Below are 144,179 nucleotides of genomic sequence, written 5' to 3' on the forward strand. Positions count from 1 at the left end.
TATTTTCCCTTTCCCTCTTCCAAGCTGGTTTAAAGCTCTGTCAAAGAGCCCTGTTAACCCCTGTGCTACACCTTTTTCACCTCTGAGAAATCCTGGGGAATTCCTGATGAATGCCCATCAGGTGTCAGTAGACCAGGTGTTGAGTAGATCCTCCTATGGTCAACAACCCCAAAATTTTTCCACTGTCACCAGCCTTGGAGTCATGCATAAACTTGATGCCTTACTAGTCTGCAGAGTTTTGCAGGATGTCCCTTATTTGTGCCCCAGGGAGACAGAGGAGTTCTCTGTGAGATCCAGTCTGTGCATTGGATCCTCTGTTTCCCTCAGAAGGGAGTCTCCTATTACAGCCACCTTTCTTTTCCTCCTAACAAAGGAGGTTTTGATGCGAGGTACAGGTGGTGTTGATTTAGGGAGCTCCACTATCTCAGAAGGACCTTCACCCACCTTATCAGGTGTCTGGCCTTCTGTTCCAGAGCCTCACACCTGCTGCAGAAGGTACCAGTCCCACTTGTCAGATTCTGGGAAGGAGGAGGAACCTTCCTGGTACGTGCAGTGACCTGCTTCCAGCCTTTGTCTTTGAGAGACCCTGGGCTAACACCTCTTTGCCCTGCAGGGTTTTGAGTCCACGATGAAGATGCTACAGACATTTTTCTGCATGGCATTTTTTGAATCTCACTCATTTTGATAACAATAAGCACAGATAAAAATAACAATTGTACCACAGAGAAGCCTGTGTTTTAGAGTGTGCCCTCAAAAAGAGCAAACCCAGTTGAGGAGACTGAATTCCATGTAAGTGTCAGGAGGCCGCACTGAATGCATTTAACAAACTTGTGCTCTGCTCCATTCTTTATAGACTACAATCTCACAGCTAGGCACACTCACCAGAAACAATCTCTTCAAGGATCTTCTTCTCATAACAAAGAGAGATATCGTATTTATTGCTTTTCTTGGAAGAAAAGTGTTTTCCTTACATATATGCTAAGGTATTACTATACCCTTCTCTCTAAAGAGCATAGATAACTTTTATGGTACTTAAAAGCCATTCCTTTTGTAAACAGCTCCAGAATTATTAAACCCTTCAAGGGCTCTCATAGCAAGATTCCTCTTACCATGCAGGGAGTACAGGAGATGCCAGAAGCAGATGTTGTGAAAGTTGTAGAGAAGAATCAGTGTTTAGTACAGAAGGTAGAAAAAGACAGTGATGAGAATAAATGAAAATGAATTTGTCTCAAAAAACATTTGTCAAGGAGCCTAATTTCTGTGGTACGGACTGAAATTGCTGCTGACATTTTCTGTAATGAAGTTTCTTCTGATTTGTTCAAAGTCTCCATCTGCACTCTGACTCATCCACTTTATTCCTGGCCTGGGCATGTAAGACAGACCTCCACATACTCAGGACCCTGGCATTCTTCTGCAAAATGCTCCACCAAGGAAAGGCTGAGGCAGATGGGTACATTCAGACCTGGGGCTGTCCATTTGCCACTGTATAAAATAAAGCCTTCACTGAGAAAAATCAGCTTTGTATCCAGATCCTTCCTTTTGCCTTTTTTCTTTTCCTAATATGAAGTGTTTGTTAAACTTTGTTCTGAATACTTAAAAGAGTGGTTGTGTTGCATTTTATTTCTTTTCTGGCTGGATTTATAAGCAATACAGGTTGGCATAGCTGTATTGAAATCAGAGGAATTATCCCAATTTCCACCAAACAATGCAGATCTGGGGTTTAAAATGCATATTCAGAATGAAAGAGTCATGTAAAGAAAGTAGCTGGGGGTAATGAGGCAAGGATTTCAGCTAGAGTGTATTTCAGAAGTGTATTTATGAGCCTTAGAGCCACATTTCTCATAGCTAGGGAAATAATATCTGTTCTGTTGCTTGCTTAATAAAATTATTCTCTGTTTCAGGAGAATTAGCAAGTCACAGTGCATTTAGAAACTGCTGCATTGGCATTTTGTAAAGTTGAAAAGGACAAGATGTTTGACACATTTAGTGGTCCAACATGTGTGTTATGTTTGTCTTTGGGCACACATTCTGTTACCTCTCTTTCTCTGCAGACAATCATTGGCCCGTCAGCATGAATAATTTGTTTTGCTCTGGAAAATTTCAGCCCCTGCTAGGATTGACTAAGAGGAATTGTTGTTTCAGCAATAATCTCTGTTGATATGCTGTGTATTAAGCAATAAGCGGCTGTTGAAATTGATTAATTGTTGAAGTGGAGATGAGATTTTAAGGCAATTTCAAATTCTGTTCATTGCACTCATATTTTTTTATTAACTATCCTTTGTTGTGCTGTTATGTACAAGATGAATAGAACTTTTTTTTTATAAGGCTTCTCAATGTCATACATTACCTTCTAAATGTTTGGGGTGTTTGAAAATCAGCAGCTGTATTTCCAAGCCTTCACCAAGGAAGGAGAAAAGGATAACCTTGTCTTTTAAAACATATTTGTCTGTGGTTTCTTGTGTGACAGCAGACCTTTTTTTCCACTTTGATGTATATAGGACAGGGAGAAGCACTAGAGCTGGTCTGGCCCAAGGTTGATGAAGGCCAGTCTTCTGCAGCTGGCAGCAGACAGCACCAGCTGCTTGAAAAGAGCAGACAAGAAGTTTCACAGCTAGTGGCAATTTGAAAATTAACCTTTGAGACATTTTCTCCCAGCTTCCATGGGTGGAAAATTCATTTACACCTGGAGGCAAGAAGGTTTGCAGGTCTTCCTTTCTTTTTTTTCCCTTTTCTTTTTTTCCCCCTTTTTCTTTAGGGTTTGTTACTATAATTCTGTCCATTCTTGATACTTGTAGGAAATCTTGGATCTTTTTGATTGCTGTGAGGCTCTTGCCCATGATGGTATGCTGTGCCAAAGACAGGTGAATTGAAATTGGTGTGAAACATCGTGTCATTGTATCAGTACAAAATATGTCCCCTTCCAGTCTCAGCAAATCTACTGTTTTTCTAAGAGTTTGTGTTGTCTGTGCCTGATTAGTTGCAAATTTTAGGCCACAGTGGTTTGTTGTTTACTTACTGTTATCCCTGTCCCCTTTGTAGATCTTGGGTCCTTTGAGTGCAAGTTCTTCAAAGCAGGCTGGTCCTTACACAGTTTTTGTACAGCACTCAGTTTACTGTGGACATCAGCTATTTGCTAAAGAAAGATATGTATCAAAGTCTAGGGGAACTGAATATTATTAACATATTCTGACTCTTATTTGACTAAATGTGACTAGGAAACCTAAAAAAAAAAAGCCCAAGCAAAATTAACATTTCTGCAAATGGAGTGTGTTAACAATGTCACTTGCTCACAGTGGATACCAAGGTACTGGGTCTTCTGATCCACCAAAGACTTGAGGTAGCTGGAGGAGTTGTGAGGCTGAAGTATTTTGATGGCCATATGTCTGATTTCAGGCCTCTGCTTCTCTACTTTTCTGGGGTTTCTTATCTGTAATGTGAATGATCATGAAAATGATAGCATATTTAATTCTGTGAGAGTGTTGTATGCTGTCAGAGTCCTTCCACTGAGACTGCTGGAGCTGCTCCTGTTTGCACTATGCAAGGTGAGAATGCTGAAGTGCTCTGTTGGCTGGGGAACGTGAGCTACTTCCCTGCTGCTCCCTATGGCTGATCTCTCAACTGTCCAAATTTAAGGAATCTAAGAACACCTAAACTTGACATCAATTTATACTTTCACTCAGAGCCTTTCTGAAGAATTTGACTTAAAGGGAACAAGTTTCACATTAAGACAAAATGGAGTCTATTATGTTTTTGGAGGAGATGAAGTGGGTTTGCAGCAGAGACTGCATAAAAAAAATGTGTATTTTTTGGTCTTTTTTTAACTCCTTATCAGCAGGAGTGGAGTTGGAAAGATCTACTGTGAGAGATGGAAAAGTTCAAGCTCAACATAAGTGAAGGACTTTACTCTTCTGATTTGCTACTTCTCTGTGAAGAGCTGCATATTGATTGTTGCATGGTGCCTTCTTCAGAAGGTGTTTTGTGAGAAATCTAGTGGATGGAGCAAACTATGGATGACAATGGCCAACCTTCAAACCAGGTGGAAACTTAAATTCATATAGTGTGGCCATTATAAACTTAATGCTCAACTCTTTATGCATCTGAAAAAATATCTGACTGCCTCTACATTTCAGGAAGGAACCTGGATCTTAAAGCAACTTCTTTTTATGCAAAGACTCCTCACAGCAACTTTTACAGCACAGATTGTCACTGTTTAGTTTTGCTACAGTCCTAATTCTTGTGTGAATGTGGCTTGCACAATAAATACATATAATGTCTGTCTGTGATTGTGGAGGGGAAGGATCTGAGTCTCCTCATACTTGTGAATTTGTGTGTGAGATTACAGAGTCACATAAGGGCAATCATGTTGTAGCTGATCTTTAAAGCCAGATCTCAGGGTATATTAAAATTCAAGGTAAATCAATGCTAGCCTTTTCACTACAAGTAATCCAATGTGATATGAAGTAGGGGCACAGTCCTGTAGAAATGGAGTAACTGAGATTGTTTCCATTCATTGTTGGCAGCATGGCAGTGAGTTATACCAGCTGAAATCAGACTGGGTGAGACAACTCACAGAAACATGGCATTTCTGGAATCAAAAACTGGTGGAGATTTTTGTGTTTGTGCCATACTTTCCTGCTTTCTGAGTGCTACTTTGTCAAACAATAGCCATTTCAGTGCTGGTTTATCAAGTTTTTGTGGGTTTGTGCTAATCAGTATTTGTCAGAAAGCAACATATTTCTTTTCAGCCCAGGAAAATAATTCAATTGGAGAAAAAAAAAATCATTCCATTGCCATAGTTTATCTGCATGATATATACATCAGTGCATAGTAATGGTATCTCAGGAGACCTCAAATGCAGAACCTGTACTAAGAAGAAAATATGAGAGCTAATTTTTCTTGTAAGTTACTCTTACAAGAGTTTATGTCTTATTTCCATTCTCTGATGAGGGCAGTAGCCTTTCTCTCCACATGCCTGTCAGTTTTATGTGTGCTGGGCTTGGTGGAGACTCCTGTGCTACAAGCACTTTCTGTTCAAGCAGAGACTTGTGCAAACATTGGGCACCAGTCAGCCCTTCCAGCTCTTGACCAAAATGGGAATTAGAGATGGCAGCACAAGGAAGCACAGATGGGGCCAGCACTCACACAGAGAGAGGAAATATTTTGCTGGATATCATGAACATTCTCAGCTTTTTGTATGATGACAGAGTTCTGCCTCCAAATGTGCCCTTGAATGATTCAAGAAAGAGGTGCAACTTCCAATGAATCAGATGATGGGATTAGAACCATTAAATTTCACAGGAAAGATTTGCTTCACATTCCAGATTTTTCTAAGCCTGGAGGAACCAAAAAGATGCAAGTAGTGCTTTCAGGGAGGGGAAATGTAGTGGTATTGATTAGGGAAATTTCTGTATCCCAGGCCTATTTAATTTCTCTTTGGCCTCTCTGTTTTACACTGTTAGGTCTTGCACAGTGTTTTATAAGTTTCCTTGGCAGACCTCTCTCATTTATGGTTATCTGACTCTGCTTCATTTTTATGCCCATATCGTGGGTTTATTGGATTGGAAAGTTGACTACAAGCCATCTAGGGAGGCTGTCAGCAGTAGAATATCACATTACTGAAGTGAACAGAAATTCAGCTCCTGTACATTTCGATGCTATTTGCTGAACTAAACAGAAACATCCTGAGATATTTCCCAGAAGAGGACAATTTCGCATTCAGATATGGTCATGCTATCAACAGGCAACTGGCCATGGCTAAAATAATGCCCTCAGCATCGTATAAACTCACATAAAACATGAGTTAAGGATGTGTGAAGCAGCTGGAATATGGCATAGCTCAATGTAGTTTATACTCTAGGTCCAAATCTGGCTCTGCTCATGAAAGGGAGCATCAGTGCAAATATTATGGACAGATTTTGGGGATCTTGGATTAACCACAGGCTAAAGGTGTCACTAACAACAACTAACCCCAAACTGCGCTCTAAAGTCTTATCCCATTTTCAAATTCTCCATGGGACTTATACTGCAAAAAATCATTGCATCATAACTAAAAACATTTGTGTATAGTCTTGGCTTTTGACAATGCATCTGAGCTAAACAAAGAGCTATAAAGCTCAGCTGAAGCAGCCCTCCCTCTTTCAGAATCATTGCTCAATTTGAATGCTATGTATTGATGCAAAATGTCTTAATTTCATGACTGGAGGAAAAGCTGTCTCTCTTTTTAAAGAGATGGAGCCACCTGCTAACCAGAGAGCAGCACAATATATGAAATTGACATTGATTTTGCAGACAGTATTGCGTTCACATGTTAAAAACAACCAGTCACATTTTTGTCATGAGAATAAGCTGGTGCTGTACATGACATTAAATAACACTTCCTGGATGGAATAGTTAGAGAGGTGGAGAAACTAATAACAATTTAAGTTTTTTGGTGCAAAATCAGTTTACTGCATTGACAGACACATAAAGAAACAGACTGCAGGGTGGTGAAAAGGTAGGCAGGTTGACTGATATTAGAATGTATAACTAGGAATAATGGGATAAGTTAAACAGAGAGACCCTCATAACACGAACATCTTGCACTGCAAAATAGTCTCCCCTAGGATAAGAAGAAACAGTTAGCTTATTAAATGAGTCATTTAATATGATTGGAAAAAAGTTGGAAAATATGCTGCAGGGAGCAATCCTGGAGACAGACTACTAGACATTACTCTTCATTGCCTGTAGATTATCTGCAGTCACATTTTTTTCCTCATATTCAAAATGTGGAAGTGAGGTAAATGGAGGTTGTGCCTTTCAATTGCTCAGTTGCACAAGCTGAAAAAAATGAGGGTTGCTTTCTTAATGGCATTACTTAAGTGAAGAGCACTGACCTTTTCTTTAAAAAGGAGAATAGGAGAATCCTTATAAACTGACAAAACAAGGAATTGCCAGCATGTGAGTTCAAGCTCAGGTAGGAAGATCAAACACTGAATTCCAGTGCAATGACAGGAAGACCCCTCACACACCTCCAGCAGTAATGCATGCTTAATCATTTTTTCTTATACAAGCACCTGAATTTCTAATTAATTTGTGCAATATTTATTAAAATCATGCCTAAGGAGTTTGCTTTGTCATCCTTTTTATTCTCTTCCTACTCTCAAATACTCAGAGAGGCAACTGCTTTTTTTGGATGGTTTGGGTTTCTGTTAAATATTACATATCTCTGATGATGAAGAGCCATTTGTGCATGCAAACAGAATAAATTACACTTTTACCCACCTGACAGAGTCTGTTATGCTGCTAGAATGGTCTACATGGTGGAAACATACTTGAAACTTCAGGTTTATAGTGATTTAAATGCACAAGGATGTTTCTCCTCCTGAAACAAGTGAAATAGTTATTAACTTCAGTTGGCACAGCTTTATACCCTAAGTTAGGAGAAAGAAACTTAAGAAAACTCTCCTTTCCCCCATCACCTTGTGAGAGCCTTCAAATTGCTTTGCTGAAAATTTCCTATTGCTACTGACTCCTACAGATTAAACTCCACAGAAAAAAATGGAAGTGAGATATGACCTGAGCAGAAATCCCCTTATTCTTCTGGAAATTAAGGCACTTTTTCACTCAACAGCTATCTTACAATCTTTAGCCTCTAGTTGCTCAGTACACTGTCACACAGTAACAGCCAAAGTGATCCAAGAGTGCTATGGGAGCTCTGGTCCAGAGGACAAAAAGGGCCCACAGGACCCCTGAGGAGAGCAAATTCTGCTTAGTCTCCACTCACTCCTGCTTTGCACTCAGTGAGAGAGAGTGCCTGGCTGTGTGAATTCAGATTTGGCAACTCAATGGTAACAGCAATAAAGTGTTTCCTCATTGATTTTGGCTCTGGGAACAGATAAGCAGTGTGCCAGGCGCAGCAGTCAGGTGCTTTTTCTTGCCTGTCAGACCCTGAAAGACAAAGATTTAGCATGTGCATGGATGTCTATGAATGAATGCCCACATATACAAAAACACATACCATTACTAGTCTATCTGCTTGCATACCTAAGGCTTATGAAATGGAAAACAGATGTCACAGACAGATCAAAGATATTTAACTAGCAAAGCTTTAGCAATGTCCATTATCTCTGGATAAAGAAGATGATTGAGATTTAATGCTCTTCTCTTCCTAAGCCTGTGTGAATGGTGAATACTGTTCAAATTATTGAAGAGAGATCCTGCACGAGCACAGGTATTTATAAGAGAAATGGGCAGTCAAGTAGGGAATGCTCTAGGGTTGAAGAACCTGTTTTTGTGTCAGTCAATGCTCTGCTTTATGACTCTTTTATCCATTAGCTTGCAATGTCTCTGGAGTCAAAGTTAATCCCTCTGGTATATCAGAGACTCTTCCCATCTGGGAAGCTCACTCAGGGCCTCTCTCTGCTGCTGGCCTGCCAACAGCAAATGGCATAAACTGAAATTCAGACATGTTGGGAGATTAAATTCCTCTTACACTGCTAATCCTTGGGGGTTTTAGGCATGGCCAAGTGCTAATGCCTTATCTTGCCACCTATAAAAATTTGCATATGATTGAGAGGCACCAGATGTGAGGAAGCTGGGCAATGTTGGCCTTTTCCCCACTTCCTCCCCAGCTCTCAGATAAGGTCCACAAGCCTTCCCTCTGCTCCCAAAGCAAAACACTCAGGTCACTATCCCTGCTCTCAACCACCCCACTCCCAGCTCTGGTTGCCACACCCAACCCTCATTTTGCTGGGTGTGCAGATGCAGCCTGGCCAACTCTTACCCTGTATGGTCTGAAACAGGTGTGAAGCAAACAAGGAAGCCCTGACATGCAGCCTTGGACAGGAAGCAAGCTGCAATTTATAAATTTCTGCTTTATGGGTATGTATTTCTATTCAGAACCAATTTGGCAATGTCCAGATGATCTTGCTAAAAGACATATAGCCCAAAAGGAATTCAGACAACTCAGTTATGGGCATAATGCTTGTGCAATTACATAATGCTACATGCAATTTCTCTCTTCATATGGGTTTGATTTGGTTACCACTCTTAGGTCACAAAGGATCCTGAAGCATTTCAGATGTCATTTATGTCCCCCAAACTTGTTCTTATGATAGTCTCCCTTGCATGTCACAACTTTAACTAAAAATAATCTTTCCTTCCATTTAAGATGTACTTTGTTTCTCCTTTAAAGCGGTATGTGTAAAATGCTTACATGCTGTCAGTAAAAGCATTATGTAAGAAGCCACACTGCTTTCTCTCTGTTATTTTCATGTTTGGTTAAAGGTGAGCTTAATTATTTTTTATTTATAAACTTTATTTATAAGGAACATCAACTGACCAACTGATACCCCAAGATTTGTTCAGAATTTTATCTGGACATTTGTTACATCTAATCATAATTTTGTTTTTGTCTTCAAGAAATAGGGGACTAATCCTGCCTCAGTTAAAAAAAATTATAAACACATAACAGTTGCAGTCTTGAATATACCTGTTTGAATAGCATTGTAATTCTGTAAGAGATACTTGGAAACAAGGTAGGTGATCTCTGTGGATAAAGCATTATCATGCTGCCAGTGAAACTGAATATCCAGAGTTCTCAGTTGGTCCTTTCAGTTTGAATGGGCAATAATCAGGCTGTGAGACACCTTGGGGACGGATTGCAGGACTGTTTTGAACAGAAAGAACTCTCTGGATTAAAAGAGGCCAGAGATTTGGTCTGTGCACAGACTCTCTCCTGCATCTTGATTTTTAGTGGGGCCATTTTTCTACAGTTTGCTTTGATCATTCTGATTAATCATCCTCAGTGTGAGTATCTCACCATAGTGAACTAATGGCTTTTCAAGTCCTGATATCCTGGTTCATGGTCAGAGCCCCCGAGGGAGGGGAAACACCCCCTTAACAAACCCCCTGTCTTGTCCCAGCATGTGTGAGAGCAGCCTCTGCACAATCTGCAGCTGAATGGAGGCACTCCTGCCTCCCATTCTCCCCGAGCAGCTCTGGCACCTGGCACCAGCAGGAGCAGGGCTGGGAGCTCCAGCACCTGCAGGGACTGGGGTCAGGGCTGCAGCAGGGCAGAGGGCATGGGGAGCTGCTGGGAAAATCTCCTCATTTCCTCTTTCCTTGGTCCCCAAAGTTTGTGTCTGTCTGCATTTGACACTGGAGAGGAGGATGGGGGGAATACTCTCTGATTGCTTCAGCTTATACCTCATGCAGGTACTATTACCTCAGTATGTGCTGTTTTATCAAATTATCAGGTTCTTTCCTTAAACCCATTTGTAGTTTTTGATTTATTTCAATCATCAACAGCTACTAAGAAAGTGGTTTCTTGCTGTATTTCAGCTCAATATTTTAATAGTTTAGCTTTTGATTAGAGGTTCATTTTTAAACTCAATTATTATGAGTTGTTAAAAAGAAGAAAATCACTTTAGTTTTTTCCATGGAAAAGCATTTATATCAGGGGAAGGCATGAGCAGAGTGTGTCTGTTTGCTAAAAAGCTGCTTTGCATTAGACCCCAGGTCCATTACACCAACACAAAGTTAGTGCCCAGGAAGAGTTTGCAAACCTGTTTATTTTTGTATGAAGCTGTTATCTTTCATAGCCCAACAAGGAAAACAGCAGCCTTGAAAAGAATTTTTTGCTGGATAAACATGAGAGGGTTCTCTGTCGGCCTCCCACTGAGCATGTACAGAGCAGTGGCTGTGACATGGGGTTTGAGGGATGGTGCCGGGTCCCTTTCTGAGACAAACTGCTCTGACTGGTGCCTGGGTATGATGGATGAGGCTACATGGCCCAGCCTGCCCTGTGATGTCCCCTGCTATTCCAGGACTGCCACCACCTCTCAAGGCTGGCTGCTGTGCAGTGAGGCAGAGCCTTTCTGAGCTCCTCAGGCAGGTACGTAAAACAAGAATTAAATAACCCAAGCTTTCCTCATTTTAACAAAATGAGAATATCAGAGCTATGGGTATGAATTCCCTTTAACAAAAGGGGTAATGTGTAGGATTTGCCAGATAAAAGTCTTTGTCTCTCTGCTTTTCCCAAGGCTATTCCTGCAATCACACTAGGTTTTTTCTTCCAGAACCGGTGAGCAAATCTCCCCATACCTTATTTTCCAGTGAAGAGACAGGGATGAGCTGGTCCTGTGGGATGTGTGTGGGTTGTGGTTGTTTCTCAGCAACAGCAAGGATGGGTGACAATCTTGCTGCACTGCAGCTTTGAACCCTCATGCAGGACATGGCTGAAGAGCCCAAAGAGACTGAGCAGGGACTGATTTGGGGTCCTGGAGTGGCAGCAGTGCTGAGGAGGGTGAGGTGCGACCTGCAAACAGGGGCACCTCTGCCCCTCGCTGCCTGGAGGGCTTGGCTGGCCTGTGCAGTTACTCGTGGTCTCTTCTACACATGACACAGGGAGCCTGCTGTGAGATCTCCTTCCTGCCCAGGGCAAGGCAGCCCAGCAAGCCCAAAGGCTGCTGCACCACTGCCCAGCCCATCTAATCCCTGCTGATGACTGCAGATGGATCCCCAGCAGTTTCACACTGTAGGAGATGGTGTCCTCTGCTGCAGAGGGAGTCACAGGGTTCAGTATGTCTCCAGTGAAGGTGCAGTGATAAGAAAACTGGATTATTTGTCCCCTCTGGTGATGGTTTGTCCATCACCAGAGGGGACAAATCACAGTGACACAACAGGTTGTCCTGGTTGGGCCTCTACATGGAAAATTCAGGCTGCAGCCTGCTGAACAGGCATTGCCATCATCTTCGAAGATGCATCCTTCTTTAGCAATGGCTAAAATTAGGATGTAGGCCAATTTTCATGTTGTTTTTTTCCATTTTCTAATTTCATGTTCAACCATGGAATAGCTCATGGTTCCCAGAGACAGAAATTCTACCACCTTGAATATTTGAGATATTAAAACAATCATCTGGTTTAGCCCCTTTAGACCTCAGGCAAAAATGGTTTTAATTTGGTGCCCAACTAATTAGCTTGCTGAGAAATGTTAATAATTAAGCTAATAATTACTACACCTTTGCAATGGACCTTGAGGTAACTTTAATGCAGGTAATTTAAAGATAAAAAAAATAATTATTTCTGGATTTTTTTATTAGAAGAGAATTATTTTATATTTATATTTATATTTCTTTCCCTATTTCAGATTATGAGTATGAACCAAAACACGTGAAAGTTCCATAACTATTGACCAGAAGGGAAAAGGAAAAATTGCCATGCTTCAGCATGGCTGACAGAGAAGTTTGGGAAAAAGGACTTTGTTGCCTGGTGCAGGTCTTTCTTGAGTTGTACTGCTCTTTCAGTTGTTGAAAAAATAGCACACCCAACTTCCCTCTTTGTCCTCTTCTCTCCCCAAGCAGTGTTCAACCAAGAGTGGCCAGCACGTCTGGGATGTGCAGAATTGGCAAAATAAATTACAAAAGAGAATGCTGTTTCAAGTACAGGAAAACCCCAAAACTTCAATCAAAAAATGAGTGAAAACCAAACTTCTACAGAAAAAGCTATGTGAGTTTGCTCTTCATCATCCCTTTCTGCAGTCAGAGCCACACACATTTTTAATGGACTTCTTTCAAGCAGAAGGGATGGTGCAACCTTGGAACAACCAATTTTTGCAGATGGGGACATAGGGACAGAGTCATTAAATTGCTTCCCTAAACCTTAGAGTGACCCATTCTGTGTGGATGGCAGAGCTGGGCACCAGGTGAACACTGTATCTGGGAGTTCATGTCTCACCCCTCCCAGCAACTGCAAGCAAAACACAGAAGTAAAAAGCTTTTTTCTGTTTTGGAGCTGAGGGAGCTTCTCTCTGATCCCAGCACTCTGAGGTTACTGCACAGATGTGATTTATGCAGTAATTAAATCTGCAGAATATAGTTAGGCACCTAAATGCCTCTTAAAAATGGAATTTAAAAGATGAATCCTTGAGGCCCTGCATTCCAAGGCACTGCCTCCCACTGCTCCCCACTTGGTGCTTGGGCCACAGCATGGCCTTGAGCCAGAGTGGGGTGTCCTGATCCCAGCATGGCCTCCTCCAACACAGAGCTCTGTATTTTGTGCTCATTTGTGACACTTTGGAGCAGGAAGACAGAATGGAACAGTCTATCCCCTTGCTGAACAGCACCCTGGAAATGATTGCATTAGGTAGGTACAGCAGGACTGACAAAGGAAATGTTGTTTTCTGAGGCCTGCTGGTGCCAGCTCCCTGAGCACTTGCTGTATTTGATCTGGCATTTGTCTGCTGTGACTCATTCCCTGTGGCCTCAGAAAATGTGCTCTCTATCAGCATTTTAGAGGCAGTGTCAGGAAACAGAAGGTAATCCCTTCCAATGTGTTTCACCAAAATGGTGGGCTAAATTTTCATAAGATGTCAAGCCTGTTAGGAAAAGAGGCAAATGGCATACCTGTATGATCACAAAAGAGGAATTTCATTTGCAGACAAAGGCTGCAGGATGGTGACAACATGTTGTATTTATAAAGTAACACTTTTCGATATATTCCAGGGAAAAAGGGATTTCATGCTGGCCCTTTAGCACCTTGTCTTGCTCCCCACCTATTTCCTGCAAAGGTGTAAGTGGAAAATTTGCTCTTGCCTTTAAAACCAGAACTATGCGTGCTATGGTGACACTATTACCTAATTCTGTTACTCTATATTATATTACTCTATGTTATATCCATGCAAGGCCTGGCATCCTGTGACAGGAGCTGGGTGATATAGGGACAGCTGCTGGATGGTCTGTAAAAAAGGATCCACCTACACTGGGGGAGTAGAGCTCCCAAACACAATTTGCATCTGGTCTTCATGGGTCAGGTTTGGACAAGGTAGCAGAGAAAACATCTGAGAGAGAAACTGGCCTCATGAATTCTCCCTGTTATTCAAAAAAGAGGTGGTTATATTTTAATGTAAAAAAATGTGCATTATTTAAGCTGAACTAGACAAATGGCTCTACTTTATATCTGCAATAGAGTGTGAAAAAGTGGATTTATAACTACCTTTTACTCTTTGGGCCTGGATGGTGCTAAGTTTTCAGACCTGTTCAGCAAAGACTCATTGTGAACATTATTTTGTCAACGTACCTGGGCAGAAGAGAACAGATGATGGAGATATTTGGGCCAATTATACTCATTAAGCCCTTTTTTGTTTTCAGGTGTTGCTGATTTGGGTACAAATCAGGACAGGGATGGGACGACTCAGCAGGTTTAAAGAGCCCATGATGCTGCAGTGGGGCATACCCAGCATCCCCAGTATTTTCACAAGCACATTCTGTGCTTCCTATCTCCCATTCATTCCAGTTCCTTCAAGGAATTGCCTTTCCCGGTCAAGCACAGAGAACTAGGCAATGGTTAGATGAAGTGGGCTTGATAGAAGGTTTACCTGATGAGGGGTTTAGCATGGAAGGAGATTTAGCAAGTTTCCTCTCTGTTGACCTCATTCCCAACACAGGGCAGCTTCTCCTGCTGCTAGTCACTTCCCTGCAGATAATCTGACCTTTTCTTTCTCCAGTACTGGTAACATTTAGGAAAAAATGATATATTGGACAACAAACAGTTTTTATTGATGGTTTAGAAGCATCCCAAAAACCCCACAGGACTGGGGCAGTTCTGGGGAGTGTGGGCAGCCAGGGGGCTGCTGAGGTGTGGTGCCCTCTCCTTCCCAGGCCAGGTGGGCATGGCTTCCCCAGCACTGTCACTGCAGAGCTGGTGGGGGATCTCATCTCATGCATTCCTCCAGCCAGGCAGGCAGACAGGATTTCAGTTTAAGTCCCCAACACACATGTCAAGCAGAAATAATTTTAGTATTCTGCAGGTTAAATCAGAGTTCCTTTCTTCCTTCTTTGGGTGTCATGTTCTGATGAACACTGCTTTGTCTTGGCAGGCAATTGCTATTCCTAATTTGTATAATAAAATCTGTTGTCTCCTTGGACAAGAAGTTTTTCTTTGAACTACATAGATGCCAATTGTTATTGAAATGCATGACATTCATTTTGTGTGTTTGTTCTCAGGAAACAAAATGAGCAGATTTTTCATTTTGTTCCTGTGGTTTTGCTAAGCTAGCAGGCCATATTTTATCAACACCAGACCTGTAAGCATCTGCTCTTTTGAAAAATTTAAACAGAATTCCTGCTTTGCTCTGTGTAAATATGGGGGGGAAAGGAGCAGGAACTGTGAATCTACTCTTTCTAATGTCTCATTATAAACTCTCTATGATGTCTCATACAGTGAGTTGCATCAAAGCAGTCCTAAGAGGGGAGCTGTGAGATTATGCACACTTTTACAGGTGGGAAAACTGAGCTTAGTGGTAAAGCTGGAATAGAGCTGAGATGTGACTCCCAAAGCTCTCTGTTGCCATGTCATGCAGCCCCCTTCACAGTGCTTGCATTATCAGGGCTGACAACCTCTTCTTCAGTGCTGCTGAGTTTATCCCTGTAACACATCCATGAAGTACTGAAGCTTTGCTTGTGTAGGTGGGATATCAAAGCAAATATGTGTGTGTGTACTTTACAAGCAGGGGAAAGGGTTGCATACAGACACACATGCACAGAGAAGGAGGGAGAAACATATTGCAAACACTGATCTACTGGGGAAAAAGAAAACTTTATTAATTTCAAATATTTGTCTTCTTGCTCTGCTCTGTGGGGCCCAAAATGTTCCATTCTTAGTATGGCTGTTACTGACCTGAGGCCCTGGTGTTCAGTGAAATGTGTGGATCCTCTTACTGGGACTCCCAGGCTGAGCCCAGCAGCAGGCACTGCCCAGGGTTGAACATGGACTCAGAAACTTGCACCATGTGAAGTTCTACAGACCTGGGTCATTTTTATTCAGAGCTGATGGGGCTCTTTGCCATGGAGAGGGGTCTTGCCACATCCTGAATCCTGCTCAGTGAAGTGTCAGCTGCGTAATCCTGGTGGCTCCCCAAAATAGCCTCATTTTATACTTTGGCTAATGGAGAATCTCTTCTTGGGAAGGGCTGTTCCAGAGAGTGGAAATCACAAGAAATCTGCAGTGGACAGGAAGTGTGGGAAAACATTTGCTGGTGTCAAGGAGCTGACCCAAAACTTTGTACCCCTTCATTATCTCCCTGGGGAAATAGGTTGGAAAACACCACTGAAATACCTCAAGAACAGCAAGTAGAAGGGTTTCTTCCTTAAATTTCTTGCTGGAGTAAGGCAAGGGCACATAAAGCCATGGATTTATATTTCCAAAGATCCAATAATCTCAGGGTTTTAAAAAGCTGATATGGGAATGTATTTGCTGCATGCTGGGGGAGAGAGTGAGAGACCAAGCACATCTGTAGTCTGGCTTGTGAATTTGTTTCACCCCTGCAAGCATCCCCTCCCCTCATGCAGAACCGGATTTTGAAAGGTTCATATGGCTGCAGCAAATTTCAGCTTATAAATATATTAATTTTTGGGTTGTGCACTTTGTGCATCATTGCAGTGCTTCAAATGTTGTCTCAGCATGTTGTTCATTACTGAATCATGAGGAACATACAGTAAGAAGTATGTGGGCTGAGAAACATTTTGTTTTCGTAATGCTTGGCTTGAGTCTGTGCAGCATTTAACTTCCAGTCTACATTTGAAGTGTATAGGTTATAATAATGTTTGACATGGGTGTCACATCTGTTCATCTAGCTAGAATAAATCCTATTTCTCTTCTACATTTGTCTTTATCAGTCCAAAACCATGGGAAGATTTCTGTCAAAAATGAAGGCAAGGAGGTTTCTTTCTTCAGAAAAGGAAAAATAGAATATCAATGTATCTATTCTAAGGTCAAAAGTACAAGAATAAATGCAGGGTTATCATAATTTTGACAGCTGTGTTATCTTTCTCATGGCAAAAAAAGAATTTTCAGAGAATTTTCTCTATTGCTTTCACAGAATATCCTGGAAGTTAGGATAATAGAAAGATTTTAAAAATATTGAAGTCTTTCTTTCTCATGCCAATATGTCAAACTACTTTGAGGAAAAAAAAAGACAAGCAATGAGAAATTAATGCATTAGAATTTGATTTTCAATTTTTTTTTGCTAACATTTCTAAAATCTACATGTACAAGTATATAGGTTACAATCTATCTCTGTATTTATGCTTGGAAAGGAAAATAAGAGAATGCTATATGTGAAGTTGGCAGGAAAAAAGAAGCTGGGAGATGGAAATCTATTGTCAAAAATCTGGCCAGGAGTAGTTGTTCAAAATATTTTTATAACAAAATATATGCTTTCTATTTTGTGATTTACACTTTTCAAGCCATCATGGAATAAAAAGAATGCTGTCAAAATATGTAAAATAGAAATAATTTTTTTAAAACAATCCATAGTTTAGAGCCCTACCCTAAAATATCAAATAATCAATGCCTAGCTAATCTTTAGCATCTTCTTGCATTTATGTGGCTTCTGGTTATATTTCTTATATTTTTATTAGGCTCAGCTGACAGATAGGTAAGGCTCACAGACACTGCCTGAACTGCCTGTCTGCAGAGAGTTACCAGAGAGGCTCCAGCCAAGCTCATACAGGCAGAAGAGGAGAATTTGTCTTGGCTTTAATCTGGACTGAGCTCCCTGGAATGTCAAATTTGAGCTGGCTGCAAAATGGAGACAAATTTTCATTTTAAAATTGGCAAGATAAAAATTGTCACCATTTTCTTGCTCCCTTGCCCTCAAATTTCAGCAGTGGTAATGTGGGCAGAGGAATTGTCAAGCTGAGAAAATGTATTTAGAGGCTCACTACAAATGTAGTCCTGGCTGTTTGCTTTTAAAGAGTGGAAAGATGGATTTATACAGAAACTCCAAAAGACCCTAAAACTGCTTCTCCTTCTCTGGATAAGAGCAAATGCCAACAATCAGCTCCACTACTTAAGTTAATGCTGACCTTGGCCAGCTGCAATTTATAGAATTCTTCCTTTTGACTTCCTAATGCTGGGGAGATTATTGCTTTCTTGTGGAAAAAAATGAACAACTTTTTTCCCTCAATTGGAAGTTACAGCTTAATGCAAATACAGCACAAGGTTGCACAGGCTTTCAGGCAAACGACCAGGGATGATGAAGTGACACACTTAAAACAAGGGCATTTTCCTGAGACATAGGAAAAAGTACCTGGAGGTGCTGTAGCCCTGACCTGACTGCTCGCACTGACATTGCCACTGCTTTCAATAGGGTTTGTTACACTAAAGATCAGAGATTTTGTGAATAATGTTCTAGAAGCAGAGGCTGTTTCTCCAGTGCCTGCTTCCCCAAGCCTGTCCCCCTTGGTCCCTCATCACTGAGATAAAAGAGATTTCCAGTTGCCCATTAATGCCAAGCTCTGCCAAAGCCCAGGGGCCTGAAAGCAGGAGGAGCATGTGAAATACCAGTAGGGATGGTCCCAATGCACTGTGAGGCTTGGAAAAGGGAATAGAAGAGTTAAAACACCTGAACTCTGCTTTCCACTTGATTGTGAGCTCTAATATGGGCTTTGATAGGATGTTTTGGGGCTCTGGGTTCTGTTCTGGAAACTTTCATGTGAACTCAGCAAAATCAAGTCCTCTCTGGGATAATTAGAATCTTCTGGGACACAGACTATAATTCCTAATTAGTGTCAGTGGAAATGGTAGATGAAAAGTGAGGTCATAGGCTATTTCCAAGAGGGTTTTCATACCAAGGAAAATTAATTTTTCACTGCCAAATAGAATGAATGCCAGGCCCTAGTCATCAAAGGGAGATTCTTGACCAAAATGTTAAATATCCAAATACAGCAGATATAACTCTGCTGATTTGAATGAACCTTTTTGTATAGGACTATACTGGGAAATCAGTGACTCCCAAAATCAATTCAGTTCACAAATGTAGCTGGATTAGTTGCCCACCTAAACTTTTTTTCCTCATTTGATGCTTTAAATATTGATCCATAAAAAACTCAAAGTGCAGGGTCAGGACTACACTCAGTTCTGACACCTGAATGACAAATTGGGAGCTCAGTGACACCTGTCCAGCTGTTTTTTCTTCCATAGATAAGCTCAGATGGACCTGGCAGGACATTAATGAGCAAATCAGTAATCAGTGGAGAAGAATGAATAGAAACATGGCTCTTGACTTTGAATAAAACTCTGGCACTACAGAACTTCTGGATGTATCACAGTGGAATTTAATGTTGAACTGTTTTCACCTGAGCCTGGTTTGAGCATTCCAGACTCTGCATTGCTCTATTTGTTCTGATATCTGTAAAGGTAGATTTTGGGAAGGGTTTGGAAGAAGTGATAAAAAATCCAGTCCACTTCCATTTTCAAAAAATCTCTCTCCCTTGCATTTTAATGTTATCACATAAATCACAGTATATTTTTAGAAATTCTTTTTTAAACTGAATCTCTGTCTGATGCTTCTTTATGCAATTACAGAGTGAAGGACAAAGATTGGGGTTCCCTTTCTGGTTTTCTGCCAACTCCAGATCAAGGACACTTTCAATGACAGAAGGAGATGGCAACATCCAAACTGCATAAAGAACTTATTTCTTCATGCAGCTTTTAATTTATTCTTGAACTCACAGCTTCACCATGGCATAGAGGCCAGAATGGCACAGATTTGTCTCAATAAGGATAGAAAGTATATAGGGATAATAAAATACAGTGATATTAAATTGTAAAAGCTAACATTTTGGGAAACACTTAGCTTTATTTTTCCCCCCTGGACTTGAGCCAAATGCTATTCAAGATTAGAAGACACCAGAGGTTGGAGGTGTATTAAAAACCATCTGCCAAGTCTGGGAAATCTTTTGCCTTCTGAAACATGGAACACAATCTCCTAATAGAAACTGAACTGATGGACTGGAGCACATGGATTTCTGTTTTCCCATATTGATATGAAAAAGAAATAACTGCAGACGTTTGTGTGTCTGAAAAAATGTGTGCATATGGTCCTGGAAAATTTACTTTATTCATTAATTTATGAACCATAGAACTTGTCTTTGGAGCCCAAGCCCTAAAGTGGACTGAAGATGGACAACTTTCCATAAAGCAGCAAAGGAAGTTAGCTTGCTTAATGACACTGCTGGCTGTTTAGTTATGCAAAGGAATTATCTTCTCCCCTTCACTGTTTGTAAAAATGAGCTTGCAACATTCAGATTTTAAGTGGCATATCCATAAATTTAAGTTTAGTGCTGCTGTACAGAGGCTTTCCCAGATAATTCAAAAGCCTATCTCCTTGAAGTCATAGACACTGTCGTTCTGACTAGACAAATTTTATGTTCTGTGTATAATAGCGAAGATGGATGATATGAGCTGTGCTGAGAGTGCTCTCAAGCTTTGGGAAGATCTGTATGGATATCTGATTTTGGCTTATGATTCTTCCGATCTCTATACATTGGTACCAGAGGTTTAAGTGCAGCAATGTTACCTAACACCTGCTTCCTGCTCTGTTAAAACTAGTGCAGATCAGCATGATTACTTGGACTTTAATAGGGTCAGAGTGGTTTATGCTGCCTGGACATTTTGCCCTGCTAAGCTGGAATTCAAGGCAATTCCTAGAAAAACTGAGCTGAGCTTTTTTTATTTGTCTGAAGTTTCATCTTTATCTAATTCAGTTATCCATTAATTCCACAAGGATAACAGCACCTTTTAAAAGTCTGAATTGCCCCACTCAGCTTGATCAAAATTTCTCTGCCAGACACAGAAAAGTTGTTGCCCATCTCTTCAGAGTGGACAGGATTGCATCAGCGAAATGACTCTTCCAGTTCTCTTGGGACCCTTTGAGGTGAATACATTGGGGACATTATTGGATTTGGAAAGACGTGGGAAAATACACATAGTGGTTAGCATGTGGAGGAGGAAAAACTTATTCAAACATAAATATTTGTTCCAGCACCCTCTTGTTAGCGTTCACCACAGTGCAGAGGGATTTACTTCCTCAACTTCCATTAAATATATATTAATGGAAGTTTCGTAGATAAATCCCTAAGCTTCTCTAGGAACAGCTCTTCTGTATTTAATACTCCTCTTGAATTTCAATGCCCCTCAAAGCTTAAGGAACCTCAGACTTTTTTTTACTTCTCTGGTAGTTTCAGTAAGTTGTGATAACATCCTGGGAACATGACAAGTGTGACAAAGACTGTGCTCTTTATTGGACTGATCACAACACTTGCATGTGAAGGGAGAACATTTCTATTTCTCAAATTTCAGTATGTGCTGATGCAATATTTGTGTCAGCAGCTATCTGCAACCCCCGAGAAAGGAAGAAACTGTGAGAAAGGGTTCTTGGGTAATTTATTCTTAATGTTGAATTTTTCCAGTATTGGTATGACTTCTCTTAAGAAATACAAACTGATCTGTCCAAAAGGATGAAGTAAACTGGGTAATGTCATTAGCTCTGGGACTGTCAAAGGTTAGTGAGATTAATCGCTGGTTTCTCCAGATACTGTCCCCCAAATTCCTATGGAAGTCATCCCACAGTAACTGGGACCACTCAGGAGTCACACACCCATCACTGGAGCATCTCACTGCTGGCATCAAAGCCCCTTTACATGAGACCCCACGTGGCTCCACACACACCCCGCTCATGCAAAGTCAGACCAGACTTCCTCACCAGTTCCACCCTGGGTTTTCCATAGCAAAGTCTCAGATGTCTCATTACAGAGAGCAATGTATTCACAGTACAGGAATACAGAAACAGCTCCAGCTGGTGCCTCCAAGGAGCACAAGAACCTCTGGGCTTTTATCCCCCCACAGTTTAAGCTTGTTGAAGTCTCCCCTTCCTCCTGAGCCATTGGATCCTGGTGTGTCTCTCAGAGTCTGGTCACCTGGCTGGAGCCCCTGGTTCCTGCATCCTTTGCTGTGCAAAGGGCCAGCAATTCATGGCCTCTTGCCTTGGGCTCCCATCACATGGAGCTCCATCTTTAGCTCACACTGCAGCTTGTATTCCTCAGCACTAGCAGTGTTATTTCCTTCTGACTGATGACCTTTGAAGGTATAGAGTTATCTGTCAAATACGAGGTTGCTCATAATAGCTGCTAGGTTAGGAATGGATTTTACCTTACTATTGATTAAGGTCATGCTCTTCCTTTCCACAAGCTGCATTGAAGTGACAGGGTCTGTGGGCTGTCTGAGTGCTTTACTCCTTTATTACTTTAGTACTATGCCAGAGATGAAAGAAATATTTTTTGTCTTCATGTTCTTTATTCTCTTTCGTTCTCAAACTTTCAACTGAATTTTCATGTCTGTAAAGAATTTCCCCTATTCATCTCTGCTTTCTGGAACTGCTGTGTAAAATATGTGGTCTGAGCTCTGCATGAAGATAATCCAGAACCTGCAATGGTCTCTCTAACCTATTCATCTCTATACAGTATGTGTACGTTAAAGATGGGTTTTAAAGAGAAGCTGTGCTTTAGACTCATTTTAGTGTCTCTTCAATTTAAACCTACCAGTGAGAGATTTCACCTGTTAAACCAAAATTGAATGACATTACATGACACTTTCACACTTTTCAGCTTGGTTTACCAGCATTCAAAGGCCCTTTCCCTCTGAGGGCAGGAAATAACATGTCACAGGAACAATCTTGTGGAAGCAAAGCAGTCTTTGTTTGTCAAAAAGGTGTCATACAGAGCACAAAGAGTAAAGTCAGAAAAGATTTTTATGATGATGATTCTTTTATCCAAACTGTAGGTTTTTTCTCTCAGTCTCCTTAAAAGCATGTAATGCTCAAGATCAGGCAAGTGCCTTTAAATTGCTTGGTCCCTCCCTAATCACATCTGCTTGACTTGACTGAACACCCTGTAACCTGAAAATTACACCTACACTGCTAAGTTCATATTCTCCTGGGAGTAAAACCTGGCTCCCAGGCCAGGTGCTGTGAATTGGCTTTGGCTGCATTGCTGTGAGCAAATTTCAGAGCACACTGACTGCATTCACCCTACACAATCCTTGCCCCCAGACCTCTTCTACATCCCTTGTCACAACTCTGTGATTTTAAAATACAATTATATTTCAGTCTGCAATTTATTCATTTCAGTGTTCAAAAATAATGACAAATGCCCAGTGCTGAAATATTAACAAACTTTCCTTAAAGACAAACCGTACTGTAACAGGAAGCTTTTTGAGGTGTTAATTCCTTCCCGTTTTACTGTTGCTAGATTTATTTTTCCCTTACTTGGCATTTCTCCAGAATTACCTTTTCTTTTTTTTCTAGACTTTAATTTTATCTCCCTCTCTAAAGCAGAGGAAACCTAGAAATAGAACAACATAGTAATTCAGGAGTACTGGATAAGTTTGAGGTTTTGGACATCTTCGCATGACATGGGACAAAAAGTTTTCTCAGCTTGACTCTGGATGCTGCCATGTGCTCTGCCGGCCTAACACTGTGTTAGTGCAAAAAGGTATTTCCCCACCCAGGCTGTTGTGCAGAGCCATGTGAAATGACTTACCCCTTAGGAATCCAATTGCTCAAGAATTTCTGTACCATTTTGCCTTTTTCAGGCAAAACTTACAGTTGAGGATGCATTGTGTTCTCTTGAATCATTACCATTGCCAAAGATACACAAAGAGAGGGAGATCTTAGTGTGAGCTATGAGAGTCCAAGTAGAGTTTGCATGGAGAGTTCTACAATATTTATAAAGTCAGTGTGTTTGATCTAGAAATCATGAGAAAAAGCAAACACAGAATTCTGTCACACCATGATTTTTTCAAAACTAAGTCACAGCCCTCAGTGTAAAATATTCTAAAATATGTTAAAAATTCTTGTTATTAGTACTACCAAATGAGAAATGTAGTAAAATAGCAGAGTCTGCTTAAATCACCAAAGATCAAGAGCACACTGAATCTTCCTTTGTAAATAAAGAAGTAGTATGGGATTTTTATTCGATACTTGCAAAGAATTTTATTTTTTTAGCTGTGATGTAAATCAGGACTAACTCTCCTTTTATCACCAGTTGTGCCTAGCTATGTCTAAAAAAAAGTTATTATATTTTAATGCTGTAGGGGATCTTAGAAAATGAATGGTCTTGGGAAAAATACCAAATGCAAAAATCTCCTTGTACAAATCCCAAGCAATAATGAAAATTAACAAAAAGAAACCAAATTCTTCATGCCTGCTCCATCAGTTCAGAAGCTTGCAGGAAATGGACAGCCTGGAGTGTATTAAAGTGTCGCTGCTACTTTAATAGAGGAAGATAAGTGAACTTTCAGAAAGTCTTGAATTTACTGACCTTCTCTTCCAATTTCAGCTAATTCATTAGCTGCATAAAAGCCTTTCACCACTGTCTCAATAATTATTTTTTTCCACATAGTTGAGTTCTAAATTAGTATTCAGCCCTCTGAAGAAAATAGAATGTTATAAACATTCTTTCTAATGGGTGGATCTGAAAATCACTTGTCCTGATGGCTGTGATAGATCTGTGGGGAATTTTCTGTGAATCCTTTGGGGAATTTTTCTACAAGACCACTCCAAGCTTTTATCTTGCCAAGTGTTCAATGAGGCAGCATTAGTATAGCACCAGAATAGATGGACAGTGCTCTAACATAGCTACAGGTTTCCATTTGGCTTTCAAAAGTATGAAGTACGTGGAGATTTTCTTTCCCTGAAGGCAACTTAGTGATACCCTGGGGATCCCCAGCTTGTCCTTATTCATAAAATGGGATCCATAATGACTAATATTTCCACTTATGGGCTTCTAAGCTTTCTTAAATGACCACGTGTACTGAGAGACAATTTCTGTTTCACTTCTTTAACATTTGGGTGAGAGATGACACATTTCAGCTGGAGTAGGTGGGGTTCTGCATCTTTCTAATGACAAACATGTGCCTGCATTCGTAGGAAGCCAAACCATAGCTATCCTCTTGTTTGCTACAAAGCCACCATATATTATGGCTATGCTATCCGAACAATTTGTTACCAGAATGTCATTAAGGCTGTAAAGTTTCAGTGGAATTTGTTCACTTTTGATACACAAAAGCTGTGATCTGAGCTCTATTGCGTGCAGAATGTTTTTACTGCCTGAGACAGTGCCTGACAGGAAGATGGTGAAACAGATGCAAGGACAAGAGATGACTTCCTTACCTGCAGGCTGCTAGGCTGGGAAAGGGTGTTATGAAGTGGTTCATGGCTGAAAAAAGCAAGTTTTTAGGTGCAAATGAAAAGGCTGAGAGAAGATTCCTGTGTTGGCTAAACTCCATGGATCTATTCTAGCTTCAGCCTTGTCTGCTCTCTAATGTTTGTTTTTTTTATCAAATTTTAGACACCATTAGATGGCAATATCTTGGGATAGGTCTAAAACTCTGTCAAGGGTAAAAATAAGCTCATTTTTTTCAAACTTCTATTCCTACCTTTTCAAATTATGAATGTTTTCAACACTATTGTAAATCTGGTTTATTACAGAAGTGTATATTGGTAGTGGTTACAGTATATCCAAAGTAATTCACAAATCCTGCTGTAAATTTCTGTCTCCTTCAGTTTAGAGCAGAATTGCCTCAAAAACAGAGTAAAAGCCTCAGGGTTTGGCCTATGAATCATCACCTTTCTTTGTGTCTTCAGAAAACAGTTTCTTGGATATGCTTCAGGGAAAAATTTTTTGTGACTATACCTGATTTTTATGACTATACCTGATTTTTTGATCTTCCTCTGCAATATCACACACACATTTGTGTGTGCATGTGTCTATGATTGCTTGCATGATTATAATTAATACAACATTGACTATTAATTTTGTGGCTCACGTGGGAAGATGGGTACAACCAACTTCCATAAACTTCCCTAGTGACACAATTCCTAAATTGTGCTGTACTGAAAAGAGTTTGCACCTACATCACAAGACCAATATAGACATATTTGAAGCTGTCATATTTCAGCCTTCACTGAGTGTGAGTGAAGGGAGCCATGAGAAGGTTGAGTATGGCAATGGTAATAAAAAGTAAGAAAAGTCCCTGCTGCAGGAATGGTGGCACCCAGTGATAACTGCAGAATGGGAAAGGGGTTCCTGACACTGGGCATGAATTCATAGGCTAAGAAATTGTTTGACAAATTGAATGTGTGGGAGGAAGACAGGAGAAAACCAACAGAAAACTAGAAAAACAGCTGTGAGTGTATCCCTGAGGAAAAACAGCAGGAAGAGATTTTAGGGAATGTAATGCACTGAAAAAGTAGGTTCGGAAATTGTGAATGAAAGATTTGTGTGCTGTCATTTGGTTTTGCCTGTTCAGAAGACAGAGTTTTGTTGGTCTCTTGCAAAGAAACAAGGTTACATCAAAAACTATAACTTCTTTCATACCAGACTTCCCTTTAAAAAGAAATATTTCCACAAGTTCCTATTTACTTACTGACTGCTTTGGTGAATGTGCTAACAACATTTAAACCTTAAGGAAAAGTGCCAAAGTGACCAGGGGGAGACTCTTTTGATACTGCCCAGCAGCTTCCTCTGTGTATGAATGCTGGTAATTTTACTGCAATTAGCACTAGCACTGCAGTTGCTTAGCTGCCAGCTTTTGATAAATGAGGGTTGGGAGCTCATGGGGATGTTTTAAAAGAGCAGTTCCTGCAGGTAACACTTTTCCATATTTCAAGCTTTTGTGGAATGTCTTAACTCCTTGGCAATGAGCACAAAGGATTTGCAATAAGGCTTACCTTAAATCACTTCCTTTTATATAGATATCACTTTTAAGTAATCACATTCCTCTTATTTAAGTATGCAGTGATTCTCTAAAAAGAAAACTATGCTATTTAATTTACTCCAGTGGCACTTAAACAATACTGACTGGGTCCTATTCTCCCTGCATAATATTTGGATTAAGCAAGGCAAAGAAAAGATTTCTATTTTGTCTAATTATGAACCTTCCCTAACAATGTGAAGAGGATAAAAAGGTCAACTTGAATGTGAATGTCACTGAGGATGTAGAAAGTACTTTAAAAACAAGTGATAAAGACAAAACTCATGACAATCTAATCAATACAGTTAACAGAGCATTCGGAGCACTCTTCAGGAAGCAGCAGGAGCTCAATCCAGCAGGTGAGATAGAAATACGTGTCCAAGGGCCAGCTCAAGCCATATTTTTTAGCCCCTTAGGGCTTCCTCAAATAACCAAAAGCATGTTAAAGAGATCTGGACACTTGTGTTGGGCAACTGGGCTGAGTCTCAGTTAAACTGCTGCATGTTGTTTTGTGAGGAGGACTTTAATTTTGTTCTCCATCAGTAAGTATTTCTTGCAGTTTGAAATATCCTGTATTGTTCTGCCTGATCTTCATCCATCTCAAGGAGGGCAGGTGTCCCATAGGTCTCTTGCCACATCTACCAGCCCCATGCAAGTACCTCAGGCAGCCAAACTATAACCTTATAGCTTTATACCTCTGTGCCTGGCCAGCTGAATTGAAAATCACTGTCTACATCTTAATTTCATCTGCATTTCACCTGATGTTTCTCAGCTCCTGATCACTCAGTGGCAGATGAGATGCCCAGTGCCATCACTGACAATTGCCTGCAACTGGACTCCTCCTTCCTGCCCTGCACAGGCATGCTGGGGGTGAAGGAGAAGATGGCCAGGTCAATGTATGTTGGGACATCCCTGAAAGAAAGCCCAGCAATGAATGGTGTCAGATGAGGGGAGCTAATGGTCAAAATATGCTTTTATTTAATTGTGTATCTCTTCTACAAAAATAAAGTTATGAACTCTGATTTACTGGGGTGGCATTTAAACAATATTGATTGTGTTTTATTCCCAACACATGAATTAAGCAGAGAAACATATTCTTTTGAATGCATGATGGGGTTTTTTTATTTATTTTTAAAATTATTTTAATCTCAACACTTAAGTAAGCTTAGGTTGTTATCATGATGAAATGACATATGTTAAGGCATATCTTACTCCTATAATGAACATTACTGCTGAAAATGTGGGGCAAAATGATTTGGGGCCAAGGCCAGATATAGATTCCCACTCCAGCAGTGCTGGAAGCTCCCATTGTCAGGTAAAACTGTCAGGAAAAGGAAGAGAAATGCACAGCAAGACTGCAGAGCTTCTACCCATGAGCCTTCCTCTTAACTGTGTTGCAAATTTTTTCTGCATCGTTGATTTAAAACAGGCCTGACAAAATAAATCATGCTTTAAAAATTAAGGCAGTAAATAATGGATGCATTACTGGAAGAACATTATAGAGGGTCAGCATGCCATTTAATTCCTGCAGCCATTTAAAACAAAAGAAGCACAGTTCTAGAAAAAATAGGGGTAGAGAATGTGATAGAAACCATTGCAATTAGTATCACATCAGTCTGATGGGTACAAAACACATGAATAGGAGGAAAATGTGACATTTCAAACCACACCAAGAAATCTGCCTGAAACGAAGATGACTTTCTGGAGAGACATTACTGATGTGGAGACATGACTCTTTGAAGCTGATTTTTCCATTTGGCGTATTTATAGTTCAATCAAATATTCCTATTGATCTGAGAATGTGGTATTTTCCTTAGGAAAGGGATAATGAGTGTCTAGGTGTCTAGTAAATCCTCCAGAGATTTGAGCTGCCTGGATGCTGATTAAGGCTGACACTGTTGGAACACTGACTGCGTTGCTCTGCCTGGCTGCCTACTGTGCCATGCCTCAAAGATCAGGTGTAGACCAATTAGTTAATTTTAATTGTGCTTATATTAATTTCAATTAGCCTATCAGATGTCAGAGAAGCTAAGAGAGCTTTTTACTCTCACTCTAAATATCAGTAGAATCAAAGAATGTCTCAGAGAGAGTTTGTATGTGTTTCAGTGTTTTGGAAAAGATGCAGAGCGGGTCTTCCTGATCACAGTCAGAACTGAAATGAGACTTTAATAGAGTGAGACCTTAAAAGAAGTCAGTTTTCTTGACTCCTGGTCGATTTATTTTTGTTATTTTTTTAAATTCCATTGCAAATAAAATAGTTGGAATTGTGTGTGTGGTTTAACAACTTACATATCAGAATCACAGAATCACCTAGACTGGAAAAGACATTTGAGATCATTGAGTCCAATCTATGGCCTAACAGTACCTTGTCAATAAGACCACAACACTGAGTGCCACATCCAGTCTTCTCTTAAACACCTCCAGGGACAGTGACTTCACCACCTCCCTGGGCAGCCCATTCCAATCCCCATTCACCCTTTCTGTGAAGAGCTTCTTCCTAACGTCCAACCTAAACCTCCCCTGGTGCAGCTGAAGACTGTGTCCTCTTTTCCTGCCACTGTTACCTGGGAGATGAGACCAGTCCACACCTGGCTGCAGCCTCCTTTCAGGGAGCTGTGGAGAGTGACAGGGTTCACCCTGAGCCTCCTTTTCTCCAGGCTAAACACCCCCAGCTCCCTCAGCTGCCCCGCACAGGAATTGTGCTCCAGACTCTTCACCAGCCTTGTTGCTCTTCTCTGGACACACTCCAGGAGCTGAGGAGACTCCCCAATGTAGAGAGCCACCCTTCCACCTCTCCTACCTCGCCTGTCTCTTCTGAAGAGCCTGAAGCCACCCACCCACTGTGGCACTGCAGTCATGAGAGTCATCCCACCACATTTCCATGGTGACTGCTGTGCCACAGCTTTCCTGCTGTACCATGGCTCCCGGGTCCTGTTTGCCACCTGTGCTGTGTTCATTCCTGTTACTCCACCACTCTATTTCTCTTTCACTCTCCCTAATACTCCTTAGCCTTTCCATTTTTCCCTTAAGCTTGGCCACTAGACAGAGGAGCTCATTCACCTCCTCCCACCACACGCAGCCCTGTCCTGCAGGCTCAGACACCCCCTGCAGCCACTGACCTGGAGAGCTGTGTCCTTCTTGGGGTTCTTTTTGGGCTAGCACACTCCTGCTGCATGCACCAGCAATGGCTTTTGGCTGTTGGTAAAACATCACTGGCTTGATTCAAGCTGTGGGGAAAAAGCCCAAACCAACAAAAAACTCCAATCAAAACACCACACCCACCTAACACCTGGTGCACCACCAGCAGCCCAGGAGTGGCTGTGTCCTTCCTGGTGTGGAAACTCCTCTGCCATGGCCCTGTTTGCCTACTCATGTTCCTGCACTCACAGAGCTGTTTAAATCTCCTGCCAATGGTCCTGGCACCGCCCCTTCCTCACCTGATTAAAGTGAGTTTTGGCGCACTAGGGTGAGCCTGGAAATGACTTAGTGAAACTTTGGCTCCATATGAATCTTAGACAAAGACACTCATCTTTGCAAGTCTGAAGTTCAAAGTCCCAGAAGGGTATTTTTTGAAGATTCCTCTTCCCCCAGTGCTTTGAGACTGTATTCAGTATCTTGCAAGTCTGATGAAGTGAGATTTCCATGCATTTGGACTGAAGTTCTCAGCTTCTGAGTATATGACTCTTGATGGGTCAGTTTATGCCATGACATGGATTCTACCAGAAAGTCAGCAGACAAAGTCTGCTTTTCTTTGTATAGGTAGATATAAAAATACACGTACATAGGTAGGGATGAAATCCTACAGCACCCAAGTTAACTTTGGTGCTGTAAAAAGACCTCCCTGAATCAAATTCCATTTTCTTTAACATCTTATCCCACTGGTTACTGCCATATTTTATCCTGTATTTGGCATTTGCTGTTTATCATTGGAAATCCCACAGTGAATGATGTTGCTGATATCCTGTACATGGAGAAAATCACACACACCTGCTGAATACCGTACCCCTGGAGGTGAGGGATATCTAGTTTTCATTCTGTCTAACTCCATGGAATCCCATGAAGCTAAGCCAGCAAAACTGTCCCTGATGCTTAGCTCATTTACAGAGTTCAAAGCAATGGAGCTCGCTTTGGGATGCTTGGGTTATATTTTGTGATAAAATTTTGCAGTTTTCTCTACCCAGACTCTGGAACATAAATCACAGCTTGAACTAAAAAGTAGTCTGGGACATTACAAAGAAGAAAAGCAATTGGGTAGCAGTTACAAAAGGTTTTTTTTGCATACAAAGCCTCTGTTTATGCTGACAAAAATTATTTTTCTCATTGATAACTAGGTAAATAAATTTAAAAAAATATAATTTTCTGCCAGAGAAGAGATTCAGTTGCAAAAAATAGTACATTAATTCACTTAAATAGAGATATTTCATGAGTTCTTGTGAAGACTAGACCCATATGCACGGAGCCACTAGAGGATATTTTGGTGACTGGCTTGTACCTGAACTTGACTCATAGGTAAGATATTTTAATTGCACCTTCAGATTACTATTTCAACCAATAAGCAGAGTCTTTTGCTCAAGTACTGATAAATCTCACTAATTATCATTTCAGATGATAATGATAATTGTCAGAAGATTTCTCTCTTGGAATTCAAAATAACTCAGGCCAAATCCATTATAAAACCCAAGAAGCTGCAGTCCAGAAGCATTTCCAAGGTCACAGCAGCTGGAAAACACAAACTTTGAGGGTTCCACTTTGAGGAACTTGAGGAAGGCTGAAGACAGTGCCCCTAGCCCCAGGCTGCAACAGACTTTTACTCAGCATGGACCAACCACAGGAAAATAAATCTGTATCAAAATGCAAGACTGCTTTAATTTGCATGTTTTTGTCAATAACCACTAGTGACAAAGAAAACCCAAGTGGAATTGCTGATGCCACACCCCCATATGTGATAGAAATGTAAGAAGGTCATGTTCCAGCTGCATCTCCTGAAAGTCCATACTTATGGATGCTCTTCTGAGCCAGCAATGCTGCTGTGTAATTTGTTTTGTGTCTGTTACTGAAATGGGTTTATTTAAATTTTTCATTTATCCACATTTATCTGTTTTAAAGCCTGTGCTAAACCTTTTGTGCTTGCAGAATTGCTGTGCCAGTGAGGTGGCTTTGCTGAGCATGGGCAGTATTTCACTAACAGGAATTTGTGAGATTCTAGAGAGAAGTTTCAGCAGCTTGAAATAGAAAGGTTTCAGGATGATGGTGATAAAAAAGTGTGACTTAAGACATGATCTGATACACTGGGAAATAGTGAGGAACAAGTTTATGACTCCAGAAGGCATTATTGGAGAGGGATCCAGTTCCCATATATCTTCTCATCTATGTGAGCAGAATTATGTGAGTATGGAGTAAAGCCAGTCTGAGCTCCTACCAGTGTGAATTGGCTCTGGATACCTTCCCTCAGAGCAAGGTCAAACATATTTAGAATAAGGCAGCTCACAGAGAGGCAAGCTGCCATTTGGGCCAACATCCTGGGAAATGGGCCAAGGAGCACAGCTTGGTCAGGAGAGGGCTGTGGGTTACCAGCAAACCAGACCGCTGGAAGCACCATGTCATCTGCATGCCCTGGAGATCCTGGATCTGCTCAGCTCTGCAGAGCATCTGGAGGAAAAACTTTTTGAGGCTTTTTGCCTAATCTACAGAGCTAAAGCAACCTGGGAAAAAAAAAAAAAGTAGCCAGAGAAAAGTGTGAGATTTTTTGAGCCCTGCATATGATACTTTTAGGGGTTTAATTTGGATGCCAGCTGTATCTTAGGATTTTAGCAGCTACAATTTTTAAAGAAACAAATTAAAGCTACAGCAAACTGGTCTGAGAGCCTTGTTTTCCCTCAAACCTTCCTGTTCCTTTATTTATTTAGTCTTCTCTCTCTTTCCACCTATCATTTTGTCAGGTTTAATAGGGCCTGAAAATAAGACATCAGAAAACACTAGTGGCAAATCTGATCTATGTGTGATTAGCCCTTGGCTACATTACCTGCAAATTGAAATATATAAACAACATATAACTGTTACAAGAGTGTTCTGACCATAAATAGCTTCAGGTGCAGTAATGTAAAACAAAACTGGAAACCACCATATGGTCACAGACACAGATAGCACTGTTTGAAAAATCCCTGAATTTTGTATTACCTTGCAGTGGGGAAAAAAAGGCTTGAAGCCACCTTTGGAATATCAATCTGAAGAGCAAATTATACACATTTTACATAGCTTGAATAAAAAATGTTGTTCCTCTAAGCCATTTTTCACATACTAATTTTGCATTCGTTTCACTGTGTAACATTAGTAGGAGAAGAAATCTTGAAGTCTAAAAGTCTATTGATAAACAGTTCAGCTAAAAAAGTAATTATTCTCAGAAGTTTTTTCTTTAAAATATACTCTTCACTTAGAACAGCTCTTACATTGTTAGCACAAGCATAATGAAATAATGGGCCATTTAGTGGGCTAATGTATTTTTCACTTGCTTTTTATCAACTTTCTTTTTAAAAAAATCACTGCTGAGGGTGAAATAGTATAATAAGGTTAATGAGTAAAGAAATAACAGAGAACTGCTTTTATTGTACTTAGCATCTCTAAATCACAAAATGGGCAGAACAGATGCTTTGGAACGCAGCCGAGGAGTTGATCAGTAGAAGCTGATTATCTATTAATGAGGGGTTTTTAGTGCTGTACCCTGGTGTAAAAATCACTAGACTCCATTCAGGCAGTCATCAGCTGCAAATGCCATGTATATGAATCACTTGATTGATGTACAAAATTCAAAACAGATTTCCCCTGGCGCCCTATGGGTTGTCATGCACTCATGATTCCCTATCTGTTTATGTTAATGAAACAGGGTTTTTCAGTAAGTAAATATGTGTAGTATTTAATTAAACTCACTGCTGAGCTCTGTGTGAAAATGTAGCCCCATTGTTGAGAAGTATTTTCTGACTGAAGTTCTTTGTTTTCATCCCAGCTTTTCTTCCCAGTTGCCTCAGTCCCCTGTCTGAAGAGCATCTGGGTTTGTCCCATGCCAAGATGTTGTGAGCACCACTGCTCACAAGAAAAAGGTGCCTTTGAATTCAGCAATGGCAGGAACCAACCCTCAGCTCCCATCACCAGCTCCACGGCCGGCAGGATTGCAATCAGGGGTCCTCTGGAGAGTGAGGTCTGCTGGCATTCTGCAAATTGCTCTGCTGCTGATCCCCTCTGGGGCTTGGGCAGTGACTGGGGAGCTGTTTTTTTCATGCAGTTTGATGGTGTGTTTAGGAGATAAATATTTTCAAAGTATTTTGAGGCTGAATGGTTAAAACAGTTTTATGAAAATATATGTACACTATTAGAGCAGGAGTGAAGCTCCTGATTCCTGCTTCAAGGCCCTACATGTAGTCAGGACAATGCAAAAGAGCCATGGAAAGAATAAAAATCAGGCTTAAGGTAGAAGCCTGTAAAAATATATCCCTCAGCTGAAACAAAGATCTTATATCTTTTGTTAATAAGGAAGGAAAAGTAATATTTATATTATTATTATGTAATCTCAATTATTTTTGCAGCTTTTTTCTTTTTCTATTTTTCTTTTTCTATTTTTCTATTTTTCTTTTTCTTTTTTTTTTTTTTTCTCTTTTTCTTCATTGTGATGATTATTTCCTGAACAGAAATAGAGCAGTTGCTGATACACTCTGCAGCACTCACAGTGAGTCCTGGCATGATTTGTGGCTTTTTTTCTTGAAGAGCTGGTTAATAGTTTACATTTATTAGTGGCTGCTTGCCCTTTGCTGTGGCATGTGTTTGCAATTTAATGCTGCCATGTATCAATAGTATTTGCATGTTTGGTATTTTATTAGGTACCAGCAGTGCTCATGCATTTTATTTAGGCCATCCTATAACTTCCCTCATTTGCTTGTGGGACTGCACATAAGAAAGGCTCAGTGTATCATCTCCCTTCTTCACATTTCCAAGAATACAAAAGCTGCAAGGGCCTGTCCAGTTCCAATTTATCTTCTTACCTTGTAAGATGTCAGGGATCTTTCCTGGACTAATAGGGTTAGGAAAACTTTGCTGAATATGGTCTTTCCTGTTATGGAATCATTAAAGCAATTTAAATGGAATAATGGATTTTGCTTTGACTGTTTTGCCTGGTTTTTTTTCCTGAGGTTTGGTACAGAGGGGGGCTCAGAATCCTATTGAAGTTATTGTTACTGAAGTTATTGAATGAATATTGTTATATTCATGAAGAGCAGCTCTTTCTGTTGTAGCCCCACTAACAAATAAGTGTTTCAGAAATCCTACTTGCTCGCAGTTAATTAATTAATTAATTAATTAATTAATATTATGAATAAAAATATTTTCAGCATCATTCCAAATCAGTGATACACAGCTCATGACCAAAGGGAGCAGAAAAGCCACCTCCAGCCATGGCTATGCCTCCACCCTGTCAATATGTATGAGAATGGTTGCTTTGTTCCTACAGACAGCAGACCTTTCCCCTAAATGAATAACCATGTTACCAAGAGGTCCTTCTCTTGTGCTGCAGCAGCTCTGCTTTCACAGAACTGGAGGAAAACATCTCCAAAGGATTTATATGCTCTTTCTGGAAGTAGAGTAAAAGCACCAATTTGAAGATTGGCATAGTTCTGTTCACTTGCTGAGTTACTGCCTACCACCAGGTTTGTGGGAACTTTGTAATCTGCTTACAGATTGCTGGGCAGAGCTGGAGAAAATGTGTGGAATATTACTTGCAAAATAGTCTTCAAATTAAATTCCCTAAATTGCCTTTTGCTGTGTTTTTTTAATCACCTACTGGTCTTGTTTACAAACCTTCATGCAAATTGCATATCAAAACATGGTTATTTATGAAGAAAACAAATCATCCAAAACGACAAGTTCTTTCATATAAAATGGAAAATTTTTTACATATTGGATGCATTCTCTATTTCCAAGCCCTGAGCTGTCATGAGACTGGTTTACATATCTTAAGGCTGTGGTGATATTTTGTTTGAAAGATCACAGAGTCAGTTTTCTTTAGTGTTCATTTGTTTGGTTTCAGAGCTCTCTAGTATTCACAGTTCTAAGGTTTACTTCCACCTGTGTGCATTGCAGAAAGAGAGACTCTCATGGCACTCTGGCTTCTGAGAGTCAAAACTCTCAAGGTACCAAAACCAGTGTGTTCTTAATGAGGAAATAATTAATTTTGGCAATTTCTGAAACCTCACGAGGATGATAGCAAAACCTCCACTGATTTCTTTTATGCAGCCCAGATTTTACTCCATGTGAAATCAAATATTTAGTCAGGTTCTGTAATGCTGTAAAAATATAGCAAAATGAAAACAGCTGTGAGTACATCTACAATTGGTTTTGGTACTGGATGGTCACATTCTGCATCCAAGTCTGACATCTACTTCTTCAAAATTCTTGTGTAACATCTAAGGCATGAAAGAGCTGAAATCACGCTTTTTTGTTTTTCCTAACTCAGTCCTACATAGATTTACAGTTCAGATGATTTTCCACTAAGATTCTTGAATATAGGACCTGAACAGGGAGACAATGGTCTCATTTTCTGGCTTAGGCCTTCCACAAAGAATAACAGCGGAAGCACACTAAATAGTCATGCAACCATTAAGGTGTTTAAAAGCTTTGATTTAAATTCAGCCTCCAAACATAGCCTTTCTTTGTCATTCTTATGGCAACCTTTCAGCTGAGTGCCCCAGCCAGGTAAGGCATTCTCAGGTGTTTCTCTTACAGTCTTTCCTATCAAAAGTATTTCCCATCTAACTAGTAATCATCACTGCATATCACACAGGAATATGAACCACTGTGGGAAATATGATTTTTCTAGTGGAAACCCCCCCACATCTATGGTGATGTTGAGCAAGTGGAACCAGTCCTTAGCAGACCCATTACCTTGAGAAACAGATTTTTTTTCTGGGTGTTTTTTTGGTTTTTTTTGGGTTTTTTTTTTTTTTTTTTTTTTTTTCCCTGGGGTTGAACTAAAATGAATTTACTTTGTCTTATGAGGAATAAAACCTTTTGTTGCAGAAAAGAGCCAATCTGTAGCAAATAAATAAGAGTGATTTGTCAATTTCTTCAACAGGATCCTGCTTTTATGGCAGTGAAAGTTCTTCAGCACCTTTCTTTCATCATTGCCTGTAATGAGGATAGGGAAATTTGAGGTAGATATTAAAAACACTGGGTCCTCTATGGGTAAAAGCAATACCACTGGGAAAAGAGTAATTCAGAACAAACTCCTCAATTTCTTACAAGTTGCCTTAAGTCAATATGGTAACCAAAGTTAATTTTCTGTGAGTGCAAGGGTAGAATCATGAAAAAATCTACTGCATCCTGATGTCTTATATATTATTAGAGCCTGGTTTTCTAACAGGTCAAAGTATGTAGGAAAGTGAAACCAAATTACAACCCCATAGATGTGTCCTTGTCTGACAGGGCATTGCCAGTCAGGAGATGGGACGAAATTCTATTGTTATTCAATATGTATTTGTTGGAATTTTATATATACAAGCATAAAAGCATACATGCACTCTGAAAGTCTTTGTGTTTAGGTTGGGTCTTGAGGAATTATTTTGTGTCTCTTTGATTTGGAGTAGTGTGGGTCACACATAAAAAAGGAAAGGGCAACTTGTGCGCCTTGAATCTCTGTGTTCATAATGGTAAGGAAAGGTAAAAGGGTTATTTTGCAAAAATTGCAGATGTTGAAAGAGGAGGAGCAAGAGGAGACTGGTTCAGACCAGCAGAGATGTTCCTGTGCAGTGTGGTCTATGGCTTATTTTGCACATTAAATAACTGAATAATTAATCCCTGCCTCTAGCATTTAAGGTGAGGAACACAGGCATTGACAATTCTCATAGATGTCTTAGACAACCACAGGACTTGACTTTAGGTCTTTGGGGTGCCTGCCTGTCAACTGCACCAGAAAAATGATGATGAGGAGGACTCCCATGCTTTGAGGATGGAGAGGGATAAGCTGGCTCAGCTGTTTAGTACTGCAGGAAACTTGTGAGGCTCCTGATGGCTCACAGGATCATGGCCACAGGCAGGTGGAAAGACAGAGCAAGATTAAACATCAAAGACTTAATTACATTACTTTTCTTTATCAGGAATATAATTAAATTGCTTTGGATTTTTACATTTTGAAGGCAGTTGTGAAGCTTTAGAAAGAGAATCTGAGATGATGGCCTGCTGAAATATTTTATGTTAATTGAAAGAATCATTCTTCTAAATTTACAGTCCTCACTGAATCATTCTAGACTTTCCATTAAAAGTGTATCATAATAATCTTAATTTTTTAATCTTTATTTCTTTGAGTGGTTTTTCATCTGACAGGGAAGCCATAGCTTTTTTAGGAGCACCATGAGAGAAATTATCTCTTTCAGACTGTCTGCATTAGAGGGCAGTCCCGAGGCACCAAGGAAAAGAGAGATGCTTTAACTGTTACTGGTGGCTGAGGAACAACCTGCGCCTGTCTTTGCAGGGAACAGATCCTTGGGTTTATGAGTCAAAGCAGGGTCTGGGAGTGTGGATGTGTGCACAACCGAGAGCAAGGGACTGGAACGTGCACAGAATGTTTCATATTCTCCACACAACCACCAGCTGCTGAGCATCCTCTTGTGTATTGTAGAAACTATATTAAAAGAAATATTCTCCACCAAGGGCACTGGTGTACAAGCCTGTTCCCTCTGTGATCCTGCAGCTATTCCTGATCAGGAGACTAGAAGTGCTGGGAAATCTAATTAGCTTTTTTAAACTCAGAATGGATCAAAATTGGCAGAATTGGAAAAATGTTCTGATAAAACAGCTTCTTCTAACCATTCTGTTAAAACCAAAAATGTTTAGTTGGGAAAGGTCAGAACAATTTTAGAAAAGTTCTCACAGATTTCAATCTTAATTTGTTTTCCTGTATGATGTTCCAATTTGAAGAATGCAAATTCTTTCTTTCAAAATTTAAAATAATTGTAATAATTAGCTACATTGACAAGGAGTAGTTAAGGTGAAACAAATGTTTGAACTAAACTAAAAAAAAAAAACATTTTGGAAAAATTAGTTTAGTTTATCTTAAACTTTGATCTGTGTAGCAATTTGGAGAGATTAGCATGTACAAAAAGAGCTTGAAACACTGTAAGATTTTTTTTTTCCAAATGAATGTGTTTCTGAATATTTTTCATTTTCTCCTAAAACCATTCTGATTATAATGCAAATGATACACAACTTGGATGCATTTCTCACTGTCTTTTTATCTGTATTTAGTCTTTGTGACCCTTCTAGCTGATTTGCTAATTTCTTTCTTCAAATTTGATATGATCACATCAACCAGGAAATTGCCTGACAGTGTCAGGCTCAGTTTTTTATTACAGGGTTTGTTTCATGACATCCAGCTGCAATGTACATGGTGCAAGTCCAGATTGCCCCAAACATTGCTCAGCTGCTTTCAATCATAGTAAGGTAAATATTGGCTTGACAGTGAGGCTATAACAGGAGGCTGTAGAAGTTATGGATCCTTTTTCTCAATGTACTCTTACTATATCTTGTGAGGTGCCAAGAATCAAACTCCAGGGAAATGCCAAGTTAAGGCATTTGTACAGAAATACCATTGCAGGAATTTTGTGCTGTTACCTTGATTCCTTTGATTCCCCACACAGAGCTGAGCTCTGTTAGGCCCAGGTTTCAGGAACTGGCTCTCATTTTTTAGGAACTTTCCTACAGCCTACTTCTTTCTAAGGCGCAGAGACTCAGACAAGGTAAAATCCATTTCAATTATGTCGGGTGTGAGGTGTAGGTGTTTGTGTTAGAGCTAATCACTGGGTAGCTTTTAAAATCAATGCAGAGAAATGGGTTCCTCTACTGCATGATCCATCTTATCCCAAGATAAATATGTAGAATAGATAATTGCAGCTTCCAGATGCCTGTGTCTCCCCATTGACTGTAGGAAGAGGTTAGATGGCGAGGTGCTCCCAAAGTGGAAGAAATGAGTATTGCTGAAGGAGTCCTCCAGCCCTGCAGTGAAGACAGGTCATTCTTATCTGGCTCTGGCAGTTCTCCAGATGCAGATTGATGCCTCACAATTGATGGAACAGTGTGCAGGGAGGTTTTCACAAAAGTCTTGCAGCAGGACTTAACACAGCATGGTATTTCCAGTATTTCCAGTAGTTGTACTACATTTCCCTGGCCAGAGTGGAGGTCTCCACTGTGCAGGTGGACCACATTATCAGCCTGGTCTGAATACAGTACTATTAGTGCTTTGTGTTTTAAATCACTGATATTAATTCCTTATTTTGTAAAACTTATTATCAAAAAAGTTGTTGAAGAAGTTTAAAGCCCAAGTTGCACTTAAAAGGTTCCCTTAATATTATGTTTTCAAAAGGCATAAAATGTGAGGGTGAACTCATGTACACACACACACAAATTCAAAAGGAAAAGGGTTTTTTAGCATAGCTACTTCTATAGCTGAACTAGAGCACAATGCCTGAGGAAATCTATAGTTGTGGGTTATATTATCTGAAGATACTTTTCCACTGAAGGCTCATTTATTATAAGACCTAATATAAAATAATGAATATTTGCTTTAAGTCAGGTCAGAACCAGAACTTATCTCCCAGGGAATATGTGTAATTTTTGTGATAACCAGAAAATACTTTCTTCCCCTGGAGTGAACTCCACTGGATTTAGTGCTGCATTAGCAGGCTGAGCATCTGAACTGTGCTTATTGGTAATTTAGCTTCTCTTCAGCAGAGCACTAGGGTGTTTCTTTTCTTAAGCATGCACATAGTTACAGATATTGATTTCAATAGAACTACTCAGGAAATGAGGATGAAAATTATTTCTGCTTATTTCACAGATATAATACTTCTGATTTTAAAGGAATAGGCTTTTCTGAAAATTGGATTTTAAGACCACGACAATAATTTTTTGGTTCTCAAAGTATTACATAAATATTAGTACTAATAGAATTAGGAAAATGAAGCTACCCATCAGAACTAATTTTATGAGAAAAAATTATGCCATTTACATTTGGATTAAGCTTGTAAATGTATAGAGGGGCTCTTGTACACTTAGATGCTGTATACCTAAAATTACTTGCATAGATGCTGTATACCTAAAATTACTTGCATTGTACTTTTTCCTATACTGTAGCCACAGTATAGATGAAAACTTTCAGGTTTCAGTTCTTGCTCTACTTTGATAATTCACCATAAATGCTCTAACCCTCTAGGTTGGTTTTCTGCAGCTTGAACAAGAGGAATTTCACACTGCAGATTCAGCACCTCTCACTTGGAGAAAGGCTTTTTATGGAGGTCTCTTGGTGAGCCCTTTACTGAGGAAAGCCAGTGGGGGAAGACAACCTCCTGCTTCATCCTCCAGTCCTCTTACTCAGGGCTTGGTCCTGGGCCTGAGATTGTTTAATGTCTTCAGTAATGAGGGGGAGGATTGGACAGACAGATAGCAAGCAAAGGAGATAGGTGATGCCAGACTGAGGAGCAGTCTAGATCGGAAATCAGAGCTCCTCTGAATACAGGATGGGCCCAGGCACCCTTCAGGGCACCCACCCAGCCTGATTGATTCAATGACTCTTGAGTTTTGCAATGAACTGCAGAAGTGTTGCACTTTAGGAAAAACTCTGGTGACATTAATCTCAGTTTGATAGCAAAGCTCCTATGATACTGACTTTTATTATTTACTCCCTCTCTATAGCCCATAAAAACTTGTTAAACAGCTTCATGTCCTTCAAGTTGGTTCGTTTTGCTGAATGGATCCTAAAGTCTTCATAGCACCTTCAGTAGGACAGGCCCACCTCCTCATTTGCATCTCTTCTACAGCTGATGATTTGAGCACCCCAGGGTCTCATTGCCATAGAAGACAAGCTTCTATCTGTCTTATACTTCTCAAATGTCATGCTCAAAATAGGCTTTAGCTTTCTAAAGGTGAGCAGATACTGTTGGAGGTGAGCCATGGGTGTAGCAACAACCACAGGTTTGAGTTAGCCAAATAACACAATTTTATATTCAGCATCTTCACCCCAGAGAATATGGTGATCATTTATACAAGCTTGTGCCTCATATATGAGAATGACAGAATTTATTTCCCATATTTCAAGTTCATAAATTGTTTGAAGACTATTATATCACCATAATAATCCCCAGAACAAAAATTATTCCAATGAAATTGAGTCACCAAACAAAAATGCCATTATGTGGTTTCAGAAACACATGGCCTAAAGATCTTGAGCAGGGTATACAATTTAATGGGCAGATTAGGCAAAAAGAGATAATTATGAAGGTATGACAATGAATACAGAGCATTTTCATAAAAAACTGTGAAGACCATATCTCAGCAGAGAATGCCTAAAACCTGTATTCTACAGATTTAGAAAATTTACAGTTTGAGCAGATCTCTTGTTCATCTTACAGAAACTCTGCTTTAATTATAATGAAGCTGATGACCTTTGTGATGTTCTGATAGTCTCCAAAATGCAAACCTTCAAATAGAGATGCTGATAGAACAGTAAGTGAGAATGTCTCCTTTTTCTCATCATTGATTCTAAAGCCCAAGAATCTAATTCTAACATTTGATTTACAACCACAGTGGTAACTGTCCAATAGTTTTGCATGTTACTGGTAATAGGCTAGTTCTGCTGTTATATACAGGCTAAAAATGTTTGCAAAAACCTTACCCCAAATATTTTGACTATTCAAAAACAGATATAAAGAGTGATGAGTGTAGAGACATAGTTTGTTGTGTTAGAGAACCCCTCAGGTTTTGATGTGTAACAGCAATACTAAGAGGAATGTTCAGAGGAACTTTAAAATCTCTGTTGACAGGAGGAAAAGTGCCAGCAAAACCTCACCTCTAGCCTCAGAACAGACCTAAGGCTGCTCAGGAAACTAATAGATAAAGTACCCTGGAAAACATTTTTGTAGGTGCTGGAGTCCTTCAGTGCCAGTCCTTCAGTCCTTCAGACACTTTTTAAACATCCCTTCCTAAGGGCACAGGAGCAGCAATTCCCAAATATTGGAAATCAAGCAGGCAAAGCAGAAGACTGGTTTGGCTTTTGCCTTTGGAATAAGACAAAAAGGGAATGTGTATGCCCAGTGGAGACAAGGTTAGGTGATGTGGGAAGAGTACAGAGATGCTGCTTGCCACTGGAGGGACAAAAAATAATGTGGCCAAAACTCAGACGGAGATGAAGGTGCCAGAAATGTTGGGGGATTTTTTCAAATACATTACTGGCAAAAGGCAGTGCAGAAATAACATTGACCTGCTACAGGATGAGGATGGTCACCTCACAAACAGGGACATGGACAAGGCAGAGATGTTTGATGCATTCTTTGCCTCTTGTCTTCAGCATGGGTGATGGACCAGGGGGATCACACAGCCCTGAGCTTGAGGACTGTGACTGTGAGATTGATAACTCCCAGTTGGTCCTGAACTTGTGTGGGATCTCTTGCTCCAGCTGGATCCCTACATGTCTGTGAGGTCTCATGGGATTCATACAAGAATCCTCAAAGACTGGGCTGATGTCATTGCAAAGCCTCTCTAAAAGATTTTTGAGTGATCTTGGGAATCCTGAGAGGTTCAAGCTGACTGTAAACTGGTCAACATTCCCTGCTTTCAAGAAGGGTGAAAAGGTTAACCCCAGGAACTATAAGCTTCAGTGGTCTGAAGTCTCATTTCAGTGATTGGTAAAATTATGGAAAAGATTGGCAAAATTACTGAAAAGCACCTTCATGTGCTTTTCAATACCTTGGGAGGTATTGAAAAGCACCTTAAGGACAAATGCCATCAGTGGTCTCAGCCAGCAGGGCTTCATGAGGGGAAAGTCCCACTTGGTGAGACTAATTTTCTTTTATGACAAGATAACCCAACTAGCTGATCAAAGGAAACCAGCTGATCTATGCTTTTTTCATTTCTGTAGTGCTTTTGATACTGACTCTCACAGGATCCTCTGGACAAAATGTCCAGCACTTACTGGGATAAACACATCCTGAGATGTGTGAGCTGGGCTGTGGGTTGGGCAGAAAGAGTTATAGGAAATGGGGTGACATCAGATTGGGACCTGTAACCAGTGGGGTTCCACAGGGCTCCAGCCTTGGTCCAGTGGTTCCTCAACATCATAAACCACCTGGATGCAGGCCTTGAAGAAATACTGAGTTTGGTGATAATACTAAATTGGGAGGAGCTGTTGATTCCTTTGAGGGCAGAGAGGACCTGCAGAGACCTCAAAAAATTATAGATGAGCAATCATGAACTGTATGAATTTTAACTAGGGCAAGTGCCAGATTGTTCACTTGGGACAGGGTAACTCTGGTAGTGTGTACAGACCAAGGAACGAGAGGCTGAGAGCAGCTTTGTGGAAAGGGCTACCCAGAGAAGTGGCCCCAGCACCAAACCTGACAGAGTTCAAGAAGCATTTGGACAAAGCTCTCTGACAGGGTGTGTGAGTCTTGCTGTGTCTTGTTCAGGGTATTAGCTGGCCTTTATGGTCCTAATGGGTGCCTTCCAGCTCAGCATATTCTATTGCTCTATGATTTCAAAGAACATAGCTAGATCATGAAGGTGTCAATTGGTGAATTCCAGTTGAAACTGGAAGTAGCAAAAACCTGAATATATTTGAAACCTCGGTGATAAAGACTTGTGTACCAGATGCCTGCAAAATAATACAGGTGCTCCACCTGTGTGTCCCAAGCGATACTCAAAAGTAATTGATTTCTCTTTTACTTCTGCTAGTGATAATAGAAAATAGTAGAAAATTGTGCTTAGTAAGGTCAGTTTTCAAAATGCTTACTTGACTAAAATTAATTAGATATCACAGCATCCTCAGAATAACTTACAGAGTAACTGTTTATTAGCTAGTAAACTGAAAGGAGGGACTGAAATTACTTTGCCGAAGCCACACATCAAGTCAGGATTACAATTTTGTGCTGTAACAGCCTGATTATACTGCCAGCAGTTTATCACCTTGCCAGTGCAATACTGCTCCCCTAGGTCTCCTTCTTCCTAATAGTGGTTAACTTTCAGACCCTGTTAAATGCTCACTGGAAATGTGGATCAGGGGGATTGGCCAAAGCTGTTACCCTGACTTTTTTTACAGAGTTTTTAAAGCCAACATAAATTTTTTATTCTGTGGATGCCTGGAGCTACATTATGTGCCCAAATTAAGGTAGACCTGATTTCTTCAGAGTTGTTAGGAACCATAATGCCTAATTGAATCAGTGGGTGTATTTATTGTTGGTGAGCATCCCTGAAAACCAAGAAACTTTTATTTAGCTGTCTGAAGGCAGGTACTTAAGTCTAAAACTCAAGACCTGATTTTTAATTGATAAGATTCATTATCAAGTGAGAAAATACTTTTCTGTACAGTATGTTTCAGAGTGGTGCTGGAAGAATTAATTTTTTTGAAGAAGAAAAGACAGATTTCCAATATGTAGTGTCATATTCTTAAATCAATGAACTAAGAACAAATATGAAGGGTTTTTTAAGATTAATTTAGTTTGTCCCTAGACTTGGTAGGCAATACAGAATGCCTGTTCTTATGAGAACAAAGAATGTGTATGAGATATATTCTTTTAGATGCAATGAGGCCAATTGTTAACATTTTCCCAGAGAAGGTCTGTAATCTTTATCAGTTATGAGGACTGGTTTTCACTGCATTAGGCTGACCCACTCCTAGTACCGCAGTTCAGTAAAAAGAAAGAAACCACATGAATGCAATGGAAGTTTCAATTCAGACTTATAGTCTTATAGCCTTATAGAATGTGTTAATGATGAAAAAAGATAATGCTAAATAAAAAAAAAGAAAAAAGATAAAAAAGGAAAAAGATTGTCTGATTTCTGTTATGTAGTACCTGTTTAGAAAAACTGAAAGCTAGCAATCCAAAGCTTTAATGCAGAAGCACTTCCAGATTGTTATGAGCAGGCCCTCAGCTCTGATGGACTGATAAGGAAAGAGTAAGCACTCTTGAAGTCATTAAAGGAAATTATGTTAAAACTCTCACACACCTCAGCTCTGTGGGATGACAGTATTAAATGTCATCCCTCTGCCTCCTGCCATCAGATGTCCAGTTAAGGACCTGACAGATTGCCTTTCACAAAACAGCAGGTTAAGTATGTGTGTTTTACTCATGTTGAAGTTATTTTTAAGAGGCACTTATCAACAAAGGAGTTTTTTACAGGTTTATCTGTCCCAACTGCACCAGGCACTATTGCTGAAAAAACCCATGAAGTAGTAAAAAATGAGTACAGACATGGTCATGTCCATGAAAAAACCAGAACCAGCACCCATAAGCAGCTACACCACAGCTGCTGGTACAAGTGGCACCAGTGGAGAGCTGCCATGGGACTCAGACCTGATGAAAAGGTGGGTCACCAGGAGCCAACCCAAGGCTCAGACAGCTATGGTGCAAGAGAGCAAGGGAGTGGGAGGAGGAGAGACTTGTACCCACAAATCCAGTGCCAGGCTTTGCAAGAATGAAAAAGAGTTTTGCCATGTTGTTCTTTGTTGTGTATTACTCTCCCCCTGTTTACAGGATCATCTGAAGTTTCTGTGCTGTCAGGTCCTCCTTCCTCTGGGCTATGTAAGGCCAGCTGTGTTTAAGAGAGATTAAAGCAATGATCAGATGTGTCCATTGTGCCTCAGCTGCAGTGAAATTCCCACTGGCAGGGCTGGCAGCCCCCATCAGCCCGTGCCCCAGGGACTGCTCTGTGTGTGGGAGCAGCAGGGAGCCTGAAGAGCAGCCCTGCTGACTGATCTGAACCCAGGGATAGCAGCTGCCCAGCCAGTCTCACCATGTCAGAATGGGATTTCGTAAATGACAGTGTGAAGCTGGGATGAAACCTCCATTTCTCTGATTTAAGCCAGCCAAGCAGAGTACATGGGCTTGCTGCATTTACTGGAGCAGGTAACATTCCACTATCAGACCCTTGGCATAGGTGCAAGTAGGGGAGAGCTGATACCACAATCCAGCTTTTCCTGTTATCCTCTTGCAAGCAGCATTATAATATAAACACAGCTATAAGGAGAGCATAAAAAGCAGCCATGTAATTACAGTGACTTAGTGGTCCTTTGCAGTGGGCACATAATTAACTGCTGGCACACAGTAGCACATCCCCCCTGCATGCAAAGTGAGGCAGAAGATTGTGACACATTGCAGCACACTGTGGCTGCCCCAAGGGCACTCACTGCTGTTTGTTTCTCAAAGCCCCTGCCTTCCCAGGATGATGGCTGGTGAGCTTTTTAGGCCCTATATTATAGAAATTTCTTATTTCTCAGTATTACTGAAAAAAAAGAAAATCTAATTATCCAACAGTTCCTTCCTTTGCCCTGTGTTTTAAATAAACTTGCGTGTAGGAATTTTACCTGTTTCCCAAACCCTTGTTAAGACAGTCTGATTTAATTTGAAAGCAGAAAATTCAGTGATTAGATATATCAGTATTTTAAATGAAATCACATCCCTATCTGTGCATCCCTTTCAGGCTTACTTTCCATCATACCTAAATAAACATGCCTGAGTATTGCAGACAAATGAATATCCAGATAATGCTTTACATCCAAGATCTCATTCCAAAGGGTCTGCTTATTCAATGAGGCATTTCAATTAGATATTTGACTTGTCATGGCCTATGAAAATGTGTCAGGATAAATTCTGATCTAGCCTAAATCAGCACAGTTCCATGATACCTGTGGATCATGGACCAAAGCTGACTTCAATAGGGGAGAATCTGTCTCACTGCTATTTCTGGCCTTGCAATATGTTGCTTATGAAAGAGCTCCTAGCCAAGAATTATTCATAGGAATTGGAAAATAACTTCAATCATAAAATAAATCAGACAGAATAGAAATCTCTCTGCATTTACTCTGTGAACACAACTCAGAATTCATCATTTCTGGGAGAAGTTTGCATTAGGCAGAAGTGTCTGCCAGAGCACTATCTCTGCTGGGTAGCAATATCATTGTTACCAATAACTTCACGGTCAGGGTGTTTTTCTAGGTGCTGGGAAATGTAGATCCAATTAAATACACTGGGGACCACAGTGACACAATGTCTCAGCCTCCCTGTGACACAGCCAACACTGGGACACGTTCCCATGTGTTCCCTCAGTAATACAGGGGCTAGGTTTCAGTTTGCTGTGTTAAAATCTCTACCTGTGTGATGGTTGACTTGCAGCAACAATGGGAACATATACTCTTATACTGGGATGCTGGGGCTTTTCACAAAAAATTCAGAATTGTCCCTTTGTTTGTCAGGGGGTTTGGCAACTCTGCTTGTAGCAGCTGCCTCACAGGCTTTGGTCCCAAACAGACTACCCAGAGATGCCCAAATCCTATTAAATCTAGGTCATCCATTACTGCCACTGGCTCCTTCTGTCCAAAATGCCCTTCAAGACCATTGTAGCATTATTTCCAGGTTATCATAATTAAAAATCCAAGTCTGCTTTTCTATAAATTGGTATAAATCCTTCAGTTGGTTTAGAATGACTTCAACTGGACTGAAACGGTTTGAATAAGCAGGTTTCTAATTTGCAAACTAACCTCTCTTTCCTCTGACTATCACTTCACTGAAGTGAATCGATGGCTTTTGACTTCCTCTAATACAAATAATCCATTTTTTAGTCAGCCACATTTATTTTGTCTATTTATACAGCAAGCACACATTTATCTGAAGCCAATGGCACTTTCTCCTTATTGTGAATTCTAGTGTGCAGAGAAAATGAAAGAGACTGATCTCAAGCTTAGAAAACCCAAACTCTGAGGAAAAAAAAAATATTTCATGGAGGGCCATCTGATATGTCAAGAAATAAATTCTGTATCTCTTCATTCTGCTTTTGTGCCCATATCTAGTGTCTAGTCACATGTACAGTGAACTTCCCACACATGACTAGGCTTCGTCTTTATTCCTTTTTTTCCGATGCCGTATTGTGAGGTGCCATTTAAAATTCTCTTAAAAATCAGAGTCATACCATGTGTGACCTTTCTTTATTTTTCATAACAAAGATACCTGCCATTTGACCTTGTCATATAGACATTTGTCGCTGTCAGCTTGGGATTCCAGAAAGGTTTTAATTTTCTTTGAAACACTGTTCTTCTCACTTTGGCAGTGAAGCAGCTCTTGAGAGGTCAGCATGGGCTCTTGATATTTGCACTCACAATAGACCGAAATTGTAAATTTCTTTTGCAAATCAAATACTGCATCAAATACTGCAGCTGTCTGATCATCTTCAGCCTCCTAGGGAGAATATCTACTAATCTTTCAAAAAGTAGAGAGCCAATCAAGAGATCTATCAGCTCAGCAAGAGTTGCTATATGGAATTTTCTGGCCTGCATTACACAGGAAGACAGACTAGGATGATCTAATAGGTTTTTTCACCTTAAAACTGATGTCTCTGGCAGCCATTTCACTGGAATCACCTGAAATTGCATCAGTTGACATTCTGACCCATTTCTTTCTTTCATCCTTTTTTTTTTCCTGGGGAAGGAATAGTTTCTATACCTGTAACTCCAATTTTTTTCCTTCTTCAAGGAAAAAGTACAGTTCCCCACACTCTGATGCACTGAGATTAATTATTCTCCAAAGATCAGTAAGTTTTTTGACAGAGGAAAGGAGCAGATAAACGGAAAGGTCACAGATTTATTCTGTGTTGCCTCTCATGAAGCACACAGTGTGCCTAGCACCTTCTGGAAACTCTCATTGTGTACTCAGTTGGAATGTTACACACATTTTGTCTCAGCATTTCTTTTGTTCACATTATCGCAGCATTCTGTTCTTAGTTACAAAACTGTGATCTTGAAATAGTTTATAATGGGATACTTAGATTTATTTTTAACATGCTTAAATATTTCAAATGCACTAAGAATTCTAAATCAGGCACTAGCTAGACTAGCACAGTTAGTTCACAAGGCATTTGAAAATAAATTCTTCACTCTGTAGACTTTCAGAAGCAAATGCATGCACACAAATACATATCTTACATATTGTAAAAATAATGGAATAAAATTGAAACTACAATTTAAGATGAGAAAAAATATTAATGCTTCTTCTATCCCCTAAACAAATTGCAAAAATTCTGTAGTCAAAGTTAAATGTAGAAGAAATGAAAGGTATGGAAATGTACAGTTAAGGCATCCAGACAATCTTAATGTGGGCCAGTGTTTTTCCTGTTATTTTTTTTTTCATGATGTCACTCAAAGGTAGAACTGAGGTTATTTTGTGCATGGAGTCTGGTTCAGCATGTTTTGTTTTTTTTTTTATTCTAGAGTGAAATAAATCATCCAGCCTAAAGAGCAGATGAGAAGTCACTCAAAGGAGAAAAAAGTTATATGGAGCAAAATGCAGAGAATGGGAATGAATACATGATACACTGATCTACTTTCCCCTGTTTTCTCTTCCTGTGATAACAAAATCAAACAGCTTTATGGACTATGGCCAGATATAATCTAAATATCTAATGATATTTGAGTAGAGTTAATAGCATTAACCCATATTCCCTAAAGAGGGCTTATAAGAGAGCAGGAGAGAGACTTCTTATAGGGATGTGTACAGACAGGAAAAGGTAATGGCTTAAAACTGAAAGGGAATAGGTTTTGATGAGATATTGCCAGAAATTCTTTACTTTGCGGGTGGCAAGGCACTGGAACAGGTTGTCCAGATAAAATCTGGCTGCCCCATCCCTGGAAGAGTTTGAGGCCAGGATGGATGGTCCTGTGAGCAACCTGGGCTAGTGGGAGGTGTCCCTGCACATGGCAGGGGGGTGATGTTCAAAATCAGCAAGGAATGATGAAATTCATTCTTAATATACAAGGTATGTATAAAATGACTATTCAATATTTTTTTTAATTAAGTATAGAATAGTGGGGTGTAATTTAGCCATTTTGCAATTTCTGAATCATAGTAAATAATTAAATATTTCACTACAGTTTCTGGGAAATATTACCTACATTGTAAGCAGAAAGAGAAAAAAAGTGTGAATATATTAACGAGGAGGTGCAAAGATTTATGCCTTCACTAAAAGAAACTATAAACATTGCCATGATCAGATAAATAATTTTTATCTATAAGCGTAAAGAATAGGATATATGCATCCATTATATCTAAATTTTTAATAAATCTTGGCATATTTCACCTTTATGCATGCAAACATCTTGTCATCTTCTTGCTGCATTGTAAACTTCAAGATGGGTTTTTTAGCTAGTAGTCACCTGTTGAACATCAACACAAGCCATTTATTTGGACTGTATTTTAAAAAATACTGCACTTTAGCTCACAGGTAAGTTAGAATTATGTTAAACAAATCATTTGTGCTCCCCTGGTTGCTTTTGCGTCAATGATTCAACAGCAATTTGCTCTTTTACTAGCTAAACAAAATTTTTCTCACCAGGTGCAATCTTTTATGTTTAGACTCATAAATAGTAAGTTTTTGCACTGTAATATATATTATATATATATTTCCAGTTAGTGAGCTAATTCTTTTTTTAAAGTAAGTTTTGAAATTAAGTTGGTACCACAAACATTATCTGTTATGAATAATTTCTGTGATTTCATAGACTGCTGTTCAGACTTCAGTATTAGGATACATGGGGCTTCATTTTTCTAGGGGTAGAACCAAAGCATAAACATTGGCATCATAAATCTCAGCACTGTAGATGCAAACTTGTTTTTTCCTTAAAGCATAAGAATGTGCAGGCTGCCAGATCTTATTCTAATTGTATTTCAGTTCTTTGACTGCGTTGACTATTTCAGCCTTGTGACTTAAGCAACTACACATTAACTTAGTTCTCATTAGTCATTTAGCTGCAACAACAGCAACTACCCAGAAAAGGGGAAGCTTAAACCATAATTCTTCTTTTTTTGTTCTTGTTTTTCTTTCATTTCTTCATTAAGTTTCTATTTTTTTCATATGAAATCTATACCCCCTGGCATGAAAACCTTTTCTCCATGGTTTTAATATTGCAGGTGCTCTAAAAATAAATTAGCATAAGGGAAAATAACAAAAAACCTCCAAACAACTCCAAAATCATTGATATCATAGTCAAGCATCTCTTGCTATTTTACATCAGAAGCCCTTTTTAATATTTAATAAGCTTACTGCCGTTCCTGGTCTTTTGGACTACAGTGCTATTAGTAAAGAAAACTGCCATTTGACATTAAAGGAATGTAAGGAATAACCAAACAAAGAAATAAAATTGCCTTTTATGAAAAAAACTGTGAGCTTTCCAGAATAACACAGGAAAATAATTTGCAAAACCATTTTTCCTGTCCCTTGAAGAACCTGGGTAGGTTCTGAATGTATATAAATAGACATTTTTTGTGTATAACTCTTCATTTGTATCATCTCAATGTTACAATATTAAAATACTATTTAATTCAAGATAGGTGGCACTGAAAGAAAAAATCTCTCTCGTCTTTATTACAACTCAAGTGGAAACACCTGTAATGAACAATGACCATGACCTAGGGCTCTTCATGATGTGAATGAACAGTTTTGCTATTAATATTATAATGATTCACTTATGCATTCTTCTTTGCATCCATGATGATACACTATAACCTCAGTAAATACAAGTTTGCAGTTTCACACATGGTTAATACCAAAACATGGGTGCATAATTCTGCATATCAGCCAAAAAGAAATATATTTAAGAACGCAGAAAAGAAAACATTTCTTCTCTCACCTAGTGGTAGTTCCTAGGCATCCCTGTTGTGGCCAAGTATTTGACCATGATGTGCAAATGGATAAAGACATGTTATTTATAACAAAACTCTTACAATGAAAGGACAGGCGCCCCCCCAGCCTTAGCCTAATTCCCTGTGGAAGGGAAAAGTTTACTCCTGAGACATGTATAGTTTGATATAAAATGTAAATATGTTGTCTTCCTCTGTTAATTCTGAGACATATAAACATGCTATCTAAAAACCATTATTTTATTAATTGTTATCATCATTTAAGTTCAGGTATTGGAAAACCTTTTCTCTTGTTCATGTAATAATCTTCCTTTGGAACATCTGATTTATCTAATGCACTCTTGTTTCTGGCAACACTGAGGGATTGAAGCTAAATGATATTTAGATATGAGATATAATTTAAGTTAGGAACTTCAGTTCTGACACAGAAATAACTTTGGAAAGTCACCTTAACGTATTAAGTTTTCTCATTCAAGGTCTGTCTTTAGGGAGGAAGTGTTTGGTTTTCTTAGCAGTGAGGATGATATGTGAAACTGGTAGGTAAAACTCCTAGGTCAGTGCAACCTCTCTCTTAGGCTGGATCAAAAATATCCATTATCATTCTACTTATTATCACTGTCACATTCAATGAAAACCCTCTGTGTCAATAAATATAGAGGCCAGTACTTCCTCAGTAATCTGGACATTACAGCAACAGCAACTCAGAAGCCAGGCATATCTAGAACTTGGAGGAACCTTGAATTTCAAGAGTGCCATCATCTGCACTTCAGTGTCATTCAAAGCTAAATAATGTTTAATTTCTTACATTGCTTCCCTTTGGTCTGGTAGAAAACCTGCTGCATCTGAAAACACACAGTGTGTGGCAGGGTAGCAGAGAACTTGGATCCATCTAAGGATTTGTGAAGGGCTCTGGGTTTTCCAGCCCGAGTGCTGACAGTATTTCACTGGAAGCCTTGAACATGGACATCATTCATTTGTCATTTATTTGGTCTGTTGTGTGGGTTTGGTACCCACAACAGCCATTTCCTCACTATTGGTATCTTGTGATCTGCAAATGCTACTTCACTGATGATCACTGACAGCACCTTTCTTTGTCTGCAAAGCCTCCTGTGTTCAGATATCAGTTTTTTCTTTTGTTGTTGTTGAAAAATACTTTGCTCCCACCTCTCTCACATAACCTTGTAAAGAGGAACATCTGCTTTTGTTTATTTTGCCATTCATGTCAGCTTTGTTTTGCTGTACATTTTCTTGCCCTGGCCACATCCCAGCCTTAGTGTTCACAAAGGGGAGTCGAAGGGAACCTGATATGCCCTGAGCCAATTACAGCCCTGTCTTGGGGACTCAGCTGGCAGTTCAGCTGCAGTACATGGAGCACGGTATAACCCTGAGAAATGTCACCCATTTCTTCTCCAGGGAAGAAGAAATTGCCAGTACAATGAGAAAATGTCTTAGCAGACACCAGAATATTCTGAGGTAATTTTCTTGACTGACTTTTCCCGGTTCCTGCCATGAAGATTAAAAAGTTAAATTCCTATAAAAATCATTCAAGCTGCTCCAGGTGGCTGTCAGTGGGATCAGCTCAGTGCCTGTCCAAAGCAGGAACATATTAATTTTGCAGTGGGGTATTTTAAAGGTCCACAGGAAACAAACATCAGTGCTGCATCCCTTGGGGTCATATTTGCTGTTGAACTTGGTCACCACACAGTGATCTTTCAATTTTCTCATGACGCAGGTAAAAGGTATCCTACTCCACAACACCCTCACCTGTCTCTGCTGCTGAACATCATGAGTTTGCAGAATCAAGCCTGGTTTGCACACAAGTGTCTCCCTGCAGAGAAAATTATGGTAATGACTCCCTGCATGGAGCTTTTGCTGCCCACACAGTTTGTCATGGCCAAACATGAACTCAGGTGAGAGCAGATATTATCCAGCACAAGGAATAAGTGCCAGACTCCCTCCCCATTGCACACCTGTGGCACCATGCAATGGGGAGGGAGTCTCACATTCCTGGCATGTGACAGGGCTGGCCATGATGGTAGCACTGCCTGGGTACAGCACCCAGGCCTGGAAATATCACAGACAAATCATGTCGCTGTTTTAATGTACTCACCCAAAACCTGCTTATTCCAGGTAAATGGGGATGAGACTTGATTGCTTTTTAGAAAAATCCTGTTCCATGCACTGGCTGCAGAAAAGGGAGAGTGGTACTGGACACCCTGCTGACCCTCAAGCAGAGGGGATCAAAGACATTTTCCAGGAACAACCTCGTGAATTCTACCAGGTCAAAGCATGCTTGGTGCTTAAATGGTCTGAATACAGAAATGAAAAATATTAAAAGTCAGGTTTCAAATAATGCAAGGAAAATTTCATCTGGTCACTGTTTATATTGCAAGTGTATTTTAAACAATTTACTAACTGCTTCATAGGGGTTAGCAGTCTTTTACAGATGCGAACAAGTAAAATTATACCTGGAGGATAAAATATGGAAAGCCTCAATCTCTGATTAAAGCTGGGTCTGTGCAAGTATGAAACCCTTGCATCCTCATTTCATACCAGCAGATTATAGGAGTCATATATGCATTCCTTTGACCATGTGGTTGTCTGTACCTGACTTTGAAAAGTGGAAATATCTTGTTATAGCCATTGCTCACACCACAACCAGGGAGGTTTCTGGGTTATCTGTCTGCCTGCAAAACATGCATTCAGTTGTGCCAACAAAGAAAATGTGGAGCTCACAGCAGGTATCTGATTAACTAAGGTAAGAACTTCACACTATTTTAGATTTCAGGTAGCTTGAATGTCATACTTAATGTAAAAAGAAAACAAAATCATATTCTAATGATAGTTGGTCCACAGTCTTATAAATATCTTCTTACCAGAAATGTTTGAACTTTTTACGGCTGTTGTTAAAATGTGTTTTTAATAACAAGTGTCCAGACAGCAAAGATTTTAACATCAGACAATTCCACATTACATAAGCCTCTACTCATAACACCTTTCTGTCCTTATGTCTTGTAAGCCACAGAAGGAACTTCATTGGTCTCCCCATGGTCTCCAAAAGCTCAGTGGAGTAGACATGGTAAGGTACAAACAAAAACTATATGCAGACACACTGCAGAGATGCAGTGGCTCAGAGCTGGGTACCAACAAAAACCAGCAGAGAAAGTTTCACACAGAGTCCAAGAAGTTCAGCAAAATTGGCTGTAGAGAAGAGAAGGGAAAAAGCCTGGATGCACATGATTCTATTCCAGACAGCAACTGTAATTATAATAATGTCTAAGTCTTAGGTAAATGCATAACATTTCCCCAAGTACTTAGAAACAATCCTGGGCCAGAGATTTCTGATTAGAACCAAAAAGTGCAAGTACAAGTAATAAAGACGATTTTTTTTTCAGAAGGAATGCTGTTTCCTATTAGGTACTTACAGCATCTCCACAACATTAATCCCAGACTATTGACAGGGTCCACTCTACATTAAAATCAGCAGCTTGGCAATTAGAAAAAAATGCTGTGTTGGCTCGCAAAGGAAATGTGATTTGTGAAGCTCTCAAGGTTTCAGTCCAGGGGTTTTGTTCTAAATGTGCTGCCTACAATACTTTGAATACTCAGATGAAAACAAAGTGCTCCTCTAATGTGACATGTCATTTTGCATAGTGGTTTTTTAGGTTCATTGCTCTGATTATTGTCTTTCTAGGAATAATACCAGTGCCTGCTTGAGGTCTGGAAGATTAGCATTAGGAGGATAGAAAAGAAGAGGGCAGCTGTTTCGTGATGGCATTTAGACAGATGATCTGTCTGCTGCCTAATCCACACATCATCTACATATCCAGTCAGCACAATGCAAACTGCTAAAAAAGTTTATGTGAGAAAACACTCCAAATGTAGGTGTGTTTGCTTATCATGCTGCCTCTGCCACAGACAGAGAAAGTGTTCTGGTTTGTAATTTCACTAGCTAGATTGCTTCAGCTCTTTATGTAGGATAGTTTGGCTCTAAAAAGACAATATCTACATGTGTAAATTCTATGTAATATTAAATTCTCAGGCTTCTGAGGCAGAGAAAAAGCCTTTCTGGTTAAGCTTTCACACTTTGGGGTACTTATTTCTAATGACTCATAGAGTCTTGTGAAATTCTCTTGTGATAGGCACAGGCACAATTGTAGTGATACCAAATTTTGATGGCTGTAAAAGGCTCCCCAGGGATCAGGAGCTCAAGTAGGATTTAATTGCAGTGGGGTCTGTAAATCTCAGGAACTCTTTGTAATCTCAGTCTACCATAAAGTCTGCTGTCTCTTGCTTACCACTATTGCCAGGTGTGAACACATTCTCCAGATGAAAACCATCTTGTGATTGAGTAAAGCTCACATGTTGTTGTGGTTGTTTTGTTTTTCTGTTTGTCTTAACAAAACCATGTCAATAGAAAACATAACCATAAGGAAAAATGTAACCAGGTAAACAAGATTATTTAGGGCAAGGTAAATGTCAGTAAAATAATGGAACAATAGGAGTTTTCACTCAAGTGAAAAACTCTTAGTTATACAGCATATTTCCAGGAAAGGAGACTGGAAGCTATTATAACTTACCTGCATTCAGTGCTTTGGGTGCTGTACCAGCCAGCATTGCCATGCTTTATATCTTTTCAGAATATAGAATTTTGCCTGCTGAGAAAGCGTGTGACCTGGATTGACTAAAGTGTGGAGCTGCACACAGACATCACTCATTCCTTCTTAACTCCTTGCAGCCTTTTTGAGAATTGCTGAGAATTGCTGCACTTCAAAAGCCTGTGTACCTCTCCAGAAATCTCCAACTCTCTTCCTTTTTACTGCTTAATCAAGGTGAACGATTATACTAATGGAAAAGAATTGTGAGCCTAATGAGTGAGAATTGTGTTTTGCTTTCTGTAATGATTCGTTTACTTGCAGCTTTATACAAAGGGCTCCTGGCTCCAAAGAAACCCTGGTAAACAAGGCAGACAAAACCAGGCTTCACGCTGTGAGAAAACCGGGTTGTTTATGTTGGTACCCTTAGTAGATATTTTTCTTAAAGCATACCTTTGGTTTAACAACATTTAAAATTCCGTTTATTATGATATTCTCCTCTTGTTCCTTGTGCTTTTGTTAAATTTTAAGAAGTTGCTTGAATAATGCATGATATCCTATGAAGCACAGAGTAAATCTGTTAATCGATGAGTATGAAATTAGAGTTGAAAACAAGATAAAAGCACCTTTTCAGTTATGTACTCTATATCCCTGTCAGAAGGTGATTTTTTACCCTCTGTAATCATCATCACTTTGTTCCATTTCATTTTCAGTATAGTAAGAACTGGGAATTTCATCACTGCATTTGTTGCAATGAATTGGAATTTAGTCTTTGCCCAATACCAGCATTTTGCCGAGCTTTTTGTACAGTATTTAAATTAGATCTCTTGAATATACCTCCAACAAATGATATTTTGTATGGCTTAATTCTATAGAAAAGGGTAGACTTTTCCACTGGCATTAAATTTCTTCAAACCCAATCTCAATCTGCTATTTATGGCTTAGAAATCTGTGTGAGTTTTGCGTCTGCACAGTGAGAAACTCTAAATAATTAAAACTTAAAATGCTTTTCAGAGAAGCCTTTTGGAATCACATCTGTTACTTTGTGTAGGAATTTTCCCTCGCAGATGTTTCTTTTTTTCCTTATTTCTTTCAGGGTGCTAATGGCATTACAAGCTTGTCCTATACCAGACACTGTTAATAAACTAAATCCTCATGATAAGCTTGTCCAGTCACAGAAGGACACCTGTGACCACAGACAGGATGGGACAGATGCTCTGCCCCATCCTCCTCCAGTGGGTACCATCCTTCACCAGGTGTTTTGGTACTGCTCTGGCAGAATAGATGCATGACAAAATTTAAACACATCATAGAATAATTTGGGTTGGAAAGGACCTTAAAATGAAATCACCCAGTTCCCAAATCCTCTTCCATGAACTGGGACACCTTCCATTTGACCAAGTTGCTCTGATCTCAGAGTAACCAGTAATTGCCTGTTTCCTTTGGATCAGGAATTGCTCATATATAAACATATATACTTTTATGTGTATTTATATAGACAGAGGCAGCACCATCTGTGAATATGGAAAATCAGAACAAAATGCTGTGGTCAGAAGCATGTGCTGTATGAAGACAATGAGATAAAGCATTCCCAAGAAAGACCACCCAAACCAGAAAAAACCAGGCAACATGTCTGTGCATTGAAAACTGTAATTTAAGGAGTTTTGTGCAAGTAGTGGGGAACTCCCCTTGGCACTGCTCTGGCAGAGCATATTGCTGCCTGTAAGGCACTTGTTGGTGCTGGTGCTCAGTTTCCTTGCCTTAATGATAATCTTTCAGAAAGTTCCAGGAGCTCTGGATGAATGACCAAGGAAGGAGAAAGTAGAAGGGTTTCTGAGGCATGTCCTATTCCAGACCTGCTCTAGTCGAAAAAGGGAGAACATGTAGTACAGAAGGAAAAGTTGAAAAGATACTTGAGAGGGAAAGAGAGGGTGTAGAAGCCTGACCAGGGTTTCAACATCAATCACACTCTGTGGCCATTCCATGGCAAATGTATCCCTGAGTTCTGTTCCTCCCCACACTGCTGGGGCACCTCCTCATACTGCCCCTGTCCACCTATGGCACATCCTGCATCTTCCTCAGCTCACTGTGGTCCTACCTGGCTGCCCCAGGGAGCCCTACACTGACCAAAGTCAGCCCCCTATCCCCAGGCAAAACTGTGATCCCAGACAGTCTGGTCCTCACCTTCAGCCTCCACCAGAGAGGCACCGGTCTGGGGTGGGTTCCTGTGGGGAAGCAGGATGGACTCAGTGGTTATTTTGGAAACAGCCTGAGACAAGCAGCTGCAGTTTCAGGCTTTCTGAAGATTTCTTTCATGTCTTCTGAGTGTCCTTCTGGTTCCAGTGACATCCTTTGTGTTACCTGAGGGCAGCCCTGGCTGGTGTGCTCTTTTTATGGGTGTCTGTTTAGACACCTCTTCCCCAGCATACACACCACCTGTAAGTATTTGCAAGTGGAAAAGCAGGTGTCTCACTCAGGCCTCTGTTACCCCTGGGCTCACTCTTTTGTGGAAGGCAGGTTTACTTGGTGTGGACTGGCTCCTTGCACCTGGCAGCAGAACTGTATGGGTCCTTTCTGCCACTGACTTTTTCCTGTTCTCTTATTTACAGGCCATTTGTCTTTCACCCAGCTCTTGGGTACTTGCACAGAGTGGATAGTGGAGAGATCACCGACCTTTGGTGGTGACAATTTCTGGAATTTTTGCCAGACTTCAACATTAAACTCAGTAAAATTAATTGTGCAATACAGCACTAATCCAAAAGGTTTTGTAGGAAGCATGGGGCAGTCACTAAATTACAACCAATAACACCTTTACTAGTAACAACTTGTGGGAATATGTGTTCCAGGGACAAAATCCTTCCTTAACCTCACAGCTAGGGCTGCAGTGCAAGGATTACTGTCAAAAGACTAATACCCTCTCTGAGTTAGGCAGAAAGGGAACAATTTGATAGTGGCTTATGTTTGAAGAAGAGTGTTTTCATGAAAAGCTTTATTTCAGAAAGAATTTACTTAAACATCCTTCTGTATCTCATATATTTCCATATGCATTTTCTCCTGAAAGTATTTTGTCTCTCTAGGAGTTCTCACTACAATCATGTCAAGCTATAGAAACTGCCCAGTACAAAACCCTGGGTGGCACATATTCTTTCACCTAGATATTTTCCTTTTGACTTGACTATGTCCTTGCAGCAATTTTCACTGTTCTTCTTGCCTCCTTCCCCTTCCCTGAGCTGCCACTTAAACAGCAATCCTCTTCTAACTCTCACTCCCTACAAAGAAAGGATGCTTTTCTTTACTTTTTCTTTACCACATAAAGACAAGCAAATACAACACAAGAGTTAAATGTAACAAAGATGTGACAGCTTGTTTGCAGTGCCACATTTCTACCATTATAAGATGCCTTTGGCAATCAGAATGTACTCATTTGGGCTCATATGAGTCCAAATGACACCTCCATTACCCAGCACATTTTGGAGAACTTTTTGAAAGATGTGGGTATGCACACTATGGCAAATGTGGAAAACAGAACAATCCAATGTGTCTTTGGGCTGCTTTCTGCTGATCCCTTTCATGTGTGCTTTTCAGACAACAACAGGGATCAGCTCATGCATTGGTTAATTTTTTCTTCCAGCCTGCCCCCTCATGTCCTTCTGCCTGCATGGTCAAGAGCACGTTTGCATGACCAGGGTGTGTAGGAGTTCCTTCTGTGGGACCTGTGCATATCTAACCACAATGACAAATGTTTGCACAGCCTGTCGCTCAGGCAGCTGAAATCTGCATGTCTGGGAGCTCCTGAGGCACCAGAAGTATCACTGACAAAGAGACGTAGGAAATTGCTTTAGTGAAAAACAAAGAGAGCTTTAAAATATTTATGTAACTTTACCTAATGCTACATTGGGGGTTTTTGTGAGTTTTTGTGGGATTTGGGTTTTTCTAGTTTTTTTTTCTGTTTTGTTTTTGTTTGTTTTCTTTAAATTTTAATTGTGAATATCTACTGTTTAATTGGGAAGGTGAAAATATTACTCAAGGTAATATCTGCAATACCCATTGTGCAGTTATCAGCACATCACTTTCTAAAAGTACTTTTCTGTGTCTGCATTAAATTGCAAAGAAGGTACCTTGTAGAATTAGGATAGCCCTTACACATTTGTTAAGATAAGCTTCTTGCTAAAAAATTACCTCCTGGTGAATAATAATGCAGCACTAGGAAATAAATTGAGAAGTTATTCAAATTTTTAATCTCCAAGGTGACTATGGCACAAGATACCAGCTATTTTTGAAGAGTAAGTGGAAGCTTTTTTAACCTGCTGGAATGCACTGAAAATGCTGAAGGAAGTGGTGGGTGAAGGAGAATGAATGAGTATAATAAAATTGAGAACAAAAGACTGCTGAAGGTCTTCACAGGAGACTATTAAGAAACTTTGGTGGTCAGAGGTTAGATCCTGCCATGGATTAAAAGTGGTTAAAAGATAGACAATGAAGTCAAAATAAATAACCAATTTTTCAGAAGAAAAGAAGGTTAATAGTGAGTTGCCCCAGAGCTGAGCATTAGGAACTACCAGTCTGTTATGAAATAGGTGTACAAATGACCTGGAGGAAGAATGAACTTGAGCAATTGCACAATTATTTTAGGTAATCAGAAGAAGATGGGCAAAGTCTGGACATTTTTAAGACATGAAACACTTAGATTGGAAAGTTTCAATAGATAAACCATTAAACTGTGAGTCAGGAGGTGCTGGTCCCAGAGTATAGCCAGAAGAAAATCAGTAAAAGTATTTCAGTTCACATTGCCAGTATGCAGTTATGAGTTTTCAAGCTGTTTGCACAGATCTGCTTATTCTGAGGAAATTTGTTTGGTAATATAATAAGATGGTTTAGTGTTAGGATTTAATTTTTATTGTAATTCAGGGACTTATGCAGACAAAAAAAAATACCCTGGTGATTGAAGTGACTACTGCTGACATTCTTTTCCTTATTTGGATTTTGCTTTGTCTTAATTTCACAAGAAGATGTATGAATCATCATATGACTTTAATTTTTTTTAATTGATATTTTGTGTTGTATGTCTAATGTTGGCTACAATTTTCTTTTCAGTAGGAAAATTTTCACAGTCTTGATTTTTTCTTGAGAAGTTGATTTTTGAAAATTTGAAAAGCTTCAACTTAGGAAATAGCAAATGTAGCCTTTGATGGAATTTTCAGCATTGTTTTTTTTCGTCTGAGTCCCAGGAGATATCTGAAATCTTTCACTGATCTTTAGTCATGTACTTTCAAGAAATACTCATAGCAAATTTTTCAGAGATGAGGTTTATCATGAATAACTGGATTAAGTCTCTGCTCTTGCAGACCATAGATTTGAGGTTTAGCTTTCACCTGGATCATTCTCCAACCTGATTCATTGAGGCTGTATGAATGTATGCACACTCTAAAAAGGGAGAAGGGCTGTTTACCTCTTTTAAACCCTGACATGATTTCTACCTAATTGGAACACAATTAACACAGAGCTTTAAATCACAAGAACTTGTCTTGACTAGATCAGAAAAATAACGCTTAAAAATACTGCTACAGGTAAGACTTGTCATGAGACCGAGTTTTATCTGACTAAATTTAGATGAGTAATGGAAAGATTCTCAGTTTTGAAGACCATGGTGGAGATCAGAGAGGAGCAAGAATGTGCTGAGGATGGAACATGGAGGGAGTCTGCAACTTCAGCAGGCACAAGTGAGGATGCTTAGAAGATACTGCAGCAGGTAGGCAGCCCTGCCTGAGCCTGGCCTTTCCTGGGAGTCCTTTTCTAGGATTGGGTGCAACTTCTGCAAACCAGGAAAGCAGTGAAAATTTCAGGAAAGGAAGAAAGCTGGGTTGAGGCAGGGCAAAGTGTCAGAGGTGCTGAGTGTGTGTGTGTGTGTGTGTGTGTGCACATACAATTGTGTGCCTGTGAAATCTGGGTGCATTCATTTCCATCACCACCACAACCACGTTTTTCTAGTTAAAGAGGAGGTGTAGAAACTTGTATTGCATTGACCTTAAGAGCAAGGCATGGAATTCCTCTGTGCTTTGAATTTCTTGGAATCTGGCCATGCCTCCACAAGATGCCTGAGGAGATTTTATTTCTGAGTGTTAACAGACTGTGTGCAACCTGGTTTCCACACAAATAGTCTTTCCTTGAGCTTATTTTGTGTGGGATGGGATAACCATTCTTCACTGACTTACTCTGCCAGTTCTTGTGCTTTTCCGTTTTGGATCAGCAATTTTATGACATTAGGTCTTTACAATGGATCATCTTTTACTGCAGGTTTTATTGCTTGCATCAAAATAGGTCAGTAAAGGTTTTGAGATGCTGTGATAATTGAAATGATCAAAATATGCAGAAGAACTCATTATGTCTACTGGTATGCTGTCAAAGTCAGAAAGCTAAATTAATAAAAAAGGGAGGACATAAAATAGCCATTTAATGTAATTACATCCATTAGTGGTATAAGATGTCCTTCACTTGACACCCATTTGATGTTGGTCCCTGGTCCTACAAAATAGATTAAAAAGCTTGACATAAAAATACCCAGTGGCTCAGATGAACATTACAGGTCTTCAAAATAAACAAATATGAAAAAGTTTAACACCTATGGTGTGTGGTCCTTAGTTACTGCAGGGATTACAAATATGTTGCATTCTGCTTCTTCTAGGTGATCCCACATGTTTGAGTATATTTACAAGTAGATCACGGTAAAAAAAATATCAATCAGGGTAGGAAGGGTCTCATTTGTGACAGGAGAGCTTCAGACAATAGATGGTGTATGCAAAGATGTGGAAAATTTCTCATTAAAATGAAGGCTGTACAGGTATATACCTGTGCTTAGACATTACCCTTTCCCTGTGGACAACTCTACCTGCTGATTCTTCCCATCTCATTCCCACTGTACAGTATCAGAGTAGGCTAAAGAGCAATGAATCTCCACTGAGCTTTACCTGTATGATGCCTGAAATCTCTTGGAGGGAAAAAAGAAATTAGCATGTCATGAAGCCCTTCCCTTGGCAGACAGTTAATGCCTTCTTGTACTGAAAACAAAGTAATATACTTTATATACTTAAGGGCTATCTGGCAGAGCAATATAATGTCAAAATTTTCAAACCCTGCTGAGGACATGGGCACCCAAGCCCCAGAGAGGGACTGCCTGGAAGGGAGGCAGGAGTGTCACAGTGTTTGATGTTGAGGAGGCTGCCCCAGATTGGAAATGTGCTCCTGGGACCCTCCAAACACCCTCTGCTGTTCTGTGATTCCTCTTTGCCCTCTGTCGACCCTGTGTACTTTGTAACAATTCTTTTAGATACTGAAGAGTGATCAATTCCCTTCTTCATGCTAGTGAAGAGCAGAACTGGAGATGAGGCAGAAGTCTGGCAAACTCACATTCCCCTCTAGTTTAAACAGACTTATTCTTTTATGTTTCTGTTAATCTTGTGCCAAGTATTCAATGAAGAGAGTAAAATTCAGCTTTTACAATGGCCATTGGGAATGTGTCTTGAGGGAGGCATTCCTAGAAACACAAAAAATAGAGAAACCCTCTCCTTTTCCTCTAGAGATTGTTTGCAGTACAACTGAATACTCAAAATACTCATATACTTCAGTCATATCTATCCAGAAAAAGGTTAAGGGGATACTTTTTCTAATATTTACATAGAAACTGTGAAACTTCCTACTACAAGTTAAAAGATCTGCAACATTTCTTAAGGGTTTGATCATTTGGGTAGTAATAGTTATCTCCAATTTCAGAGACAAATAACAGCTAGTCTCTGGTACATCTTCTAAGAAAAATGATACTACATTGGAATTTCCATAGGTCTGAAGTGTCACTATTCTCAAAAACTTACTTGGGAGTAAAGATCAGTATAGGTCAAAAGTAGCTTGGGCCTTTGCAGAGCAGAGGGTGTGTTGGGATCCATAAAATTAGAGGGTTTTGAGAAAGTGATAAAAAAGGCAGGCCACAGACAGCAGATTTGTGAACATTGTTAATACAGCAGAAAGTTTTCTAAGCAGTAGAGCAGATGTGAGAAATAGAATAATAAGCTCTTGTGATTTGCCCTTATAGGTTGCAACAAGTTTATTTAATGTATATCTTTAGAAGGTTAGTATGAATGAGTGTCTGTGCTTTGTCTCTCATAAACGAGCCATCGTGTTAGAAAATAAGTCCCTATTGTGTTAACTACCATTACGTGTGTTTCATATGATTGGATAGAATTATTGTCAACGTGTTTTGCTCTATGTGTGATTGGCTGAAACTTAGGCTGAGATAGTTTTGTGCTATCCTGTAACGTGACGTTTCCTTGGCATTCCATTGGAATCAGCGAGCTGTAAACATATCCTGTCTCCATTGTCCTAAAAATGTACTGAGACTGATGTTTGAAATAAATAGCTCACGACACTGATTCAGAGTGTCCCGTCCCTGTTCGTGGCTGTATATGGTGTGCTGACAGCAAAAAGGGTGTGCTGCCATGAGTTGTTAATGAACAGAAGTTGTAAAAAAATGGCTCTTTTGATTTTCAACTGTCCTAGTCTTCCCCTTTCATCTTGATTTTTCTCTTCTTTTTCTTTTCAGCCCCAACATTTCAATCTTTCTCTTCTTGTTCTCCTAAGATGCAAAGGTTTCTGCTCCTGCCCTAAGGTCTGTGCTTGATGTATTGGTTTTGCCCATTTCAAACCTAAATAGGTGAAGACACTTGCCTTATCTTCCTCTAAGTATGAAATCATCTCTGTCGGTGTAGCTGTCAAAACACAGGATCCCTAATAAACTGGCTTCTCAGAGGGTTTTTTCCTTAATGTAATTATTGCAAAGGAGATATGCATGCAGGCAAAGAATTGCTGCCTATGGTGGTGATTGGACAACCTACAGGAAAGGAGGAATGACCTCTGAGTACAACTTGTCCAAAGCTTGTGCTCTCATTAGGGACACATCTCCTCCTCTAGGTTGGTCACTTTGCTTCTGGCCCTGCCTCACAAAGTGATCAAGAGGCCTTCAGAGACTTCTAGGTTTGAGGGTTAAAATGAGGTGATAACCGCTTTTCGCTCAGAAAAAGAGATGCTCTCCTTTTTATTAGCTCGATTTGTTAGCATAATAAAAAATCTGGTTTGGATAACTAAGAGTAAATGAGAAGCTTATAAAGAATTAGAAGAGGTGAAACTTTGAATTTCTGTACAGGCAAAACTGGAAACCAAGGAGGACTGAAGAATTTGAGCGTGTCCACAAATTGAAGGAATTATTCTGGCAAACAGAAGTCTGTGTAGCCAATTCTTTCCACATGTTTAATGCTGATATTTTTATACAGTAAAGTGTTGGAGTTTACTTATGAAAGTAAAGCACTTTAATATCACTGCTGCCTAGTCATTTTTCTTTGGGAATGTACAATCAGAATGGCTTTTACTGAACCTTTTAAATGGGTGATGGTAACAGAATATTGCTAGGGGTCTGAACTGAGGTGGGGTAATGTGAACTTTGTGGTATGTTGTGGTATGCAAATATAATATATGGACTTTTCCCTCCAGTTTAGTTTCTTTTAATGAAAATAATTAAAATACAGATGATAGAGTTGAAGTTATATTCTAATTGGCACATGTAAAAGCCTTGTACTAGCACTGAGATATTGGTAACTGATGACTTAAATGTGCTGTACTAGAATAGCATACCAATAGGCTTGTTTTTCATTTGTTTTGTGTGGGACTTCTAGTTGCTTAACCAATCCATTGTTTCTTACATTGATTGAGCATTTCGATATGACATTTTCTTTTATCAGTGTCCTTAGCTGATAAACAGGCTTGTTTGCAATAAAGAAAGGATTCCTGCTTTATTGTAGTGACTAATTGTCTGCCTTTGGAGTTGTCAGGAACTCCTTCATGCTAGTAAATGAAGTAGATAGAAAATTCTAGAGCATCCTACAGCACTTCTACAACTGTCCACATTAAAGGTTCTGCTTCCAAAAGATGAGTTTTCATCACATTGCATAGAAATCTTACATGGGAGGCTTTGGTGTCTTTTCAGAAGATAACAAAAAAGATACAGTGATGTAAAAAATCTAGTTCTGAGAATTTTTTTTTATGGGTAATACCTGGACTACTCCTCAGCCTTCTAAGTCTTTCTGGAGCCACATCAACTTGTTTGTTCACCTCCATGCTTCTGACTCTCTCTTTCATTGCATCTTCATTTGCTCCACAAAGCTGTTGCAGGTGGGTAGGTGGTAAAGCAACAGGTTTTGGCCTCTCTTTTCCTTGCCTTATGATTTTTTCACTGCTTTCAATCCCAGTAAATATCCCTCCCTTTCACTGTAAACCTGTACATAAGTCACCAACCTGGTGATGAGTTTGTTGCCATGTTTCTCATTTCAGTCCAACTCTGGGTCATCTCTCCTGGGTTTGTGAAGAATTTTGTCATCTTTGTTCATACAGAGACAGCTTGTAACAGCAGTTCCTCCTTTCCAGTAGGAAGCTGTGAGCTCCCACCTGGAACAAAATTGTTTACTGATTAAGATAAGAAGACACCAATCCCTGCCCTATGGAATGCACAGTGAGTTAATGCCAGGACTGAGACTGGCAGTGATTGATGTTTGGGACTAGAGAAGGGAGTTGAAGTAACAGTAAATAGCATGGGGACTATCTCACAGGTGTGTAACTGCACATCTCTTGTCATCTGGAAATATCCCTTACTAGAGTTATAGCAGAAATGGGAATTGATTGAGGGTGTAGGGTGCAGGATTTGGGACTCATTGAGCTAGGGGAGATCTGTGTTTAGGGACAGTTTAAAGAAGATTGGGAATGCTTGGGTGGCATCATGGTAGAAATTTTGTAGATTACAGATCTGCTTCAGCCTGTTTGTGTTTATTTAAATTATAAGTGAAGGTGGAACTCTGGATAACCATCTTCTTAACACATATATCTGAGTGTGAAGAAAAACCAAATCCTGCTAAGCTCTTAGATTTGGTGATATAATGGGCTGGTATTCATATAAGGGGATTGTGTGTTGTGGGTGAAATATTTCTCTGTCCTAAGGGCAGGTATAGAGACTGTGAACTGTTGGAAGTCTCAGGAAAGCTCTCAGGGTAGGGAGAGGCAGCTAAAGCAGAGCCTGGGCCTTCTGCTGACTTTCTGCATGGGGTAAGTTTCAACATATGCAAAAAAAATGGAAGTCTTTGATCCACTTTAATCTTGTTGCCTTTCTGTTTTGCTGTGCATGTCTTCTTTTATTTTAGTTTGTTTTGGTGGTGTGGGGTTTTTTTTTGTTTGTTTGTTTGTTTTAATACTGAAATTGATTTTTTCTCTTTTGGCATGCATAATATTATTTTTTTCTAAACCAAGAAGTCCTAACCTTTCCCTTAGGCCTTGGAAATGTTTCTCTGTTTATTTCTAAAAAGACTTACTATTTTCTTGCATCTTTTGCCAAGGTAGAAAGAACAGTTCTGAATACAGTTTGCCTAGGAGGGCTGTAAACAGGCAGACACAGCAACATTCCTCTGAAACACTTGCTGCTGACCACCAGGAGATGCTGAGTACCTCAGGTATGATCCAATATAACAACTGCTGTGTTCCTATAGAATTTTCAGACTTACAGGATTCATTGCCTATTCCTATAGGCTTAAGGGGTATAATTCTAACTACAGTTGGACAAATGAATACACATAAATTATTTGACCCTCCCTTTCTCCTCTTAATGGACCACTTTTGATTTTAGCTCGTATAAAGATTTATGGAACATCCCAGAGAGTCACCCAGGTTGATAGTAGGTAGTGTCTTCAAAAATTTTTCATGAGTTCCTTGTTTTGCCATCTGCAAATACTGCCTGAATCACAGTAACTTTTATATAATCTTTCATTCAACATCCACCAAGATATTAACACAAATAAAAGGTGGGAAAATAATGAATAAATGTGGAAAATATAAATGAGAAAATTCTTAACTAGTGCAAATATCTGTGAATATTCAAGGGTTGTAGGCACTAAGGGATGCATTTATTAGCTGTCTGAATTTGAATAAAGATTTGCAAGCAACTAATTTTCCTAGTGAATAGCTAGCTCAGCCCTTTAACCTTTCAGGGAAAGAGGTGAGGCAGAACAAAGGGCCTGTTGAAGCAAAGTTGTGTTACAGCTTCAGCTGACTTTAGGAAGCTTTTGAGCAGCACATGGCATTATGCAGTAAGAGGATGCCAAACATATGTGCTTTGGAATATGTGTCTCTTATCTGAAGAGAGTTGCTCCACATTGTAAATCATATCCTGGCAGAAATTAGAATGAAGGCAATTCCAGAAGGAAAAGAATAGTGCTTCACAAGTTAAACTTGTATATTACTTATTTGGTAGCCAAATTTAAAAATATTTATTGAGTGATGACTCAGGTTTTTACCTGTGATATGACTTGAAAAATCTGGAATCTTATTGAAGTAATTTCTTTAATGGAAGAAAGATGGTGCTATTATAAAATGTGACAGTTAACAATATCTTTGGGTGGGAGTGAGAGAAAGAGTCTGCAACAAAATTACTTGACTTTGCATAAGAAATTGCTGGCTCACATTATGAATTCATAAATATAAACTTGCAGGGGGGCTACCTCATTAAATCAAATAAAAGCAGTGGGGGGGAAAAAAGAAAAGCACTGAGAATCACTTTCCCTACACCAGGCCCATGGGAAAAGCAGAACCATGTGAGGTGGAACACATTCCGCATTCAAGCTTTTGCTTCCTTTATGTGTATGTTAATAATTTAAATAATTTTGAATGCATAAAGCCAAAATTTCAGTATTAGACAAAGCTGCCAAATAATTTATCAACTGCAGAACAAATAATTACCTTTAATTGAAGGAAATCTTTCTGCATTCTGCAACAATAACCTAATGACTGGGGCTGATAATAAAATTACCTGACTTCTTTAAGCCGGATCTCTAGATTAATGTAATATTCTAAGATTTACATTATTTTATTTATTTATTATTTTATTATTAATTTATTAATTATTTTTAATAATTTATTTTTATTATTTATTTATTCTTAACATTCATTTTTATGTAATTAACCGAAAGCTACATAGCTACTTTTTCTCCCTCCTTCTGAACTGTTGCATTGATCTACACCTCTGTATGTGAACAAAGGCAAGGACACATGGCTGTATTCCCATATCAGGACACCTCTTTCTTCCCTGGTATGCATTGTGATATTTTATTACATTGGATTGTAAGATCCTGACTGTGGATTTTTCTGTGTGACCCTAACTAACACTGATAAATGGAACTCAGTGAGACTGCCTGAGTTCACTGAGATTGCTCACCCACTTACTAACACTAGGCCTGTGCACAAATCATCACAAGATTTAGCAAAATCGACAGCAGAAAGTAAACACAAGAAAGAAAGAAAGAAGAGAGAGAAAAAATGGTGATAGATATTTAAACATCAGTCATACATCTACATAAATAGTTTGTTGGAAGAAGCAGCTGATCAATGCTCATGGATATAGCTGTTGAAATTTGCAAAAATTTGAAATTATTTCCAAACAGTAAAAACAGGATTTTGATTATTTTGCTACTATGTTTTTGTTTCTGCACTGGATTTCATTGTGCTGGTGGCAGGCTGCTTTTGGAAGGACAGGGTGAACTTTGCAGGAGACTGAAAACCTCTCCACCACTGAGTCCTGCAGCAGTCCAGGCAGCAGCAGTCCAAGCTTTATGATTGTCCCTGGCTAACCCTGAATGGGACAGTTAAGGTCATAGTACATGTACCCCAGTCTGTGAGCAGTTCTGTGCCTAATCCCTGTGGTGAGATTGTAAGAAGTGCTAGGATGCTCATTCTACTGATTTTTACTCTGCTACTGCTTGTTATATATGATAGATGGAATGACAAATACCTGCAAATAGGAGCTTACATCCACTGGCATCTGGGTTGAGGCCACCAAATCCGACCATTATGACATGTCACTGATTTGCTCCTTCATCACTCCTGTGGAGCTAAAACTTTCATTTTCCTCTAAGGCAAGAGTGAGTGGCAGTTCAGATTGATTTTATGCATGTGAAAAGCAGGAGATGTAAATGACAGAAAGGTTAATGATAGGATAGATGATCTTTTAAAGCTTTCAGCTATTAGCATTCTCTCAAACTTTCTATCATGCTTCAGATAAATGATTCAGGGTTTTTTTTAGCTGCAGTCACAAGAACAGGACAGATTTTGTGATGCTTGCTGACTCCTGTGTAAAAACTCCAGGCATTGCTGGGGACATGTATTCCTCTTGTGTTTGTTCTCTCTAGAATGATGTTTTTCCAACTGAGCAATAGAGGATATCAAAGGGAGCTTAGGCCCAGTGTTGTGTTAGGCTGGCAGCCAGTACTGTGATGCCAGTATTTCAGTGCCTGTGAGTTGGAAGGCAGATTGCTGACCCTCTGCTGAAATGGCACTGGCAATAAGATGGACCAGGCACAGCTACGTCTCTTTTACCAAAGCAGCAGGGCCTAAGGTGGATGGAGCCCAAAGACACTCTTAGAGCCAGCTTGTTTTGTCTTGAGCTTGGATCCCTTCCAGAGGGAGCTTCTTTCCAGACTAAGGCTGCACAAAACTGTGGTAGAGAAAAAGAACAAAACACAGGAACAATGTCAAAGCCAGGCTGGTGTAGTGGCAGAATCTCAGACAATTATCAGGCAGTGTTTAATTCTTCAAGGAATGCTATAAAATATAGGTACAGGTGTGCTTCCTCAGAAGGAGGTCCTGTTGTGGCAGTGAGGGATGGTGGAAGTTAACAGCAATTACAAAAGCAATGTCTGAAATCCTGAAATCCTGTAGCTCTATGTTTCTGCGGGTGTGTGGGTGCTGCTGCTGGTGATGCTGTGAAGTGAGATACAATGCAGAAACTGGTCAGCAGACACAAGAGAGACACATGGACACCACCAAAGTCAACAGGAAAAGCTGGCATCATAATTCCTATCCAAATGTTTCCTTCTGTTACCCTCTTTCTCAGAATAAATTTATTTTCTAGACATATTTCACTCTGCAGACTTTCCCAAAATTTATATTCCTCCAAAACATTCCTTCTTTCTATATGACACTGTCTTTCTGTCTTGGGCCAAAAGGTTGGTAGCTAGCTTACTGCTAGCAATGTGAACTGTGTATTATGTGGATTCATTTGTAGTCTGGACATTGGAAACATAGCAAAATAGGAGAGTCATCTACAGCATGTATCTGTGATACAAAATCCCAAATTTTGAGCCCAAATTTTTGCTCAAAAATACATAATATAGTTGATTACTGTTCATCTTCTGTTAGTAGTTATCTAGTGGTTAATATATCAACAGTTGTAGGCCAAATACAGTGTGGTTACAATATATATTTTCTCTCCCTCATTTAATAATATTTTTATTTAAATAATGATGTTCCAACTTGAGCATGCTGGTTTACTCATACTTAAAATATCAATACAAATAAAAAAACCTAAAAATGTCTGAGGGAATAATTCCAAACTAAACTGCATAATGCCATCTGAATCTTGGGCAGAAGGATGTCTTATATTCTTCAGAAATAATCACACTACCTGTGGAATTGACTGATGAGGGTTTGGATATTGTTTCTAAACAGTGGGATAAAGTAGCCTCTAGGGCTCAGAGAAGTTTCCAAGTTGTTGAATATTCATAAGGAACTTTATTGTTTTGATGAACAGATGTAGTGGTGTAGTTGTGTAAAAGCCACTGGCTTTGGAATCCATGCTGCACAATGACGTTCATATTTTTGTGATAGTCTAAACACACATGATTCCCTAAGGCTGTGACATCTGAGTGCAGATTTCACAGAGATTTAGAAAAGAAATTCTGACTGAAGTGTTGTGGGTTTTTTTCATCAGAAATTTAAAACTTGTCAGAGACATGCAGTGAAAAATACATCTACTGTGAAGATGGCCAGGAGTAGAAAGAGCCCTGGGGAAAAAAACTGCATTAAGGTGGAATGTTGCAGGACACCTGAACTTCACTGAGAAACACAAGTAATTAAGAGACCATGCATGTAAAATAAACTTTTTATGATAATTCACACATCTAAACCTGAAATTCTCAATTAAAATGATGGTAAGATATATAGTGAAACATCATTTTGAATTTGCCAACCTGCATGAAAAGGAAGAGATATTTGTCAAAACCAAGACCTCCTTTAAAAAAACCTGTTTCATTCCACCAGAGACAGGGATTACGGGTGTATCCTAATGGAGGTGTCATTTCTTAATAACTGAGAATAAACTACAAGGTTTATAGAATAGCATTTCTCGAGCAATATGTTAATAATGTTAATAATACTCTGATAAATTCTTTGTTTGCACAGAACACCTTTGAGTACAGTAAGATGCAATTGAATATGAATAAATATTGAAAGGGCTGCTCTTTAAAACTCCTGTTAATTTGGCAACTGCTCTAGATCAACCTGAATCATATGCAATTAGATGAAGTTATCCTCTCTTCACAAAAGGAGCAGATGTGTTCAGTCCTGAACTAAGACCTATCTCCAACCTCCTAAAATGCCAGGAGTTTTCATGTGTATTCTACTGCTCTGACTTTTCAACTGATACAGCATATCACTAAAGCACAGAATCTTAGATGAGACAGACATTCTAAATGTTTGGTGACATAACATTAAATCATAGAATCATAGAATTATTAAGGTTGGAAAAAACCTCCAGGATCCTCCAGTCCAACTGTCAATCTAACATCAGCATTATGTTCACCACTAAACCATGTCTCTATGTGCCATATCTGCACATTTTTTTAGAACTTTCAGGATGGTGACTCCAATCACCAGACTTCCCTGGGCAGCCTGTTCCAATGCTGACAACCCCTTCCACGAAGGAATTTTTCCTAATACCTAATCTGAACCTCTCCTGGCAGAAGACTAAGATTAGGCATTGTTAACTAGGTTCATGTTACGGTTTAGCAGCCCAGCAGAAGTGCATCAACACCAATGCACACAGCATGGGCAATGAACAGGAGGGGCTGGAAGCCATTGTGCACCAAGAAACTGTGACTCTGTGACATGACTGTCATCATGGAAACATGGTGGGATGACTCACACAGCTGGAATGCTGCAATGGATGGCTATAAACTCTTCAGCAGAGACAGGCAAAGGAGAGGTGGGGGGGTAGCCCTATATGTAAGGGACTGTTTTGACTGTCTATAGCGTGATGATGGTGATGAAAGGGTGGAGAGTTTATGGATAAGATTCAGGAGGAAGGCCAACACACAAGTGTCATGGTGGGAGTCTGCTATAGGCCACCCAAGCAGGATGAAGAAGCAGACAAAATACTCTATAAGTATCTGGGAGAATCATAGAACCATATAAAATATTGAATTGAAAGGGACCCTTCATTGAGCCCAACTCCTGGCCCTGGAAACCCTAAGACACATACCATGTGCTTGAGACTGTTGTCTAAATCCTTCTTAAACTCTGACAGGCGTGGTGCTGTGAGCACTTCCCTGGAGAGCATGTTCCAGTGAAGACCTTTTCCTGATATCCAACCTAAACATTCCCTGACTCACCTTCATGCCATTTCCTTGGGTCCTGTCACTGGTTACAAGAGTGAAAAGATCGGTGCCTGCCCCTTCACTCCCCCTCATAAGGATGTGGAAGAACACAGGCAGGTCTCCCCTCAGCCTCCTCTTCTCCAGGCTCAGGAGAACAAGTGACCTCAGCCACCCCTCATACAGCTCCCCTGCCAGCCCCTTTGCCATTCTCATGCAATCCTTTGGATGCTGTCTAATAACTTAACATCTTTTCCCTCATTCTTGTGTTCTTGTTTTTTCCCTTGTTCCCTTCAGGTTAACAGATATCTGCTGCAAATACAAGACAGTGGAGAGGAAAGAAATCTGGAAATTGAAGTATGTGGAAGAGAACTTCCTGAGACAACTGATGAGGGGGTCAGCTTGGGAGTGCATCAACTGGATCTACTCTCTGTGAACAGAGAAGGACTTTTGGTTGCCGAAGGTCATCTTGGGTAAAGTGATAAATGATAGAGCTCTCAGTTCTTTAGAAGATTCTCAGTTCTCAAAAAACCTCAGATTTCTGGATGGCAGACTTTGTACTGTTTAGAAGATTGGTTGACAGAGTCCCCTGGGAGGCAGTCCTGAAGTGCAAAGGAGTCCAGGAAGGCAGAACATTCTTCAAGAAGGAAATCCTAAAGGTGCAGGAGCAATCTGTCCTCATGTACCAAAAGATGAGAAGGGTGAGGAAGAAGACCAGCCTGACTGAACATAGAGTTTTGGCTAGAACTCAGAAAGGAAAACAGAGTTTTGACCTTTGGAAGAAAGGGCATGGAACTCAGGTGGATTATAAGTTTAATGCAGTGAGAAAATTAGAAAGGCTTTGGCCACAGAACTTAATCTACCTACTGCTGTAAAATATAGCAAAAATGTTTATATAAATACATTAACAACAAAAGGAGACCTAAGGAGAACCTTCATAATTTATTTGATGCCTTGGAAACATAATTAAAAAAAAAAAACCATTAAAAGGCTGAGATGCACGGCATCCTGCCTTGATCAGCAATCGTGTGGCCATCAGGACCAGGGCAGTAATTGTCACTCTGTGTTGGCACTCCTGAAGCCACACCTCAAATCCTGTTTTGGGCCTCTCACTACAAGAAAGACATTGAGGGCCTGGAATGCCCAGAGGAGAGCAGTGGAGCACAAGAGGAAGGGACTGGAGCACAAGTGCTGTGCGCAGCAGCTGAGGGAGCTGGGGGTGTTCGGCCTGGAGAAAAGGAGGCTCAGGGGAGACCTTGTCACTCCCTGCAGCTGCCTGACAGGAGGGTGTAGCCAGGCAAGGGTTGGCACCTCCTCCCAGGGAGCAACAGAGGACATGGCCTCAAGTTTCACCAGGGGAGGTTTAGATTGGATATTAGGAAAACTTTCTTCACCAACAATGTTATCTAACATCAGAACAGGCTGCCCAGGGAAGTGGTGGACTCACTGGTCCTGGAGGTATTTGAAAGATGTGTAGATGTGGTATTTAGGTGTAGTGGTGAACGTGGCAGTGTTGTATGAAAGGCTGGACTTGCTGATCCTCAAGGTCTTCTCCAAACTAAATGGTTCTGTGAGTCTATGGTTCCATGGCTAATTAAAAGATGTTTGAGAAGTGTTTTTTTTTTTTTTATTGAGAATGTGCTTCAACACTGAAAAAGCAACAGGAGACTAAAAACCACTAATTATATTTACGTCACATAAGGGAAGAGTCTGGGAAAGATGATGAAAATTATGTTTATTAAATCCAAGAACAGTATTAAGACATTTTTGAGATAATGTTCACAGAGTGTTTAAAGCTGCATTTGGAGAATGAAAATGTAATAAGAATGAATCAGCATGGGTTTGGGAAGAAGAAATTATGACAAACAATTGTGATTACATTTTAAAATGGAATAATAATTGGCTTACATAGAAAGAAGCCTGGTAGACATTTTACAGATGGATTTTCAGGGAAGCTCTCAACAAGGTTTCACATGATGGATTACTCCATAAAGCCTTCTAAATATGGATTAGGGGATGAATGCTTAAGATGTCTAAGGAATTGCTTAGAAGATAAAAATGGAGGAATTAAAAGTACATTTTTGTTCACCCAAGCTGGGATCTTTCATGGGAGTCCTTTTAGTGTCTTCAGCAGGACTTATACCAGGACTGTCGTTTGAAGCAGAGGCCCACAGGGCCCTTGATGGATGGCTGTGTGCCCTCATATAGGCCCTGTGTGCCTTGATAATTTAGATGGTACCGTAATACAGGAGAGTGACATTTCAAGCAGCTGACATGGGCTGTTTTAATAGCATGTGGTGAAATATAATTCAAGGGGCTCCAAAGAAGTTCTGGACACACTGGTACTTCCACATTTTTAGCACAGGAGCTAGCAGGGCTCAGAGGCTGAGCTTTTGAAGGCATAAGCCAGGCTTGCCAGCAATGAGCAATGAGATAGCATACAAAAACTTGAGGATCTGACTGCTATTAGGATGCCACAATCTGCTCCATGAAGTGTTGTCTACAATGAAACACACTTGAAATGCTTCTGACCCAATGCACACAACATGAGGAACAAACAACAGGAGTTTGAAGCTTTGGCCTGGTCCCAGAGATTTGACATCAGTGGCATAAGGAAAATTTGATGGGATGAGTCCTGTGAGTGGGGTGCCCCATTGGATGGTTACAGGCTCCTCAAGAGGGACAGGGAAGGCAGGCAAGACAGAGGGATGATGTTGGATATTAGGAAAACATTCCATACTGAGGGGGTGGCTGGGCCCTGGAACAGGCTCCCCGGGGAAGTGGTCACAGCACCAATCCCTGCAGAGCTCAAGAAGTGTTTGGATGATGCTCTCAGGTGCGTGATGTGACTCTTGGGGATGGTCCTGTGCAGGACCAATTGTTGGACTCTGTGATCCTTGTGCATTCCTCCCCACTCAGCATGTTCTGTGATTCTGTGATTTTGTGATTCTGTGAAGTGAACTAATATGAGAGAAACAGGAATCTGAATCTGTTATAAATAATCAATTCACAGTGGACTTGTAGGACTATATTTTCAGAAATTTGTATTGCTGTCCATTTAGAGTTTAGGCCAGTAGGCTGCATTTCTGCTTCATCAGTTAGATCTCTCTGGGAGAAGGTGTTCTTGGTCCAGCCTGCTGAAGAAAGATGAATGCTTTAAAACACTATATCTAAGGCTCATCAGAATAAATCATTACCTTCCAATACAGCTAAGGGAACTAATTCATAGAAAACTAAAACAATTTGTTGCACAGGTCCACTGCTCTGTTAATGCTAACATTAACAGAGTTAATGTCTTATAAAACAGGATAAAATGCCCCATTCACTACTCTAACTAGAAAATTGTATCAGTTTAAGAACGATGAATGATACAGTCTAGAAGATGATAAGAGAAATATGCACATTTGGCATAGAGCCATTCTGTCTCCAGAATGAAACTGAGCTTGTGAGAACTGATGTGACTTTAATTTGCAAAAAAATTTAATTGATGATACAATAATTTTTAAACTACTAAAGAACTGGTACAAATTTTGGAAGTTTCAAAGGAATCAGAAAGAAAGTAAATTATCACTCTGATCTGTTAAATTGTTGTCACATAGACATAGGAAGTAACTATATTTTCTCTTCTGAACTTCTATTTTGAGAAGCTGCAAATTGCAAGCAAGTATGTGGAAGTGTCAAAATTCCTTTGGTTTCACTCATGGAGTTCTGAGTACATTGGCATACCATGAAATTTGTGTAGGCTTTTTGAAAAGTTTATTTTACTAAAAAGCATCTCTTGATTGTCTCATCTTCTTGTTTGCCTTTTGAGCTACTTCTTTAAAGGTGTTGCACAGTTTGGGGATAGTTTTGGTCTAGAAGCATGTTTTGGTCTATTAAAATACTTCATATCTCGAGCAGATGTTTTGAAAATCTGAAATCTAATATTTCCTAAAATATAAAACAAGGATTAGTGGGAGGAGAGATGGATGGAGAATTGGCAGGTAACCATCATAAGTGTTCAGGAAAATGTAAAGATTAATTTGTCCAATGTACATTAACTTAGATCCAAAGTAGTGAGGAATAGGAACAAGTATTCTTACTTGCAGAGAAAATAACCTGGCAAATATTGACAGAATAAAGAAGTGTCCCTTAAAAATGTTCCTCTTGTAACTACAGTGGCCACATTGCATAGAGAGATTTCACTTTGCTGTTGGTATTTTTTTGGTGTACAATTTGCTTGATTTAAAGAGCAAAAACTTGAGACTGTAAATACAAAGCTCCAGATTTTACGTCCTCTTAGAAGACCTGACTGTTTAATGTATAGATCCAAACTCTATAAATACCTTCTAACATAAATCCTACTGTGACTTGAGCCTATACATATTTTCAAGCATTGCTGACAATATAAATATGCTGTTTGATTAGAGGAAGGAACAAGAAAATAAATTCAATAATATTCAAACTGGTCATGATTTTAGGAAAAAAATAAAACAACAACTGTAAGAATGGTGCAGCAGTGGATAAGGCTCCCAGAGAGATTGTGTAACCTTCATCCTTAGAGAGGTTCAAAACTAGTCTTGCCATCATCCTAAGCAAGACCCAGATCTAGTTTTAAAGGTAGTCCTGCTTTGATCAAGAGATCCCCTCCAATATTTATCTTTATGTGTTTCTGTGAGACCTGGATTTTTTTTGTTGTTGTTTCTGCTTTTCAAACATATCAACCTATTCGATTCAGTCAAGAATAAAATAATGGTAAAAACATTTGTAGGGTAATGTTGACAGACAAATTTTCCTCAGGCTTTTAAAATTTAAAAATGTTTTGAGATATTTCTTGGGTTTGTGGGACAATAGCCATCATTAAATTGTCTTTTAGTTGGATGTTGAAGAGTTAGGAGTTGTAATATGATCAGTAAACAGTCAAACCCACCATTTAAAGCTTTGAGCTTATCTAACATTTCCTCTGCATGCAAAGACTTTCAGTGGGATGGTTGTAATGTCTCTGCCTTGCAGTAGTGAGCTGAGCCACAGATAGTGCTATCCCCAGCAAAAACCTGGTGATGCTGTGAGAGCTGAACAATGAGCTGGCAATGAAAACATAATAGCCCATGGCCAATGGCATATCTCCCACATTTTCCTCTGCAATGGGTAAGGCTGTACATATTTCAATTTCTACTTTAAAATGTTCATTCCCTGTTTTCTCATCTTTCTCCTTCTCAAATGTCTCACCCAGTAAATTCAAAATCATTTTTGAATAAGTGCATCTATATAAAGAAAATGAAGACTGAGGATCACACAGCAAAAATGAACTTTTTCAAGTCAAATAGCTTTAGAATTATCCATACAACCCCAATGTTTGAATCCCCAGAGACAGGAACTTCAGCAGAATCTCTTGCAAATTGCATTTGTGATAAAAGTTTTAAATGATACTCAATTTTCACCAGCTAGCAATAAATATAGTGCAACACTGTGTGTTGACCTTGCAGAGGCATCTGATAGAACAGATTGTAGTCAGCTGTAGGGATTTGCTTCCAAACTGTAGCAAACTAGATGTGGAAAAGGCAGTGCTATAACATATACTCCCCTCTCTAGATTTTGAACAGATTGAAAGGGAATGCAGTCAGCATTCAAATACTTCTTTGTTGCCATGCATATTAAAAGCCCAGGGTAAAACTTTGCATTTTTATTCCTGACTGTGTACACAGACAGTGCTATTCTCCATCCAAATATGCAATATGAAAACTTGTCTGCATCAGTCATTTTGAAATAATTGCTTTAATTTGGGTCTGTGGCTGAAAGTGAACACAAGACTGGTGTCAGCTCCTAGCAGCCGCTTTTCCCAACATTTTCCTTTTTTCCAGCTTGACAAATAAAAAAACGCTTGATAATAACTTTAAATTTAAAATTCAGTGCCAACTGATAAGAGACTTATCAAATATTGTATTTCTCTATATAAATAGGCATATCCAAAGTACGAAGAAGATTCCAATGACTTTCATTTGTTGTACTGCCTTTGTTGTCAAATTTCCCACTAATCAAAACTGTCCCTTCACTTCTGTCATGTCTCTGACAGCTTTACATATCATATTTATTTAATCTACACCTCAGTTTATCAAAGTTTTGTTCACAACATATCTGTGGTGGAGGAATGATACCCTGCATACACAAATGTAGCTGGTATTTGAGATTTTGACTTGCAATCTTGTGAGTTTTAAGCTAAGATTTAAAGGATAAAGGAAAATTGTCATTGTTTGTGAACATGAGAACAAAATACGCAAGGATGGCAGAGACTGTAGTGCAATGTGCTTAGAAATCCCATTTTGTGAGTGGTAGAGAGGCTAAAAAAAGACTTTGATTGCCCACATAGAATAGATGCTGAGTTTGCAACCAAAATTTGGTGCTTGATTTTTTAAATGACTTGGTGTAATTTATAGAATTAATTTCATCTTTGTAATATTTGTTTTCTACTTTTATTTCTCATCTTTCGCTCTTTCAAATATCTTAGAATGATCTCCCTTGTCCAGTCTCAAATGTGGCTCACAAGAGAGCATTTCCTATGGTCATCAACAAAGGAAAAGGGGTTTTGTGATTTTATGGGTGATGACTCAATAATAGGCCCTTCATAATGACTCAATAATAGGCCCTTAATTTTGTTCTTTCCATTGGCAGTGGAAAGAACAAAATTAAAAGAAAAGCATTTAAAAGCAAAAATTGTTACACAGGTCTGTCTTGTTTTGGTTTACTTCATTCCTTAATGGAAATTCTCATTTTCCATGAGTTTTCTATACTGGCACTTGCACTTTCAAATGACAATTAGGTTCCTGAAGGTAGTGGGAAAAAAAAAAAAAGAAACAAATGCCTTGTTTCTCTCTCCCTTTTGAAGAAATGCCTGTAAGTTCATGAAAATGAAAAAAAAAAAAAAAAAGAAGCTTAGAATTAATGGTTTAAATAAAATTAAAGTGTTTGTAACTATCTTCCTTGTTCAAAACTGGAAGTTCTAAGCTTAAAAAATGATAATGCAGAAAACTTGAAAATAAGATGTGTCTGGCAGAAATGACTGTTCTTTTTCAGAGTTGAAGGGTTACTCAGTTTTCTCATCTCTCTTAGGTAAAATCTCCAGTTATAAACACAAAGAGCCTGGCACTTGAACTGGCAGATGTCTCTAATGTCTGCAAACAAGCCCTGCTTACACAGTTTGCCAAGCCTGGGTGTTGAAAATGAATGTGATTATGGAGATGGCAAGAAGACCTTGTGGAGGAGTTCAGGCAGTTCCTACAGGAGAAGGAAGCTGTGGCAGGGGATGTGACATTGGCAACTTGGGGTTTTAGTTGTGGTGCAGGAAACCAGCAAGGACAATTACCCACTGCTGGGGTAATTAAACCTGATATGCATCCAAGTCACATTTTTTAAAGAGAAAGTTAATGTCTCTTTAGTAATGCAGCATTCTCAGAGAGATGTTTTGGGATTTGTCCCATTGCAGAGACGTAACTCTTATCCTGCTCACCAAGGGGTACCCAGTCTGAGGAAAGTGCAGAAGCTTTTACTCGTGCAATACATTTTTAGTGGAATTTCTGTGGTGATAAATTATTTATGTGATTAAATCTGAAAGCAACAGCAGATGTCTCATTACTTTTATGCAGAGATGGATCTGAGGCAGTATGAAATTTTAGTGATTCTTGATCAGCCCTGACCATAAGCTGAGAAAGAGGATTCTTGTGAACAGGCATTTATGGCTGCTTAGAGTGGATTCCTCAGGCAATTTCGAGCGACTGGGAGATCTGCAGATCTTAATGTGGGCTCATATTGAATCTGAAATTCTTATTTTCATATACAGTTTTGTAGAACTACAGTTTCTGGAAGATCTGTTTCTATTGTAACACAGTGTGGCTGTAGCCTAAAATATGGTGTAATATTTTCAGCTGTGGAAATTGCATTTAAAAGTTTACTTCATTTGTTTGCACTCTTTCAGTCACTGGTTTCCATGTGTTGATGGATATTAATGGATTTTAGTAGTTGATGGATATTAATGGATTTTAGTAGTTGATGTATATAGTTTAAATTTTCCAGTACTGAGTTTAAACTGGTAGCTGTTTAATCCTAAATTTCCCTCAGATCATGAACATGCCTCTTTCAAATTTATTCTCACAGGCAATTTTCAATACATTTTCTTTCTCTGTGAAGATTAGTCTCTAATAATATCTTTTTTTTCATTCTTAAAGGTGTCTCAAATTCATCATAATCTAAGACAAGAGAAATTTTCTTTATTCTTCTAGCCTTTCTCTTGTTCAGTATAGCTGCTGATCAAACAGAAATTTGAAGGAGCCCTCATTTGCAAAAAATTCTTTAGCTTTGTAGTGCTTCTCTTTTGTTTTGCTACTTTATACCATCCTTTTCTTCTCATTCCAGAGTCTGTAAAGCCATAGCAAACAAATTACAGTTTATAATGCATGATAATTCCTCTTGCATGATAATTATGTTTTACGTACAAACAAAGTGATAGGTTGATCTGCTGCAGAGGAGAAGCTAGTGAAAATCAGAGAGTGAAAAGCTCTTGATGCTCTTTGATCTAACTTTTATGGTATGTGCATTCACTTAATGGGTCATTGAACTAAGAATCAGGATTTTTTCCAAATCAGAAGCCACTTAATTTTATCCAGCCATGTACAACTATTCTATAAAACAAGAGAGAAAACCTAGGAAGTGCAAAACAGGAGAAGAAACATTACTCAAACAGTAGTGATCAGTTGTCCTTTTCTAACTTTTGTAGTTTTCCGGAGAACAGCTACATTGGTACCTTTTCAGAGGCCAGTGCTGTTTAATAGACTCATAACAGTTTGATTAACAGAATTAAAAATATTAACAGAATTAAAAATATGTTGCTAAAATTACATAGAATATGGAGGTGGTAAAGGAAATTAGGGACCAGATCAGAACTGAAAATAATCTTGACAAACTGGAGGAGTGGTCTCCAAACAGGACCCAGAGAGTGGTGGTGGATGGTGTTGCCTCCAGTGGGCAGCCGGTCACCAGTGATGGCCCCCAGGGATCAGTGTTGGGCCCAGTCCTGTTCAATGTCTTTACATTAACATTTACCTCAGAAAATTTGCAGATAACACCATGTTGGGTGCAAGTGTCAATCTGCTGGAGGGTGGGAGGGCTCTGCAGAGCGACCTGGACAGGCTGGATAGATGGAGAAAATCTAATAATACGAAGTTTAACAAGACCAAGTGCCAGGTCCTGCACTTTGGCGACAAGAACCCCCTGCAGCATGACAGGCTGGGGACAGAGTGGCTGCACAGTGGCCAGGCAGAGGGACCCAGGGGCAGTGACTGACAGGAGGCTGAACACGAGCCAGCAGTGTGCCCAGGTGGCCAAGAGGGCAAATGGCATCCTGGCCTGGATGGGGAACAGTGTGGCTAGCAGGAGCAGGAAGGTCATTCTTCCCCTGTACTTGGAACCTTGAGTGCTGTATCCTGTTCAGATCCCCTCAATTTAGGAAGGATGTTGAGCTCCTGGAGTGTGTCCAGAGAAGAGCAACAAGGCTGGTGAAGGGACTGGAGACCAGTCCTATGTGGGGCAGCTGAGGGAGCTGGGGGTGTTTAGCCTGGCGAAAAGGAGGCTCAGGGGGAACCCTGTCACTCTCCACAGCTCCCTGAAAGGAGGCTGCAGCCAGGTGTGGACTGGTCTCATCTCCCAGGGAACAGTGGCAGGAAAAGAGGACACAGTCTTCAGCTGCACCAGGGGAGGTTTAGGTTGGACGTTAGGAAGAAGCTCTTCACAGAAAGGGTGATGAGGCATTGGAATGGGCTGCCCAGGGAGGTGGTGGAGTCATCATTCTTGAAGGCATTTCTGAGGAAAAGACTGGATGTGGCGCTCAGCGCCATGGTCTCGAGGTGGTTTTAGGCCATGGGTTGTCAACCAATGAGCTCAAAGATCTTTTCCAACCTACTTTCTTCTGTGACTCTAAAATGCAACAGTTAATGTGAAAGACACTGAAATTACACAGGGAGAACAAACTGAACAAATACAAATCACACATCTTGGCAACAATTCATCAAATCAGGCCCTTGGGGTAGAATGGGGGTAGAATATGGGTACTAATGTACATATCAATACAAGGGGAATGCACAGGACAAGGTCATGTTAGTGTAAACAAAGCGAGTGCCATGATAAGATGTATAAACAGAAGGGATTACAGACTCCTGGAACTGTAAAGAGATGTTTTTGCACTTTCCATGTTGACAAGAATATCTGGAGAATGTGTCTTCATCTTTGGACACTGTGGCTCAAGAAAGACACAGACAAATTTAAAGAAAGCTTGCAGTGGGAACAGGCAGAAGTCTAGAAAGAAAGAAGTAAGATAAAAGGATGAAACTAATGGAGAAGATTAACAAGGAGAAAATTAAGGAACAGAAGACTAGTCTTATAAAATGCTGGAATATTGCAGAGGGAGAAATTTGTTCATTTTCCAGGATGAATGGGCAAGAAGTCCTGGCTTAAACCATAAAACTTGGTAAAATCTTTCCAATAGTAAAATTAGGCAGTCACTGAGACAGGTGGAATGAGAATCTCCGTTGCTGGAAATCTTTGCCGATGGTTCAGGAGTACATCTGGCAGACTAGATGTACTACTCTGCTGTGGAGAACAGGGTGGCCCAGATTGCCTTCCAGGTCCTTCCTTGACACAGCTTCCCATGATCTTGTGGAAAGGTAGAAGCTGAAATAGGTATGCTGTTGTGAGAAGGAAACCTGAAGTCACTGTGAAATAAAGGACATGATTTACTCAGGTTTGCATCGTGCAGGATTTTAAACCTACTTTCTTTGTAAATTGGTGTAAAATACACCTCAAGAGTTTACCACTGGAACACCTGAAGTATGAATTATGGAGTTAAAGAGAAAACTGTGAGGGGAGCAGTGACTAACTCTAGAGCTGACTGTGCTGTCAGTGGAACTGCAGCAAGCTGCTCTGAATGGTGACTTGGCCTAAAAGGAAACATGGACGGACCTGAGCCTGCCAAGATGATCAGGGAAAAGTGACCACTTTGTGGATGTGGAATCTTTTAGTCAGGGAAAGAGTATTTTTTAAGTTCCTACCAAATGAGCTCAAAGATCACCCTGGATGTAGCTTATAGATTTATCTAAGAGCCTAAATCACTTACTCAGCCTGAGTTAGGGGATTGGGTGCCTGGCTGTGACTGGTTTGTGCTTGCTTTTTGTAGGAAAGGCTCTGAAGTGTTTGCCAGCAGCTCTCTTTTTTCTCAAACACTGAAGAATCTAGGTGACATGCTTGTTCTGGAAAGTCTCTTTCATGCTGGAAAGTCTCAGAAATCAGATGTGAATGAAGGTGAAAGGGGAACATGAGTCCTACAGGATAGAAGTGCAAAAGCCTGAAGAAGGCATGCACTTAACCTAAGGGCTTGAGAACAGTAAAGGCAAAATAACAGCCACCTGTAATATTGTTCCAGTAGCCCTTTCTGTGTTACTTCTTCATCCAACACAGATAACATGGAGTACAAAGGTTGTCATCAAACAAACCTGATGATCAGAACTAGAACTGCCCAATCTGTTTATGGACTTGATTTGTAACTGCTGGATTAGTTGAGCAATCCAGAGGTAGCTGAAAACATCTCAGATGTTTCTGTGCTGCATTTTCCAGCAAGGTGGCGTTTTTCACTGCTGCTGTAAGGGGCATTCTCAAATGCTCAGCCTTTAAGGACTGGACTGGAAAGCAACTTCTGTGGCACTGAATTGATCTGACCAGGGATTTGAGTCCAAGCAGCATGGCAGTGGATCCCCTCCATATGCTCAAGCTTGCTTCCTTTATCCTCAAAACATGATGTCCATGTCCAAATTGTCGCCTGGAAGCAATCCTTGGCATCTGGTGTCTCCTGAGCTGAGCCTGGGTGTTGCCTGGACAGTGCTACTTGGCATGAGCCAAAACTATGCAAGAGGCTGTGCTTGCAGTTAAAACAGAGCAGATGATTGTGGACAATTGCCAGTATCTGTGCCTTGGCCCTGCTTTATTTGTATTGAAGTAGCCTAAGAGAAGATCTGCTAATAAAATGACTGTTCTGTGCAATACAGTAGTTCTGATTGAAGCCATATGGGATATTTCAAGGGGCTAAGGCAGCTGCATGCATATGTCAACACATGTGGCTTCCAGAAGGAAGCTGCTCTGGGAACCACACCATCAGATTTGAAATTAGCAGGAACCAGGTAATCAGCCCACTATTTGCTTTTGGTGAGAATAAACTTTGTAGGTAAGTTTTCAGCCAAATCATGTCTCTGACTGTGGTGTGTTGACCTTGACTACATGCTAAGTGCCCACCAGGGCCATTCTATCACTTCCCAGTCTCAGCTGGACTGGAAGACAGAAAAACACAACAGAAGGCTTATGGGCTGAAATAAAGGCAGAGGAAGATCACTCACTGATTACTGTCATGGGCAAAGTAGACTCAGGGAAATTAGTTTAATTTATTACCAATCAAAGCAGAGCAAGATTGCATGAAATAAATCTAAATCTCAAAACATATTTGCTCCATCCCTCCCTTCCTGGGCTCAACTTCACTCCCAATTTCTCTACCTCCTCTCACTGAGTGGCATGTGGGGACAGGGGAATGGGGTCTGTGGTGAGTTCATCACACATCCTCTCTGCTGCTCCTTCCTCCTCAGGGGAGGGACTCCTCACACTCTTGTCCTGCTCCAGTGTGTCCCTTGTAGGGTCACAGGTCCTGCCAGCAAATCTGCTCCAGCTTCTTTTTCCATGGGGCTGCAGTTCCTGCCAGGACCCAGCTCCAGCATGGCCTTCCCACGTGGTCACAGCCTCCTTCAGGCATCCACCTGCTCTGGCACGGGCTCTTCCATGGGCTGCAGGTGGATTTCTGCTCCCCCATTGTCATGGGGGGAGTGGGAGCTTCAGACAAAGTTTATTAGAGAAGCCCTGCCACAGAGCCATGAAGTGCAGAAAAGATCCCCTTAGACTCTAAAATCCTTTCCAGAGATCCTTGGGGCAGCTGGATCTAATCTCAGCCTCAGGCTGTCAATAGTTTAAGTAACTTTGCTCCACAGGTTTTACTGATGGCAAATCATATTATTTATATAAAATTCGTCATTTACTATGAGAAGTGACCAGACAAAAGAACTTAATCAGAATTATTTATTACACAGTAAAAGCTAAAACTACTAATAGTGCACTATATTAAAGCAATTATATTAAAGCTAGCAAAAAGAAACAATTATTAATTAGAGATTGATGTAACTCACCAATATCAACATTTCTGGGCAGGTCTCTTTCTCTTAACCTTGAGGAGTATCCTTGATGGGTGTCTCTGACACCTAAGGAAGCAGTCACCACACATTCTAAGGAGAAATATGTTAGAAGAACCTAACTGTATGAGAGTGAACTGGATTTTCACAGTATAAATTGATTGACTGTCCATCATATATCCTCAGATCATCTGTATCAGCTCAGCATTTTTAGATAAGGATACTTTACCATATCTGCCTCACTCCCAGGGTGAGTCAGACTGGTTTTAGCATAATTCAACACCAAAACCTGCATGACATCCCCTCTCAGTCCACCACCATGGCCTTACAAATAGGGCATCATTTGCGTTGCTTGACCACATTCCAGGTAGAGCATCCTGCTGCAGCCATGGGCCTCCATGGGCTCAGGGGCACAGCTGCCTCACCTTGGGCTGCACAATTGGCTGCGGGGGAATCTTTGCTCTGGAACACCTGGTTCTCCTTTATCCTCGCTGGCCTGGGTGTCTGCAGGGCTGTTTCTCTTGCCTAATCTGACTGCTCCCTCCAGCTGCTGCCACCAGCACTCATGGGCTCAGCCTTGGCCTGTGGTGGGTCCATCCTGGAGGTTTCTGGCTGATTCTCACAGAAGCCACACCTGGAATCCTCCACTGCCAAGGCCATGCCATGCAAACCCAGTGCAGTGCCCGAGCACATGGTGTATCTGTGGATGTGGTGTGTCAGACCAACCTCTGTGAATCCTTGTACTGTCTCAGGGCAGGCACCTGGACTGCACGATGGGCAAATTTGGGATGACTGCTTCCAGTGGAAACATGGATTTTGATATATTTTAAGGCAATCATGACATGTCAGTTTCAGAAAGCTGCGTGTTATCGTCCCTGAAAATATAATTTTTGCCCTGGATCCTTAAGAGACCAACCAGCTTGCAAATTCCATTCATTCTTTCAAGTGCCTAAGCATGAAAGCAATAAAACTTGTAGGTTGAATGAAGTTACATATGCATGCCTAATTAATAACACTTATTTTATTTTGAAAATGTGCTAATATATATATTTTATCTGTAATTATAAAAATGAAATGCAGAAATATCAGAACTAATATTCTAACACCAATTATTGCTGTGTCTTGGTTTTGAATTAATTTTTGTATTTCTCGTATAAAGTATCAACTCCTGAGGTTGCTGAGACCTTCTGTTTGCAAGTAGAGGGCTTGGTGAACTTGTGTGTCCACTTCATTAATTTAAGTAATTTTAAAAAGTAATATGACACTAAAATAAAGGTTAACCAACTAATTAACAAGAAGATAGCTTCAGTTCTTTACTTCCAATCTGTAGTTGGCATACTGGCTTTTTTCACTGCTTATTTGCCTGCACTGTACCCTCTGGCTTAGTTAGACAGAGCAGCAGAAACTGCTAAAATCACCATGTGTGGTTTTTTTTATTCTTTTGACTATGTGCATTTCTGAAAACTATCAGGTGACTATTTTGACATGTCAAAAATCTACTTTCTTTTACTCTGCTTTTAAATCAATGCCTGCTCTGAAGCCAATTTAGTCACTAGAATATTATTGTCTTCCAGGGAATCTGGGCTGTGTCCTGAAAAACAGGTAAAATATAGTGCAGTTCCTTTAAATAACAAGAAGAGGTTAGTTTGTGACTTTGCATTTCTGCCAGGTCTGTTAGTGTACTAGTTTCCTTCATCTTTCAAAATTGTAAAACATGTAGTACATGAAGAAGAAAAGGATGAAGGTAGCAAATCTTTGTGAAAATAGTACAAACAAAAAATCTGATAATAATGCTTATTATGCTTTAAATAGAAAAACTAGGGTTGCTTTTTCAGGGATTTTTTGGTCACAAGAAAGAAGCCTAGTGCAGAATTCCATAGGCAATTTTCCTATTAATTTATTAAATATTATTGTGTTTTAACCCAAACATAGAAACACAGATAAGAAAGAAACCCTCTAGTCTCAAGTGGTCTACCACAAGGCAAACCTAAGCAGATTCCTTTTTACTATTGAATTTGGACAGATTTTCTTGAAACTGAAGCTATCAAGACAAATTCATGGTCCCAGTGGGTCCATCACTATAGCATGTAACTACAAGCTACAAAACCCCACTGATACAGGTAGGTTGTGGCACAGAGGCATCTGGTAAGCCAGAGGAGGCCAAGGCTGTACAGAGGAACCAGATTCAGCTGAACAAGAGGATAACCCTGGCTCTGAAACATTGACTTTCTAATCCAACCATAATCAGCCCTAAAATGGCCTTTTCAGAATCTGGATGGACATGTCATCAAATAGACACAGAGATAAAAAATAACCCTGTTTATCTGAGTCACAGCTGAGGCAAGATTTCATTCAGCAATGTATTTTGCCATTTCCCTGGATGAAAATAGCAGCACTTTGGATTTAATTTTCAGAATTTGTGAATCTAGCAGTTTTCATGAACCCACAGATATAGTGAGAAGTAGAGGTCCCCTATAACTTGTAACATCATCCTGAGATGGTGGGAGTATTGTATGACACAGCCTGACAGGAGACACTACACAGAAAACTGTGGAGATTGGCAACTTGTACACAGTCTATGATCACACACTGCTGAAAAAGTTCTTGCTGTTGCTGGCATATCATTGAAGATGGGGCAAAATACTGTTCTTTAATTTCACTGCTTTTCCCCAGTTTGAATCATAGGTACTTTCTTTTCAGAAAAAAAAAAAATCAACTGCTTTCATATTGATATTATGCTGATAAATAACAAAGTAAATGCTACTACTATAAAATACGAAAACCTGCACCACCTGCTAGGTTTTCAGTATTACTGTGGTGGTCCAAGAAGAGAGCATTGGTGGGTACCACCTGAGATGTGAGTTTAACTACTGATAAGCAAAACTGGCCGTGGCCTTAGCAAACTGAGACCCCACCTGCTGTAAAGAGTTTTGCAAGTGGTGCAGAGTGGAAGTCCTCTGAGATATGCTTTGTAAGCTGATAAGTGGTCTGGGACATGTTTGTGAAAATTTCCTCAGCTATGAGGACCAGTATAGGATTCTCCAACACAGAAGTGCTCTGGTTTCAGAACGGGATGTGGGTAGCAAAGCTGAGTGGGAGCAGAGATTATCAAACATATCATGTCAAGAGAATGATTGGCTGTCTCAGGAAGGAGCTTGATTACTCAGGGCCCCTGAAGCCACTCAGCACTGAGAGAGATTCCAGGGACAGTAACTGTGGTGGACAAGATGGTCATCATGGATAGCCTGTACCTCATGTGGAGGCCATGCTGAAGGTCAGGGATGAGCCAGCCACCTTCCATAGAAGACAGGAGAATGTCCTTAGGACCCTGCCACCCTGTGACACAGAGAACTACTGAAAGCAAACCATGGCGTGGGGAAGGTGCAAACTCAAACCATTCTGTTTATGTTGCAGTAGATTTCACTGCTTTGAGTTTAGTTGACATAAAAAAAGATATTTTTCTAGCTTTTATTATACAATATTTATTATTTTTTAGTTGGATGAAACCTAGTTGGGAGAGAAAAGAGTATGTTTGCATTCTAAAGCCTGCTAATCTCCTATGGAATCTCAATATAAGGGACAGATTTAAGCCTATTTGTCTCATTGCTGTGACTGACTTGGGCTCTCATGACACAGACATTTTGAACACAGACAAGAGCTGATATGAAAAATAAAAGGTAGGTGACAAAGATCCCTAAAACTTAATGATGCACTAGGGAATTGGGGAAGGTAGAGGTGCTGCTGTGGAGGGACAAAAATACAAGTTCATATTCCAAAGCAATAAGCCAATAAAAGCAGTCTTTGTGGTAGCACTCCAAGTTTCTTTGAGATAAGGAAAAATTGCATTCATTGAGACTAATGAAAAGGGATGGACCAGACCAGAAGTTGTGAGCCCTGAGTGTATCAAAGTTAGATAAGGGGATGTCTTTCTATCAGCTGGGACAGTGCACACCACTGGAAGATTTTCCAGGGACCTTGTGGGGTCTCTGTCACCCAGAACAGATTAGGAACACATCTGCTAAGAATAAAATAGATATGTTTGATCCTGATTAAGGACTGGGTAAAGCAGGGCAGACTACCTGACCTCTTGCAGGTTTAATTTGTTGATTGCAGCACAGGAGGATAAGAAAGATGATGGTTTGGATAGATAAGAAAAACTGAAATCCAGAGATTTTCTACACTATGAAATTTAGTTATGACTGAAGTGTTAATGATACAGGGATTGGAATAAACCTTCTGAGTTGTAGCAATGATGAGACAATGGGAGTTTCTGGGTCCTGAGGGGTAGACTTGGGGGAGCCAGGCTGGGGGATTTCAAGGTTCAAATTAGAGAAGGTTTCAAACTGTAGTGAATGGAATCAGAGGGAGAAAATGGAAAGACACAAAAATAACTAGAAAGAGAAATTGAGAAATTCTGTGATTATAAATGGCAGAGAGATCAGGAAAAAGATGAAGAGAGGTGATCAGGATGTTCATAAAGGACAAATACCAAGAAATGGGGGAGTGGGCATGGGGGTAAGAAGAAGATGTAGAGGAGTGGCTGTATTGAAGTGAAGATATCCACATTATCAGTCCCAAATTATCAGTCCTTAATGACAAAAGAAGAAAGAGGCAGGGTAAAGAAAGAAGGATATATTCCTTCAAGGCTACCTACTCATTTCAGTCTTCACTGGCACTGCTTGGAGTTTCTTATTGAAAAAAACACATTATCATCTGGCATGTGAAGGGCTCTGTTAGCATGACGGACTGCTCAGGAAGGCAACTACAAAAATTATTTATTTTAAAGAGGTAATTTCTTGGTTTGTGTTTCAGGAGTTATGCAGCCTTCTATGAAAACAAGACTAAAGCAGCTGCTTTTGATGTCAGCTACAATTGTCAAGCCTGGTTTTCAGACTGGTATTTTGATACTATTGCAGGAACTATCAGTCTGTTTTTGTAGAAGCCCTTTTACAATACTCTAAATATGAAGAAATCATATGATAATACTTGTACTTGCATGAGGATCTTCCTTGCAGATCTGCCATGGGCTATTAAGGGCATGTTTGAACCAGGCATGTTCAAGCCCACCATTTAAACATTTCTATAATTCTCTTGGAAGTATCTCCAAAGGCTTTTGTTTGTTTTTCTTCTCTAGTGAAAAGAGTTTTTGATTTACACGTGCCCCTCTCAGTATGTGCAACCAATGATTACCACCAAATGCACAGGAGGAGAGACAGAGATAAACTTGTGAGACTTTTGTACAAGGTAAATGAGGTTGCTGGACACAAAGAGACACCCAATGCCTGCCCCAGCCCCATGCTCTGACCTGCTGGGGTGAACCCTCTGTGCAAGTACAGCTGAAATAAATGAGCTGTGTCAGCACAACACTTCCCGAAGGACAAGGTCCTAATACCCAGGAAACTAAAGCAGGTTTGTAAATCCTTCTGGCACAATAAGCAGCTTTTGCAGAGCAGGGCAGGATATGTGGGCTTTTGTTTTTGTTTTGTAAATGGGGGTTGTGAACTCCATAATTCTTGAAGAAAATTGTTATTGTGTGGAATTGGTTTCAACTATGCACATGCAAAATACCCTTTCTGCTCATGTTTGGAGGAACCCCTTGGCTTTTCTACCTTTAAAAGTCTGGCTGAGGGTTCCACAGAAGCAAGTTAAATTGAGCAGGATAATAAACATTTTTCTTCTTGTTTAGATTCCTCAGGTACTTCTAAGAGGCACACGTTTTGCTGAGTACTCTCTACTTCTTATATCTACACTGTGCAATTCTGTGGGAAACACTTCAAAAAATTCTCCTCTGGGAAACTTGGCCTTAACCTTTCATTAGGTTCAATAAGGATCTGCAAAGTAGGTTGTTCTACACTCTTCAGATAATCACTCACGTTAAAAAGATGGGAAACAGAATACCCTGAAAATTGGAAGGAACCTTTTTTATTAAACATTTCAGCATGAATTTCACTGTTCAAGGAGCAAAACCATTTATTAGAAAAGAGATGAACTTTGGAGTGGAATTAAGAAAAGAATCCTTAGAAAATCCTGGCTAAAATTTGCCTGGTTCAGAACTCCCCTGAGAAGCTGTAACAGTGTGTTACCAATCCAGTGGCACCCTCCCACTGCACAGCCCAGGGCGCATCAGCAGCACAGTGGCTGTGTGGAAAAGGGTGACCTTGAACACTGAACCCCAGCTACTTCACCTCTTGTCTCCATTTGGGAATTCTTCCAACGTCTCCAAGGCAAAGGCTCCTGCAGGTCTCACCCCATGGGGTAACCTGGCTGTCCTGCCCCAGAACACCCATCTGGGCAGAACTGGTGACCTCCCATAAAGTCATTCAAGACACTTGTAATGGAAAAAGCATCCAATATATTAATTCTCTCTTAGTGTGAGAGGGGCGCCACAGACTCAGAGGAGATGGAGGGCCAAAGGATCTGCAGTGAGGATCTGCCCTATGTTTTCAAGAGAGGCTTTTTTTCAATCCTCTTGAAGGAGAGAATATGCTGTCCAGTCCCTTAAGAACAAGACTTGCCTGGGGCTGTTCGCTTGGCCACAATATTGCACTGTCAGATTTAAATGCCTTTTGCTTTGGAATTGCCTCAGATCTGCCCAGCAGAGAAATTCAAGTCTGTGAGCATCCCTATGTCTGAGTTATCATAGACAGTACTAGAGTATCACTTAGTGTTTTGTTCCCTAACTTCCTTTCATGAGACTGTTATTTTAATTGTGGATAACTTGGCTGGATTTTTTAGGACTATGTTTTGCATGCCAGTATCCTGAAGATTTTAGCCAATGTGGTTTCATTGTGTTGTTCATTTTCCAAAATCTGATGCTATTGTTATTGGAATGATAATGTTTGTATTTTATTTGTAAAAAGGAAACTAGGGGAGATAGTGTGTGAGTGTGAAATAAAAAGAGTTGTATTTCTTTTTTGTATAGCAGTGAAAAAAAATGTTTAAGAGGGAATGGATTCAAATGGAAACTTTCTGCTTGCAAATCAGAGAATTTCTGACCATTTCAGATGGGGTCATAAGTTAAGTTGTTTCACGTTTATAGAAACAATTATTTATTCAAAAAATTGCATTTTAAATTATTATAATTATGCGAAGAACTGCTACATGATTGCTTGTAATAAGAGACTTGATTTATTGGCCTGGGACAGTCCTTCTATGAGTTTGTATATTCAAGTCCTTAATTCTGTGTTAATGTAGTTCACCTTTGTAACTGTGCAATTTCATCCATTCTTGGGTCTGACTAGCATTCCAGTAGTATTCTAATCCCCAAGACAAAAGGTTTTTTTATTTATTTCCAATGGTAGATTGGACTGGGCAATTCTATTCTATTCTTTGCTAGTAATTTCTGTGTAAATAGGGGAGAGAGAACATTGGGTTTGCTTTTACATTTTTCTACATTTTTAAATGAAAATCACAACTCTGCATTCCATTGTGTGAACATCAGCAAATACCATGTGTTTTCTTTGGAGCTGGCATTTTGAAAGGATATTAACTTGTTGTGGCACTGCTGCTTGAGAAATAGACTTCCAGCAAAATTGTGATGTATGCTGTTAAATGAACTTCAAGGAGCTCTGAATTGCAGATCAAAACCTCTCCAAATAAGAGGAAAACTGGTAAAAATTGTCTCAATCAATCCAGTGTCTTACATTTACACTAAAGGAAAAGGATGAACCTTTCCCCACTCAGTCTCAAGGAGTACCTGTAATGCAGCTCCATGGGACAACTCTTTTTATCTATTAGCCACTGTTTTCAACCCAGTTTTGTTTCAGTGTTGAGGAGATTAATTAGGGGAGATCAAAGATGTATTTTAGGGTCAGCTAAATGGTGTTTTTCTTTGCTTGTCCTCTTGGCCCTTAGGCTTATCTGTCTTGAGCAAGGTGGATTCCATCACTGGGAGCTCTGTTCCAGGGATGCCCTGGTCCTGCTGCATGCTGCACCTTTATGCATTCCAAAGCTGATGCTGATACTGCCACTTCAAAGGCTCCATTTTGCTTCAGGGGATTCTATCTTTAAAGCACTCAACATCAGTGGGAGGATTTGCACGTCATGTCACATCCCACTTTTGAAGTTTCTTGTTAATAGGGGTCGCCTTTGAAGACTTCCCACTCCTGAGAGGTTCTTCTCCCAGTTCTTCTTGTTGCAGGGATGTCTCTCACAAGATCTTTTTAGAAGCCCTCCTGAGGATTTTCTATCTTTAGGAACATCCCTTAAGAGCTTCTTAGTGTTTAGGCCTGAGTCTTCAGAAGAGTTTTGATATCCTTTAACAAGTTCCTGCTTGTGAGACAAGCCATGCAGCCTCCCCTCGGTGTGGAGTTCACTGCAACCAACTCACCTAAGTAAGATGAGCATGACCTGGACAAAACTTTTCTTTAGGAGCAGATTTCACCCTTCTCCCATTATTCAATTTTATTTAAAATTTGAACATCTATTATAAAAATGAAGACATATAGCTTGTGATAATTATGGTTTTAATTAGTGATGGACAATTGCATTTTTATCAAATCAACCAACTTATGATCAAATCCTTCACCTTTTTGGAGTAAAGTCATCTTAATTTTGTTTTCTTATGTTTCCTTTCCTCTTGGTGTTGCACTACCTTGTCCAGACTGGAAATTACCACTCTATTTAGTATTACAGGCCTTAATAAAAACAGAAGGTACCAAAAAACTTATTTGAAAGTCTCTTATGAGATTCTGAAACCCCAGAGGTCTACATAGAAAACTAAACTATTGAGCATGTGCACGAGGCAAGTTTTGAGCTTTCTGAGTTTGTTACATGCCTTAGTATGAGTGTTGTCAGATGAATTGTTTCAGAATACGGGTGCATGATTTGAGAGTCTACTGTAATTTTTGTGGAAAGTTCTGTAAGTGAAAGGAGAAGGCAAACATGGATATTAAAGAATTTAAAATTATATGTAAATTGCATACATTTTTTACAAGTTCAGGCATTCCCATCATCCCAATTTTCATTCAAATGAATTGGGAATGTGCTTTCAGAATTCTTCACTGTCAGATATCTTTCTTATTGTGTTTATATTTTATTGTTTGGTTTTTTTTAAGTTGACCTCCCGGGCATTGTGACCTTGGAATATGTGAGAAAGATGGAAGAGAAGTTCCCTTGGAAAGTCACAAAGAGGAAAGATTTCAGAGCAACATTATGCAAGTCAGGCTACAAAACATGAAAATACTTTCAGAAAGCATTTAATGGAGGAGGAAACAGTTACATGAGCATAGGAATAAAGTCAATCTGGTGTTCAGTGTGCTTGTACCCTCTGACTGATTCACATGTTAACCAGGAGAAAGGACAGCACTGGGGAGAGCCTGGGGACCTTGACCAAGACCTGGATCAATCTGGACCTTTCACTCTTGAGATGGTCTAGGGAGAGAGCTCACTGGAGCAGGAAATAATGGGAGGTTGGTTGAGATATGTTTTGAAGTACTTGAAAGGAGAGAGAAAACAAAGTAGCAGCTCTAGGAGCTGCAAAGCCAAGGTGTGTGGAACTACTTCAGAACAAAGAGCTGAGATGTAGCTAAATGCCAAAAACCTTGCTTGGGGATAATTGAGTCCCTTGAACTAAAAAAAAAAAAAAAAAAAGAAAAATTGAGACAACAGGCAAGAGGAAATACTTAAATTGATGAGGAAAGAAGGTTATGTAAATGAGACAATCTGTGGGCCAATTATCTTCACTCTCAGACAGGAAATATCTTCCTTTGGAAGCTCACAGATGAAAACTTGATGTGAAAGGTTTTTTTTTCATTCTAAAATTCTGCATCATTGGCATGCCATGAAGTGGATTATGTCTAATAACATCTATTATGAAATTAACAGTGCATTCTTTTGAATAGGCTTTCATTTTAAAATGCATTCTACTTTTTACAGAGAACAATGTTGGTGCTTATTGAAGAGAGGACAAAGCAAGATACATCTACTGGCATGCCAAGAACGTCTTATTTTCTTCTTAAGATATTAAAAGTTTTCTGAAGAGCTGTTTTAGTAGAAGGTTTCATGGTGTTTCAAGAAACATAGGATGCTTTGAAGAAGAAAATATAAGGAGACGTTTTACTTGGTAGTATAATATGAGCTGGTTGTGATATCCTGGAAAAACTGTTCCTGGCAAAGAATGATGAAGAGAAACCCCTTACCTCTTGTATATCAATTGGAGAGAAGAAACATATGTGTATTGATTACTATATCATGGTATAGGCTGAAATCAATATATGCTTAAAGAAAATACTTGTTTTCACAAGACTAAATTGTTTTTCTCTGGAAAATTTTTTCTTCAGGCATTCCAGCATTGTCTAGTCATGTCTTGTTCCCAAAGCAAAAAAAAACCCCTTAGGCTGTTTGCAATAAGGTTTTTACTCTGACCAATACTTGTGCTGTCTCAGCCTGTGATAGTCAGGCTTATGTTGAAGTATGTTCCATTATAATCAGTTTTGTTTGATATCTCTCATTTAAATTCTCAAACACAATTTTCTAGTTCTCCTTTTAAAGATACTAATGTTTTCATCAGGGATGTCAAGTTCTAAGCAAAAATCAATACAATTTTTTTCTGGTCTTCTGAAATCAAGACTCTTCCAATCTCAAATTACTCACATTCATACTGTGTGCAATAAATTAAGTTTTCTGCTCATAATGAGAGATTATTATGATAAATATCAAACATGACTTTGAATGAAATGCAGAGCCATACAATCCATATGTAGTAAGAGATACCATCTTGAATAAGGTCAGAATCATTTTTGAAGCTAAGAAAGAAAAGATAATTTGGAGCAGAAATAGCTAGTTAGGAAAAAAACAAACCCTGGCCAAACAAGAAAAACCTCAAGAATGGCTCCTCTCAGTGTTATCTCAAACAGCAAAATCTGCTTGTTTAAGGACCTATTAGTCATGGTGTGAAATGCTGCCCAATTTGCATAACTGAGCAACAGAATATAAAATTTGACAGAGGAAAGTGAACATTAATTAGGCAGCTCTGGTAAGTGACAATAAGCTTCCCCGTTCTCCCTGAATTTTTTTTAGTACACACCCAGTAATTTCACACAAAATTTGGAATGTCTTGCAGGAGTTAGCTGGCACTTGTCTTTGTTTCTTATCTCTGCTATGCCCTTAATAATGGATGCTGCAGGGGACACAGTTCATCTCTGCCAGGTGAGCACGGGGAGCTGCTCTCCCTCCCCAGCTGTGGCTGCAGCTGTCTGCAGCCTGGTGTGTGCCTGGGGCGACTGAAAGCCCTCGGCGCCAGCGGCAAAGGGACAGTGCCAGCCCCTCAGAGGCTGGCCCCATTCCCGGCTGCTCTGGTGGGTGTGTGCCCTGCCTGCCCCTGGCACAGGGGTGGGAGCACAGGGCTCTTTGCTCTCCTGCAGCCTGCTTAGATTGTGCTTGCTGCATTTCATTTCTAACAACGTGACAGAAAGTGCCCTGACATTGCAATGGTTGCTGTACCTGCCACAGCCCCTTGGCACCCCAGGGTAACACCAGGGGGTGACCGTGATCTGTGCCCTCCACAAGGACTCTGCCCCAACCAGGGCAGTGACTGGGAGCACTGTGACACTGGTAAAGGAAATTTGCACAGATATTAGGTCATATTTTCAATATGTTTTGTCTTTAATTAGGGCAGTTTATCTTCAGAATTCTCTTAAGTTGCATAGTAACATATTTTCATTGTATTTCCTTTGAAGACACTGGAATTAGTGTATCCAGTTACCAATGCTTTGAAGAAGAAAATATAAGGAGATGTTTTACATGGTAGTATAACATGAGTTATTATGTTTTTTGGTAGTGTATTATGTGTATTATGAGTGTTATATTGGGAGCAGATAAAGGCTCACAGTTCTGCTGAGGCAAACCTGGCTGCACTGCTCACAGCTCACAGCTGTTCAGGAGGTTATCTTGGCAATCAAAAAGGTGAAAGACTGTTCTCTTCTGCTATGAAATGGTTTAGATTCTTTGGATCTTGTATTATTGATAATATGGCAGAAAAAAAATATTACTTTGTAACAGAAAAAGTAACATGCTGCCAATTTGATTTAGGTTAGCACAAATAATTTGTTTCTACCACAACCAATATAAATATTAATGCAGGGACTGGAACTTGACTTTTTCCTGCCAATTTCTGCTCTTTTAGACTGTTTTTTAAAGATAATTTTAGCTTTCACTATAGTTTTACCACCATCAGTAGGAAACTATTCTAAAACCAGTAATTCTGGGTTACAAATTGCTTAGCTAGAAAGACAGAATGTTAATATTTATTCTAAAGATTAATAATTGGAAAGATTTTGTGTGAAAGAAAAGACCCCAAAACTATTTCTCTTCACTGGTAGCTGGATTATATTATTATTTTGGGAAATTGATATTGAAAATATTAAAAATAATTATAAGCCTTTTCATTCCATATATGGTTCCATGTCAAATACTTGGATTTTAGCTTTGCATTAAAATAGACTGTCTAGAAATTGATCCTCTCTGTCAGGAGCAGGTAACACTCTTTTGAGCAACTAATAATTTAAAGTTTTGAATTGATTCTAAAAATGTCAGTAGAATTCTGTCACCAGAATTACAGTATTTACAACAAGGCCACAATATACTCCTTGCTTGGGCAGATGTAGTGACATGAGGGACATTTTATTAATCCACTGTTTACTTAAAGGAAACACTTTCTTGCAACCATTTTGTATGGCCTTTTGAAAGAAATCTAGAGACCAGTACGAATCACAGATTGTTGTGCGACATTGATGGAGAACTCAAAGGCTCCCTAAACCAAAATCCTGTGCATATGATAAATTTTCAGGATGAAGGTTTCTGGATAAAGCATCTATATCACTTTGAACAACATAAATATTTTGCATAAATATTAATTTACATTTTATTGCTTTTGTATCACCAGTGTAACAGGTGCTTCCAAATGCTCTGGGAGCAAATGATGAAGTAGGTATTAAATGGGGTATGCAGAAATGTTCTCAATGAATTGTCCCAAGAAACTGGTAAGGAAAATATGGATTAAAACCCACAATAGCAAGGAGCAGATGCAAACTGCCAGGAATGCAGATGTTTGTACATATCTGGGAGAGATTTGATTTCTGCCAAAATTCTCTTTACTGCTTCTTCATTGCCCAGAACTGTCTTTTTTGCTGTACAGAGCAAAGAAAACAGAATAAAATCCTGAAAAAAATTACAGCATTACGGTAGAAGGGAAAAAACAAAGGTGTGGAAAAATGAGCCAGCTGGTTGAGGTGTCCCAAAACTGGTTCCATGTTTATGACACATCAATTGTTTATCTGTAGTTAGACTGTAAATCGGTGAAAGATGTCTAAATAAATGCTAGGACAAATTTATCTCCTCCTGTCCCCTTCATTTGCTCTCTTTCTGTGGCAATAAACCATAAGATCTAAGTATATTTCTGATACCTGTAGTTAGCACCGTAATTTTCCTTAAGAGAGAACCACTACCCCTGGCCCAACCTCCCCCAAACTGTTGATTTTTGTATACAAATTCTCATGTAGCCCAGAAAAACATCCTTGCAGCTCAATATAATGGAAGTTCACCGTCCTGCCAACTGGCAGTACTTGGGGAATCTGCCTTTGGGGTGGATAACAACAAATCCTATGCAAAAGTCACATCACCCTTGTATGTATCAAAGCTATTCAACGCAGAGCATCACTAGCACGGACTACCCCAGGCAGGACAGTACACAGTGGATATTGACCAACAAAGAAAGTGTTTCACATCTCTTATGCAGAGAGACTGCAGGAGCTTGGCCTGTTCAGTTTAGAGGAGAGAAGATTGAGAGGGGACCTCATTAATGCATGTAAATTTCTCAAATGCAGGTGCCAAGAGGGTGGTGCCAGACTCTTTCCAGTGGTGCCCAGCAACAGGACAAGGGGCAGTGGCCATAAACTAAAACACAGGAAGCTTAGCCTCTGCATGAGGAGGATCTTTATACTGAGGGTGGCTGAGCCCCAGAACAGGCTGCCCAGGGAGGTCATGGAGTCTCCCTCTCTGGAGTCATTCCACACCCATCTGGTTGCATTCCTATGTCACCTGCTCTTAGTGACCCTGCCATAGCAGGAGGGCTGGACTGGCTGATCTGCAGAGGTCCCTTCCAGCCCTAAAAATTCTGTGGTTCTGTGATCAGGTGTCTGCTCACTGCTGGATGGAATACCATAAACATGGACAAGGTGGGGAGGTCTTGCTGTCTCAGAGGCCTGAGATGTCTCTCTTAACAGCCAGGGAACACATCCTGCATACATGATGTTTCTAGATGTACAAGCAATGTAAAAAGCAGGGTAGTTTTTAGGCCAAGTTGTTTTTTGTTTGGTTTTGATATATGGAGGGCATACAGCATTGAAGGCACAGATCTCTCTGCAGATCTCTCTTGTTGCTACAGTTTGGAGCTTTAAGCTGTGTGCTTGACCTATGTAGTTCTTCCTCCACACTCAGTTTCTGGTTAGTAAGTGAAGCAGCATTTCCATTTTGCCCTGGACAGACCCTGTGCCTCTCCCAGCAGCAGATGTGGCAGCAGTAGTGAGCTGGGGAGGGCAGAGGGGCCATCAGCTGCAGAAACACCTGTCAGCAAAGCAGAACACATCCACCTTTATGCTGGGATGCCAGCAGGGTTCATGGCTACATCCTGAGTCCTCAGGAGCCATCCCCAGGGTGAAGCTGTAGGAACCTGTCTGCAGGTGCCACTGAGGCTCTGCTCACATGGACACCCCTCCCAACACACAAGTCATTTCCTGGAAAGCTGGGACAAGAAAGGGGCCAGAAGGAAACTTTTAAGAGGGCCAGCTTTTGTCTCTGCTGGTGTCTAAGTGAAATGATGGAGATGTTTTGTTGGCATATATCAAAAAGGTGACAATTTGAGAGAAGTGCAAGGAAGAGTTCACACATGTGATACCTCACCAGTTTGGAAGCCTTCCAGGGATGGATATTGCCTCTTGACCAGCTGCTGATCTTTCCCTTCTCCTTTCTGAATGCCTTCAGGGTACTGACCTCTATAAATCACTGGAACAGCAAAGTTCTTCAGCTGACATTTGAATCATGCTCACATCAGTTAAAATTCGCTATCAGATACTTTTACCACACTACCAAGACTGAACCTTCTCCATACCTTTCCCATGGTTGTTTTCTACCATTTCCTTTCTACCATTTCATCCTTTCACCACATTTCAGCCCCAAAATCATCCCTGCTGCTCTTTGTATCTTTGCTGTCTGAAGATGTGCAGGGCTGCATGCCATATCCAGGAAATGTCACACTGTGAATTTATCCAGGGACCCAAGGAAAGAACATTCTCTCTGTGTCTTTCCTAATAATTCTAAATGCTTCATTTGCCTCTTTGTCTGCTTCAGGGCATTGAACTGACATTTTTTTAAAAGTCTGTCCTCAACGACTTTAAGATCTCTTTCCTAAGTATATAAAACAAAGCAAGTTTTAACAATAGAAAAAAGACAGAAATAGTTTATTAAAAACATCACAAGTGTGAGTGACCAGTAGAAGTATGCAAAGAAGCTAAATGTGTTCCCACAGTATTTGCATCTGCAGCTATTTGCAGTTTTGCCACAGAATATCTCCTGATCGATTTTTTTTTTTTCCTTTTGAATGCTTTTTTCCCCTTTGGTTTTTTACTACCTTTGGTGGACAGCTTGTTCCCACTGGCTGATGAAACCACTGGAAGAAGTCTGTCTCATGCTTTTTGTCCCATCTGGATGTTCCTTACCTGGGCAAGACCAAGACCTGTTACCCACCCTGCCCCTGAAATCCCATAATCTCTCTGTGGGTAAATGAGTGTGGCCGAGGGATGAGGGGAGAGTCACTGTAACTGTAGGATCCTTCCTTCCTTCCTTCCTTCCTTCCTTCCTTCCTTCCTTCCTTCCTTCCTTCCTTCCTTCCTTCCTTCCTTCCTTCCTTCCTTCCTTCCTTCCTTCCTTCCTTCCTTCCTTCCTTCCTTCCTTCCTTCCTTCCTTCCTTCCTTCCTTCCTTCCTTCCTTCCTTCCTTCCTTCCTTCCTTCCTTCCTTCCTTCCTTCCTTCCTTCCTTCCTTCCTTCCTTCCTTCCTTCCTTCCTTCCTTCCTTCCTTCCTTCCTTCCTTCCTTCCTTCCTTCCTTCCTTCCTTCCCTCCTTCCTTCCCTCCTTCCCTCCTTCCTTCCCGCATCTCACCAGTGCAGAGCAGCTGTGTTCTCTGGTGACATGCCAGTGTCACTTTGTCTGCGTTGTCTCACCTGGTGTCACCAGTCTCTGCTGCCTTCATCCTTCTCACGTGCACACAATGTCTGTGCCTCCTGCAAAGCCTGGCTGGCTTCAGAGCCACATGCCCATGTGAGCTGGTTTCACTCTCACTCCAGTACAAAGACCAAAGGTCCTCATGCAGAGGTGTTGGAGCAGGAATTAGATCCTCCCTCGTACCTTGTCCCTTCTGCCCCAGACTGTCCTGTCTCACCTAAATAAAAGTGGCTGATGAATAAATCCTGAATTAATTGACTGTGTTTGTGGGTCTAGGCAGACACCACCCAGCATAAACAAAGCTCCCAGGGCTACTCAGACTGAGAATCTGTCAGACAGCACCTGTGCATTGAAATCAGGTCATGGGAAACAAGCAGTAAGGAAGAAAAGTCTGGTTCCTACCTAAGTCTTGCCCCAATATTAAGATGAGATGTGGGCAGTATGTATATCCAAGTTATAAGGTCTCCTCAAGCTCCTATCAAGTCTTTTTTCATTGTCTACTAATAGTATATCATGGTTTGATTTCCTTATGTGTATCATCATCAAGTTGTTAAAAGGATTGTAACTAAAGCAGCCGTGCCTCAGCATTCATAGAGCCATCTGTGCAAATGGAGCAGTTCCCACCTGTCCTCTGGCTCCTCAGGCAGCAGAAGTGCTTTCCCCCATGAGCTTCAGCATCAATATGTTGCTGTAAAAGGAACTTAGGATAATTGCCATAATTAATAACAGTGTTTCAACTGACTTTGCAAACACGCACTGGTTCTGCCCCACAGCTCGCCAGAGGTGGATGGAGGGAGAGAAACACATAAGCTTCTTTGTAATAAATACCTGGGTACCTGACACAACTATAAACCCAGGTAGTGTTAGCAGCACTTGGCATTTTTGGGTTTGGATTTTTTTTTTGACACCTGCATTATTAAATAATGCCTCAACATAGATTGAAAGTGGCTGGTGTAAGAGGCACACAGTTCAAGCCTTCTGGCTAGACTCATACAGTGTCCTCCTGTGACATATGTAGGGAATCCTCACCCCAAAAGACATCATAGCCTTGATCTTGTCTCAGCAATTTCTGCAAGGTGAGGAACAGATGCACAATCTTCCTCCAGAATGTGGGTACACAGGAAAGGTGACATACACTGCATTGCATCCCTGAGAACAGTCTGTCATCAGAAGTGCTGGGCCTTGCTTTACTGGCACAAGTATGGACTTTGTGCTCTGAAACCAAACAAAGTACTTTGTGAGGCACGTGACATGCCACAACCTGCTGTTTCTGCTGGCTTGGATGATGCTACTTAGAGCTGAACCACTTGGCTTTCCTTTCTCCTTCTCCCTTCTGCTACTGCTACCACTTAAGTGAAGATGCTGCCTGCTGGGTCTGAAACTGATTTATGCTCTCACAGAAGAGGAAGTGTGCTGCAGTGCACAGAGGAAAAACTCCAAAAAGCAGTCTAAAAATAAAGGTTGATTTTTGATTAACCATAACATCTTTGCCCTGAGTGCTGTTAGAAACAAGCATGTCCATCTTCCTAGCAGGACATGAGACACAGGCATAAGACACTGCTCAAGAACTCAGAAGTTTGGCTTTATTTAGATAAATGCCTCCCACTGAAACCAGTGGGAATAAGTTTTATAAATATCACCGAAGATCAGGGCCATTGAGGTAAGGCAATATTAAGAAATAATCCAGTGAATCTTTAAAACCATATCTATTAGAGTTAAGCTGTAACCAATGCTCCATTACAATTGCATACTGGAGTCCTTGGAGACTTCTTAAGTACCCACTTCAGGGAAGAGCTGCTTCATTCCAGCATGCAGTGAGCATTTGGGCAGTCCTTGCCTTTGTCCCTGGAATCTCGAGTGAGTCTTATGTCTCTGTTCCCACCTACAAAGTGGGGAAAAGTGCCATAAAAATAAGGCACTTGGGAGTGCTCAGACACTGTGATGATTATGACAATGAGGAAGGGACATTTTAAGCATCTGGATAAAACAGAGTTAGATGCTAAAGGAGGGCAAGCATGACATTTGAGCCAGGTGCTTTTCCATAGCAGCTCTTTCCATTTACCACTCCTTCAGGGCTGAAACTTTAGTTCAGTAATTTCTGTTGCCTTCTATTGACATTCTTTCCAAGTTTAGTGCCCTGTTTCTGAGGAAGTAAATTAGACTGTGGTATAAAAATTTTAACTCAAGGCCACTCAATGTATTGACAGATTTCTTTATGCTGGGTACAAATTAGCACCTCTTTCCAAAACCTTGTATTTCCAGTTCCTGCTGGAAACTCCTGTTCAGTTTATTAATTTCTGAGATTCAAGCCAGGTTGGGGGTAGAGACTGAAAGAGGGAGCATATAGATTTTTAACTGAACTACCTTGTCTTTTAATCTGGGATGTCTGCTTACAACATCAGCTATTCTGTGCAGAACTGGGGGAAATATTATCCCAGGTCTTATCATACTTGCAGACATATTAGGAATGTTCAGGATTTACACCCCAGAGCACAACTCACTCAGCTGACTCCCACCTCTTCCAGTATACACAAGCTGATGTGTGAGCACCATGCCTTGAGCAGAAAGACCATCACGAGCTTTGTGTATGGACCATGGGCCTGAATTCTGCCCCTCTCCCACAGCTGCACCAGATTTCAGCTTGACCATCTCTCCTGGACAATGCCTCTGTCCTCAGTGCTCGTTGCCTGATCTTATCTAGTGTCTGCCTGAGGTGTGCAAAACATGGGCACAGGGAACCAAGCTGAGGGTTTCATGCTGTCTCTGCTTACGGACTGAGGCCTTTTCTGAAGTCTGCTCCTGTACAAAAACAGGAATTCAAAACAAGTGTTCCGAGCCATGTTCCAGCCTGCAAGCCTGGGCCTGCTGATACAGGCTGCTATTTGGCCAGGAGCACTCATCAATCAGGCTTCAGGAGTGGACAGAAAGCATTTACAGCCAGCAGCCTGAGCCACAAAATCTAAAACTCAGCAAGAGCTGCTTATAAATAGTATGAAACAAAGTAGTGAAAATTAATCTTGTGTATCTGCAGGGGTTTTTAGGTTAGATCCTTTTCAAAATGGAAAACAAAGGTCTATTTCTGCAGCAGTCATGAGGGTTTTTCACTTTGAATTATCAAAGTTATTTCAGAGGAAAAAAAGATGAAAGGTTACAAAAAAAACCAAAATCACTCTTGCCTTCTCTTCTTTCTCCTTGGCCTAGGTTCAATCATGGCAGCACAAAGGGTTGATGTGACATCTGGCACAACCAAGTTGATGAGGAATCTTAGGGAGTCATAGAATCATACAATGGCTTTTGTTGGAAGGAAAACTAAAGATCATCTAGCTCCGGCCCCCTGCCATGGGCAGTGACACCTCCATTTGACCAAGTTTCTCAGAACCATGTCCAACCTGGCCTTGAACATCATCAGGGGCAACCTGTTCCAGTGTCTCATGACCCTCACAGTAAGGAATTTATTCCTAATATCTAATCTAAACCTATTCTCCTTCACCTTAAAACCATTTTTCCTTATCCTATCCACTCCATGCCCTAGTGAAAAGTCCAGTTCTCTTGGAGTCTATTTAGGTAGTGGAAAATGCTATAAAGCCTCCTGGAGCCTTCTCTTTTCTAGGCTGGACAGCCCCAGCAAGGTTTAGTGAGCACTGAGGTGGTGGTGGGTGTGTGAGCTGCGCCCTAAAGAAGATCAGTCACTGATGATGCAAATTCTTCTTCCGATGGTGGCTGATCCAGTTTGGTGCTCCTGCCCATTTCCCCTCCCTCCTCTGAAAAGGTTGGCACCCCCATCTCTGTGCTGGATGCCAACCAGCTCCTTGTGTAGCTGCCATCCAATCATGCCAGTGGAAACCTGGGTGGAGAACAGGATCTCCTGATCCAGTGGGGAAAGATGAGCATCCTAAACCCAGAAACGTGAGTCACCCCCTTGGCCATTAAAATGTTGAAGGACAGTTTGCTTCCCATGCGGCAGCACTATTTCTTATTGCTGGAGGGAGCAGCTGGTGAAACTGGCCTTGCTTGCATGAGCAGGGAGTAATGTCAAGACCTGAGATCCATCCTCAGGCGCTTTTTCAGCTTTTCCATAGCATGTTCAAAAGTAGGAAGACAGGGACATCAGCTGTGCAGGAATCTGGCCAGACAGCAGGCAGACTGTGATAACAGTGCTCAGAAAACAGAGCACAGCATGGCAGCACTTGTCTGAGGACCCTCCAGGAATCTCAGCAAGACGGGTCTTTCAGGGAGTGTCAGCAAAAGGAAGATTATGTGCCTCAAAAATAATTGGTGTTTTTCTGATATCTTCCAAGTGAATTTCAGATGCAGCTCTATGCTATTATAAAATTTGAAATAGGTGCTAATGCAGAAGGAGGAGGAAGCAGCTCTGTGCACAGGTACTCTGCCAGCATTTTCTAACATTTTGAAATCTTTTAGGCTCAATGTCTGATGCTGGCAGTGTCCAGGAGAGAAAGGGAAGGAGGGTGCAGAGAAAATAATTGCGGAAAAGTGTATATTGCTCTAATAAGAAACAGCAATCAAATAGTAAAGGGGCACATTTGAAAGAAAATAGACTTAGCTAGTTATTCCTACTCCCTTCCTGTCCTTAGAGGATTTTGATAAGGCTTCTGTCTGACAAGCCTGAAGGAAGCACCTCAGTTGCTCATCTCAGCCTTATGGATTTGTGCCAGATTTCTGGTCACATTTATACAGACTTGTCCTCAGCAGAATAGAAAAATGTCCTATTTTTAGCAAACTCAAAGATCTAGCATATGGCCTGCAGTCTATCATCCTGAGCCCTGGATGCCACGTTGCATAAAAGGAGCAGAGTTATTTGGGATCACTGCCTGGATGGGAAGACCTCCAAGGACAATCTCAGTGGTGTCGGTGTTTCAGGAGGTTATATTCTTTCTTCTGAATCCATGAGTCATCTTCCTTAATGTCATTTAATTCTTTCATGTCAAGTAAAAGTCATGAACCTCACTACTTTTGGCGAAGTTTCAAGTTTTACAGCCTCTACAATAATTTTTCAGAAGGGTGACTCTGCCTCCTGAGATAATGGTACGTTATGGCTATCTTTCCTAAAAAACTGTCTATGCAGTTCATGGATTTCTTTTGAAAATCTGGTCTCTTACTTTGTATTTTGTTATGAATTCTTTGGCCAGTCTGACTCTGAAGGATATGAAATGTTGTAGGAAAAACAGTGATGTGGACCATAAAATGATCTGTGTTTATAAATGCTTTAGCAAGATCTACCCTGGTATCTTTGCCATTCTCTCTTTTCTTGAATTTGTTACCGAGAAAAAAAGGGCACTGAAAATGCATTGGTTATTACCACCATAAAATTTGAACATTATCATGAAGAAACAATGGAAAAATGTATTTTGACCTAATTGCTCTTCTATGTGTATCTAATAGAGCCCATCCATGGATATTAGACAATGCCTGTCATTGCTGTGGCCTGTTCAACCCCTAAGTAAAGGGTGATGCAGGGATGGACTGAAGGGTTCAGGTCTGATCTAGATGCCTTCTATTTCAACCTGAATGTTTTTGTCTGTGCAGACCAAAAAGTCCAAGGCTCATCAGCTCACAATGGTTGCATGTGCAACAAGGCCAGTAATTTCACCAAATCCATAATCTGTAGACTTTCTGGATTACATCTGTTTGGTCAGCATAATGTCTGTTGTGTAGATGCAGCTGCAAGTTTAGTTATTTGAGGCCTCTTTCTTTAGATGTAGGTGAGTAGGCTTATCTTGGGTCATCTTGTCCTAAAATTCACCTATTCCTAAAACAGCCATTATGTGAATTTTTCTCTGGGAGTAGCCACTGATTGTGAAGATAGTCTGTCATAACTAGCTTGGGTTAAAACATCTTCTAAAAAGGTCTTGATGTTTTCAGTGAAAAGTACAAGATTAGATGAGGTAAATATAATTTTTTTCCATATGAGTCTTTCAAATTCTGAGGTTGAAGTCATCTTGAGGTATTTGTGAGCAAAATCTCCCCAAGCATTACTTAATTTGGAGAGACTGATTATGATAAATCAGTATTAGTAAATGTTTGTTAAGAGTTTCTTCTTTCCTAAGAGGAAGATGAGTGAAGCAGAGTACATTTTTTCTCATCCCTGTTTATTCTCAATAAGTGTCTCAACAAAATTCTTTCAGCTGCATACTATAATATCTCCTAATATCCTAATGACTGGGTGGGATGAAATCACCTTCATAAAGGTAACACAAAATTTCACTTTTTCCATAAGCTGCATAATGGATGCTGGTTTTTTTTTTTTTTTTTTTTTTTTTTTTTTTTTTTTTTTTGGTTTTGGTTTTTTTTTTTTTTTTTTTTTTTTTTTGTTTGTTTTTTTTTTTTTTTGTTTGTTTTTTTGGGTTTTTTTGGTTTTTTTTGTTGTTTTTTTTTGTTGTTTTTGTTTTGGTTTTTTTTAATGTTTGTTTTGGTTTGTTTGTTTTCATTAGAAGGGTTTTTCTTACTTCTTCGAGGGTTCTGGGATGTTTTATATTTTGCTTCTTCATTTGGTTCACAGACACATGCAAACCTGTTCCATCTACAATTTTCCTGCTCACACAAACTCACACAAATAGTTTGATCAGTTCAGTCCTGCCCTGGTTTATTCAGTACTCTCACAACTGAAACATGTAGCACTATGTGTCAAAATAACCCTAATCCAATTTTTACTTTCCTTAAACGTGCTGAGTTAGAATTTTATGGTAATACAGGAACTGTTATTAAAGCAGCTGTGTCACCCCTGCAACACACATAAAGGAAAAGTCTGGAAGTGGGAAAATTAGACCTCTTTTATCCTAACTTTTAAGTCAGGGCTCCAGGCTTGTACATTGGTTGTATTTACAGTGATAGTGAGACAATGACCTAAATCTGCCTCCTGTATTTACAGTATGTACTGTGCACCCTGTTTGTGCTACAAATGAACAGCTTCAGTTGACTCCAGAAGCTGTCCAGCCCCACCTGGAAAGTTCTGCTGAGGCCTGTCTGTGCCTATGTTGTGTTCAGAACATCCTTGAACACCATGGGCTGTGGGCAGTTGCCATCAGCAAACACCAACCCTGCCTCTCCTGCTCCTGATTTTCTTCTTTTTGCAGCCGGCATCTTGTCCTATTGCCCAGCCTTAGAAACCAGCCCAGAAGATACAATACCGCTTCTGAGAAGGACCTGACACGACAGAGATTAGTGACTTATCTTGATCTTGCCCAAGTTTGATCTTGGGCAAGGACAATTCTCAAATTTGTTCTGAAACAGATGGACCAATAGATCAATAGACCTCCCTGTAAGACAATCTCCATCAGCTTTCAGACCTTAACCTCTCTATCAGAGAGGCTTCGCTCTCTGCTTCTCATTAGGGGTGCACACTGAAACTTTGTAATCAGAAAGATATGGAATGTCTTAAAGATGGAGACATTCTGAATCTGAAAACACCTGAATTAGCCTCAAGTGAGAAGTGCCAAAATGCAGAAAGAGTTCCAGTCAAAGCACCTCTCAGTGACCATATCTGCTCTGAGCTTTGTTGTTAAGGCCTCCCTATAATCTGAAGCATTTTAAAACTTCTGCATTGCAAACTCTCTCCTCATTCTCAGCTCCCCTAAAAGAAACCTGATGCTTTCTTTCAGCAACAGCAAACGTGGTTTTCTTCCTTCTTTTGTCTCTCAGCAAACTCTTATTATACCCCCTTGCTTTTCCAAAAAACCTTGAAAGGCAGCTGGGTGGTGAGCAGTTATTGTAGATGGCCTGATGGGGCCCGTGGGTCCTGCCAGCTATTCCTGCACCCCTTTGATGCTGCTGAAGCCTAATTCCTCATGCAAGGAGGGTCCACTCCCAGAGCACATTGTGCTTCCCAGAGAGAACGAGCTCTGATTGTGCTGCCAGTCAAAGCACAGCAGAGAGCTGCTGGGGCTGACAATGGAGACACAAAGGTGGCTGAGATCACACACTAAGTAGGGGAGGGAGAGAAAGACAGACAAACTTTATTGGAGTTCAGTGGCTGAGAAGAATAGCCAGGCTCAATTGGAAGACGGTGGAACAGAAAAGGAATTTCCACAGAGGTGGTGGAAAAGAAAAGCGATGGTGTTTCATCAGTTCAGTAAAGGGCTGGGATTTTTCTTTGAGCATTGACAGACCTTCTGTTTTTTGAGCTGTTTCTTTGGCTTCTAGGGCTTCTAGCCCAACCTTTATGGTTCAAGGAAAACTACTACTTGCAGTGCCTTTGAGGCAGAGAGTATGTTAAAAATATTGGCTTTTTAGAATTACCAGATTATTTCAGTGTGGGTAAAATCTTAAGAATCTTTCTCTTTCGTTTTTCCTTTCTTCCTCCACCTTCCTCCTCATCCATTCCCTTTTAAGGTAACAAGCTAAAAATCAAACATTTTTTTCCCATTTTAGAAAGTGTTTCCAGCTGGGGAAAGCCTTTGAACTGAGGCAAGGCCACCAGCCATTATAGGGACAAAGTGGAATAAGGATTATGAAAAGGCTACTGGTGAATGGAGGGACTTATATTTAGAAATTAAATGGGAAGATCAATTCCTTGAAAACTAGATTTTAAAAAATAAATTTAGTGGACTTTTCCTAGCTTTTTGTTGTGATTTATTCCATGCTGTGTATCCATTACATAATGTATTTTTGTGTAATTTTATACCACTAGTCAGGTGTGCTGTGAATAGCTGTGCTGACTTTCAGGTCCATTGAATTTATCCAACAATAAGGATGTGGCAGCATACATCATATTGTGCAATTAATGGAAATCTGAGCTGTAAAACAACATTTCAGATTTAAAGCTCTGCTTTTTGGAGGTGACAGGATTTGAGATTCTCTTGTTATTAGCATTCAATAGGACTGAAAATGAGACAGTTACAATCAAGCACATTTGAAGAGGATGAGAAAAATTGAGTATAGGATCTCTTCAATATAACAAACTTATTTCACTAAAATGATAAAATGAAGCAGAGTTTAAAAGGAAGATGATAAATAGTTGGAGACAACAACAACATGCTGAAAAAAACGCCAAACATTTCTTTTTCTGTTCTTTCTTAGATGCTTTCGGGATGCTCTAATGATCACCCCACAGGTCTGAGCTCTCTAGGTCCCTGGGATAGCATCCTTTTCCTGCCTTCCTGCCCCATAGGTCTGAACACAAGCAGGGGAGATATCAATGTCAGTAGGCATCTCTAACAATGATGTACAGTATAGAGTTTAAAAGGATAATAATCAATTGTGTTCCAGTTCTTAGTTTATGTTATATCCCTTTCCCTCCCTTCACTGGGTTTTCTTTGGAATATGATGGTGCCCTTGTTCTTAAGGCTCACTTCAGCTCAGTGTTTGGAAATCACCTACCTCAGTTAAAGGAATGGGGCAATATGAATAATAAATTTTATAGATATGAAAGGATATGTTGAATAAATGCATTTATATTTTCTCCCTTTGCAATACTTTCCTTACACTATGTGCTTTAGACTGATCAAATATTATAACAGAAATAATTGGATAACTTATTCCATGAAAAGAGAACATGTTGATATATAGAATATTATTCCTTTATCATATCAATTCACTTTTTAAACTACATTTGAATCACACTATGAATTTTGGCATTGAATTTCCTAGCATTTTCCAGATGACTAATCAGGTCAAAATCACTTTATTGCAACAAACTTTGGTGGAATGATCTGTAATACCATGGCAGAAGTAGTTTGTGACATAAATATATGCATCTTCATTTGCATACAACCATTTCAGTTTGGCCATTTGGCACCTCCTTGAATAGAAAGTTAACTCCCCTTATTCCTTTAAATATTGGCCTGTGGCCTGTTCAATATTAAAGAAATTTGCAGTTAGACTTCCTGAGACCATACCTTCCTCAAAATTAAGCAGAATAAATCTTTGAAATAATTCCTTTGGGATCTCTGCCACCTCCTTGTTGCCTTTAAGAGTACTTTTTTATGATCTAGTTGTTACCAGATAGTATGGTTTTAACCAGTGATATATTGGATGAGAAATGGCAGGCACATTTGAAACAAACAAAAAAAAAAAAACAGCAAAAGAATGTCTGAAGGTGCATATATGTAAGAAAGTCACCAATTTTGATAATGTCCCCTTAAAGTTTTACTGTTGTACTTTCATTGTAAGCTTCAGTTTGTACCTGCACAGTGTCTGCTCTGACAGGTGATCCCTTATGAGTTATGGGGACCCAAATGTGGGATCAGTATCCAGTCAGTCAATTCTGTGACCAGCAGTGAATATTACCTGTGAGCTACAGATGAATTAGTGACACTATGGAACTAATGTGAGCTGGGATTTCTGAGGGATGTGCTGTTGCACAGAGCAGCACCACTGGTAAATATATTTTCATATTGTCCTTTTCAGCAGAGCACAAGTGTTTTAATTCCACATTTACTTCACCAAGCAGGTCCCCTCATGCTGGGGGTATAGCAAAACTTAGGGGAAAATGTTATTTATAAAAGAGTGACAATATTGTGTGATTGCATGGTTCTTAGAAGACATAATGCAGGTGGTTGCCCCTGATTTTGCCTCCAGCAAGAATGGCAAGCCAAGAAGGCTGTGTGCCCCTTTGCTTCAAGACTTATTACTGGAAGAGCAAATTCCAGCCTAATATCCTTGGATATTGTTAGGATGGCTATTTGACCCCAACATAAAATGGTAAATAAATTGTGCATTACTGCAATATGGATTCATGCTTTTTTCTAGTTCCAGGACCTGTTCTTTCTATCCCTTTAACTGCTTGACTGAAAGTCTTTCTCAAATGTAGCTATCTATGTTCATGCATGTGCTGATATGGGCTGAGGCAGGGTTTATTTTCTTCATAGGGGCTGGTATAGAGTGATATTTTGGATTTGTGGAAATAATTTTGAATTTGAGGATGAAATTTGGAAATAATTTTGAATTCAAGGATGTTATTGCTGTCAAGTAGGGCTTACATAGAGTCAAGGGTGTCTCTGTTCCTCGTCTCACCGGTGAGGAGGCTGAGGCTGCACAAGGAGCTGGGAGGGGACACAGCCAAGACATCTGACCCCAAGGGACCCAGGGGAAATCCCACACCATGTGGTGTCATGGTCAGCATAAAAAACTGAGGAGAAGGAGGAAGAAAGGGGACATTTGGAGTGATAATATCTGCCTTCCAAGTCAGTGTCATGGGTTGTTGCAGTAGGGATGGACACAATGACACAACACTCCGTGTTCAGGTGGCAGCAGCCAACTCCTGCTGAGTGCTGTTCTCCTTAGGTGGTTTTGGAAGTCCACACAGTTTGTCCTGATTGCTTGAATTAGTTGTCACTTGGCTAACTGGCCAATGGCTGCCTGTGTCCCCAACGCCCTAGACAGGTCGAGTTACATAACTGAGGTAGTTATAGAATTAGTTATATTTAAATTATAAAATTATAATTAGGATTATTTGTAACTGTGAGGCCTCTAGGCCAGCTGTTAGCCACCACAATGGATGAAGGAGCCCTGCTTTCTTGGGGGTGGCTGAAAAGTGTCTGCCCATGGGAAGTGCTGAAAGAATTCCTTGTTTAGCTTTGCTGGCATGCGTGTCTTTTGCTTTACCTGTTAAACTGTCTTTATCTCAGGCCACAGATTTTCTCACTTTTATCCTTCTAATTCTCTTCTCCATCCCACTGGGGGAGTGAGTGAGTGAGTGAGTGAGTGAGTGAGTGAGTGAGTGAGTGAGTGAGTGAGTGAGTGAGTGAGTGAGTGAGTGAGTGAGTAACTGGTTGGTGAGTTGCCAGATGAGTTTAAACCACAACAGTACCTACAGGATGAGAGATCTCTTCTAAGCTTAACCATTTAATCATAAACATAAAAGATCCCACAAAATCTTGTGGGAGCAGGAGACTGCCAGCTGCCATGCCCTAGTCAGAATCTAATTATATACAATACAACTAATTATATTTCACTTAAACAAAACTCTCCATAAAACTTCTGTTTAAAAGTTTGTCTATACTACTCCTAAAATCTGATTGCATTTGTGAAAGTATAATTTCCACACTACTGCCAAAATGTACTTTAAGGGTGTGTGAGTTATCACTCTAAGTGAAAGCATTTAGAAGACTTATGGGAGGAAAAGCACATCGTGTCACACAGACAAAAACATGATTTCTGGGTGAAATTATCACAGAACAAGGACAAGAAACAATTACTTGGTTGTTATAGGCTGTGTCAATTAGGTTAATATGTCTGTATTTTCACTATATCTGAGCCATTTTGTGGCAGACAGCATGCAAAGATGATATAAACTCTGCTATGATCCCTGTGTCTGTAGAACATACAAGAATTCTTAATTTCTAGAGGAACTTGACTTTTGATTTGGCCTTTACATCAGCTCCTTGATAACAATAATGTTTTGTCATATTTTGGCTCAAGTATTTTTCATATGCAAAGATGATCCTGTATGTTGAGAATGGAAATTGTGATCTGTGTCTGTCTTTCCTGTAACAGCAAATGGGAAGCTCTTCCTTCCCCTGCATGACATAAGTTGTCATGCACCACAATCTAGAGAAAAATCCTGTCCTGACAAAGTCTTGACCCCATGAGGAGGGATTATCCACACAACAAGTCTGCTGCTGTCAGCTAGACTATTCAAAAACACCATCTCCAAGGGTCAGTCTCAAAAATCTGTCTTCCCACCCATAAAGCGATTTCTGTTGTTTATAGCTTCTGGGCAGAAAGTAAGATCAGTTAAAAAAGACTGTTTAAATGAGAGAAGAATATGGTCTGACTGCTGCATGGTTCCCTTTCCAAGGACAAAATGCATTCATGGGAAAAAATTGTCTCCATCTTCTCTTTCTCAAGAGTTTCCAAATTTTTGTGAGTGAAACTCAGAGGAATGAATAACGGGTAATGAATCAAGAACTAATTGATGCAGAGACTATGAATATGTGAAACTTTCACACTGGCCTTTCCCTTTTGATCCTTAAGAATTCACCCTATTTTGAGCAGGAAATAGGACTTTTTACAGTGTCACAGCCTGTTTTCATCTGGTCATGCCTCACATGTGAAATGAAAACTCTTATCCTTTTGCCTCTCTTTTCTCCCAAATGCTTTTCTCCAAATAATGATTTTCTCCTGAAATTTGGTTTATACTTCCAATTTTTATTCCTTAAGACTGTGAGCCACAAACTTCTCCCTTGAGGATCTTTGTAGTTAACTGAGCTCAGGAAATAATGGTTTGGTCAAAATGTGCTAGTTTTCATTTTTGTTTTGTTTCCTGACAATATTGTTTTTGTTAACAACATCACCTTTGTTTAGTAATGATATTAGCCCTTTGTAGATCAATGGCTTTGTTTAGCCCTGCCTTGTGATGCCTTTTGACCATGATTCAGGAGCTATTTGAGGACATGCCTGGAGCTCAGTGACCTCACGGATTCCATATGACCAGACTCATCAGCAGTGCTTATTCATGTGAATGAAAGAGTGCAGGTCTCTGTGGTTATAATTAGGACTCCATTGAAGGATTCAGCTGAATGGGTTCTTCAGTCTAATATAACTTGGGAAACACTGACTGACCAGCCTTGGCTATGGCTTTTCATGTTGTTGTTTTTTTTTTTTTCTACTAAAGGTTAAGCTTGATATTAATAACTGATTGCAGGAATAAAGAACAATGTAGAACAATGCATCAAATGAACCAGCTGGAAAAATAAACTGGTAAACTTCCAATGAATTGAGATTTCTTTAACTGAGGTGTAATGCTGACCACAAACATGAATTACTATAGCCTAAATGGAGTCATTTGAGGAAGAAACATATGCTCAGTTATCATTTAGACATTCAGGCATTTCATTACATTGCAGCAATTTTTCCTTTGTCATAATTCAGCAGAAAATTCTATTTGCAATAGAAAATTAATTTTCCTACTTATGGTCTGCTATAGACATTATCATGATTTGTTGTCAACATAAATTATCAAGAGGTGTTACATTGTACAAAATTATTTAACATATAACAGTACCTTAGAGGAAATACAGGATCTTCTCATATCCTTTACCTGTGTGTCCCTCTAAGGGAATTTCATTTGGTTGATTTATAGTGGCAGAAGAAAGACACTAACTTTTGTTGTTTTACCTTCAGGTTCATTAATTTGTACCAGTTAGCTCCCTGAATGAAATTCTAATGCTGTTTTTCATTTATTTATGCCTTGCCAGATCATGCCAAATCCTGACCACATTTAGCTCTCATCTATATAATGATTTAATCTGCTGACAATTCTATCTGGCAATATCTTCCATTTTCTTTTCTGCTGATAGATAATCTGTTAATAAAATATAATCCAAATGCAATTGATAACAACAAAATATAATCCAAATATAATTAACGATTATAGTTGTCATTTGAAAGGTAAAAACATTTGGTCTTAAGAAAGGTGACTATGCCAGCAATTCAGGCAAATATTTGAATAGGCATTTAAGTACCATGAGAGACAGCCAAGGAATGCGATGTGATGTGAGTCCCCCTTAGTGAGGGCTTCTAAGGTTGATTGTTGAATAACCGTGTGGGAATGATGACATTGAAGGAGCTGATTCAAGCTGAAGGCCGAGAGCTTAACTAGATTATGATTTTGTCCAGCTGACATTCTCTACCATTCAGTTTTCTGTGTGAGTAAACTCCAGTGCAGAAAAAACAACCAGGCAGTGTCTGAAAGAATTTGAATTAACTCTGGCTTAGGAAAGCAAAGCAAAAAAAGTTTGCCACCCTGTGAACGAGCATTGTTTGATGAGATGCACCCAGTGCTGAATATGACATCAAAAGAAGGTAACACCTGAAACTATTAATCCAGCAAGTGAGATAAAAGGATATTATGAGTACCTTCAATTGTTTATATTAACTAAAAAAAAAGAGGGAGAGGGAAAGTGTGTTTCAATCTTATGAGTGTGTTTATTTGTTCACTAATGCCTGAAAAGCAGCAAGTTCTGAACAAATGAATGAGTGAAGGGTTCTTGTATAAAAGGTTATAAATTATATGAATTCTAATTTAATAGGAGAATAATAGGAAGCTTTAATAAGGATTGATTCTTGTTTGTTATAGCTGTTAACCAAACATAAGAGTAAGATACCATCCTCAAGGAGACATCTGGAAAATAGTATGCAGCACAATGGAATATTCATGGATCATGATAACATACAGTTCTGTTTGCTAATTTTTTATAGTGAAGGCAGTAAAGCTATTTAAAAAAACAAAGTCACAGCTGATGAGTTTCAATCCTTAGTTCAGTTTCTTTTAATTAAAAGCTCAGTAGACAAACGCTTACAATAAGATTATCTTCTAGACTAACAGAGCACAGCCTTTCATTTGTTTGAAGTAACTCAGAGGACTGCAAAATAATAATTATTAAAAAGTTAGAAAATGAAACAAATTTGTTTGGAGATGTTTGCATTCAGATCAATCCAAAATTATGAAGTATTTTGTATGTTTTCCATAGACCATGAAGCAAATCCCTAATCACTGCTTAAACATAGCATCAATTTTGTTTTCATGATTTGCAGCTGAAATTGCACTCACTGCTCTGATCATGAAAAGCTGTGTGGCATAAATCAGTATGTCCTCTCTACCACTGAAGAATATCAACCCAAAGCTGCACAACTTTAACTGAGTGAAAATGTGAGCCAGTGAGGAATTTCCAGTCTCCTGGGCTGAGATCTTTTTTTGTCTGTCATTTGTTGTTGGTCTCATGCAGAAGGTGAGACCCAGGTGACAGCAAAGAGCCACCAATAAAGGACAGGGCTCAAATTTGTTAGTGACTATACAGACCTCAAACAAAAAAAAATAATTGAACCTCAACTGAAAATTAGTGGATTCAAGCAGGATCAGGCTGACGAGTGCAGGAAATCTGGGGTTTTTTTGAACACTTGTCTAGCTACAAATGGTGTATAACATTTGTTGTCCTCATCACACATCATTTTCTTCCTCCTCATTTTTACTAGTAATACTAGTCTGGAGTTCAGTAAACTTAGAACTACTATCAATATACAGGTCTACAGTAGTATAATTTTTTTTTAAACATTTATTCAGTCTCTGTTTATCTTTATGCCTCCTTCACACCCTGAAAATCTGTTATCAAGTAATAGCAGGCTTCAGAAAGGTCACAGGGCACATGGTGTGACCATTTTCATTGTGAAATCAAATCTCCCAGAAGCTTATTTCTAGATTCATGAACACTTTTCATAACATCTTGGTGATTTGTGCTGACATCAGTGTCCATATTCAAAATAAATGCAAAAATGTTGCTTTTAGTTAGCGTTTTGGTCACTTTGTAAACAGATTATATAATTCCCTTTGCAAACTGATTGTATAGCTATGGAAGGTAGGATTCATGGTATAACAGTGTGCCAAGCTGCATCCACATTGCCTATGGTAGATTCCCAAATGTTAGATGCAGGAATTGCACAACTATTTTTGGATAATTTTTTGCCATAAAGTACCCATTTTCTGCATAATCTAACCAGTTTACAGATAATTTTGGGGAGGCTAGAATGAAGTGGGGAGGAGGTGGAGAAGTGAAGAGTATGGGTAAATTCACACAAATATATATTCAGAGATGGAGAAGTGGAGAGTATAGATATATTCAAACAAATAATTCCCAGGGAACTGCAGTTATCAATAAAAAAACATTTTTTCCCCTCCAGAACAAGGGCAAATTGCACTTAATCATTACTAAAAAAGGAAATTAGGTAAGTCTTAGCTATGTACTTCTCTTTTTGCCTTATGGAGTACATGGACAAACCTTATTTTACTAATTTAATAAAGTTAACTGGTACATTTTGAAGACAATTCATTTTTTATGGGCCAGTCATGAAGACCTCACTGTAAATATTTTCACCGTGCAAAACGCTTGCAGCTGGGGCTGAGGAGCAAATCTGTGTTTCAAATCCTGAATTGATTCTGTTCAGGATTGCCTACATCTCTATCACCCAGTGGTAATTTAATATCCTTCAGCAGACCTTTCTCCCTGCTGCCTGTGCAGCCATCACTACTTGCCTTGTAAATTATTTTTCTACCTTTAAACAGGGAAGGGAAGAAAAATGCCCAGATGAGCTGACGCTGGTGAAATCATCTTACCTGCAGCAGACACAGTTGCTGGAATGTTTACTAAGACCCTCCATCCTTTCATGCCTGACAGGCTTAATGAGCCCAATGGGTACAGCTCTCTGTGTGGCTTGAATGTCTCAGCAGCTTTTCAGGTAATGCTGCCTCCCTCTGAGTTCCAAGGCATGAAAATATTAATTACTCATTCACGATATGAACAACCTGTTTTTATTTTATTTGTTGCAAATTTACCACCAAATTGTTCTCTTTTTGTTGTCTCTTAATTTGTTGGGTTTTACTCTGGCAAAGGAAATAGTGGGTAAGCTGGCAAATTTGAAGATGACTCACAAGAACCAAGGACTGTTTTCAGTTTGTTTTTTCTCTCCAACATAAATATTTTTACCCTGTTCAGAAATCTGCTTCTTGGAAACACCTCCCCAGTTTCTCAGTCTGTACTGAAGGCAGGTACAACACACTCCACATTACAGATAATAATAATAGAAAGAAGTCTGTGACATTTCATCTACTTATTTTAGTGTCTGTGATGTAAAGCTCACTGATGACACCCAAGGTGTCTTGCAGAGATAAGGTGATACTGTTTGCTCATATTTTGAAGGAAAATTTCGCTGTCTTCCATTTAAATATTTACAGTGAGTGCATTCATCAGGACAGCTGCTTTCAATAGAGAAGCACAGCTGGAACTATGTGCTTGTGTGCTGGGTAATTTATTTTACATTTTACACGCCATAATTTAGGAACAGAATGCTAATTTCAGTCTGAATTTTCTAGCGATTATAGGCTTGCAGGGCATGTGGTGTCCTTGACCAGCATTAGGCAGATAGTGAGCAGACCACTTAGTCAGAAATGCAGTTTTAGGATTTCAGACTAAAAGAAGGAAGATTTTTACCTCTCAGGTTTCCTTGAGAGAAAGTTAACTCAAGGTAGCTCAATAACTTATCTTCAAATGGTATAGTTATATCCCTGTTCCAGGATATATCTGCCAAAATTTACCAGTCAGACCAGGGAGAAATTTCACTTTACTATGAATAAGAAAACTATTTCTGGGATTTAAATGAACAGAGCCTCTCCAGCAAACCATACTTCCTCCTCCTGAGCTTGGCTCATCCTGAAGGAAAGATGTCTTTCCTCTCTTTCTGTTTGCAGACCTGAGCCCACAACCACCATCAAATGTTCTGCCTCAGAATCTCTGTGGTGTTTCTTGCAGAGTTTTGGGCTGCTGCAGAAAGGTTGGGATGGTTCTTTAAGCAAATGCTTACATGCTGGGCGTGGACTCTGAACTTATCAGAGAAGCTGTACAGTAACAACAGACATGCAAGAGTGAAAGGTTTGATGTTGATTTCTCCAATCCATCCAGTCTGGCCAAAAGATATGGACAAGACACAGCGGTGTCCTAGAATTAAATATGTGGCCTGCTGGATGGGTCCTGCCAGCAGGAGCTTTGTTTTCTTGACTGAAGGATGTGGTGTAAGGAGGAAGAATGCATAAGGAAATTGGGAGTAAGTTCCCTTTGTTACAGACTTCTTAGTGAGAAAAGATATAAATGAGGCTGACATTGTTATAGGCCCAAAGTGTGACCCAGATGTTCATAACTAGAAAAAGGTTAAAGGAGGAAGAAAAATAATGAGTCAGTCTGCTGAACAGGTGCAAGAAGCATGGGGAATAAAGAGGAGAATCTGGGAATCTTAATTGTAATATACTGAACTCAATTGGCAAACCAGATAGCTGGAGGATGTGACTGCAAATAACTGAATTATAACATCATCTGCAGATGCTTTGTGCCTTTTTCTGTAGTGGAATTGTCATTTCCAACATATTAAAATTTAAAATTTCCCCTCAACCAACAGGTATCCTTTCACCAAATCAGGTGCTACAGAAGAGGCTTTGCACTGGGGAATACCTCTCAGGCATTTTTCTTTGAGAAACAGCAAATGTTACACAGTACCCTACAGAGCAGGTTCCTGGCACTGCTACCTGTTAATGCAGAACCACCACACTTTGAGGCCCACTCAAGTAAGAACTCCTAGCAACCTGATTTAAACATTCATGAATTTCCTTCTTTCAGAAAGAATTTTGCACCATCCTTTGTTGGTTTTTATAGAAATCAAATAAAAATTAATGTTGATAGTTGAATTATCTTCATTAGATTTCAGGGCAAACAGGCTCCTGAGGTGAAGAAAAGCATCTCAGATCTCACAGAATACTTCTTGCCCATTCATAAACTCAGACTGAACTACTTTCAAAGGTTGCATTGATATTCATTTGGAAAATAATCTTTTCAACTATGAATATTAGAGATTGGTATGCAAATTTCCCAACACTGATCTTTAAGCACTTAAATCCAAAAAGAGAGGCTGAGCATTTGAGGTTTGTACTGCTCCTACCTATTTGTATTAAATGAGTTGGCACTTCTGAAAATATGCCCTTTGTGACATGTAAACTCTGGAGTACCAAATACTGCCAGAAAAAGACACTATATTATTTTCTCAGTGTGATACAGATTTGCTTTAGCAAGTCTATCAGCTGTGAATCAGCTCATTTCTTTAAAAAACCTGTGAGTGGTGTACAAAAGGTCTACAGTGGTGTACAAACAGTCTACACTGTTTGTAGGCTGATTTCTTGAGCTGGCCTGGAGATGCCACAATCCATGTGCAGGCAATATCACTCTGGAATTCAGAAATGAAAACAGCACTCGTAAACTTGACATAACAAACCCTAGTCTGCAGCAATCTGGAGCAGATAGCAGAAGAAAAATGCTAATGGAGAAGTGAATGTTCTTTAAGACAGCTGATAAAACACTCATTGAAGCATATATTCTTATCTGCATCACTCTCATCCTTGAAAAGGTATTTCTAGTTTATTCTTAGAGAATTTTTAGATGGTATCTTTGTAAAGAAAATGGTAGTTATTTTTTTCTTTTCATATCTAAGCACTTTTGCAGCTGTGTTTCTTTCTTCCCTCTTTATCATTGGCACTAAATTGACATGTGAGACACGAATCATATGTGATTGAAATATCTATCTGTATGCCATATTACTGTGTCCTATCAATAAAGCCATATTTGTCAAAGAAATCAGTCATTCCTCCATTTTAGCTCTTTATCAACAGCTAAAGCTTCCTTTTGAATTTCTTTTGTGACAGCTCTGTCTGTAGCACAACATCCGTCTACAGCACATTTTTAGTCTGGCAGATTAATAAGTTAATAAATGTCTAGATGAAATGAAGTCCAGAATTCTTCTTGGGAATAGTCTTTGAATGTTTCAGCTTCAAAGAGCTCACTTGGTTGTCACATATTATGAGGTTCACATTAAACAAATCTAATCACTTACCATCGACCTTGCTTGTAATAATACATAAAATCTCAGATACCAGTTTTACAACGTTTTTTTCAAAGTCTGCCCATTTTTTGGGCCTTCAGAGAGAATATTTTTCCATTATATGGATACAGATAGGAACACGTGAATCAGGATTACAATAAAATGTTTATTTTTTTAGAGTTTGGTCTAGGTTAGGACTGGGGAGAAATCTGGTTTTATTATTAACATACTCTTTAGGCAGATCTGCCTCAAACTCTGGTTTTCATTCAGCCAGAAATTAAAAGTTCTGTGGAGACTTATTGTGTCTTCTGAAGGAGGCATACAGTAATTTACATACATGCCTGTACAACTTTACCTAATTTCTCTTGTTTTGTTTTGTTGAAGTCACTGTTATATTTTTAGGTCACTCACAAGCATATTCTCTCAAATCTGGTGTTCATCTGTTTTTCATTTTCGTGCACAATAGCCAGATAAAATATCAAATGGCTGTTTTCTATTATGCAGGGCTTCAATCTGTGGGATTTTTCCCATGTGTAAAACAATCATTGTCAGAGCAGGAACAAAACAACGTGATGAAATAATTAATAACTGTTAGTTCAACTCATTATTGACCTAACCCAAATCCCATTCATGGTAATGAAAAGATTTCCAGGGATTTGGGATACATTAGGTATGAAACTAAGGGTTATGCAAAGTCTTTTACTGTCTTTCTGCAATAAATGCTAAAGACTTGTTTGTGCTGATGTTGAAATCTCAGTGGCGAGGGGTAGGAGAGGGGGCAGAGAGAGCTTTTAAGATAGAAGGATTTCATGTGCCACTTCAAAACTGTCAGGACTCCCCTACTCTGTCAATTCAATTTTAGATATGAAACTTTTCAATCAGATCACTGAATAAAATTTTACCCTTACAGTGAGATCTCCCTATATACAAATGCTTGGAGACATTCAGTTATGCATTGGAAAGACTCAAACGAAAATAATACCTCTACCCTGGGAAGGATCAGCAGAGCTTCAGGCTGAACATAAAATTATGTTCAGGAGGAGGTTTTGGCATCAGGAGTAGATGCCAAAAAAAAGATCAACTGTTAAGTGACATAGTAACATCTAAAATTAGATTTAGGAAAGGTTTCTGGAGCACACAAAGCAAATTGCTTTTTCAGACTGTCACAGCTATTTGGGGGAAGGCAAGACTGAGAAAAATTTTTCAAAATGGAAATCCAAGTTAATCAGAATGCCTATATTTCTCAGGGGGAGAGCATATCTTCAGCTCTGACAAACCAATTGTGCATCTCCAAGTGTTTCGACTCTTACCTGTGCAGAAAACTCCTTTGTGATGGGTGAATTTGATCAACAAAGTCTATGGTTTTGTTTTGGGTTACTCACAGAGGAGGCTTTGTTCCTGGATGGAGAGAAGGACTACCAGGTGTATGTATCTCACCCCAGCTCCTCCCTACATTACATCTCCCAGCAGTGAGGGCAGGAACACCTTGGCCCTGGAGCCTCATGTCCCTCAGGGGGGTAAACCACTGAACCAGTGCTGCCCTCCTTCTCCTTTGCTGAGGATATAGTGAATCTTTTGAGGTTGTAACTGAATGTTTTGCTTGGAGCACAGCAACTTTTGCTTTTCAGTCTGGCTTTGCCATTATTGCCTCAGAACAACGTGCATTGCCACAGAGTGGGCATCTGAGCTGCTGGGTGCTTCCAGCACACAGGGTGACTATTCTTTGATCAGAGAAAATGTCTAGTGATCATAGAAACTGCTGATTTTATGAGCTTTTTTCAAGTGCAGCAAGGAATGTGTACTCAACTCAGTCAGCAAAGCTTTAATATTATAATGAGATGTAATTTCTGTGTGCATTGAAGCATGGCATGCAATGCTCTTTTTAAAGAAGTGGCATTCAAAACAAAGCCCCATTTATTGGGGTCTGTAAGTAATAACACCGAATGGTCAAAAAGAAGGCTTTGCTTCTTTTTGGAAAAATAGTCAAGGTTATAATTTTATAATGTTTATGATTTTCATTACATTCAAAACTGGGCATCACAGATCTTTCAAACTCGAATTTCCCTTTTTATCACAAGAAAATCAACAAGGTAATGCTGAAACCATTAATTCAAACACCTATAAAAGCCAAATTTTTGTATCTTTGCTTTTCCTGCTTGAAAGATAACATGTATTATTTGACTCAGTGACAAAACTATTGTTGAGATTGGATATCTGCACTGGATGATATCCTTCTGGCCCAGGATAAGTGCATGCCCTCAACTGTGGTGCTCACACATCTCTCTAGGTAGCTTCATCTGGAGTGTGGTGCACTTGGTCTGTGAGGGTGCTGATGGATCTCCAGTGCTGCACTGCAGCCTCCCAGCCTCCCTTGATGCCATGGAAGGACCTAAATCTTCCTAACTGAGGCCAAAGAGGAAGATGTCTGTGAATTTCTAGGTTTAATAAATGACCCTAATTTAGGTCATCAGTTCATATCATGGAGCTGTGGTTCAGATTTCATCTATGGCCTTAACATTGAACAGAATTATTATTGACTTTCATGTTATAATTGGCAATGATTATGAGTTTTCTCAGGATCAGCCATGGCAGCTCAGTTACTGGCCAGCTCAGCTGGTCAGAGCACAAAACTTCAAATGAAGAATTGCCTTGGTAGTATTTTCTGATTTTCTTAAAATGAAAGGTTTGAGTGTTTTCCTTGAAATAACACAATTCTTTAAGCAAATCCCTCTTGCTAAACTACACCTGAGAAACTTAAGTCTTACAAAATTCTTTGAGAAAGTTTGGACTACTCTGCAGTTTGAATATATAAGGCAGACCCCCTACTTGAGATCTCATATGTATATGCAGTTCCAGTGGCTTGAAGTGGTCTCCATATGGTTGCAAGGACCTGAGTAATCAATCTAACTGTACAACTGGAATTAAATTTTATGCACAGTATTTCACTGCTTTTAGGAGTTCATCAAAAAATCTAGTATTCATTCTTATTTGAAATATTAAAAGAGAAATATCAAAAAGTGTGGAAGTTCTAGTTGGATGAGCCTCTTGCTCTCTCCTTCCAGCTATATCCACACATCAAGGTACAAATCCCATGTTTGTATTGTCTTTGGTACTCATGAAAGAAAGTACCCTGAAGTTCCTGGTCCTAGAGCCTGGCATTGAGGGTGAAACCTCGGGGCCATTCAGGTCAGAGAGGTCATGTTCAAAATCCGTCTTGGATAGTGACGTTTTTTTCATTTTGTTACCCATATGTAGCTCTACATGTTTCAATAAAGCTCATTGAGAACACCCTTCTTTAGCTCAGCTGCCTCATGTTGAAGTTGTAATCATTGCCACATGTTCTGTGGATAGGATTTTATCCTCTTCATATCCTGAGATTGACCACCAAATTCACTGCAGATTCAGTCTGACTGTTGTGAAGGGCTTTTAGGGAGCATTGTGTTCTAGGCAAATCCAGATTCTATCAAAAAAGATAAAATACACAGAATGCAATGGATTCTCAGGTCCATGTTTTTTCTTGGTAAGAAATAGATCTGTCTGATCAACCTGAGATGTTTTCCTCTCCTTTCCCTATTACCTTCCCAATACAGGTATTGCAACCCATATTCCTAGAAGGAATTCTGACACCACTTGTGGGATTGCATACCTTCCTAAATACCAAGTGGAGGGTGGTGTTTGGCTGATTACAGAATTGCTGAAGTGAGAGGGACTTCTGAGGCTTTAGTTCAATCCTTGCTCAAAAGAGGGCAAGGTCCATGTAGCCCAGGGCCATAAATGATGGTTTTTTTCAGGAAAATAAAGGATGTTCTGTTGTGGAGTCCTTCACTGTGGATGTGACAGTACAGGGTGGGATAAATTGCTTCAGACTTTCTTCAACTTTTTGTCAAAAGCAATATCAACATTGCAGACGGGTTTGGGGTGGCCACTGAGATTGTATCCAGAAAGGATACAATCAGAGGGAGCTCCTTACCACATCCCAGTGTTTCCTGACATGTATGTATAGACACATGCATAAGAAAATGTGTGTCTTAAGTATATATGTGGGTACATGCATATGCATTTATGTACATCTACATTTATGATTGGGTGACTGAGGCCCCACACAAAAAGGTAAAATGTTCCATTAGGTGTGATCTGCAAGAGATGACCTTGGCTCTTTATTGCTTTATTGCTTGCAGAGCTTCACTCTCAAAGACCAGTGAAACATCAACACAGTGTATTTCCTGTCTCAATTTACAAATCCTCTCAGTACAAGAATTGGTAGCTCAGCGCTAAATACAATAAAATAGGGTGAACAGTAAGTGACAGTACTGTTTCTCAAGTAACATATCTCAGTTTATTCAGCATATTTCTGCTCTTAGAGAATGAAATATTCTAAATAGTGGACAAAAATATGTTTCTTGATAAAGGAGAAAAAAAAAATTGGTTAAATTCCCATTTTCAAGTCCCACTCATGCAGATATTTTTATAGTAGATATAGATATATCTGTTTGATCTATTGTGTAGCTGCAATAAGAAAATATAATATAGAACTAGAAGTATAAATTGACTTCCTACTGCTGAACTGGCCTTATTAGAATTTAATTTACATATGTTATATTAAAGTAAAAAATAGAATTGTATATTAGCACCGGATTACTTCTGACTTGCAATTTTTCAGAAGTGTTGAAGGATTTAGCAGTCAAAATCCCCTTTGAGGCTCTCAAGTGTTCCACAATAAGTGCCTACAGTTGGCTGACACCAATTCTATTTAATACCAGTAGGCAAAGAAAGTAATCTGCTTTATTTCATGCTATCTGGTCTCTATTGTGTCCTGCTTTCAGGGCACGTACTGCTTTCACAGTGCCACTGAATGTGACTAGTGTGCCACTCACTGTGCAGGGCTGTGTCTGCCAGAGGGACTGAGGGACATGTTGGAATGGTGTACACAAGGACAACCACCCTAATGAGCAGAGACAGCTTAATTCCTTAGGAGGGTGGCACAGTGAACATTCTAACCATCATTTTAGACCCTGATTAGGGTGAACTTTAAATTAGATTTAATTTAAGTGGCAGCTAATGGGGTAGTTTAGTCTTTCTCTTCTGTTCTTATAAACACAAATTGGTGTTCAAGTCCTATTTGTTTCAAAATTGTCTCATTTTCTTGCTGTGGTGAGCTACTCTTCAGCAGTGAAAGGAAAGAGTTCTTGGAAGCTCTTGAAGAACCTCAAGACACTTACAGTACAAAAAATATATATGAGATGCCTGCGGCCTGTGAGAAGTTCAGAGGGTAACGGAGAAGGAGAGAGCTGTTATAAAACACTCTGACTGGAAGAAGAAAAGCTGCTTCCTCTGTGTTTAATTACTCCTTCGTGGCACAACCCTTCCATCTTTCATCCAGAGTAAGTGAAATTGTGGAGACACTCTCAGCCAGCTCTCTTATAGTGGTGATGAGTTTTCAGTTCATCTTTCCTCACTGTGTTGCAGATGTGCCTGTTGTTCTTTCCCTATTTTACTTGCCTTCCATTTCTTTACCAGCTTCTCTCCCTTTGTGTATCAGAGACTGAACTCCTAATTGTCTATTCTGACTTTTCATGTTGCCCTGAACAGCTTTTGATCTCCTAGCTCTCTATTCTCTTTTTCTTAGTCCACAAATAACTTCTTTGTGACATACCTGATTTTTTCTACTATACTTCTTCCTATGTGTCACAGTATTTCCCTTCCCATCTTATACCTTTTTAAGTATTCCCAAAAAGAAATACTTATGGCCAAACTCACAGGTGTTAGGAAGTAAAAATGCTATAATTTATTTTTTTTCTGGTCACTGACAAATTCCTGGGGAAAATATTACAGCTTTAGGTATTGCTTTTCCTATAAGAAAATCTCTGATACAGATATGAAATTCTCTTCAATATCTCTCAATTATTGAAGGTTGGAATGATGGAATGACCTCAGTCATTCCAGCAGCAGCTAAAAGTGACATGTTTTGTTTCCTTGTGATGATACCTGGAAGATGTTTGCTCTCCTTTTTTCCTATTATCTCCACAGAGTGGTCTAATCTGTTAAGCTGATGTATCATCTTGGACTCATGATAGCTGAAAACCTGCACCATACTTCACCACATAATGTATTCATACCCTATAGTGATTGTGAAGTTAGAGCTGGACACAAGATTGCAAGAAAGCAAAAGGTTCATGTGGTTGCCAACAGGGAAATTGGTAAGAGAAATTTGGCTTATTACAAAGTGAAGCCTGAGGATCTAACACTGGCATCTGAACACAGGATCCATGTCAATTAAACTCAGAGTTTTGATTTTTCTGCTTAAATTTACACAAACATACACACATAAAAGGACTCTGTTTTTGTGGTGGATTGACCTTAGCTGGCTGCAGTGTGGCAGCTGAGCTGCTCTGTCGCTCCTCCTCCTCAAAGGAACTGGGTGTGGGGAGGAAATATGATGAAAACATTCGTACCTTGAGATAAGAACAGGGAGTTCACTTACCACTTAGTGTTAAAGGCAAAACAGATCTGACCTGAGGAAAATATTAATGTTAATTATTGCCAATTATTAACATAGTAGGACAGCAGGAAAAAAACCAACCCAAAAGCTAAAAATGTCTTCCCTCCACATGCTTCTTCCTTCTGGGCTCAGCTTCATTCATGACTATTCTTCCTCCCCGCTGCACACAGTGTAGGGGATGGGGAATGGGGTACCCAGGCAGAGACTGCACCACTGCCACTCCTTCCTTCCTGCTCCAGCGTGGGGTCACTCCCACAGGGTATCCTCCTGCATGAGCTGGGTTCTTTGTAGACTGCAGTTTTTCAAGAACTGCTCCACTGTGGATCTCTTCCATGAGGAAAACCAGTAAATTAAGCATTTTTAACCTAAATGGTCTTTTTGGAAATTTTGGCCCAGTGGTCAGCATTGAATTTTGGAAAATCAGACTCAAATTACTATATCAGGGTTTATCTTAAAGTGACTACAATTATTTAAATTGATCAGATATCTGCATGTACTATTTCTTTGATTTCTGAATGTTCCCTGTATTATCAGCAAACTGCAGCCCCAGAAAAAATGTGATTGTGCATATTTGTCATTCTTGCTGTTTCCTCTGTTTTTTTCCCCAAGAGCAAAGTTCTTCAGTGGGTATGTAAGGAAGGTAAAATCTCTTCCTGAGCAATTAAGTCTTTCAGGAGATAATTTTGTAAGTGGAAAAGGTGCTGTAGACTCTTCTTTCTGCCATGATGAGCTCTGTAACCTGTTCATCATCCCTGGTTCTGCCAGAAGAGCTTGCTGGGAGCTGCCCAAGATCTTGGCTGATACCAAGTCTGTGGTGTATGTGCCCTCATGTCTGGGTGTGTTGGAAGAGATTTCTGGAACTGGTCATTGGTGCCATAGAATTTCTATGAATGGCATCGTCTGTCATCTGTGATTTTTTTTCCTCTTCAGTACAGGGAAGCTGGAGGATGCTAGTGAGGATCTGTGGGCAAAGTGTCAACACCCTTCAGAAGCTGGGTATTACTGTGGCAATGGTTTTATTCCATAGACAGATCAGAAAGTTTTGTGAAAAGCTGGTATAAATGCAGAGCTGATACATGAAATTCTGCAGTGCTGAATTTTGTTCTCCTTCTTCATCCCAGGGAACAAGAGGATTAAGGGATACTGCAGCAGAAACCTTTCCTGAGATCTACCTTCCTTGGCCTCATCTGAAATATTTTTCCTGTTATGTCATTTTGCTTTGAAAAATAAAAAGCACTGTTGCTTGAATCAAAGGTAGGCTCTTTTAAAAATGTGGTTTTAAACAGTTCAATCTGGCTCCTATGCTACTGTTGATGAGATAGAGCATTCTGAGTATCACGAATGTGTGTCTTATGGGGTTTTTTGTTAAGAAGAATTGATATTTTCTTGTGTGGGATGGGAGAAATAGCCTGCTACTACAAATCCTCATGTAATTTCCATTAAGTTAAAAAGACTTTTACTGCACAGTTCAGTAAGGGTATGGGCAGGAGATATTATGTCACTTTTTAGCAGATGGTGTAGCAATTTCATTTGCTGGAGAGTGTTACAACGCACCACAAGTATTTAATCCTTCTTAAACTGTAGAGAGTTCATTACATATAAATCTGATACTCATTTCTTGTTTTCTACTCTGTGACGGTAATAGTGCTGCATTACTGTAATATCTGAAATTTTTCCCCGTGGCTTATCTAAGAGGTATGTCCTTTGAAGTACTGGAATTCAGTATACAAGTTTCAACAACAAAGTAAGTACAACCAGACTAAATAAAGCAGAAAATAATTTTTTAATATAAAACAATTGTGTAATGCAACAGTTTGTGTGTTATAGCCATGAGAAACTATTAATTCCTCATTCTAGGAACCAAATTATTAAAATATAATTAAATTTCTTTTCCAAAGAGATCAGACTATTCAGTCAAGCAAGCTCTACTGAAGATATTAAACTTGATTCTATTTAAACCAGAACCAACTTAGTTGTGAATCTGTTCCTGTGTATGTGAAGAGAGAATGGGAATGTCCAGATGGACATTCATCATTCATCACAATGTATGTAAAAAATAATCTATGTGAACTCCTTTTTTGTGCTGGAAGGAGATTTATCTTTTCTCTCAGTTCCTTCACCTTCTCCAGTCCTTGTTAGCAATGGCCCTTAATTTAAAAAAGCAAACAAACAAAGTCCCTAGTTGTCTTGATCACCTGGAGATACAGACTTGATTAAAAAAGTAAAGCATGCAGCAATTTCAGATAAAACTGCTTATTTGGGAGCTGTTAAAAATTCACAGTTGTTAACTAAGGACACAGAGGAGGGTCTCTGATACACACCGTGCTGCAGGTCAGAGCATTCACAGACTTGTGCTGAATTAGCTCAGAAAACCAGGCTGTTACATGTGACAAATACATATCCATGATTCTCAATTAATTCAAGTAAATGTTGGTACCTAATTTCCAGAGGTTTCTTTTCTAAGAAGAGGGTTTAGGACTCTTTAGCTTCACTGAACAAAGGGTGAGGAAACTGGTGGTAAATGTACTTGAAATGAGGGAAATATGTATTCCAAGAATTTATCAGGAAACTTCGTTATTGTTTTGCTTATCATTTTACAATATTCTCTCTGCATTTTCAGAGAGTTAGTTAGCATCTATTACTATTGGAAAATCTGATTTTCTGACGACCTAATGAATCAATTGGGAAGTAAAGTGAGTGTGATTAGCAAAGCAAAGCAGATTCTAGTAGCACCTCTTATAAGCTGTTCTGCAGTATTAATTAAGAAAAGAGCCATGAATTGTTTTCCTTAGGAGGCAAGAGCTGTTGCACTCCTCATGCACACCCACCAACCACAAGAGCTGCAAAAGCTCCTTGTGTAACTGTGCTGGGGTTTCTTTGTAATTGAAACACTCAGGGAAACTATTCCTGAATGCCAATCTAACCTATTGAGTAAACAATAAAAAACCAGCTAAAATAAGAAAAAGAGAAGCAAAAAGAATGCTACTGTTATTATAGAATTGTGTAAACCAAAAAGGTTTTGCATTTCTTTGTCAACTTGTCATTGTTTTTCAGAAAGTTTTTTGACAAAGATTTACCACAGGGTAGAACTGGGAAGAAGCTCTGTGTGATCGTGGCAATTACACACCAACCCGGCAGCTTTGGGCAGAGGACAGCTCTCTGTGTTGTTTATTTGGGGGGGGAGACAGACGACTTACACTCATCTCCAGATTTCAGCAGTGATGTGGGTTGTTTTGTTTTGGTGTTTGTTTTTTTAACATAGCAGAGTACTTTCTAAGGACTGTTTCTTCAGCCATCGGTTCCTATCAAATATAGTGAGCTGAGTTACAGCAGCAGTGCATGCAATGGAATTCTGCCATTTTGTGCACGTGCAGGAGCTCCCCATCTCTGCTGGAAGGGCAGTGGTGATGCTGCCCTGAACTTTTCCCTCCAGCACTGGGAGGGTCCCTTTCTTGGCTGATCTACCAGATATCTTTTCTGCTAAAAACCAATTCACTAATTAGGCTTGCATTAAAGATAAATTACTGAAGGTCCAGTCTTTCTAATGTTCCCCCTCATTTGTGAGTCCAGCTCTCCTCATCTACATCCTAGTCCACATTCAGCATTTCTTAACAGGCTCTTTTAGAGCAGCTACTGTGAAAGCAACACACCCTCTTTTACCTCAGTTGCTAACTGGAAAACCCTTTTTTATTTTCTGTAGCTCCTTTCCTCAAGCTCCGGTAAAGTGATAGCTCAATGCTCAGAACTTGTCCTTTGTTAACAAGTGTATTTATTTCAAACCTGCAGTGTGAGTTACTTTGTGGTAAATTTAGTTCCCAAGCTCTGGAAGTCACCAGGCAGCTCTGGCAGCAATCAGAAGCAGTCTGCCTCTATAGCAAAGGGAGGGGGAAAAGTCCCATTTAAAGAAACTGTGGAATAGTCAAAGTTATTAAAGTAAGGCTGAGAAGCATTTAAGAAGGTGACACATCAATGCAAAATGTCTGCAATATAAATTGTCTTTCTCTGATGTGTCTTCAGTCATGTAGCATTGAGTAGGAAAGACATATCTTGTTATTCAGCAAACCTTGATGCAAATTAATTCTAATAATAATTTATGGTATAAGACAGTGCTTGTTATGGAAAATAGGCTGATGGTTTAATTTAGGGCAAGAGTAATCAAATGAATCTAGCTGAATTTATTTTATAAAATATAATAAATGAAATGTGAACTGGGTAATGTTGAAAATGTTGACAATATGCTTATTTCTTGAAGTGCATTATTAACCAACCAAACAAAAGTAGCACTAAAGGACAGTTTTTTCAAGGAACCTGACCATAAATGTTTAATGGTGAGACAGAGGTTTTATCTTTCTTTTCCCAGCTCATCTGAAATTAATGCTCTAAGTGATGTGGCTGTGACTGCAATCTTGGCAGTGTTGGGGACAAGTCTCTATTTCTGTTTAGAGTTTCAAACAATAAAGGCATTGGGAAAGAGAAGGTTATTATTACCAAAGCATGTTTTAAGGCAAAATGCTGTTTTCCTGCTTGTTGCCTGCTAAGCAGATTGCAGGGTCAAGTCTCCTCTTCTATTGAAGTCTCTTGAAGAGGACTTTTTTTAGGCATCAAAACCTAATTAGAGAAATTTGGATCATTCCACAGGCAGCTTTGCTTTTCCCAGCCCAACCAAATTTCTCCTACTTTGAAAGAAATCTGAATAAATGGTTGGTCTACAGCTCATTACATCTTGGATGTTGGAAATGGAAGGGACTTGCAGAGGCGTTGTGTCCAGCAGGTACATCCCAGATGCTGTTATCCATCACCCATGACTGTAGCAGAGACAGTGTGGTGCAGCAACTGAAGAGGGACATTAATAAAAGACAGGGGATGAATGGTGTGCAATGTCACCCACAGCTTCATATTCAAACTTATAGGTGCTGAAAGGATGACAAGAAATACTTCTTGATTTCATGTGGAGCTGATGGGCTGCTGTTTCTGATGGTTTGTTTCCTGCCTGTGTGGGTTTTTCCCCCAGCTTTTATGATTTATTGGATTCACTGTCAGAACCTGAGAGTTCTCTTTTTTAGGCATAGGCACAGTAGAATAGCAGATTTCCTTCAGATCCTTTAGGCATGAGGTCATTCCATGTATCATTGGAGTTTGTTTGCTGGTGTTTTGCCATTGCTTTCCCCTGCATGTAATCAGCAATTTGTATGTTTAGCTTACTCAGCACTGCTCTTGTTACAGAGTTGACTTAAATGGCTGGCACTTGTGCTGAAAAACTCAGCTCCCCATCTGTCTGCTGGAACAGGCTGTCATGTTTTGTGTGCTGGACACAGCTGTGTAAAATACATGTTCTGGCTGATCTTCTGCAGTTTCTTATCTTGGCCCTGGCACTGCCTTATCTGGGTGCTTTCTGCTATTTGCCCAAAGCAAGGGGCTAATCTGAAATCTCTGTGTGAGGCCCAGCCATCTTCTTCATTTCTATGCAGCACAGGACTTTGTTCCAGGAAAAGCACCGTTAAATTTGGTTAAATTTGCATGTTAGGAGCACGTGTGTGATGTGCTTTCACATTGTACTGCAGCTTTGACTAATGAGTGTTTTGCTTTTCCTTCAAAGCCTTGTCACAGAGTGCAGTGCACAGGGCAGGTTAGCAGGAGGGAGAAGGTCAGTGCAAATCCCCAGGGAATAACATTTCCACTGTAATGAAACACCTTTTTTTCAGAAGACTCAGAAGCAATTCACACACCAAACAGGAGCAGCAAGATGGGTAACACAGCACTGGAAGTTGTTATGAATGGGTGTTTGAGATTGCTTAAAGAATCACCAGCAAAGGTATCAGTAAAATCCTGATCTAATATAAAGCGACAGCATGACAAAGTTCATTGGCAAGGTTCACTCTACTGCTTATGAGATGGTTAAGGCACACTTAGGGAAAAAGAAACAAACAAAATCCACTCAATCAATCCAAACCAAAATAAACTGAAAACTGTCTACCTGTGTGTGTGTGAAAAAAGGATAGAAAGGGCAAGGATAAGAAGGAATGCGGCCTAAAGTGCTTAACAGCCCTCAACAGTACTTAAACTTAACTCATAACTTAAATTAAATGTAGCAATTTAGCAAAAGAACAACACTTACCAGCATTTAACTTAAACTTTTCACTTTAGCAAAGCATTCATATGGGATTTATTATATCACAACAATAACTTGCTTATAGGCCTAACTTAGCAAGTAAACATCTAAGAGAGCAGCATTTCTCCCATATTTGCCATAACATAAGTGCAGAGTATGCACACAGACATAGTCAGTGCAAGGCACCTGTGAAAAATTCCCCTTAAAAATCCATTAAATACTCACTTCAGATGCACTTGTATTTTCCCAGCAGGGGAAAGGTTGAGCTTTGAGGGTTGCAGGAATCAGCCCAGGATACAGCCTTGTTCAGTGATCCCCGGACTACAGCAAACCTGAGAGCTGGCTGGCTCTGAGAATTCCCACTCAGGGGATTCTGCTGGTTACAGCCACTGCCATCCAGGAGAGCCCAGAGGGGCTCACTTTGGACCACTGTTTATAGGCCATGAGAGAATTGGCTTTAGTCATAACAATGGTTCAATCTGGCCACACTTCAGATGGGCTACTTTCTTTGAAAGTGTGAAAATGAGGATGTTGTGCCATTCAGGAAAAAAAAAATTAAAAGTTTTCAAAGCTGTTCTAAAAAAAAAGAAAATAGAATAAAAAGCAGGAGCTCATTAGACAGCACTGGTTCCTGGGAGCACTCAGTGTTTCTGCCAAGCTCAAGAAGAGCTGAGCCCAGGTGCTGCTCATCAAGGCCAAGGCCAAACGAGTATTTCTCAGATCACTGTGGAGCCTAAAATAAGGGGGAGGTGATGCATCACCACAGAAGTGCACAAAAGCAATGGGTCATTTGCCACCAGTTAATAAATAGAGACAAACCTCTGCTTTTGGGGACGTGTGTGGCAGCAGAAGCACAACATTAATCTGCCTCAGGAGACAGCAGGAGTATCAGGCTGTTACAAGGCCTGTAGAGAAATTCCCCAAGTGCCTCAGGGTGTGGATCCATGAATCAGATCTCTCCTGGTGAATTTTAGGGGAACTTGTCTGCAAATTGCTGCAGAAGGTGAGAAAGAGGAAAAGTGAGGGCTGTGAAGCATGTGAATAACATTGGAGGACTCTTAATGGAGAGCTGTCATAGCCATATCCTTGCTGCAAAATGAGAGGTTATTAACAGGAGTGACTCTTGAGCTTGAGTTCAGTGCATTACTACACTCAGACTATTCAGTTTCATGCTGAAAAGATGGGGACTAAGAATAAAACCAGGTAGAAGCCTGCATTTGCACTTACAGAAGTGGGATAGCCTTCAAACAAAAGTTTGTGGAGAGCTGGGATATGCTACAGCCAAAATAAAAATGGAAGAAGCAAACAGGGCAAACAAACCTGTAAGTTTTAACAATAATTAGGGCCAAGTTAAAATGGTTTATTTATGCCAAAGGAAATATTAATTTTTGGGCTATTTAACCTGCTTGTGTTTTCCAATGCCTTTTTGACTTTTAAACTTTAAGTTACCCAAATGAAAAATACAATACTTTCAATACAAAATCTCATGTTTAAATTGGAAAAGTTTTGAAGCAAAGTGCATTTTCAAAATTATTAATTTAGGATAATACGTCTTAGGAGCATCTTCTGACTCCATCTGCTGTGAGAGTCAGTGCATGGGACAGAAAATCTGTTTAACAATGCTGTAGAAATGTGCATGTCTTGAATCTCCTTTCTTTTGGCTTAATTAGTATTGCTACACTAATGTGCTGTGTCTTGGGCAGCTGTCTAGCATCTCTGATGGCTCTCAGTCTCGAGATAATGTCTCTTCCAGATGTCATTTTTGGGATAGATGATCTTACAAGGAAGCTGTTAATCAGGAAACTTGTGTTTCATGAGATGATAGTGTCAGACAAAACTGCTTCATGGAAACTCTTCAACAGTGAAAGACAAAAAAAACATTAAAAGTAGAAATAAAATTATCAGAAGGTTTCAAGGGCATGCATCCAAGCATTAAGAAATGCCAGATTTTAGTTTTATTTGAGGACTAAATTCACTCCCCTAGTGCAAATAATCAAATCTTTTCTAATGTATTTTAGACATTTTCTGCAGAATTTCAGCTCCATTGGACAGTGTGTGTTCTGTTAATGATCAGTTAATTAATATTTTGTATGATCCCACACACTCAGTGGGTGACCTTTTTTGCACCATTCTTTGCTGTTTAGAAATAATCCAGAGCCAAGACACCTGAGAGAGACCAAATTGCAGCTGATCACTACAATGTGAGCCTCTGCACAGGACAACAGGTTCCCACTGACTCTGGTTCAGCTGCTTGAATATACATTTCCCAGCTCCTTAGCACTTGCTGAATGTCTGAGTCAGACCTTGATCTGAGGATGGAATTACTAATTCATGTCTGCATTGGTGTAGTATGTGAGTACTGCACAAACATTAATTACTCAGATCATTAATTTCTATAAAATACCTGCAATGTGAAGACAGATTGTTACCCTGGATTTAGAGATACGAGAAAACTTTGAATAAATTTTTCATTAAATAATATAATATGTTCACTGTTAGTGTTTGCTATGTGCAAGCCCCCCAGGAGGCTGGATCTCATAACCACCCTCATAATTCAGGGTGTATTCATGAATGCTGACGCCTCCCACTCCTCATTTGCATATCCCTCTTCCTCTGGGTCTTCTTCCCCTTCCATTTTCTTTGCCTTTGCACTTCATTCTCCACTTGGGGATGTCTCTGATTTCCCATACCCTGATCTCAGTTTGTCTTAGACTTTTCTGAAGACCCCATTGTCTCCAAGAAACAGTCAGAGACTAGAACAGATGAGACCGAAATGTAATGGATGTTGCTAAATTTATTAATCACTTTATATCAGTGCTGTGTGCACTAGAGTTCTCCTGGGTAAATGACATAGTGTCCTTCTCCTCAAAGAGGAAGATGCAACCCAGAGGAAGCAGCACAATGAGCCCAGAACAGAATAGCCTGGGTAGTAGAGACTAATACTTAACCTATAGTAGCAGTTTCCTGAAGAAAGGAGGGATGAGGTATAGGTAGGTGTGTAGGTGTGAACAGCTTTCAGAGGATATAAAAATAAAAGTGGAAAATGTCTTTTTTGTTAAAGAACTTGTAAGGCAAATTCTGAATAAGAATTTGTCATCAAAGCTGGAGATAAGCTTATGAAGATGTTTGTGTAGGGAAAATAGAAGTGAGGCCTTCCTGTAAGACAGTACAGAGGACTCTTGGTAAGGATGGTTATCACTGAAAGAATAAAATTGTACTGAACTACTCCTGCTGTGATAGGAAGAAAATGGGAATGACAGGAATTTTGCTAATATACCTGCAAGGGGTGTGTTATTCTGTCTTGGACAGAATCTTTTCTTATGCATATTTGGGTTAAATGCCATTATTTCTCTTTGTTTTGCACTGTGCAAATGTTTGTCTTCATAATTCTGCACACACAAGCAGCATTTTTAAAAAAATGCTATGTGGTAAAAATTGAGTGATTCAGAGTTAAAGATGGCAGCTTATCTGTCTGCCTGGAAATGCAGGGTATGGTCCTGCAAACATTTCCATTCCAGTTTGACACTTGTGAGTCAGCATTGAATAACTTGCCCAGGGTCACTCAATAACAATACTGCCAGAACCATAAGGAAATTTTTCATGTGTATTTGTAGAATTCTGTCTAGAGTTAGCTAAATTCCACAGGAAATAACTTTCTAAACAGCATGCAGGAAAATATTCACTGTGAGAGATTTACTGTGCATCTTTAGCATTTTTTCCTCAGGGCAAATTTCTGTTTCTGTAGGAATTAGACTTAGGAAGCAGCAGTCATGGTAGCAGTTGTGTAGCAATTGGCCAGAAGCAGACTGCTATTGCTGTAACTGCCTGAGCTTTAAATGCAGTTCAAATATTCAGAATTTTTCATAAATTTTATTTGATCATCTCTTCAAACAGCAGCAGTACATAGTATGCAATGGTTTTTTTATTAAATCACAAATCTTTCCCTGAGCATGGGTTTCCTCCCACAGAAACATACAGCTTTTTGGATTTGTAAATGACCAAAGACATGTGGGAGTGGAATAATGGAAGTCCTATTTTCTCATAAAGCAGGATAATAGAAATTGCTATATCGGGGCAAAATTTAACATGGATCCCTGGTCAATGTTCAAATGTTTTCATGAAGAAGATTATTTGTCTTGAAAAGTAATGTAAATTCTTGGTGCAATCTTCAAAACTCTGTAGAAATAAACAACAGCACAAGATAGCTCACAAATGCACAGGTCTGTGGATTTTCAAGGAATTCTTGGTTTAAGAAACACTGTCCTGCTTCTCATCCCAGCTCTGGTGCTATGGCTTCCTTCTCTGGTGCACACATCTTTCAAATCAGTATCCTAGCCCAAGCTCTCGCAGCCAGGGGAATTGCTCTGGTTAGGGCTCCTCGAGCTCTGTCTGCAGTTAAATGTGTCAGGTTCTTTGTCTGTGCCAGTTTCACTTCAGGAAAGAGTTTAATTGCTTGAATCTGAAAGATGTGCATGGCAAATTCATTAATCCCACTGAGGTCTGTGTTTGTCTGTGGGTCAGCACCCTCGAGAACAGCTGTTAGAATCTTTCTGCATAACTATATGGACAGAAACAAATTTCAGCAATTGAATGAAGATAAATGACCTCATCCATCTGAACTTCTGGAGTCAGCAAACCAGAACTGGGAAAACCATCACACTGCCACATTTCTGGTTGTTACATCTACTTAGGGCAAAAAAAGTACCATGAGGACGACTCTTCATATTTTCACACCCAGATAGTAAAAGACTAAATGTATATTCTGTCTTCTAAAGACACCGTCAAGATTTAAAGAATTATTATCCTTCTGCAATTTATGACCATTGTTCTCTCACTTCCTGTCATCCCATCAGCTGAGACACTGTATGAACTCTGTGGTGCCGTGAAGATTTCATTGAACTTTTTTCACTTTGCACCATCATCCTCACAGTGTTATTCAGGCTGTGATGTGGTGATGAAATGTGTCTCCATAAGGTGTCCTCCACTTAGGAGGATTAGAAAGCAGGGCCAAATATAATTAAGTCATCATACAGTTTGAATTAATGTTGTTGGCTCAAGTTTGTGCAAATGGATGTAATTGGGTTTTTGGGGTTTTTTTCAGCTTATTTTAGACCATATAAATTTTTTTTGTCTGCACCATTCTGAGCTGTATCTGTGCCTGTCTTTACCATGCTGGATTCTGTGTAGTCTGCTTCCACAATTTATATGGTTGTATGGCAATGGCAGATTCAGATTAAATAGGTCAGATATTAATTATCATTATCAAAGTATTAGCTTTCATTTTACAGACTGCAAGGCAAATTATATAGAGGGTGAAAACCTGTGCTTTCTGTTTCTGTAGTTGAAGAGCACTGGAGAGAATTCAAGCACCTCCCCAGGTATTCTTCTCTAGTTATAATGCTTGGGAGCTCAGATTATGGACTGAGCAAACAAAGGTGATAAGTGTAATTAAAATAACTTCCTAATCACTGCATGCCACATTCAATCAATGCACTGGGAGTTAAGGATGCTGATCCCAGCTTGTGGTTTTAATCCATATTTTCTCATTCCATCATAAATACATTGTTCACTTTACCTGTATATCTGAGGTGCACTATGGTTATTGGTGTCATTTTTGGCCTAGCAACCAAAGAAATATTCTTGGCTCTGTTGAGTCTTCTACTTTTACTACAATATTTTCTAAAATTTGCTCATCTGGGGATGTTCCCTTGTGCTGACCCACTACAACAGTAACACATTAATTCTAATGGTACATTAGAATAATTGTCTTGGCTACCTTAAAAAATTATTTTATATTTCCATCTAGAAAAGCTCCCCTTTAAAACGCTTGTATGTTTAGCTTTGAGAGCAGAGATATTCAGTCATACCTTCTCTATCCCTGCCTGAGATTTGTGACACTTCAGTCATTCAGCTTCTTTGACAGAGGTGCAAAATTACATTTTACATGCTCTGCTGCAATGTATCCCTCTGCCTTTTGCAGAAGTATGGAGCTGGTTGACTCTGTGGTACTGGTACCACCACACAGCTGCTTTAATTTAACAACAGAATTGACTAGATACTGAATGTATCACATTATGGGGCTGGTCACTAAGAAGAGCCTCTGCTTATTGACGGGTTTTCTTTAACAATGAGATTGAATGTTTGACAGAAAGACACTGAGCTGCCAACTTAGAGTCCCAGTTCCGTAGTGCAATGCAAAACCCCACTATTTTAGAGGGAATGAGATTAGAGGATTACCATGTGTTTGCGTTGTCACTAATGACCATAAAAAGGCTCAGGGGTTAGAGTTCAGGGCAGAATTTTTTCTACTTCAATTTCTACTTTCCTATTTGTGCTACACTATTCCTTGTAGAAGATACATGTAAAGGCACCTGAATATCTTACTTTTTTTCATCTTGCAATCTGCTGATCTCTGTTTGCACATCCACACATGGAAAATCAAGAGAAACAGTCTTGCCACAGTTATGGAGGTTTAAAGGCACAAAGAAATAAAAAATTTTAGTAAGAAATAACATCTTCTGTTAGAGACAATAATATCATTTGAACACATAGACTAGCTTTGGGGTGCAGATACCCTTCAGGAGAGGAAATTTAGGTCTGTAAGACCTAAATTGCTGATCCATATCAGTGGGATATGCTACAGAGGACAAATGAACATTATCAGCCTCTTCAGTTCTTTTCAGGATTTTAAACACCTTTCTAAACCAGAGGTGGTAAGGGTGTCTTTCCTTGAAAATCCAAGTTTATGGGCACAAAGACAACATATGGGATTCCCAAACCAAAATTCCTCCTTTATCTGGAAAAGTATTAGTACATATTCTCCTCCTTTATGAATACCTAAACACTTCAGCTGCTTGGAGATTGTTATGCAATGGGGCTTTTATCAGTTTCTTTGTATGCTTTTCCACTTCCCATAAGATGGCAAGCTCATATTGTGAAGCAGCTGCTCACTACTCACCAGTGAATACCCAGACTACTAGATGATAGCAATTTTTTCCCTGTTTTTTCAATTTAGGAAACACCCTCAAATGTAAGTATCAATCCTGACTGTAATCGCTGCAATATCTATAACCAGCCTACCAGAGATTAGGGCTAATGATATTATGGATATTCTGCTACTTCACATGTTTGAACTAAAGACATATTTCTTAATATGTGGATGACACTAAAGAAATACAGTATGTAGAGCTCTACCAGAAAACACAACAAACTCTTGGTGAAGAGCTACAATTTGCTAAAGCCCAAGTAAAAACCTTTCAGTTCTCATCCAAGAGAGTCTTTTCCTTGATGCCTGTAGCTGTCTCAGAGCATCCAGCTGCTGGTCCTGAGAAGTGAGTAAGGTAAATGATCTTGCACTCAATCCCCC

At 39.7% G+C, this 144,179-nt stretch overlaps 1 long non-coding RNA gene across 2 annotated transcripts; it reads right to left on the reverse strand.

Annotated features, from left to right (window-relative positions):
* Window positions 1–7,260: 7,260 nt before the first annotated feature.
* Window positions 7,261–103,905, reverse strand: LOC134430639 (uncharacterized). Of its 2 annotated transcripts, none has more exons than XR_010030876.1 (4): window positions 103,773–103,905; window positions 102,519–102,620; window positions 67,208–67,357; window positions 7,261–7,360 (listed from the first exon to the last, which is right to left on the reverse strand). It is a non-coding gene; the product is annotated as an uncharacterized LOC134430639 (long non-coding RNA). The 2 variants fall into 2 exon arrangements; XR_010030877.1 differs by lacking the exons at window positions 7,261–7,360; window positions 67,208–67,357 and adding exons at window positions 76,309–77,513; window positions 87,618–87,713 and having other exon boundaries at window positions 102,514–102,620.
* Window positions 103,906–144,179: the final 40,274 nt, after the last annotated feature.

The sequence above is a fragment of the Melospiza melodia genome, chromosome 1 (genome assembly GCF_035770615.1).
Source record: "Melospiza melodia melodia isolate bMelMel2 chromosome 1, bMelMel2.pri, whole genome shotgun sequence".
NCBI classification, from domain to species: Eukaryota; Metazoa; Chordata; class Aves; order Passeriformes; family Passerellidae; genus Melospiza; species Melospiza melodia.